The sequence below is a fragment of the Periophthalmus magnuspinnatus genome, chromosome 22, assembly GCF_009829125.3.
Source record: "Periophthalmus magnuspinnatus isolate fPerMag1 chromosome 22, fPerMag1.2.pri, whole genome shotgun sequence".
NCBI classification, from domain to species: domain Eukaryota; kingdom Metazoa; phylum Chordata; class Actinopteri; order Gobiiformes; family Gobiidae; genus Periophthalmus; species Periophthalmus magnuspinnatus.
The window spans coordinates 21,307,263-21,423,650 of NC_047147.1; the positions used below are offsets into that span (position 1 = coordinate 21,307,263).

At 40.5% G+C, this 116,388-nt stretch overlaps 4 protein-coding genes across 5 annotated transcripts; 2 read left to right on the forward strand and 2 right to left on the reverse strand.

Moving 5' to 3' along the window:
* Nucleotides 1–24,190: 24,190 nt before the first annotated feature.
* On the forward strand, nt 24,191–60,862 carry spred1 (sprouty related EVH1 domain containing 1; the record flags this gene model as incomplete). Its single annotated transcript, XM_033988704.2, is given in 7 exon segments — nt 24,191–24,292; nt 24,294–24,422; nt 24,424–24,462; nt 37,218–37,386; nt 42,223–42,269; nt 51,977–52,126; nt 54,081–60,862. Coding segments are annotated over 7 exon segments (1,332 nt in total), but the record flags the coding sequence as incomplete, so codon positions are not given.
* Nucleotides 60,863–62,704: 1,842 nt separating this feature from the next.
* Nucleotides 62,705–70,405, forward strand: fam98b (family with sequence similarity 98 member B). The gene is made up of 8 exons (XM_033988418.2): nt 62,705–62,831; nt 63,790–63,938; nt 64,434–64,559; nt 65,715–65,890; nt 66,817–66,897; nt 67,314–67,430; nt 68,375–68,542; nt 69,759–70,405. Exons 1-8 carry the CDS (start codon nt 62,794–62,796, stop codon nt 70,047–70,049), a joined length of 1,146 nt encoding a protein of 381 aa, XP_033844309.1. The 5' UTR covers nt 62,705–62,793; the 3' UTR covers nt 70,050–70,405.
* Nucleotides 70,406–70,635: 230 nt separating this feature from the next.
* On the reverse strand, nt 70,636–91,771 carry ptpn21 (protein tyrosine phosphatase non-receptor type 21). 2 transcript variants are annotated; one of them, XM_033988115.2, is made up of 20 exons: nt 91,578–91,771; nt 90,316–90,588; nt 88,657–88,826; nt 87,255–87,352; nt 85,495–85,562; nt 83,870–83,940; nt 83,699–83,786; nt 83,533–83,621; nt 82,459–82,546; nt 81,280–81,359; nt 81,099–81,194; nt 79,960–80,017; nt 79,806–79,884; nt 77,686–79,046; nt 76,726–76,860; nt 75,548–75,766; nt 73,162–73,290; nt 72,455–72,689; nt 72,125–72,285; nt 70,636–71,867 (listed from the first exon to the last, which is right to left on the reverse strand). In XM_033988115.2, the coding sequence occupies exons 2-20, from the start codon at nt 90,493–90,495 to the stop codon at nt 71,739–71,741; spliced, it is 3,534 nt and encodes a 1,177-aa protein (XP_033844006.1). In that variant the 5' UTR covers nt 90,496–90,588; nt 91,578–91,771; the 3' UTR covers nt 70,636–71,738. The 2 variants fall into 2 exon arrangements, with proteins under 2 accessions (XP_033844006.1, XP_033844007.1); XM_033988116.2 differs by lacking the exon at nt 81,099–81,194 and having other exon boundaries at nt 91,578–91,770.
* Nucleotides 91,772–93,206: 1,435 nt separating this feature from the next.
* spata7 (spermatogenesis associated 7) lies at nt 93,207–112,494 on the reverse strand. The gene is made up of 13 exons (XM_033987762.2): nt 112,264–112,494; nt 110,519–110,581; nt 103,828–103,917; nt 101,899–101,946; nt 101,715–101,815; nt 100,177–100,375; nt 99,337–99,571; nt 98,050–98,095; nt 97,211–97,320; nt 95,248–95,298; nt 95,086–95,163; nt 93,965–94,022; nt 93,207–93,865 (listed from the first exon to the last, which is right to left on the reverse strand). Exons 1-13 carry the CDS (start codon nt 112,316–112,318, stop codon nt 93,332–93,334), a joined length of 1,668 nt encoding a protein of 555 aa, XP_033843653.1. The 5' UTR covers nt 112,319–112,494; the 3' UTR covers nt 93,207–93,331.
* Nucleotides 112,495–116,388: the final 3,894 nt, after the last annotated feature.

A 116,388-nucleotide genomic window follows, 5' to 3' on the forward strand; every position in this document is an offset into this window, starting at 1 on the left:
TATGTGGTACCTCAGCCTATATTTTTATGGTATTTTTAAACATGACAAAAATGCCTGCAACCCATTGTAAACCATGACACAGGAAATCATTTCAGTTTGAACCATAAGCTCCACCAAACCCAGAGTTCTTGGGTCTAGTGATGGGACTTTCAGCTCTTTCATGGGATCTTAATCTTTTGGACCTATTCATTTCAAAGAGACGTTCAAAAGCTGGCTCTTTTACATGTGTTTATATGACAGATACCAATGTGAGAATTCATTTTATCTACAAACTAACCACCAGCAGAAATGACCTAGGATCAGATGTGTTTTCAATGGTTCAAACTGAGAGTGCAAGTGTGTTTACCTTTTGAAATGATGCATAATTGAAATAAAATGTTGTACTAGAATAATAATAATTGAAAGACTAACCACAAAGCTCTCACCCATGTTGTCTGCCTCTTTGCTTATTCTTGTGTTGGTTCAACCACAGACTGTATAAAGAAGTGGACTAAGTGAGTGTGACGTCACCCGTAGAGTTCAGCTCCAGTCAAATGAAGCTCATCGAGGCTAGAGCCGTTATAGGGGTGAATTTGGAGTCTAGTTCCATTTTTGGAATTCCGACTGCGAGTATCATAGCAACCAAAGAGCCAATCTGGAGAGAAGCTGTTGAAGGTAACGCTCCTTCCCGTCCACACTGCTGGTTTTGGCAGGATATTGGCAACGCTGTCAATCAAACCTGTTGCTAACACCAGTGGGAGTGACCTCCTGGAAAGAGGGCGCCTGATCAGTTTCTTATTAATGTTCATATCTTGATTTGTGGACACACTTGTGAAATAAAAATACCAGGATCATGTAGAGCGGGTTAATATGAACATTTTAAGAACAAAATAATGAGGCTCATAGCATTAGTTACAGAAAGAAGTTTAGCTATGTCCACTTATATATACAGTCTGCAGGTTAAACGTTAATCAGTTTTAAAAATCATAAAAATTTGAAAGAAAAAGATTTGATTCTTTTTAAAAATTTGGTCCAGTCGCAATCATTCACGTTAAGGAACCGCCTGCTTGTGTTTGCTGTCCACTTCTCCACTTGTTAGTTTGTTTTCACGACCTCTGGAGCATTGTGATGACCCCGGCTGATCTTTAGGGAAGTCCAGGGATGCCTTTCTTAGCACTACATCCGGTTTCAGATGCTGTGTTGGTATGAAGTGTGAAAAACAGGAAATGCTCTAAGCCCTCTGCATTTTTCTGACACTCCTTGCACCAGCGGAAGCATCGGGCTGGGACAGATGAACTCAGCCTGTTGTAAGGGAGTACAGGGAGGGTCGAGATACAGAGATTAAGTCCTGATGAACGAAATTGTTGTGTACTTAGTCACTCACGCTGTTAGTGGTAGTGGTGTGTACAGATATAGAAAAAGTGAGTGATTTATTTGTTGATGTAGTATCGAGATTAGGCATGGGCTATCGTTGAGTTCTATAGACTATATTTAACACAGGGGCGGCTAAAATTAATATTACTAAGATACAGCTGTAATACAGTGAGTTCTATGGTTTAATCCGGGGCTGTCCAAACTACGGCCCACGGGCAAATGTGGCCATCAGACCAATTTTTGTTGGCCCTCATGCCTCCTCCTAAACTGGCCCAATTGATCAGGAAGTATTTTTTACTACAAACTGAAGAGATTCTACCCTCCGCTTCAAATATGTTTCAATATGCAGCCCTAGTTTGGACACCCCTGGTCTAATCCATCTTAGAAATAGATATAAAATGCAATTAATAGGGGAATGTGGTTCTGGTCTGGAAGTATTCAGTTCAATTTAATGCAATTTTATTTCTATAGCACATTTAAAAACAACTTGAGCTGACCAAAGTGCTTCACATAAAAGTAACTATATATAGGCAAAGAACAATAAAACACCAAGATAACCTGTCTAGTGTTAAATGCCGCCTGCCTGATTGCTTTTTCAAAATAACACATAATTTCACGCTAGGATCTAAAAAAAAAACACCAGTCGCTGATATCGAAGAGGTCCTCCAGATATCGGCACAGGCCTGATACTTGAAATGTAGCCGATATTAGGCACCGATACTCTTTCTGCACTTGCCCAGTCTGTGTGTGCTCATTAGAGGGTTTTACTTTTCGAAACAAAATCAAAAATGTCCTCCTGTCTGTGCTTTCTGTGTTGATTTTATGACATTAACAATCCATCTGGCATTAAAAAAAAAAAAAAAAAAAAAAAAAAATTATAACATTTCTTCCACCACAGTCTGCTCCAAACCACATTCTTTTCCTGTCTGGTGATTGGCTGTGGACCCCTCCATTTAAAAACCCAAACATATCATTGATGATTATACATGACTGAATCTCAATCTCTCGATGAATTTCCCAGCCGTACCGCTCATGCATCATTCCCAGTTTGTCCTCAGTGAATCGGATATGTCTTTTTCAACAGATTCGTGAGTAACAATGGAAATAGAAGAGGTATGAGGCTGCAAATATGTTTACACGAACATGGAACGAATCATTTTATAACCTAGTGAAAAGTAAATTTGAACTTTATTATAACTTAACATTTGGTCCTTGCGATGGATTTTAAGAGCTTAATATGGGCGACAGTAGCGCAGTTGGTAGAGTGTTTGTCCACTGATCCAGGGGTTGCACGATTCCAACTCCCACAAATGAATGGGTGAGTGGTTCTTTGATGTAAACTACCTTAAAAGTGGAAAAGCGCTATGTAAAAATGTGACCAAATATTGGTTATCGGGCACAACAGCAACACAAATATCAGACATCGATCTTAGCTCAACTCACAGACTATATATATTAATGGACATAGCTAACATGCTAGCAGCCACGTTCTAAATTGGAAGTCATCATGGGCGCGCTTCCGGCTCCATCGACTTTGGCTTCAATTCACTTTCTATTGAAAAACTGTCGCCCATCTCTATGTACTTTCTGCTGTCAGGCTCATCATTTCGGCCTTAAAATGTTCATTTATATTCGCTTTTGTGTCCGTAACTCAAGAAATGAGTCTCACTTAGTCCACTTCTTTATACCGTCTATGGCTCAAAGAAATCCATATCAGACCATCCTGAATTTAAATTGGGAGTTGCTGTATCAGTTTATTGGCGTTAAATTATTTCAGTATATTTCACACACAAGTTATATATTTGCCTGTTGAGACCGCACTACAATTTAGTTGCTCATTTAGAGAAAGAAAACTTGTCAATGATAGAAGAGTTGTGTGATTTACTGAATGAAAAAACTTAGTTGCTAAGACCCAGTTGCTAAGGCAGAGCAGTCCGTCGTGTGATGAACGGAGAGGATGATACGTTTGTATGAGGAAAATACAACCCGAGGACTCTTGAGCTGATTGAAGAGGAGGAGATGAAGATGCTGAGGAGGCTGATGATTCTGCTGCTGCGGTTGGGATGGGGTGCAAGTGGGTCATAGGTGAAATTAAGAAAGAAAAAGAAGGGGAGAACTAGTGTGTTTATATGAATGTCTTGCGAGGCGGAGGTGATGGGCTCTGATTAATGAAAAGGGTAATGTGGGTAGTGTTTATAAGTAATGTATAGTTAGCTAATCAGGAAGTGCGCGATTAGCATGCTAGCTGTTACTAGCTTTACTGTGACGCTCTGGTCTCTAAAGGTTGTGAAAAGCGTTTATAAACTCATCGTGGTGAATAATTAGGACGCTCAGAATGCATAAGGTAAGTGAGGAATAACTTTGGACCGTTGCAAACTGTATAAAATGGTTCTGTTCTGTTCTGTTGTGAGTAAAAATCAAGTAGGTCTACAGTGCCTTTAAACCTAATTCACGTTTAGGGGTAAAATGCCCGTTCTCATCTACGGCTACTGCATTTTAACGGTTCTTGCCTTCTCAAACAAATTTTATAACGTCAGAGGATGAGTCAGATGATTTGATTTTCAGTTGCCTAAAAATATCACTCGCCCACACTTAAAAAGGCTCTTTTTGCGACTGGTTTATTTGCATTCTTACGGCCAACAGTTTTCTTATTTTTGTTTACAATGTGGGTTAAGCGCCTTGCCCAGTGACACAACAACATTCACCGAACCGTGTGGAAAGCAACCTGCCTCTGTAATGGATATCTGCACAGCATGTCCCCCTTGGGCTACCATAGAGGTGTAAATGTGGAGCCGTGCAGCCTGCCACACTGCCACCAGATGTCACAAGAGGGCACAGAGTAGCACACCCCACCTTTAATAATGCATGTTTCCAAAATTATAACACATAGGAAGCATAACATCTTTCATATCCAAGTATTGCAATATCTACATACAACCATCTACGTCTGAATGCATTGTTTTGTTGCGACGGCACATAAAAAACCAAAGGGAACTACATAGACCATGATGCTTTGCTCCATTTAGGTGCAGCCAACAGGAGTTACATAAATTACTGTTATTAAAGGAATTGTATGCAGCATGTGCTCTTAATAATAACTGGGACAACATGTCAAATGTTTTTCATAAGTAAGAGAATAAATCAGCATTTATATGTAAGAGTTATATTTGATTCGAACATGTTTATCTCGTGTCTGGGGACAGAGATACGTCAGGTTTATGAAATCAAAATCTTACATATAATTTCTTATTACGCTATTCTCTGATCTGTGTTATAATGTTGTTTCCTCATCATAAACAGACCTGGAGTTGTGTTTTGTTTCATTCACACATGTTTAACACACAAACTCTACATATTTACGCTGAGTTCTTCTCTCAGACAGAAGACACTGTTCCACCTTGTGATGTCATGAGGTAATACAGGAAGTGCTCCACTGTGTTTTTAAACTCCATACACCTTAACTACAATCATTTGGATAATTTCAGCCAAGGAATTTCTAATCCAATCTCTACTGAACAAAAGGTAAAAGGCAGCTGTTAATTTGGAAAGTACCACTATATGACATCACAAGGTGGAACAGAGCATTTCAAACTTTGGAGATGTAAACAGACTAATAATAAAGGTCTACTCAAACATCTGTGAATGAAACAAAACACAAATCCAGGCATGTTTTTGAAGACGTAACAACATTATAACATGGCCAGAATCTCACAAGAGTGAATTTTGCATAATGTAGTACCTTTAATCCTCATCTTATTCCATTGTAATAGTCACCTAATAATGAACATGCCATGCTAATAGTCAACCACAGATGTACCTACTTCCCTATTATACGAATCCACATCTGTTATTGTAAATGCATACCAGCCTAAGTCCTCAGTCTGGATCCTATTTCCCCTTGAATCCAGCGTTGTCATTGACGTATCAGACGTGTTATCACATAGCTCAGGAGGCTAGCATTGTTTCATGGGCCTGCACACTATCTTCATACCGTGACACAGAAGAGCGTCAGACTCCACCATAGCTGCACAAGGCACTGGCACAGGCTGCATGAAAGCCACAGAAATACAAAGAAACTTCTCACACAACATGCTGTCACTATGACAACCAGGCAGAATCATTTAGCCCCATCTCTCGCCATTCCGCACAGCACAGAAATCCAATAGCGCTTAGAGTCTTACGCAACCAGCCGCGAATATGTTTTGCAAGGCTTTTTAACACGTTCAAAATGATTATCGCAGGAGCATATGAGAATTTTCTAGTAACTCCAGCAGTTTGTTCATTGTGAAAAATAGTGACAGAGGACCAGTCAATAGAAGATGGATAAATACATGGGGTAATCTTGGAAGCTAAAACGTGGAAAATCAATCATTATTACGCAAATCTTCACCTGAGAATTGTATTTCCATATATGTATTATGAATTGCTTTGTTTTATAGCGTTTGTTTGGTTGACAGTGACCTAGCATAATAGTGTTGTTGCAGTAGGCTACCCATGTACTTTTGCATTTTTTGAATTAAAGTTGTTAGCTTAGTCTATACAAACTGTAATTCTTACGCTCTAATAATTTAAAGCTGTGCCTAGACTATGTAACTTTCAGGATAAAAAGCTACTGGTTACATCTCTTGTTGGATAAATGACACAATATATCACAAATGACTCTAGCGTTAGGCCTAGCTGTGCGCAAATGAGCAGCTTGTGTCGCTAATAGACAGAAAATTTGCACCATAGCTATACTGATTGACCATTTAAACTGTAATATATTATATCATTTGAATTCTGAAAAGTCTTCCAAGTACAGGAAGCTAAAACTCTTTGCAAAACTTAGCAAAATGGGTGGGCTATTTTTGGCAGACATAGGGCAACCGATTTGCATTAGCATAAACATTACAAGATGCATATTAAAGACTTATATTATTTGGGAATGGAGCACAACAGTTATGGCCGAAGGAAGTTTCTCATTCATTTTTCCCATAGACTTTGTGAAAAAAAAAAAAAAGAATGTTAAAAGAAACCTCAGGGATAATCAGCTTTGTGGCAATTAATGACCATCTATATCTGTACTTTTATGTAAAATCTGTTTCTGAAATTTTCTAAACAGCAAAGTTACTAAAACATTTTGCTGAATCTTGCGTTTTAAATGTGCTTTGTGAGCTTAAAACAAACACGTTATGGATATTAGTTAGCACGTAGCTGGTTAATCTCTGTGATACCAAAGACCTAAAGAAAAGAGTGAGAGGAGATGACTGTTTCTGATTACAAACACCTCATGGCAGGCAGGTGTTTGTAACCAGAAACACCTGCCTGCCATCAGGGCAGTCCTGTGTGATGTCACCAACTACTTGAAATTGCAGAGGCCACTGGAGGCAGCACAAAATGACCAGAAACAGCAGTCAATAATATTAAAACACCACAGAAAGAAGGGAGATTTGGTGTTTGGTTCCACTTTATGATGTAAATTAATTCAAGCTGTTTTTATAGCTCACTATTTATATTGTTTTAAGACATGTATTTATGAAATTAATTAAAGTGTTTTTAAAAAAGGACCCCAGAAAGACTAGCTGGCCCGTGGGTATAGCTAATGAGGATCCTAATAAATAAACAATAAACCATATCATTTGGGGATTAAGCAACATAAACCACTGGTCTGAGGAATCTGATGTAATTCCACGTGTTGCAAGCTTGAAGCAGCAGCAGTGTGCACGTTCTCCTCTTTCCACACAACCTACGTGCACAAAAAGTCATTTGGGAGCAACCAACAGTTTGAGAGAAAGGAGCAAAAAATTGTTAATGGCCGAATCCTGTGTGTGACTGCTTCTTGGTCCTCCTTCCTTCTCTGGATTTTTTTTCTAGTTTGCTTTGCGTGCTATCACACAGAGACGCTTCCCTCTCGTATCAATGCGTGATTGAAGGAAACTTCTTTTGGGAAGTGCTGGGACTACTTTACGCCAACTTGGGAACACGATTATATTGCTTATTCGCGTTTAGGATCAAACCCGAATCAAGCATATGTCCTTATGATTTCTTCTCGTAATATAGCCTATGTTTTGCGTTTCCAAAGTTTACATTATATCTAAAAAGTTATTTGTTTTAACGACGTCGCGGAAGGATCTAATTTTCTCAAGCCGACGCGACACATCCGCCCAGTTTTCCGATGTTTCATTTCCCCCCGAGTTGAAAATGGAATAAAGCGTACGTCCAGCAACTTCTCACGGAAATATCTCACATTTTACTCCATTTTCCAGCAGTCATAACGGGCGAGAATTCATCTACGGGACCGCTGGATGCCTTTACTGCTGCTGACCGTGCCGGGGAACGACTCCACACCGCCGTTTTTTAAGTATTCTCCCAGAACCGAAGAAGTTGGATGCTCCCCGTAACCAGCGAGCCACACGTCCGAGCGAGCCGAGCCGAGCCGCTGCCTCCCCGTGCATTTTCCCCCGCTTTAACGGATTTATAACCGCGGAACGTGAGCCGGGAGGGGGATGCGTTGCGGGAGACGGGGACGATGCCGCTTATGGGTCGCTTATGGCGCTGGGATTTGACTTCCAGGGAGGATAAAATGAATCAGCGGTTGTCATTGCTTCTCGTCGCGATTTAACAGTTAGTTTTGAGCGGCTCCGGGGGCTAACTTGAAGCTAGCTGCTCGCGGGGGGGACGATACACAACAGGCATGCCCCTTTACCGTGCAGCTCACCCAAACCACAGCTAAAATGGTGATATTTGTGATATTTTGTCCCGCTGTCACTGCGTCGTCGATGCTATTGCTAGGATTTGGATCCCCGTGAGGAAAAAAATGAGCGAAGAGTCAACAAATCCAAACAACGAGTAAGTTAGCTAGTTATTTTGTATTTTCTATATATGTTTGGCTGTGGTAACGTATGAAAATAGCTTTATTATGTAAGCTTTACATGCTAACTGTGTCTCCCACGTACCCCATGCGGACATTCCTGCATTTATTCACGTTTATTGGAATAGTGGAACAGACTAGCTTGTTTTTATATCTTTATTTCCTTCTTTTAATAGCTGTTTTAGTGTCTATTTGTAGCATAGGCCTATGTTGGAATGTACATATCGTGTAAACAAACTGGATCCTGCCCTGGGAAAAATAATAATCCATGTTTTCACACTCATAATCAGCTCATATTTTATTTAATCTTGGCTTTTTCAGTTCGTATAGAGTCAACAGAACATAACTAAACTTGAAGAAATGAAATAGATCCCTTAAACATACATAGAAAGGGAAGGTTGAGGGATTGGCCAAACATTCATTTCTAAAGTGTGGGACCGATTATGGAGATTATATGAAAAATAGTATTACTTAAATAACGTTACTTAAATGTATTCGTGGCACAAGAATTGTTTCTAGGCAGCTATGGGTATTTTTTAATAACTGGAAAGAAACAGGAAGCTTACGTGCCCTTTAAAATCACGAATATTCCACGTGAACTGCTAATGTACGTCTTAAGGAGCTATTTATCTGAGATCCAAAGTACGACGCTGCTATCTGCACGCCGTGTCATATTTTTGCACATCACGAGCGGCAGACAGCGTTTTATTGTCTGTGGCTCTCGTCCGCCATGATTTTTCCACAAAACGATCCCATCTAAATCCTCATTTCTGCTTTACCCTGTCCCCAAACACGCGCGTAAACCCAAAAAACGCCACACAACGCGCCAATATCTGCGTCAAAACGATCCGAAGATGCCTTGTTTTTTCTCAATCACGCTCATTTACATATCACAATCCCCATTCATAAAATAAACGTTAAAATGCCGCGGCGATGACGGAGACGCGGTATGGATCGACGCATCCCGAGCCCAAATTGACGTAAATATTTGGTTGGGGGTATGTGGCGTTAATTTTGGCGTGGTATTTCGGTGTATTTTTAAACCGGGGCAGCTCCTCTCCTCTCCTCTGTGCGCGCTTGTTGACAGCCAGTGAGAAATATGTGCTCGGGGGAGGTCACGTGATCCGCTCCATTCATAAAGTACCTGCCTGTCTGCTCATTCACACGCTGCACTGTACACGGGCCCGATCGCGTTTCCTGCCTTTGTGCCACGACGCTTTACTGCAAATAAAAAACAAAAAAACAACGTAAAAAAATTGCCACACACACCCACACTGAGAGAAGTCTCGTTTCTTTTCACCTCCTCCTTTCCTCTCCTTCGCTTAATGTATTTTGTCATAGAGGAAGTCATGCTCTGCTGGGCTATTTCCATTCACACACCCATTCCCCCCCTTCCCGTCCATGCATTGATCAGGCTATTTAGCATTGATTTGATGCATGTCCTTGAACTATTCCAGTGTTCTTTTATATAACAGGCTGTCAGTACAATAGGCCTCCGAATATCATCCGATTACTCATGGATGGTTCATGTTAGTAACGGTAGCTAAGATTGCACGTTTCAGAAAATGGTTTGAAGTCGTGATTAAGTGCGATATGTTTTCATGCAGGTTTTTAAGGCGGTTAGGATGCTAGGGTTTGTTTGACGTTGCGTGATGACGGCTGCAGCTAACATGGCAAGGCAGGCCAAATATTGTTGCTATGATTCCACCACCTCACTGCCTGTTGTGTGATTCATAGAAATGAAGGAAAGCAAAGGAGACTCAAATCGGTTATCTTCGAAATACGGGTCTTTATACATTCTCAGTGTGGTTTACTGGGTTAAATGCCATTTTGGACACAAGGATTTTAGGCATTTTTAAAAGTCTTTTGGGATTTGTTGTTTATGAATCAAATTGAAATTTATGAAATGAAAAAAATGTTTTGATTTGTAGCAGAAAAATAATCTAGAGCTGTGTTTCTGAAACAGTGGCACATGTAGTGCTGTTGGTACATTGCTTTAGGTGGTACTTGGACAGCTCTTCAGTATTAGACACTTTCGGTCCTCATTTGGACAAGTTCTTGTTTAGCACTACAATAGAAATGATGTAGTCCAATTTCAGACCTGTTTTTTCTCTAGATTAAACCTAGAATAGTTCTGCTATATACTTGATTTAGATTTGGCGATAGTTGGATAGCCAAATGTTTTCTTTTTTGGTACTTTGTGTGAAAAGTTCGAGAGCCACTGATCTAGAATATGATTCTTTGTTCTGTTTTAGACCATGTAGCCAAAAGGAAGAATTTCTTGTTATGAAACACTTTTAGGTGTTTAAAATATGACTCTACCAAAGGCTTTTCAGGGCATTACAGTGTAAAATAGTAAAGCATTTCCACCATACTTGGCTTCCCCCATTTGTCATCAAATACACCTTACTATGATGTAACATTGTCATGAGATTTAGGCTAGATATTCTTCACTTCCCTGTAGGTCTAAATCAGTTCTACTTTTGTCTTTGGACATTTCTGGGAGTGCTATTGAGCTAACGTATTTAGTGAATATGGTCATTTTTAATCGATTGATAGGCCTGTCATGATAACACATCTTAAAGCACGATTTATAAAGCTAAAGAAATGTACTGCAATAACTGACCACTGACACAAAAACAAAAATGCAAGATAATCCCAGAAAACAATTTTAAATGGACAGTGTCATTAAAATGCCTCAGCTGCAGATAAATAGCCATAGAGGTTACTACCCTCTACAGCTCAGCTAATTAATAGTGATTATTGTGACAGACCTACCCATAAATGGTTAATAAAATAGGACTTGGTCGCTTTCCTGTTATAGAATGAAACATGTTAACTTGATGGTAAATTCATAATGTTCTATGGTCAAGTTTATGTTCATTTTTATATTGCGTGCCTGACAAGATTGCAGTTTTGTCTAAATTACGACCCAAAAGAGACAAGATAAAATTCACACCAAAAGCTCTCGTGGGAAAATGTGTCGGCCTTGATGAGTCTTGTCTGGGTCCTGATACCGATGGCTCTATCGTTTCACTTTGTGTTGTCTTTTGGTCCATTTTGTTCCACATTGAAGCCATTTTAGCTAACAAAAACAATGATAGTGCTTAAATGCCTGTTGACGATTCATCTCAGGGATGTGATGTCACGATTCAAAACTAAAACCGAGAAGTAGGAAACCGAAACCACTTGACCAAATGCATACCATAAAAGTTGTCAGTTCCAGTAACTTCAAATGTGTTTTGTTCCTTTGTCTTTCCTCAAATCAGTCGTGATATATTTTGATATTTAGAATTTTTTTGTCCTGTTTTGACAAGATGGTTCTTATTTAGTCCTTTGATTCTGGTGGTACTTGTACAGCCAATTATACTTTAAAAAAAATACCACAGTACATATTAAGAATTTTATCACTGTTGACGTTAACAATATGACTGTATTCCTGGGTTTCAGCTTCCTGTTTATCTGCAACAAAGACTTTTCACTATTCAGAGTATATATTTAGTTTTGTTTTAGTGTTACAGAAACTGAACACATTTATCATTCTGAAACCCATGAGTAGTTGGCAACCATTAGTGCTGACATGATACTAAAATTTCAAACTCGATACTTTCAATACTAAGGAATAGACTTGATCCGCAACACTGATTCCAATAGCACAATGATAAAAAACAAACAAACAAACAACTTTTTAGACTGATTTTCAACATTAAGTTATAGTACTTTTTTATATGACCATGCAGCCTTGTATCTGTGTAATCCCTCAGTCGTCTAGGTAGGTTCCATTGTGATCCAAGTATTAGTGTGTGTATTAGTCTGTGTCTTATACCTGTTCTGATAAAGCTTTCCATTTCTGTCCTGTGAATTTGACTTTTTTTAGTATCAAAACCTGCTCAAACGTGTATCTAGTTTCGATACTAGTTTTAGTATCTGATTTTCGATACTTTTGGCAACCCTAGTAACTGTTCATGAATGTGAGCTAAAATAGCATATGATTCTGGACATAGTTTAGTTACATAATACTCATTCAGAATTAGCCGAGTTCCAAACTTTCAGTGGCTAATAAAACAAACGAGGTGACATAACATGGCAGAATGCACAGTCTGTTTTAAGCTAAGAACATGCACAGAGTTGAGATGGCCTGATCGTTTGAGATTCCTGCAGCTCTGTGCTATTGTCTGTTGCCAGTCAGGTGATCCGCTGTGATTCCTCCCTTTTCTCTGTCCCCCTTCTTCCTATCTGGGTGATTGATTTGACAGCTCAGCGTTTTATCTGCCAATGTGGGTGTCGCGATCTTATCACCTTGAGGCCTGCTTTGCACTCCCATTCCTCTAGCTGGGCCTTCCAAATATGGCTGTAGTCCACTAAAGAAGCATTTGGTTGACTAAAGACTAGAGCTGATCGATTATTAAACTTAAAAAGGGGGGCGGCAAAAGCTCCAAAAAACAATATCTATAATCTGACCATATATCTGACCCAAACTGCATCTCAACTGCACGCGAGTTCATGCAAAAACAATTATTTATACAGAAAAGTAAGAGGAAACTTTTCTATTTATATGAAAAAGTGCAGATTTAAACTGATGATTCACTTCCAATTCTTTAGCTAGCTCACAACATATCTTGCTGTTGGTGCTGCTTAAAGGAGCCATATTACGATCCATTTCTGATGTGTTACAATGTTGTTTCTTCACGTACCTGGAGTGCTTTGTTTCATTCACACATGTTTAACACACAAACCCTGGATAATTGGGCTGAGTTCTTCTCTCAAACAGAAAATTGTTCCACCTTGTGATGCCATGTAGTAATATTGATACTACTGTTTAATGAGGTAACAACATTATAACATGGCTTCAAGCTCGCAAGAGGCCATATATAGGAGCTTTGAAATCAAAAGAAAAAATTTGACGACAAAAAAAACTTTCTACTAAAGCCTACAGCCCTGCTTCAAAATACATTCTTCAAACCTCCTTTCCCCTCCTCCCCCCCGCCTGTACAACCCCCATGTGGCGTGTCCTGACAAAAGCGTGACTTCAGCTGTTATAGGCCAAAGCTTTATGGCTGGGGTAATTGCCTATATCCTGTAGCCCTCATGTTAAGCTAAATAATTTCCTGAAGCTCTTTTATAGATGGTATTATTGCTGCTTGTTGAACAGGGCGCCTCTAGTTGTCGGTTTACTAGCTGGATTAGCTGTAGCCGGCGACACCACTGCAAAGCTAAGTATATTTTCAGTTTTGCTTCTGTTTTCTTTTAGGGAAGTGTTACTTATGGCCACAGTGGTTCTCAGACACTATTGAAAAGTGTTCCTGGCTATTTTGAGATGGTGCTTCTAATTATTTTCTATAAACTATAATAATGCAACTATATTTCAATATGATGTTTTTTTATTATTTATGGCAAGGATACCTTTTGGTTTCTTTAGGAAGAACGTTTAATTTATTTAAGCATATCTAGCCTGAAATAAGTGTTTCATTCCATGGCCACTTTTGGTCCTAGATTGTGTGCATTTTAAACTTGAGACACTTCCTGTTCATAATTTTCATTTCCCCCTGCACATTTCAAAGTATGATAACTGCTAGTGCTTATTCGAGTTGCATGTGTGCAAGCCTCTTAAAACTGTTGTCTTCTCATAGCAGTCAGAACACAACTGAAGGAACTTGGTCAACAAAAGTGCAAAGGTGTGGAGCCTTGTGAAATTGCTTCAGGTAGAAATGACAAACTACCTAAATGCATGCATTGTCTTTAAGTTTGGCCAATAATAACAGTGAACAGCATATTCACAAAAGCAATTTCATTTGTATGAGGAATTCAAAACATGGCTGTTCTTGTTGTAAAGTTGAAGGCTGTCTTCAGAACAATGTTCTCTATAGATGTGTGATTGAATGACCTTGAAAACATCTTCAAAGTTTGACCTAAGGACAAGAACACAACTGAGGGTAGGATACAACAGACCTAAATTGCCCTGAAGTCATTGTCATAAGTCAAAAGAACAAAAGAAATCCAGATTTTTGCATACAGGGTTTAGCTGTAAAATAGCGACCATGTTGTCAACAAAACTGTCCAGTTTCCATGGCAATACTCTGAAAATGTTTTTCCTCTCAAATACATGAGTACCACCAAAGTTTGATTAGACTTGTTAAATGTTATGTGAGCATTCAGTGCTTTCTGGATTATTCTTTAATGCGATAAATGTCTGACCATTAACCTAAACATACAACACCTTACTTTTTTAATTAAATTTTTCATGGAAATATGAAGAGTGTATTTAGGCCAACACATACACATTAATAACCTGTTACTATTATTAGGACTATTGAACCAGGAATGTCCTATTGAGATTTGGAATCTTATTTTCAGGGGAATTCTGATGTTTTTAGTGGTAGTGGGAAATGGGACTATCTTGAGGAAAACTACACAGACATGGGGGGAAAACATGCAAACTCCAGAGAAATACCCCACGTGGGCCGGGAGTTGAACCCAGGACCTTCTTGTAGCAAGGTGAAGAGCCATTGTTGTTCATGTCACATTTCCTCTGAGAAATGCTTTTGAAAAGGCACTTGTGATATTGTTGGGGTTGCGCTTCATATGCATTTGCCTGAAGCCTAGGCCTTAGTTGTTATGAACTCTTGGCTGCAGCTGGCCTACGATGGTTCTCTCCTTGAAGGCTGCACACATAAAAGGCCACAGATGTAAATCCTAAACCTTGTGTTTTCCATTGAGTTCCTTTTGAAAGCAGGAAGAGGGTTCAGGCCTGTGCATCTGTGTGGTTCCACTCAGGAACATTTGGGATGTGCGTGTCTGATGGATGGGCCAAGATCTCACACTTACAACAAGGAGAGGAAAAAATGTGAATGTGAGATTTGATGAATGATTGCATCAGAAATGTATCAATGTATAATTATAGCCTGTGTGTGAAATGTGCCAAATGTGGAATGAAAGTGAATGTCTTAGCATCTGTATGACACTCTGTTCTCATTACTTTATGTATTTTTACATTTCACTGTTGCTTCTCTTGACTTTTCACTAGTTGTGTTATATCCAGTTTGAGTCATGTTGAACGCACAATCTAGACCCCTTGAAAGAGAAATCAGACTGCCCAAGGGGTGTTTTTAAAGTTCAGTCCCCCTGCCAGCTGTTCTGGTGTTGGGTCTGAGAGAACCCTGATGCCTGACTGCAGGACCAGAAAACAGCTGTGTGATGCATGATTATTTAAACATTCACCTGACATGGGTAATATTCTGACTTTTGTGATTTGACAGATTTGAAAAATAATGTGGGTTTAGCTTGTCTTATTTTGAAGTGCATTTAAACTGTGTGTTTGCTAACTTTTGATCACATTTAGCCTTGTCTTGAGGCTATATTTAGCACTTGAAACAAGGACTTTATTGGTCTTTTAAAATGGTTGAGGTTTTATTTAAGTCTTCTTTTCAACATTATGTTAAGGAGCATTGTTCAAAACACTGCATGCTGTGCGGGTTTGTATGACTGGTCTCGAGCCGCCCTCATCTTAGTTTGGTGGTTTTTTGAAATTGGTAGATGTTTGTCCCACAGCTAGATGTCTACTTCTGATTTTTATAGCCCTCTTGGGTGCACTATCACATCAAAAGCCAAGCAAGGACGCCACAAAGAGTACAAATCTGCGGCAAGTTTTTAATTTTCCAAATACTTGTGGTTTGAATCACTATCATTTCAATATGTGGCCTTGATTGATGTATGTATGGGATCAGTCTTTTGGGCATTTGATACAAGTGAGATTCATCTGATTTATGCTCTCACTGCTCCTGGGGTTTCAGTTATTAAGTTGCATTCTGCTGGCTTTGGAGGAATTTAAAATCTATATTTTCTTAGTTTTTAAACTATTATTTTGAGAAGAAACATTGTGATTAATAAAGAGTGGGTTTTTTACTTCTATGGGTTACTCCCCCTTCATAATGCTATCACATTACTATCAGCATGCATGTTTATGGACAGTTATCGTGTGGGAGCATGGATGATTAGGCTTGTGGGCTGAGCATTGCACAGAATCTTACAGCTAACTGTAAGTAGGGTTTGAATGGGGCCCGGGAGAGATCGCTAAATTACTGAAACATGCATGGATGACATCTAAAACCTCATGTTTTTGATGAGAGAATCATGTTATAACATGGTGGAAAAAATCAATCTTTGTTACTCGCATATAGGTTTATTAATTTTTATTATTAATGTTTGATTGTCTTATCTACCACAAAAAAACAACATTGGTCTCTCCTGATGAATAATGGGTTTTGTGCTGTATGGTAACAGTCTGTAGTGGTATTGTTTGTTAGTTCTAGGTAAAGCATTCATGTCTTAAGCTTTCAGACTTTCATTCATCTGAATTCTGGAAACAATCTTGAATGATCCGTCAAATTGACTTGATGTTGGGTCTGGTGCTATAATGTGGTGGTGATTTTGAAGTGTAAAAACAAGCTCTCCTCCCTGAGTCAGTCTCTCGCTAAGCTCAATGTTCTTGTGAGGGAGGTGAGTCACCAGCCGACTCGAGGTGTGGAGTCGACAGAGGGCAAATATCTTTTTCACTTCTCCTTTTCAAGGAGCTACACACATTTGTGACTTCTTTCGACATTTGTACTCTTTAGTTTTATTAATATCCAATCAACTTGAAAAATGCCTTGCTGGCCCCTTGTCTCATCATTTTTGCTTGCCATCCATGTTAGGTCATGTTTCTGTTTTGTTTTGGGGTCTGTCTGCACCCTTCAGCTTGCCACTGGTTATTTAGGGGATCTGAACCATGGCTAATTGGCTAGCTAGTTTTCTGCGTTGAGACTCTCTGCTGGAATCAATGGTCAAGGCCCAGAATGCATGTTATTTATTTCGTCAATGAGGCGTGAGAACAGTGACGGGAGCTGCATGCTTTGATTTTATGTTGATGTAGCCCCAAATACCTATAATGGAGCTATATACTTGATTATAACCTAGTTATAAAGCCTATTTTAATTAAATCAATCACATACAAATAAGATTGAATTATTGCAGGCTTCAATTATGTAGCTCTTGAAATTTCTTTGCAAACAGAATATAGACTTTTTAGGGGTAAAAAACCCCCCAGCTAATTCTACAGTCATGTTTAACGCTTGGGATTTTGGTATTATTTAAGCATTTGCTTGTATACTAAATACTAGATACTCATTTAAACAAGTAAATGGCAATAAACAGGACAAAATTGATAATGAACTTCATGAGAACGAGTATAAGACCATATGGGAACAGGAAGACAGTACAATATTGTAAAGGCAGCAAAGGTGTATATATGCGGCTATGCAAATATTTTTTTATTAAGTGCTTAATTCACTTTTTAAAAGTGTTTTTAATTTCAGTAGTTTGCTTTACATTTCTTACAACCATTTTACTCATTGTAAACAAAAGTTTGTTGATTGGTGTTGTTGTAAGCCTATTATAGGGGCCACCTCATATGTCTTTGCAATTTCCCTGGCAAGTGCTTTGCTTTGCCTGGATTATCTGTGGAATCGGATTGGGATAAGAAGCTTGTGTTTATGCTGCTACTGATATTTGAATAATATATTTTTCCTCTTCACTAGTCAAAGTAGTCCAGTGGAGCTTGACCAGGCCTGACAGCCTTCCTCCAGTTCAGATCTAGAGCACAGAGATGTGGAGGAGGAAGAGGAGGAGTAGAGGGGGACCTTTCTCCTCTTTTCTAATGCTAATGAAAAGAGAAATGGTTGGCAGCTTTTAGCTTGCAGAGTGTGTCTCCCCTGCAGCATGCTCTGCTGCTTGGACATTGTGGGAGGACAAAACTCCCGGCTCGGGATCCAATAACGTGAAATTTCAGCAGAGAAGCTGCCATTGTGTGGTGAGAGCAGCCGAGGAGGGGCAGTGGAGGAGAGGGAGGGTGACTTGGCGAACACCCAGGGCTCAGGCCACATCCTTTCTCTCTCCTCCACACTCTCCACTCCTCTGCCCCCCTCTGTGCCCCCCTCTGTGCCCCTGCTCCCGCCCTGCGCCCTCTGGGGTGGGAAGCCTCTCTCTGAGATGGAGCAGAGCACAGTGGCATGCTGGAGCCCAGTGAGTGCAGGGCCTGAGTGGCAGACAAACGGACACTTTGTCTACTGAGGAAATGCTTGTCCCAGGATCCCCCTTCTCCACCACACACTGGAGCAGAGCAGAGTCTTAGACGAGGCCTGCTGCACGTGTGCCTTAGGTGAAAACACCAGCTCACAACTTCACATAACTCCTTACATCACAGTGTATCCAACTTACATAGTCTACAACTCTTTTGACACTTAACTTGAGGAATGAAACTATAATATCTGTGCTGATTATGCTTAAGAGACTACACTATAATCCAGAGCAAGTTCTTTTGACTCTTGTTTATTTGATTCTTTGGTTGGCTGTATTTTGATCCTTTTCTTCTCCATGACAATATTAAGAAATTAAGCCTGTTGCTCTATCTTGTCGTTTAGCTAACTAGGACAGTCCTTTTCTCACAAGACCTGTCAAAGACTTCATGCCACTTGGTTGGCAGTTGCACCTGTGCAGTTTTAGCCTAGAGATGACCTGGAGAGTTGGAACTGGCAATATATACCCCTCAGCAACAAATTTAACCATCAAATGATGTGACTTATTGATGTATATCTTTAGTCCTCCACATAATGTCAGTGCGCATATTCTGTCTGTGTAAAGCTTAATGTTTGCACAGTTGGCTCAAAAGTCTTTAAAAGCCTCCCAAGTCCCTTAAAACGTTATCGTACATCATCAATCTTAAAACTGTTGTCCTTCTTTATGTCTTTTTTGTTGAGAAAAGTCAAAACGGTTTAACTGTGTTGCGCTGGTGCAAACTGTTGGCCATTACCTTGTTCCATCTACATTCATCCATCCCCCCTCGGCCCTCCCCCTATCTCCCTGTGCCGCTCTTCAGTCGGAAATGAAGTCAGTCATCCAGCAGAATAACTTGGAATCATTTGAAAAAGGGGTGGGGGACTCCTTTCTCTGCCTCTCCCCCACTCAGGCTCTGGCCAGCTGATCTGCTTCCGCTCCCAATTGTGTGTCCAGTGGACTGTGTGCTCCCAGCGAGGGGCGTGGGGCCAGCCTTTTGTCTCCCCACGGCTCTCCCAGCTTTGTGCATGTGTGTGCACTCCAGAATGCAGGACCGCTCACTGCTTCAGAATTGGGAAAGAGGAAAAAGGATCGTGTTCAATTCATGAAAAGGTTTCCAAATGTCACTGAAAACACTGGTGTGGGGAACAGATGCAGTCTGCCATGCTAATGCTACACTAGCTACTGTTCTGATTTGGTTATGTTTGCAAATGGTCTCCATTTATTTTTCCTCAAAATTCAGTTTTCTTTAGTACAGGAACTGAACTACGCTGCGTTATTTAACCAAACATATTTTTTTAGGACAGTTCTATGGATAGCACACATTTTAAGCCAGAAAAAAGTTACTAATTGCCTTAAAAATTAAGCTAATTACAGTAATCCCTTACTCTGTAGCTCGTTACTGCTCAACACTGCTTGTTTCAAGGAGGCTGTAGATCAGGGGTCTCAACCTTTTTCCTCTTGTGAGCCACGTTTACAAAACAAAAATGCCAGAGAGCGACTAATTTAAAAATTTTGAGAAATATAGAATATAAATTGTATATAAAAAATAAATTTGAAAAAATAGAATATAAAAGTCACAGCAAGCCTTAGATGGGTTAGGCCTATCACAATAGCAAATTTTGAAGTGGGATATAGTGCTGGAGTAAATGTAGCCTATAAAAGATTTTGAAACAAATTTATATTACTGACAGAAAAGCCCAAGAGCAGATTTAAACCTCAAAAACCTTTCTAAATCTACAATATTGTTAAAAAAAATCATGAGCTGCAATAAATAAACAGCAGAATGAAACACATTAGAACTTTTTTATCTGTAATGAGTCATAGAAGTTATATTTTTCAAACTTCTTTAGCTCAAATCTTATATAACCTAAAAAAAAGTTCACATGATAAAAATTGATCCCCAAAAATATTGACAGGCCATGACAGGCAAAGGCACAGTTAGATGCCTATAAAACATAAACCAGTATCCATTTATCAGAGCAAAGTTGGGCAACAAAATGATGCATATACAATTGCAATTAACCCAATTTTATTTATCCGGCACAATGCCTATAATTCAGTACTCCCTTGGCGAGCAACAACTTTCTTAATTTTTTCCGAACATTAAAATAGGACTCAAAACCAAGCAGAAAAAGTATAGGTTCAGAAATTTGCTAAGGGAACCCAAAAAAGTGTGTGAAACAGTTTGTTCAGGTTACACCTGGCCAGAGACAGGTCATCAACACAATATTTAGCTTGAAATGTTCAATAAATAAATACAGGTCAACAGGTTTTTGACTCCCCCCATCCCCCTCCTTCCTGGACTGCACTTCATCTGCCCCCCCACCCGTGTCACCGCTGCTGGCATGTGTGTGACGGCAAGTCCGGGGGGTCACTGGGGTCTGGTCATGGCTGAGCGACACGACCGCCTGCCTCCTGTTCACCCCAGGGACCCACCCCCACCCTGACTGACAGCCCCTCGTGCACCCATCACCCAGTCACCCCAGCACCACACATCCTTTATAGGGGGGGGGGGGGGGGAATATGCTTCTTTTAAGTAATAGAATGTAATTTTCATATTTTAAAAAACTGTACTTCTGACAAAGCTTAATCATACTAAAACTCTTCAGGAGAGCTCAAATGAGTATTTAGTTTCGCTATTAGTTTAATTATTGATTTGTATCTGATATTTGACTTTTGACAACCCGGCTTTGTTGACATACCGTTTTATTTAGCAGCAGGCAAGAAGTTAGAAGTTAGCGAGTGAGCTAGCTGAAAATTTTGTATGTTTTGGTAAAAAGAGTCAACTCATGATTCACAAATGTTGTTACCTACTACTTTTTCCCACATAAATAGTTGTTTTTGCATGAACTTCTCTGCTGTTCTAGTTGTTGCCACGCCCCCTTTTGATTAACCAATAGATTGGCAGGATATGTCTGCAGTCGATCGCAAATTTCTTTAGTCGACTTCAGCCCTACTATTTCCCCATTTTTATGGTCAGTTTCGGCGCCAAGAAAATGCTCTTTTAACTGTTATGGTATGGTCATGAGGGGAATAGGGAAGTTGGGCGTTTGTGTTTGTGGTCAGTCGAAAAATCTTAAAAAAACTGATATGTTGGCTTTTTTAATGTTTTAGACACAATAAGTTGGGAGTTACAGAATAATTGTGGTTGCGGATAGGGACAGCTAAGTGGCTATGGAGCGAATAATGCACCGAATTGTAAAGTTGTCATTTCTAGAAACCAAAACAACTGGTTTTGACTAGTAGTAGTACTAGATTAGTAGTAGCCCGTAGGTAAGTTCTCACACCTAAGTTTTTACATGTGCAATAAATGGCCCTAGATTTAATGCTTTCCGGCTCTGAGATTAATTACTAACCAATAACGTGGGCACTGTAGTTTGCCAAAGGCGTGGAAAGCAGGAGAGCAAAGGTTAGCTTATTGAGAAGATTTAGAGACCACAGGCATCAAGGGAGAGCCATCTTGTTCTTGTATTGTTCAGTTGTCATTGGAAGAAGCTATACTAGTTACCTCTGGGTTTAATTGTTCTCAAGTGGGTACTTTAGGTTTAGCAGTTAGCCGTGACACGTTTTGGCAGCGCTGTCTTTAATATGTTACCAGGATATTGTGCTAAATGCTGCCCTCAGCTTTCCCTGACCTTTGGCGTTTCCGGTGTTCCAGTCCAGCCTGTTATCTAATCACAGAACCATCGCACTAAATCAGAAGGACAGACCGAACAGTCAGGGAGAGACAACAATGAAATATAAGATAATTACTCATATAAAATGTACAGCATTACAGTAAATGTAATGTGTATTTGTCTATTAAAAGTCCTATAGTATGCGTTGTAAGCTTTAAGCCGTGCTAGAATGTTGTTATTTCATCAAAAACTTACCCAGAGTTGTGTTTTGTTTCATTCACACATTTGAGTAACCCTATGATAAGAAAGTCTAATAAAAAATTTTGATTCATCTCAAAATACCACTTAATTTTGAAATGAGAGGTCCAATCCACAAACTTGCATTGGGACTTTCAGAGATGAGGCAGAGATCTGCGAAAGTTGTATCAGAACGAGTATAAGACACATAGACTAGTATACGCACATGGACCACTATGGAACCTACTGGACGACTGAAGGATTACACAGATTTAAAGCCATATAACTGATTTAATGTTGAACATCATTCTATTGTCTAAAAAAATGTGTGTGGTTTTTTTTTTTTTTCCGTTTTTTTTTGGATAATCATCGTGGTATCCGAATCTGTTGCTTAGTATCGAAATTGAGTTTGGAATTTTAATATCACGACAACACCTATGACATGGGTATTCCATCTGACAGCTCTTTTGCTTTAATAACTTTTTTGTGCACTTTGTCACAATTTTAAGTTTACATTACATTTTCTCACTGTTCAGCAAAAGAAGCAAACCTTTAATTGCTAACCCTGCTCACAACTTGGGACACTTCAAGTCATTTCTTTGAGGTTCCAGTATCATCCCATCCCTGCGTGATATCAGGGTTGTGAATCAGCTGGACAGCCACATGGTCAGAGGCCCTTTGATTCTGGTTAAACATACACCGTAGAGATCAGGAGACGGCTACTCAACAACAAACTGTGTCCATTCAACTTGGACATTCTATTTTTAGCAGTGTTACCTATGAAGGACCTGTCTGTGAGTGACGTTAACTTACAGACTAGAGGAGCTTTCACACGGTGAATGTTATCAACAAAAATGAAAATGAGTGTGCTAAACATGCCATGAATATCTGGGCTGAGTATTGCAGAAAAAGTGAATGGACTAAAGACAGAGGGGAAAATTATGCTAAATCTTTTTTTTTTGAGCCTTCTATACCATTTTATAACATTGTTGTGTCATCAAAACCGTGTCTGAAGCGTGTTTTATATCATTTATGCATTCTTGCGATCTCAAACCCTTCTTTTCACCTTTACACCCTTGTTTTGGAAGATTACACTTTTATTTGCGAGTTCTCTGACAGTTTTTGTTTATTATTAAAACATCTGTTATTAAAACAGTTTTAATATCTTGTCAATATATTGGCCATAGCTTGCTTTCACAAGCTCTGTATTGTAGTACCGTTTCTTTCCAATGAAAACTTTTGGTTTATGGCTTAGTGGATAGAGTTGTCATGAAATGTTTTGATTCTTGGAGTCATTGTCTGGGATCTAGTGAGTTTACAAATTGTTAATCCAGCATATTCAGTGACCTTGGCTTTGAATTTCACACTCTGCATTTTGTGACTGCTCCATCATATGTGGGCTGACTCATGTAGGCAGTGGCTTTTTGTCAACCAGTTGATCTAATCGATCATCTAAAGAATCAGAAGGCTTGCTCAATTTTTTAGATTTCCCCAAATGAATGTAAGGTGTAACAGTAGACACATGCAGCCCCCTGTACTGATTAATGTTCTATACCTTCATTTTAATAGGACGCCAAAATAAAAACATTAATTGTGAGTTTGTAGTTTGTAAATCACACAGACAAATGCTTGTTTATGTTTGCCAACAAGTAGTACTAGTGTATATCTCATTTCCAGCTCCAGTTTCTAAAGTTCACTAATGTTTGCAGGATTTTTGGTGCTTGGTGAGTTCAGTTGTCAAATGTTGTGGCCTGCTATATTTTTCTGGTGCATTATTGTTTAGCGATAACGTTAGATTTAAGGAATGTTCATTGCAGTAATAATGTAATGTGAATAATTTACACAAAACAGTGCTATACATGGTAATGTCTTATAATGAGGCTCTCTGTGGTTAATTGCGTGCGGTCGAGTGTTTGTCTTTTTCACTTTGTGATCTTTGAAGACTATTGTGACCATTGTGCTACATATTGCGGCAATACAGAGTATTCATGCCTTTCTGCGATTACCAACACTAACACCTTACCTCCTTTTTCCTTCACAGTGACAGTTATGCGCGTGTGTGAGAGCAGTGGTCATGACTCGGGATGACTCCAGCGGCGGGTGGCTCCCCCTCGGGGGTGGAGGGCTCAGCTGTGTCACCGTGTATTAAGGTGAGCCAGCGGGACGACCAGCGGCAGCACCCACAGCGGAGGCAGCAGCAGCGGAGGAGCAGTGCCAACCTGAGCCCGTGTAGTCCCAGCCCCACCCCCAGCACCACCCCCAGCCCCTCTGCGGTTGGAGTTCCACATCAAGGGAGAGCGCCTCAAAGACAAACTGGTGAGTGTGCAAAAGAGCAACTTATTCAACGGTCAGGTTCTCTGTAGGGCTGAAGAAAGCTTACCAGTTGGCCTGCTGGGCCTGTCCCCCTCTTATCACCTGGCTTTTGTTCAGGCTACCTATGCTCTTTGGTCTTCTTCTGTCAGACCCAAGCTGGGCACACTATCAGGACTATAGCAATGAAGGCATCTAGTGGTGATATGTCAGAATGCAACAGGACTGTTTCAACCAGTCTAATTAATGGTAGCGTTAAGTCTAACACACATCACAGGTCAGGTTCTGTTAAATTCCTTTACACACCTAACTCTGTGTTGTGAGCTCTTAGACCGTGAAGAAAAGCTAAGAGCTGGCATGCTGTTAGCCAGTGGGAAAGTGGGAAATTGTAAGTGACCTGGAAACTGATTTTTGAATGAGATTTTGCAAGTGGTACAATTGTGTTATGACTTTGACTGCTCATGTCCTGCCATGAAGACTTCTTTTGATCATGGACTCATGAACATGTATTTCCCTGTGTCATGCTCATGCTAAAATTAATTGTATCATAAAGATGGTTGACTCAAAAGAAATTCCATAATGTTTGTTCAGGGGTCTCGCATCAAAATAAAATGCACTCCCCTCCTAGCCCCTACACACACAAACACACACACCCTCAGGAAGTGGTGGTTTGGCGTTCCTCCATGGGGCAGGTATCTGAAAATAGGAGCACGCTGCATGATGCACACTGACATCATCATGAGAAGGGCAGATTACTCAGGAGTGTGGGAACTGACAAAGAGGAGCTTTTTCCACGAGTACACAACTATTTATCCACCATTCCGAACCATTTCCTCTGTCTGTGCTTAATATAAAGGCTGTGTGTGTCCAGAGAGACGGCTGGATGGAAATGCCAGATTCCAAAAGGTGTGCGTGTTGCGAGTCATTCCACAGCTAATGCTTAGAGAGGCATATGGTGAGCAGGCGGACCAATCGTCACGGCAACATAGACTCAACTGCCCTGTGTTCAGTAAAGGTCATAAAACATTTTAGTTCTTTGTGTACTATGTCAATTATCAATAGTTTCTAAATTAGAGCTTCTTCAAATATATTGTTGACTTAGAGATTTTAGTTACATGGTATACATAGGTATATCCTAAAGCACACTACAGGAAACGTTTGACAAAGTGACCACAGACATGAGGAGAATCGTATGAGATTTTAAATTTGAGTGCAAAGACTGCAGCGAAAAGACCTCACGCCACAAGCTAAAAGAAACAAGCTAACAAAGCTAGCGTACCTCCGTCAACTGTTTCTACTTTATATGCCAGTCAAAACTCTAGTACTACCGGTATTTATGAAATCTGGTGCAATAGTTTTTTTAATGCACCGATGGTTTGCGATTATAAACTATAGTGGTGTTTACCATCGCTAATCTGAAGCAGCTTCATCTAGATCTGCGCAGCGTGGATTTATTTATACAGACACATGTGAGGATCTACTCTCGTCTGCCTTACCTTTTTAAAGAATGCTTCAAACTGGATTAATAGAGCTTTTTGTGGGCTGGGTGTCATTATTTGCAGAGGACGCACACCATTTAACTCTATTACTCACCTCTCGCAAAGTTAAGTTACCTCATTATTTTTCACTATTTCCCGAGTTTGTATCTTGTTCCTCTGTGTCCGTCACTCCGTCTGCCCCTGACGCTCTGTTTTATTGGGTGTTGCAGTAGCGGTGATGTTTTGTGGTTACGATATGACAGAGCAGATCACCACACACACGAGCAGTGCAGCGGCTTAAAAATCGCATCCAAGGGCACAAAGTTGGATCACGCCTCCCTGTGGAAGGCTGAAGGGTACTTAAAACATCTAATAGGGTCAACAAATAAGATTTTTTTTTTTTTGATACTAAGATTTTTCCAATTTACTGATTATATTGTTCCCAGTTTAACTTTAATTTTAGTTTGAACTTTAAACCAGTGTTTGTACTAGTGTTATGATGATACAAAAATTTCAATTTCAATACTAAGGAATAGACTCAATACTTGATACCGATTCTGATACCATAATAATACAAAACTCTTTATTTAGACCAGGTCGGCAACCCGCAGCTCCGGAGCTGCATGCGGCTCTTTCAACCTTATGGCTTGGGAAAATAAATTATTAAATTATTATTAAGTATTTAATTGAAGTGTCTTTTATTTGTGTTAATTCTTTTTTCAAATTGTAGTTCTAAATTGAAAGATTATTGTGGTCTTTGAAAATTTCAAATAAAAAAAAAATAATTATTTCGTTGCTCAAAATAAGCGTCACACTCGCAGAAGCCGGGATACCCGCCAAAACGGCATACATTTATTGCAAGACATTTCCAAAATAAACACACAGCTTTTACTGAAAAATATCCAGAGGTAGAATAGAGGAAAAAAAAGCTGTTTCGAAAATGATGCGGAAGGACGATTTGAGGAAAAAACATTGAAAAAGTGGATAAAGTCTGCAAATTCAACTACATATGCAAGTTTTGTGTCTGCTCAGGAAAGAGTCAGGTATGGGAAGCCATTCACAGATGGAGAATATATGAAAGAGTCAATTTCAGAACACCTATTCGCAAACTTGTGCAGAAAATCAGATACGTATGTGAGCAGTTATTCTCCACAATGAACTATGTTAAAAACAAACACCGCTCACGCCTCACAGACGACAGCTTAGTCCTGTGTAAAGATGAAAGTGACTACAGACCTGATTTGCATACACTGTGCACAGAGGTTCAGGAACAGAAGTCCCATTAACCAGGTAAAATAAATATTTATGCATATTTTTTGCAGATCTTTATTTTTCATTGTTTGGTGACACAGTGTATACAGTCTATACAGTTAGCTTAATTTTAGATGGCAAAAAGCTCCCTGTGTTTTCTTTTCCGTGGAAACCGGGTCCAAACGGCTCTTTGGGTGTTAAAGCTTGCCAATCCCCAATTTAGAAAATGGAATATGATTTTCAACGTAAAATCATAGTACTTTATTTTATATTACCATGTGGCCTTATATCTGTGTAACCCCTCAGTCGTCCAGGTAGGTTCCATAGTGGAAGATCATTTTAAAGCTATTCAGGAAAGGTTTTTCTGTCCTGTGAATGACTTTGATACTAGTTTTAGTATCTGATTTTCCATACTTTTGACAGCCCTAGTTTGTATGTGGTTAAACCCAGTAATTACAGTGATGGCAACTACAAACCAGGTCCAAACATAGTCATCTTTGCTGACTTCCAACTCATTTTTAAAATCCTGGCTAGTCCCTTAACATGGTGTGAAATCACATGAATGCAAGCTGATAAGATCATTCGCTACATGGCTTAGAGTTGTGCTTTGTCATTGAAATGCTTAAATGCTTGTTGTTTGCTGTATTAATAGTGACCTCCTTGTCCCGTTTCCCACTGTTGTAGATGTAAAACAGATCCTGTAGATTTAGCAGGATAATCCCGACTCTGTGGTAATGAGACTGTAAATCTGTGTGTGAGAAGAAAAAGTCAGGGCTGTGACAGAGGAGGCTGCCACCAAGCTGCCTGCTGGCGCCTGACAGAGAATTCAGTGGGACATCTAGGTAGAGTTGACAAAAGTATCAAAAATCAGATACTAATCGATACTAAAACTAATATCAAAACTACACAATAGTTTGAACAAGTATCATTACTAAAAAAGTAATATTCATAGGACATAAATGAACCTGTCCTGAATAACTAGAATGATCTTGAGCTGTATCAGAACAAGTATAAGACACATAGACTAGTATACACCCATGGACCACTATGGAACCTACTGGACGACTGACGGATTACATAGATATAAGGCCACATTACTATTACACATACTATTTAATGCACTTTCTGTTGCCTAATTAAAGACAATCGCACCGTATTTCTTGGTATAGAAATCAAGTTTGAAATTGTAATATTGTGACCACACTATCATTGACCATTCATATTTATACCAGATGGGGCAGCTAAAATGTATATTGTTGAAATGCATATTTTTGTTGTAATTGGGGTCTAGTCTTGGGTCTAGTCACTCACTAGGTTGACATATATCTTTGCCCCCAGACCTGTCAGACCGCTCGTGTCCCAGACTACATGAAGGCCTAGAATGCAAGAACTGAGTAGGTGTGAACCAGGGGCTATGATGAGTTCAGCTGCATCTAGGAATTTAGCATTAGCACTAAAACTCTGCAGCCTTAATTACTAATAATATATATGAATATGAAATATCATACAAACAAACACAACATATCATCTAAAATGAGAGAGTACAAGTCAAACATATTTAAGATATCTGATTGGCTGTTTCTTATCACATGCAACTGAACCACCTCTCCTAGTCTATGCTTTATGTAAATCAAACTGCACGGTTACATGCAGAGTATGTGCTGGCTTCTCCAGATGTAGTTCCCGGGTTTACATGCATTTATATAAATCTGTTTAAATTGTACCAGATAAGTTATCCAGTTTTCCTGGCATGCAAGTACACGTAGGTAACATTTGTGAATGATCCTTTTTAGATTTTTTGTGGCAAAATACAATGGTAGGGTAGGCTCTTTCTCCCATCTGGGAGTATGACATTCGTAGTTTGGATCTGGGTTAGTTACAGAGTTATGGTGCCCCGGTTTAGTTATTTACATCTGGTTCAGTTATGGATGAACTTAATGTTGAACTTTGTTAAAGAGGGGTTGTTATGCAAAATTTACTTTTTGGAGCTTTTTACCTTGTCATAAAGTTACCTAATCAAAAACATGCCTGAAGACATTTATTTTTGTAAAGTCTCCTATTTCACCTCTCCTTATGGTCAGCTGTAAGATCAGTACTCAGGCCACAAGCCTATGTCACCCATGTTCCCGGATAACAGTTCTCCACAAATATACAAAAGCATAATACAAAACAGTACACAGCAACTTCACAAACCTGATTTGATGTGCAGCAGTTTCATTGGCGAGATGCACATCAATTTTGTTGGGATGGCGCTCTGAAGGCGGAAGTGACTTAATGCAGAGAGCAAAGGGAGGAGAAGCTTATAAAACATGTTAATATGTTGATTTCTGCAAATATAGCATTTTCAAAACAATAAAAGGTAACATGGTGATCTAAATATGTAATGTGTTAATATCCCATAGAAGTAAAATACCCCCTCTTTAAGTTTTGGATACGTTTTGAATTAGTCCTGTTTCAGGCCTCCTGATTTAGTCATGTGGCTGCCTTTCATCCTCTTTCCCCATGTGTTGTATTTGTGTTTACCCCATGTTTGTGTTTGTGCGTTGCTATCCAAGTGTGTGTGTGGCGGAGGAGCAGGGTGTGACGGGAAAGGGGCTGTGTGAGAGCCCGCGACGACTGCTCTGAGATGTGGGGAAACAGCCGCATCGCCGCCAGACTCTGCCCCAGCTACCACAATAAACAGGCCGCCATATGTAGCAGGTCTGTGGCATGCCACCCAGTGCCAGGGTGTAGTGTCAACCACAGGGCTACCGGCAGTCACAAGAAGGCAACGCTATACACTGAGAGGAGTTCACTTGCAAAACAGTTATAGTTCTGTTATACTTCTATCTTAGACCTCACGGCTCAGGATGATGTCGCAGGGCAGAATTAGGCTATTAAGTTATGTAGCAGCCCATAGAAGTAAAATACCTCCACTTTAATCTTAACAGTATGTTACCTTTTATTGTTTTGAAAATACTATATTTGCTGGGGAAAAAAAACAACAAAAAAACTAACATGTTTTTTTTAAGTTTCACTTTCAATTTTTGACATAATCATAAACATGACTGAAGAGGTTTTAGATGTCATCCATGCATGTTTGAGTAATCTAGTGGTCTCTCCCGGACCATATTCAAACCATCTTTATGGTTATAAGGAACGATTCTGTCTAAAGCTCAGCACACAAGTCTACGTCACCCTTTGCTCCGCACAGACCACTTTCTATGAATACACAAAAGCATGATACAAAACAAAACGCTACAACTTCACAACTTGATGTGATGTGCAGTAGTATTAGCACAACGCATGCGATTGTAATGTAGTAGCAATCTGAAGGGGTGTGAAAGGAGAGCAAAGGTAGGAGAGACTTGGAGGGTCAAAAACCGAAAGTAGAACTTGTTTTTGTCGAAAAATATAGCTTTTTCAGAACAATAAAATGCAACAAGGTGATAAAAATATGTAATATGTTCACTGTTAATACCCCACAGAAGTGTAATAACCCCTCTTTAAAAAGACTTCACATTCAGGGTCACAGCAGGACATATCGGGTTCGGTTAGATTTGAAATTCAAAACAAATTTTCACATCTTTTATTTGCCATTTCAGTTACCTTTTCCCCCCTATCTCCTGCAGCCGACCATTTACTCTCTGTGTGGAACACTAAGTCAGTAATGGTTTAGTCTTGTCGCTAGCCTCTGCGCTCGGATGAATGCACAGCCCTCAGCTCTCTGTCGGCCTCAATGAACGTCTTGGAATTGTGAATGGCTGCTTTAGAATGAAGAATGAACTGCATGTTTCAAATCCTCTGTACCATGGTTACTACCGCTTGACATGTGGCTTTTACGAGAGGGAAGTAGCTTTTGGACGCTCCTAGGAAATCTCAGTTGTTTGTCTCTGGCATCTTAGCACATTACTCTATGTATTTGTTTTATCCTTTAGATACTTGGATACTTTTCAATACTTTATGTTGAAAGTACTGAAAATCAGATACTAATTTGAGCTGATATGAATACTAAAAAAGTCACAGGACAGAAATGAACCTTTCCTAAATAGCTTTAGAATGATCTTGAGCTGTAGAACCACATAGACTAGCATACACCGATGGACCCCTATGGAACCTACCTGGACAACTTGGGGATTACACAGATCCTATTGTCTAAATAAAGATTTTTTATTATTGTGGTATGGAGTATCAAGTCTATTCCTTTGTATCATGACAACACTAATCCTAATGGCATTTTCAAAAGAAACATCAAAAATCACAAATATTAAAGTTTATCTAAATTAGCATCTAGATCCATCATATTTATCCATCCATGAGGAAAAAATCTGTATATTAACAATTATCCTTCTCCCAATCTCCTTTGTGTACCCGAAAGAAAGAATAGTCAAAAAGGAGCCAAATCATAGCAAAATTAGCGCATGGAGGTCTGACTAGTCTAAGCGCAGTGATGCGGCACACAGTGTACTGGTGATGACTCAGCGGGCTCTAGTCTCCATATAGCCACCAATCACTCTCCTTCTCCTCCTCCTCCTCCCTCCCCACCTCCGCTCACTCGCATTCTCCCACTCGCCAAAACTACACGGCTAAGAGGTTGCATTCATGTTCTACAGTTTGATCTGAGATGGAGGGTAGGGACCAGGATTACTGCAGTTTTCACAAATGCTTTCCACGGTCAATGATTTATGATTCCCTAATCTTGCTACATTATTCTTGCAGTTTGATTCTGAAAAATGATGTTACTTAAAGCCATAGTATGTAACATTGTAAATGGACTGAAATAAAAGCCTGTTTTTTTTGTTGTGTTTATTGGACTGAAAAAAGAACGTGTCCTTTCACTGAGCAGGCTTGCATCTCCACAAACCTGACTCTTATTTGCCCTGCAGGAAGGCCGCTTCCTGCTTGTTTCTATGGAAATGTTGTTTCTTTGGATATAATTAGACCAGTCACGATAACAAATTTTGAAGCATGATGTATCGCTATCAAGAAATATTGCCACTGATTAAGATTTAAATAACACAAGATAATCTCAGTAAACCATTTTCATTAAAAGACCTGAGCTGCAACAAATAAACAGAATGGACAAATAATTAGCCATAAAAGGGAGTCATTCACCTTTTTACAGCTCAAATACACAAAATCTCCCCACTTTTACAAAAAAAGCCCTCTCGATAAATATTGAGGCCCAAAATATATTCCAGCTTTCATATATTTAACAATAAGCTGATATAGTGAGTATCGACAGGCCTAGATATAATCTTAATGCAGGTGATATGCCACGTCCAGAAAGTTGCATACCATACCTAAGTTAAGTTCATTTGCTGACAATCGCCTCATGGATGCATGGAGATATTAACTGTTAAGCAGGTCAAAACATCTAAATTTATATCTATCCACTAACAACTTGAACAGAGTCAGTTATCACGCATGCTCTTGGGTTATGACGGGTTTAACTAGACTACGCACGGCTGCACCTCATGTCCTGTGTTTACTTCATCTCCATTGAATGTAGTGTAACTCAGCCTTTTATATAGAAGTTTTGCCTTGGGGTGAAGTCCCACTTCAATTGTTAACTTGAGCTGTGGCTTATTTAGTACATGAACTATGCTTTTCATGGGGTAAGTTGTTTGCTGGTTGTAAAGCATAATGGAACTGTTCATTTTAAGTCTTTCAGATGTGAATCTGATATGGTACAAGATAGGCCTGAAAGTACATGTTAAGAAATGTAGAATTTGAGCTAGGTTTGCTGATCCTTTGTTGTCTGCAGAGAACATCATAATGCCTCACAGCAGTTTGCTAATCATGTCCTTCAAAAGTTTTATGAACTTTATCAACCATAATGCAAGCCAGTTATCTATTACATTGGCATATAACATGGCCTGTATCTGTCTTAATATCTTCTATGATAGTTGCATGTCAAGTCTAGAATATGTATCTGTATTTATAAAGAGGGATATCAGTCTGGTCGCCACTCCCTATGTTTCTCAAATTCCAAACACAACAGCACAGATTTGTTTATTCCAGTGATACATGTGAAACAAAAGAGCTCATTGGTCATCAATATGCATGAAATCAAATTGTTAATCTGAGGTGAAAAATTTGATTTCAGAGTTTCGTGCTTGTATTTTTCTGCTGTATTAGAAAAGTCTAAAAAAAAAAAAAAGCACGTTCTTTATCATTGTAGTATCGGTTAGTATGGTGACAACACTATTTTGTGATTTAGTTTTCAAATTTTTGATTAAGAGACATTTTTGATGAGGAAATAATGATGAGCTCAAATCTGAATTTGCTAATATGTCCCCCAAGTTAAACTGAAACTCTAAACCTTCCCATAAACTATTGCTTGTGTCAACACTTGCAGTTGCGTTGAGTCCGTGTCGTCTTCCTCTCTGTTTACAGGCGGTGGGGACACATCGGGTTTCATAGTCCGGACATTCGCACTCGTCACCGTCTCTTCCCACCCTGTTCACGTCTCACCTCTGTCTGTGTCTTGTCTGTGTCCCCCCACTCCCCAGCGTCTCCAGTCCTCCTCCCTCCCCCTCCTCTTCTTCAGCACTGTCAGGAATGTGGTATTAAGTATCCTCCTCTTACATTGCCACCGCAATACTTCCTCCTGGCGCGGCGCTCACCTTACCTGCTCCGGCTCCGCACAGTCTCGCCTCCACAATCATTCCCAGAGGCACACACACCCCAGCCTCACCAGTACCCCATGCCACTCCATCCTCCTCCAACCTATCCACCAGTGGTAAACAAACAGGCTTTACACAGGCTACTAATTAGTTTCTATTACGGATGGGTGATATAACGATTCCATTATCAATATTAAGCTTTATTTGACCATTGGACTTCAGTGGTAAGGCCAATAGCTAATACGCTAAAAAGTGCTAATATCAGTCCATCACAATGCACCTTTAAAATAATACCACCTGCTTGTCTTCATGGACATGTTATTGCTTTGCCTGGAATACAAATTTTGCTATTTTTGCAGAACTTCTTCATTGATGCATCCTTATTGTGAGAGGGGTCAATCCTTAATAATATAATGCAATACTGTGGAACATTCCAGGCATAAAATAACATCTCCATGGAGACAAGCAGGCTTTCAGTGAGGAAAGTTGCATTGTGGACCTTATCAAAGTTTGCTTTTGTTCTGAACAAGATACGAACATGTGCATTTTGGCTTAAAATGTTTTTGCTATAAAGTCAGGAGAAAAAAAATAAACAAATGAAAACATGCGAGGACTCTAAATATCGTAGTTAGAAGAACTCTTATAAGTGTCTGCTTTGAACATTGTCCTACTAAACTAATTATCAGTCATTGTGCATTTAGCTCGATAATTTGTCAAAATATACACTCTTTTTATCCCATTCAAAAATAAACAGCCCAATTTAACGGGTGACATAGTATGATCACAGCATGATCTTGCACATGTATATTTAAAGTGTCTTTCTCCTATTAATGAGTGCCTGCAGACACTCTCACCAGGCCTTTAGAATGAAACCTGCTCAGGTGACCGCACTGGCTCATCAACAGGACAGCTCACATGTCCCGCTCCTCTCACGGAGGCTCGGCCACGTCTGCTGTGGCTGATAACCGATATTTAACTTTTAAAATCCATAGTAAGGCCCAAAAATGTATCTTAACTTCAGGTAAAGATCACAAATTAACTTTTCACTTTTGGAAAAATAATAAAATGTAAAAAATCTTTTTTCCTCCCGCATTCCAAACACCATTGCTCCGAAAAATTCAAAATGCTACTACTAATACTAGTTTATAGTTTACTTATCCTGTTTAAACAATATTTTAGTACAGATATTTGTTGAGTGTCTAGTTTCGATACTAGTTTTTTGTTATTGACCATTTAATTTTCGAAACTTTTGACAACCATAATGCGCGCACTCACACACACACACACACACTTAACACATGTGCGCAGTAGGAAGACAAGCCTCAGAGACTGTAATGGCCATCTCTCATTTCATTTAATCTGCCTAGAGGAAGGCCAAGAGGCAGCCCCAGTCGCCCTCATTAATAACAGCCTTTAGAAACACCACTACTCCGCTCCTGCCACACAGCTCAGCAGGCTCAATCCAAAACAACTTCTGCGCTAAAACTTTGTCATCATCTGTAACCGGAACCCCTCCATTTAGAGCCCGTTTTACAAATGATCCACACGAGTTGCGTTTTTTGACATGCGGCGATAAACGTTGTTCCAGTAGCCCGACTTTGCTCTAAATCCCGAGCTTTCGTCGCTTTGCTTATGTTACAGGGTAATGATCAGCTGTGACACATTTACACAGCTTAGGGCAAATGCAGGATAACATGACGCTCTACTTTGTGTACTACTCGTGTGGACAGTTGAGTTTTTCACTATTTGTACATGGCATGTTCAGTTGCTAGGCTCGCCAATCAGTCATCATTGGGTTACATCTCTCTAAGCTTCACCTAAATCACATGGTGTTAAAGATGCATTATATTTTTAGACTAGTGTGCAGTCTACTACCATTTATTAGATTTGTACGACGGATGGTATATCGGTCATTGGTCCCATATTGACAATTCTGATATTTGACACCAAGTCTGTACTTATGTGTGCAGACTAAGTGAGGGATTTTATTATTTTTGCAAAAGAGATAAGTTCATTTGTAAACTTCACTATAGCTTAACATACATTTGGACTTTTTGAAGCTTTAATATTGGCATCTGCAAATATGGTGTATTGGCCACAACAGCAAAACAAATATCGGATATTGGCTCAAAAAAGTCCATATCGGACCATCCCTAATTTATTCCAGTGTCAACTAAACCTTAGAGTAACTTAAAGGCCTTATAGCTGTTTTAACTAAAATCTTTTAGAACTGATTTTATATTGTTTTTGGCCGTGTACTACAAACATGAAGTACTACTTTCTTTGTATCACCTGTCAATGAAATATGTGTAACCATAGACTGTATAAATGTGTGACGTCACCCATAGCGTCCGGCTCCAGTAAAATGACACTCATCGAGGTTAGCAGTTATAGGGGCGAATTTGGAGTCGAGTGCCATAAAAAACAAAACAAAAACAAGGATCATGTAGAGTGAGTTAATACGAACATTTTAAGAACAAAATGACGGTTTCCAGCAGTTATAGAAAGAAGGGTGACAATCTCGAGAGTCGATGGAGCCGGAAGCGTGCCCATGCTCACTTCCTATTTGGAACTCTGCGGCTAGCAGTTTAGCTATGCCCATTTATTTATTTTTATATATGTATAGTCTGTGGCAGTAACGAAGACCTGTGACCTAGAGTCCTCTCATGAGACGTGACTTCCCTGTAGGAGGATGATTGTGAAACCTACACTATTAAAGACTAAGCTTGCTTAAAATTAGGCCTGATGTGATAACACATTTTAAAGTGTGATATATTGCTGAAGAAAATCCAGATGATAAATTATAATATTGAAACACATTTATGCCACTGACACAGTGACCCTGCAACAGGATTATTCCCCAAAAATATGTGCTCTATATGCACAATATTAAACCATGAAATAATATCAGTTATTGGTAAAATCAGTGGAGGATTTCACTAGATATCTGTATTGGTCTGATATAGATGATTTAGTCAATATTTGGTGCTGATATTTTTACTGCACTGCCCCAGTCTGTGTGCCATTTGCCTTCCGTGAGTCAGATTTTCTTTCAGATTGTCTTTTTGAGCAGACTCGTGACCCAAAATTTGAATTCATGTCCCAGAAAATTTCATTTTCGCTATAACATGCATTTGGTCCTTGCTGTGGATTTTAAAATTTAATGCTGATATAATATTGGTTATCGGCCACAGCAGCAAGAGAAATATCGGATATTGTTGCAGGCTCAAGAAATTCATATTAGACCATCCCTACTTATTTGTCATACATTTTAGGCATAACATGTAAAATACCAAAGGTCCAGAGTTACACATAATAAAGGATCCTTATAAGAGTACTACTACAGACTTCCCTGTTTTTCCTTAGCCCGGTTGGCCAGTTTTCCAGCTCCCCTCCTGATGATAATGTGTGTTTGTGTTCGCAGGTGGTGCTGGAGTGCATCCTGCAGACTGACGTGGTCTATAACAAGGTGAACCCCATCTTTCACCACTGGAGGATCAACGACAAGAAGTTTGGCTTGACCTTCCAGAGCCCGGCAGATGCACGCGCCTTCGACCGGGGCATCCGCAGGGCCATCGAGGACCTTAAGCAAGGTGGGCTACTGCTCTTTTTAGCTGACTATAGTCTGGCATTCAGGTCGATGTGCGGCCGAGCATGCATCTTCTCAATGTATAGTGTTACAGCTAATGATGATGTTAGTAGGCGACAAGTCAGTGAATTCTTTTCAACTAGTCAAATGATTATTTGTATTGTATAATGAGATTAAAATAATCAGTAGTTGGAGCCCTAATGAAGTTCCCTGTTAGCAAACCAGTGTTGGCAAAGCTCCACTCTTGCCTCTGAAAGTTATGAAAACTTTTATACTGTGGAGAATAATTAAGATGCTTGGCATGCATAAGGTAAGTGAGGAATAACTTTGGACTTCTGAAAGGAAATGAACTTGAACTGTTTTTCACGTTTTGAAGACAATACAAATCAGGTAAAGAGCCTTTAAGGCCGATACGCCCAAAAAGCGCAACTGTCCATTCTACTGCTTCCCTGTGTCTCTCATAGAGATACAGTTGATTTCCCCCAGAGCCCCATCCCTCACTAATGTTTGTCTTTTTTTTTTATCATGTCATGACCATAGACTTGAGATATAAATGGGCATAGCTAACCTGCTGGCCGGCGCGTTCCAAATCGGAAGTGAGCATGGGCGCACCTCCTCCTCCATCGATTCTGGCTCCAATTCACATTACATTGGAACACTGTTGCCCCTCTCTCTGTAACTGCTGCTCTTGTTTCTGTAAATCAAGACATGAACATTAATAACATACAAATCAGGCGCCTTCTTTCCCCCGATGTTACTCCCGCTAGTATTACCACCAGATGTGATTGACAGCATTGCTAAGTGCCCGCTCCCTGCTAAACCAGTGGTGTGGGCGAGAAGGGACATTGCCTTGAACAGCCTCACGCCGGATGGGCTCTTTGGTTGCTATGATACTTGCAGTCGGAATTCCTAATATGGAACCTGGCTCCAAATTCGCCCCTATAACTCGACAAGCTTCGTTTGACTGGAATTGAACGTTTAGGGTGACATCACACACTCCCTTAGTCCACTTCTCTGTGCTTATGACTGACTAATAGAGTAAGTGATTGAAGAAAGTACATGTCAGGTAAATGTCAGTTTAAATGCATACATTTTAAACCAAGACAACTTTATTTGTCCCATCAAGAGCATAGTCCCTTGCTCATGAAGTGTTGGGTCATATGGGCAGACAACCGCTTTTCTGTCAGATAAGATCAGTTGGAATCTTGATGTTGTTTAGGCTTAGTTGTCACAGCAGTGGTAATTTGATGCAGCGACAACAATATTCCAAACATGGCTTCCAAAACATGTGTCCTCGCTGTGCCCCAGTGCACATGTTGTTATTGTTGTAAAATGCATTATCTTGAGCATAAAGCAACGTGCACATGCAATTGTTTTTTTTTTATCGCGCAAATCAGTACAGCTTTGTTAACGTCCTTATCGCACTGTGTATCTGGAGTTCCCTTTTTAAGAGCAGGATTGCCTTTGCGTGGCTGCCCTCCATTACCCGTAAGCTGATCTGGGTGGATGTCTAAGAACATGGCACACATTCTCCTACTTCTTCCTGTTTGGGACTGACTGGTATAAGCTGCCTTAGCATGTGCTCCAGGACAGACAGCGTAGCGTCGATTAGCCCACCGTTACCTGTTGGCTTACCAGGTATGACCCCATCCACATGGCCGATCTTTGCCCAGCTGCCCAGATAACGTGGTACTTCCTGTGTAGATTGCCTGGGCATGGCTGTAGGGCAGGGAGAGGCTGCTGAGAAACGGGGATGAGGCAGTGTGACAGACACAAGGTATGGAGGTCAGGAATCAGAATTAATACATTTTCTAAGTCCTTGTGATTTTAGATGATGTAGTAATTGTCTATCGTGGTATAACACTCCCTTACTTCACTTCTATATAGTCTGTGCTCTTAACATTAATCTGGCAAGTAGAATAGATTCAGAACAGTCAAAAAAATGCATCCAGTCTAGTGAGCAACAGATACTTTTGTTGTTATTTGAATGTCAGTTTGCAAAGACTTGTAAATATAAGTAATAGGGTGTGTGAAAGCTGTGGATGAGTTGGACTGATTTAAATGACTCCTTCTACTGTGTGAAATTCAAATACTCCAGCTTTAAAGATAAACTGTTTTATGATAACCACCAAATGGAATTGAATGTGAAACTAGGCCTGTCGTGATGATTACTGTATCGACTCACTACATGGAACAGTGGGTGGGTATTTTTCTTTGTATTAGAGGGGAACATTTTGTAGTTTTTCTGTCCTACGATAAAACATGAGCTGTAGAGAGTTAAATGAAGAACTTTCATGACTCTTTATAGTTACAAATGACTAAAGTGGATTATTCTGCTTTTTATATATTGCAGCTTATGTTTTTAGAATAGTTTTTGGTAGGCCTGTCATGATAATCATGATAAACTTTGGGGGGTAATTTTTTGGCTATACAGTGGTCCCTCACTATATCACGGTTCACCTTTTGCGGTGTCGCTGTTTCACAGATTTGCAGTGTATGAACGCGCATTGTGTTCTGTGTCCTGATTGGCCAAGGGACGTGCCGTGTCTCCTGTACAGTACAGAATGCGATCAGCCAAATTTTCATAAATGTTTGAATTCATAACTTCTATGACTCATTATACAGTAAATACAAACTAAGTATGATATTAATTTATTGCAGCTCATGTTTTTTTTTTAACAATATTGTAGATTTAGAATAGTTTTGTGGTTTAAATCTGCTCTTGGGTTTTTGTGTCAGTGGCATAAATTTGTTTTTGCTTGTCTATATTTACTTGAACAGTATATCAAACTTCAAAATATGTTACAGTGACAGCCTAGTTTTGAGGGATAGTTCTGCTTTAGGGTTATGGAGTTAATGACATAAATTTGTTTCAGTATTATCTTTTATAGTCATTACATTTTTCTCACCAATATATCGCACTTGAAAATTTCACATCATGGCAAGCCTTTGTGAAACTGGAAGATTGTTTAATGAAGTCTGAACATGGCCTGTTTAGACCACCCAGAAAACGCACAAAACGCAGACTTTGAGCTTGACAGATTTGAGCTTGACAGATTTGAGCTTTATAAAACAGCCTTTATTACTCCATTTCCCTCTGCTTAAAGGTGTCACTCCAAGGACATAGCCGCGCTCTTAAATGTTGTAATGAGTGTTTGTGGCTGGGTGCTGTTTGGTATGGCGTGCGGTGCTGAGTGAGGCGTTGCGTAACAGCCAGGTACTTGTTCTGTATTCCTGTTGCATCTCTCTGCTGCTGGCCGGCCACGTCCTCACTGCTCGCACTCACAACCCACACAGAATATGTTTTTCCTCTCTCGGCCCGTGCACGCGCTTTGTGTATATCGGTCTTGCAGTCCTCTGTTGCCATGACGACGCCGGGCACACGGCTCTGGCTGAGTCGTGCTGCGGGAAGCCTGTTTTCTCTTTCAGGAAAAGTGGAGGAACACATCACCGCGTCATGTGACTGAGACTGAGACAGACTGACAGATGGACCGAAGGGGCGATGGTGGCTAACACGCGCTAACGCATGCTAACACATGCTAACAGGAGTCCCGGTGTCCTCGGAGTGTGGAGACTGGCTGCACTGTTACCATGTGGTGCTGCACTGCCTCCCTGAACTCGCACGGGCTGCTAATGAAGCCTTACTCACCCCCAATTTAAAACAGCCCCACTCCTGTAGGACAGAAGGAAGTCTGAGCCAGGCTCTAAACACAGTTGTAACACTGAGATGGGGAAAAATTCCTTCCTACAATTCCTTACAAAGTGCACATGACAGGTTTTCATGTTTTTCCAATTATGTCTCGGGTTGGTGGATTAGTTACTGTGGTAAATATTTATCACAGTTTTACATCAGTCAATTGGCAGTTTGTGGAAAAAATTAGAAGAAAAGTACAAAAATACAGAAAGTAGCACTGAGAAGAGAGAATCCCTCTGTCTTTAGCATCAGCACCAAAAATTTCAGCCGAAATGCAGAGACAATTTACGCTTAAGGAAGGCATTTTCTGACAGTGGAAACATTCAACAAAATATATAGATAATTTATTTTTATTTGTGTAATAACTATTGTGCAATTTTCAGAAAGTTTTTGGCACTTATTAACATTATGGTTGCTAGATTATTCCCTGTTGGTGTATAAACTGATTTAAAATGAAAAACTTCACCAAAATAAAATAAATAAATAAAAGAAAAACTAAAAAACATAACTTCTTAACAATGTTTGTAATCTAGTTGGATACGATTTAGAATTTTAGCTCAAAGGTGATGGCACATCTGTCTATAATGGTGTGACCCAAGATGTCTGAAGCTGAAAGTTTGACATCAAGGGCCCTACTGTTGAATAGAAGTAGCGCAGACAGGCAGGTGTTGGGAAATAAATGAACAAATGGTATGGTTGTCAAAAGTATCAAAATTCAGTTACTAATCGATATGGAAACTAGTATCGAAACTAAATACTCATTTGAGTACATATCGATACTAACAAAAACGTCCCAGACACAGGACAGAAATGAACCTTTCCTGTATATCTTTAGAATGATCTTGAGCTGTATCAGAACAAGTATAAGACACGTAGACTACCGTAGTATATGCCCATGGACCACTATGGAACCTACCTGGATGACTGAGGGATTACACAGATATAAGGCCACATGGGAATATAAAAGAATGTACTACTATTTAATTTTGAAAATCACATTCTGTTGTCTAAATAAAGTGTTTTATTATTATTATCATGGTATCAGAATCTGTATTAAGTCTATTCCTTAGTATCGAGTTTGAAATTTTAGTATTGTGACAACACTAGATTACAGTGATTCTTTATTCTTCCTATTTTGTCTTCCAGGTTGTCGGTCCTTCGGAGATGTCGACAGTCCGGAGGATGGTTTACCAGTAAGTGTGTGTTCTTTTTTACATCATTAGCATTCAAACATTATTTAGGATTATGTAATAACAAAACATGCATACATCGTTATATTGGCTGAGGTACAATAAGCATTGTTAGGCCGGTCACAGTAACACATTTTGAAGTGTGATATATTTCTTAAGAAAATACAGACTATAAACGATGCATTTATTCCACTGACATAATAACCCTAAAGCAGAGTTATTACCCAAACCACAAAACTCTATTCTAAATGTACAATATAGGGAACCACAATAAGTAGCAGAAATGAAACACTGGGAATTCAAAAAAATTACAAAAAGTTCCCCACTAGTACAAAGAAAAAGTACCCTTAATAAATACAGACCCTCCAAAATAATTGTTCCATCTCTCATTTATGACTGATAAGCAGAGGTGAGTCGTACTCAGTTAGATTTCCTTGAGTAACTTTAAAAAAAATATATATACTTTTCAGAGTACTTTTATATTCCTACTAGATATTTATTTTTATTGAAATAACCATACTCTACTCGAGAAAATGTTTCAGTTCCTCTTCCCACTGCAGGTCTACGAATGACAAAAGGTTTATGTTGACAATATGAAATAATTTGAACATTTGTTTCTTGCAGCTCCTTTTGATATAATTTAGTTTCTCATTTGTCTATGCTTTGAAAATACCAGATTTTGTGGATTATTTCATGTTTTATCCTTCAAATTACATTCACTTCAAATTATAAATTAGATCTTAGTTACCGTTACACTTTAGTAGTTTTCCCAAATACTTTTTTACCCTTTTGTAATTTCTTGGACCATTACTTTATATGTCTACTTGAGTAATATTATTTTTAAGTAAAGTTACTCTTACTTGAGTGCATTTTTTTTTTACTTATCTCTGATGATAAACTGATATAGTAATTACCATGACAGGCCCAGACGTTTTTATATCTTTCAAGTTCATTGGGTTTAGTGTAGCACTACACACATGTTCCACATTTCACTTCCAAGTATTTGAAAGAAGGCTGTTCTCACAGTGACCTCAGTACAGTGATGCATTCCACTATGACAACCATGTGAAAAATTTGGCCCTGGGGCAAAATTCATTCAGGAATCTGCTGCTTAACTTCTCAATGTAGCTCGTGTTATTCAATGTCCACATGCAAGCGCACTTAAAGGAGGATTTGGTAGTGTAACCAGAGGTCCGTTCATAAAGATTACATTGGAAAAGCTTTAAAATAGCGGTCATCCTCAACAAATGCATTTCTGCAGTTGTCATCAGAATATATAGGCGTTACATTAGAAGTTGTGTAAGCAAGCACAGCCAGTGTTCTCAAAGACAATGCATTTGTGTCATCAGCAGCCACAGTCTACTTTTGTCAAGTTGAGAGAATTCTGTTTTATTTTGCAAAAAACATTAACAAATGTCCATTTGTTGAGTCCCACAACTACACCTGTTCGAACGCTGTAGTCTAGAAAAGTTTGCCACACATTTTCTTTTCATATTTCACTATGTATAAAAATGTATCAGCTTCTTGGGCATTCATAGTGTATTTCTGATGGAAAGTTGATGAAGTTACTAAATGTGAGCTGAAGGTGCTGTGTGTTGTGTGCTCAAGTTCCTCTTTAAGGAATGGCTGTAAACGTACAGGAAATCCAGTGCACCGCAGTTGCTAGGCAGCGGCTGTGAGGGAAGAGGGGGTTCTGGAGAATGGGGGGGTTCACGAGCTTCAGTGAGTAAGCCACTGACGGTGTCACCATGGTGATCTGGCATCCCAATGTTGCAGTTGGAGACCTGGACTACACAGAAAAAGAAATGAACCAAAGGCGAGCCATTGCCTGCGAGCTAACAAATAGCACCACACAACATGGTGAACGCTAGTAGTTTGTGTTGGCTTCCAACTGGATCCAAACTCCCATTCAAACATGTGAACATGCACATCTGTGGAGAATGTCCTAACAACATAGATCTGATATGAGAGATCAACTTCACCGTGCTGGTTGCCACTGTAAATAAACTTTGCATTTAAGCGCCTGTTTTGCTTTCTACAAGGTTTGCAGAATATTTGTATCTGTCGCGATTCTTCATGGTTCAGACATGATGTTTGGTTTGATCTGAGCCAGTCTCATATATGTGTAATGGTGTGGAGCTTACTGTATGTTGGATAATCTGTTGCAGGGATATAAAACAGCTGTGTGAGGAGCCTTTGGCTCTCCAATTATGACCAGCATTGCTCTAGTACATTGCAACTATTCCAACAAAACATACAAAGTTTTAAATTTGAATGTCTAACAGAAAATGGAAATGTCATGTATGTAACTCAAAGTGCTATGAGTGATGCTACTCAGCTGCTTAGTGATAGACCCTCACTCTGTTGGCCCGTGTGTTAATAGTGATAGGCCCAGACATTGTTGGCCCGTGTGTTAATAGTGATAGGCCCTCACTCTGGCATGTGTGTTAAACCTGCCTTGCTACTGAAGTGTGTCTCGGGTTGTAAATGGTTTTGACTATGGATTATTTTTAGGTGAAACCTATTAGCACTGGTCTATGTGTGGAAACCAAAACCATGTATAATGGCTTATGTTTTGTATGTGTGTAAATACCTCTGCTATTTTGATAAAATCAACATATCGTGATTCACACATTTCTTTTCGAATGCAGCTTTACACTCAAAGACACTTTCCTCACCCACTCCTATTGATCAGCTTCAGCAAGACTCTTGAGTGACAGGTGGATTTAACCAATTGTAAAGAAGTGAGAACTTTCAGAAGGACACATGACTTAACTTACCTCTTCAAGGTATCTTAAAGATACCAAATTTACATGAATTATGTACATTTTTTGGCATATATCACCCACCCCTATCTGAAATCATACATAAGGGAACGTTAGAGCTGTAATCAACTAAAGAAATTCTTGATCAACTCATGACGTGTCCTGCCTTTTAGTTGATTAAAAAGAGGCATTGCAAAAGCTCTCAAAACTATTACATATCTCTGTGCATCTAACACAAACTACTCACAAGACCACACCTGCATGGGAGTTCATGCAAAAACAACTATGTATGCTGAAAAAGTTCTAGGAAACAATTGGCCGACTAGGAGACCATCGAGTGATTAATTGACTCAAGGACTTAGTGGATATTTCACTGTCCCTAGCCCACATCCAGTCCACTACAGACCACCACATCCCCGCATTTTGCCCTTCCTCCTCACTCTTCCACCCCACACATATGCAACGCATTTTAGCCCCGTAAAAACACAAGTACGTCAAACCACCACAAAGAGCCAAGTTTACATGCTACAACCAAACACCAACTTCTAAATTAGACCCTGGCAGGAAATGCACTCTTATCAGGCGCCCTCGCAGATGTTACCTTAGCCGCTACTAGTTTACAGCCTTAGTCACACAGTTAACAGTCTGAAACGTCTTGATGTTGCTATATAAAGTTGCAAAGTACCAGGATGAAATGAGAAGGTGAATGTTGGGTTTAGATTAACGAGGCCGTAGTAATTACTAATTTGAGGGTGACACTTGGATGTTTTTTGTAGAAGATAGGGTGGCACTTTTCAGAAAGAAAGACACATTCCGATAAGTATTTAAATAGATATTACTCATGCTGGTGGTTTGGCTGTTTTAGAAGTTTTACAGGTGAAGTTGGACACTTGGTTGTCTTATATAGATGTTGTGTTGCTGTGTTTTCTCCATACAACTTCACTAGAATCATTCAGCAATCATGATTTCAGCCTTGGAATTACCCATCTCTACTGAACCTAAGTTAAAAGCTAGCTGTTAAGTTCAACTACCAGTACATGACATCACAAGGTGAAACAGCTGTAGATGGACAAGTAATAAAGGGTGTGAATGTATCAAAACACAACTCCAGCTACGTTTTTTTAAGGAGGTACCGACATTATAACATCGCTTAAAGCTCACCAAAGTCAATTTTATGTTATATAGCACCTTTGAAACTTAATGGAGACAATATAAACACCTGTAATTGAATACATTTCAGATGGATTTTTAGTTTTAATGTCACACTATGGAATATTACAGGCAAAGCAAGAACATCTCTATGGAGACAAACAGGCGGGGGATGCGTCACTAGAAAAGCACCTTCAAGTTTGTATGGATCAGCCCTTCCTAACCCAATCCTGACAGTGACGTGAGCTTGAGATCAAATTGGGGACGATGGCCCACTCAAAGTTGGTGGTTCAGTCATGAAGCATCCTGCCATTGTGTCCTTGTGTCCTAATCATTACCTCTGTAGATAGTTGTTGGCAAATGGTTTCTTGATGTAAAATGCCTCATAATAGAAATCTCATCAGCATCTAAAACCATACACGGAAAATCATAACTATTTATCTTCTCAATTAACAGAACTTGAAAGGAGCATAAAAACTGCTAACTAGGACTGCAGTATTTTGGTCGATGGAGTTGCAGTCGACCAAACTCTGCATTAGTCGATTAATCATTGTTTTTAGATTATAAGGATTTCTATGGGACTGCAGTAGAAAGGAGAAGCCATGGCAGTACTTGGCTAAAGATTTGGGAGCGAATCCTGTATTTAATGTGCCTTTAATTACATTTTCTTAGTATTTTTCTGCATAAATAGCCTTTTTTGTGCATGAACCCCTGTGCAGTTGTGGTCTTGTGAGTGCAGTTTGGGTCAGATACATAGAGATACGTAATAGTTTTGTGAGCTTTTGCCACGCCCCGTTTTTAGTCGACCAATCGATCAGCAGGACGTTTTTTTTGTCCAACAAGAATTTCTGTAGTAGAAAACAGCGCTACTACTAACTCTGTAGTTTAGATCTGTACAAACATGTTCTGAAATGTTTGCATTAGCTTTTTTGTAGGAAACGGCAATTAGATATTTTTCCCAAATCGTTCCGCCCTAAAGCATTCCGTGTTGGGATGAGCCTTAGGTGAGAGGCTCCTCTGTGGGGCCCCGGGTCAGCTCTGCTCCTGGCCCTTACACATGTCTCTGAATGACCGGGCTTAGACCAGCACTTTAAAAGGAAGGCCCGGTCTGGTTCCCATTTCCACCCCCTCCACTCTCCTTCCTGTGCTCTCTCCATACCCCCCTCTTTCTTCTCTCTCACCCTGGTTTTTCCTGTTTCTTTTGCTCTCCCTTTCTTCTCTTTACTTTCTTCCTCTCTCCCTTTCTTCTGTCTCTCTCTCTCTTCCCTCTCTCCAGCTGTCATCTGGCTTTTTCACTTGTGTGCAGCGTTTCTCCAGCTGGATTCATTTTATGACATTCTCTGCACTGTCTCCCTCCCCTTCGCTCTCTCCCTCCTTTTCTCATTTTCTCTCTTCCTTTGTACCCCCCCCCCCCTCTCTCTTGTTCTCCATCTTTTTTGTCTGTCTCACTCTACCTGGTTCTTTTTGTCTCTGCCTCCCTGTTCTCTGTGTCTATTTCTCTGTTATGCCTGTCTCTCTATTATCTATCTCTTCCCCTCTCACTTTCTCTCTCCATCTTTTTTCTCCCTGTTATCACTGTTTGTCTCTCTTCGCTTTTTTCAGTCCATCTTTCCCTATTTTCTCTTTATTTCTGTCTCTTTTTGTCTCTATTTGTTCTCTTTTCTATCTCTTTCTGTCCTCCCTTTTGTCTTGTCTCTGTCTCTATCCCTTTGTTATTTCTCTCTCCAACAGCCTTTTTGTCTCTTTCTTTCCCTGTTCTATTTGTCTCTGACCTTTTGTCTTTCTCCCTCTCTTGCTCTGTCTTTCTTTTTGTCTGTCTCTGTGTGTTTGTTTCTCTATCCCTCTGTCTCTCTTCTTTTTGTCTCTGTCAGTGTTTCCCCGTTCTCTCTCTCTCCTCTCACTCTCTCACTCACCCATCTTGTCTCTAACACTGTTCTCAGTCTTTCTCTCTCCCCCTTTCCATCTCTCTACGCTTGCACAAATACAACACAAACTAATATTTTTCCTGCTCTGTTCATTCTCTCCCCTCTACCTCCACTGTCTCCAGATCCTCCATGCTGTCGACGGCCATGTGTTTGCAGTCTTGAGGAGGGGAAGGAGGGAGGGAAGGAGGGAGAGAAGGAGGGAGAGAGGGGTTGGGGGGAAAGAGAAGTCAAAGGAAGCATCTCTTAGCAACCACAGGACAGTAATTACTGTAGCAGCGGCTGGGAGCAAACCAGATTTCCGCTGTGCGCTAAAACTCACACGGCTCAGGCAAAGCAGAGCCAACAGCCTCCTCTACCACTCTGTCCCAGGACGGAGAGAAGACGGAGAGAAGGGGACAGAAAGGAGGAGAGGGAGAGAAACGGAGAGGGGTGACAGAGGGAAATGGGGACAAAGAGGGGTGACAGAGGGAAATGGGGACAAAGAGAGAGCAAGAAAGACAGGAGAGTCAGAGAGGTGAGAGACACAGAGAGAGGTGGGGGGGGGGACAGGGCGAGAGAGGGAGGGCAGAGCGAGGGGGGGAGAGGGAGACGGAGAAAGATGGAGAGGAGGACAAAGAAGGGCAGAGAGAGAGAGAGACAGACGGACAGAGAGAGACAGACGGACAGAGAGAGAGAGAGAGACAGACGGAGAGAGAGACAGACGGAGAGAGAGACAGACGGAGAGAGAGACAGACGGACAGAGAGAGAGAGACAGACGGACAGAGAGAGAGAGACAGACGGACAGAGAGAGAGAGACAGACGGACAGAGAGAGAGAGAGACAGACGGACAGAGAGAGAGAGAGACAGACGGACAGAGAGAGAGAGAGAGAGACAGACGGACAGAGAGAGAGAGAGAGACAGACAGACGGACGGAGAGAGAGAGACAGACGGACGGAGAGAGACAGACGGACGGAGAGAGACAGACGGACGGAGAGAGACAGACGGACGGACGGAGAGAGAGGGACGGACGGAGAGAGAGGGACAGACGGACGGAGAGAGAGGGACAGACGAACGGAGAGAGGGGGACAGACGGACAGAGACAGACGGACAGAGAGAGACATACAGACAGACGGACAGAGAGAGAGTGAGAGAGAGAGACACGGACGGAGAGAGTAGGGGACAGACGGAGATAGGAGAACAGAGAGGGACATAGAGGGACAAAGATTTTAGTAGATTTTAATAGTAGACTAGTGAGCAAACGATTATGTGGCTTAGATATTTTTTTGGATACAATTTGACCAATTTAAGCTAAAAGTTGGGGGCACATTTAAAGAGGAGATACTAATGTTATAGTGTAATATATTGTTTAACTATAGTATTCTTCATTAATATAAGTAAAATTATATTTGTCTCATTTTTTATTTAATAATGGTGCAATCTATGTGATGCTTTAGATAATCATTAAAGGTCCTATATTACACAAAATTGACTCTTGAGATGTTATAATTTTCTTACCACCTCAAAAACATATCAGTTGTTGTTTTGTTTCATTCACACAAGTTTTATTAATCCTTTAGTGATATAGACAGACAAAATGCTTAAGTTCAAAATGCTCCATGTTTTGATGTCATGAACCAATAGTTTAATAATAACAGCTCCTTTCACCTTTTGTTCAGTAGAGATTGGCAGTTCCGAGGCTGAAATTATCCAAATGATTCTAGTGAAGTGTGTATGGAGTTTAAAAACCCAATGGGGCACTTCCTGTATTATCATATGACATCACAAGGTGGAACAGAGTCTTTTTCATTTGAGACAAGATTATGCAGGGCTTATGTGTTAAACGTGTGATTGAAACAAAACACGACTCCAGGTATGTTTATGACGAGGAAACAACATTATAACATAGATCAGAAAAAAACTTGTAGCATGGGCTCTTTAACGATTATCAATACAAATGGTCACTGATTGTTTCAGTAGTCGATGAATCCTGATCATTCTGATTAATTGATGCAGCTCTATGAAAACAGACAGTTTCGAAGTTGTTGGAGTGTAGGTAACTTTATATGGTGAGAATTGCCTGTAAACTGTGTAGCTGTTTTGACTTGGTGTATTAATATCTGTGTAATATCTGGGTTTATCTTTGTCGGCAAAACGAACTATTTCACAAAATAAGGTCAGTTTTGATACAAGGTCTTCTCTCCATTCACGTCCTATTTTTCTTGAATGATTAGTTGGTCACCCATTCAGCAGACTCCACTGTATTATTAGCCCCACTATTTTGGGTTTTCAATCTTTTATAGAATTTGGCTAATGGTTGGGTCTGGGCAATATGACAATACAAAATGTGTGATCTGATTCCTATGACGACAGTGGATTTAACCAATCACGGTCAAGTATGAGTTCTCTGAAGAATCACCTTGAAATAGTCGTGATTTCAATAAGTAGCCAAATAACTGTGATTATAATTTTTGCCAAATTGCAACACTTACATGGTGTACATTAAAGCGGAGCTATTCTGCGAAATCAACATTTCAGAGCGTTTAACCATGTTATAGTTGTTTCCTCTGAAGTTGTTTTTGGAGTGATTCGTGTATGTTTGAGCACTCTTTAATCACTTATTTTCAAGACGCCATGTTGCAGGTGAATCCCCGATTTCCCTTATTTCGTTCTCTAATTTTATTTTCTTAATCAGTGATGCATATTTTGGCATGAATGAAAACAAAATCTGCTATTCTCTAGTGTGATGTGCAGCTATCCCTCAGAGGTGTGACAACTTTACGGCTCTTTGTTGTGATGACGTTTGTGGCGATGTCAGCTCCCATTGGACACCGCAGTTTTCTAACACGAAAATCAGTAGACTTGTTTCTTTTATTAAGTCCTTTTAGATCATTATTGCAATTTCAAATGTGCAAATTATAACATCCAGGGGTGTCATTATAACCATGTTTAGCTTTAGAATGATCTTGAGCCGTATCAGAACAAGTATAAGACACATAGACTAGTATACACACATGGACCACTATGAACCTACTGGACGACTGAGGGATTTATACACATTGTGATTTTCAACATTAAATCGTAATTTTTTCTTTTATATTACACTGTTGTCTAAATGGTGTTTTTATTTGCATTGTGGTATCGGAATCAGTATTGAGTATCAAGTTTATTCCTTAGTATCTAAATTGAATTTGAAATTATAGCATTGTGACGACACTAATGTATATATCACTCTAATCCCATTCATTGCTATGTGCATGTCTTGATGTTCCCTCCAGATTGTGACAGGTCTCAGCTCCTCCTCCTGCTGTGGTCAGGTGGGATGGCGAGGCGCAGTGGTGCTTAAGTTGGTTCTGTTAGGCGTCTTCAGGCTCACTGTTGGAGATGTGACATGAGCTCAGATGTTTGTGGGAACTGTGAGTTCTAACAGAAGGGCCTTGAGTCATCAGCACGCAGCAGAGCTTGGGCTCTGTGTGGGTGTAGGATGCCCCCTGGTGGCTGGAGTGCTACACCACCCACACACTCACCAGCAAAACAAAAGACTAGATTTAGCAAGCATTTCATACCTTTTTCTGTTCCTTATCATTCATAATGTTAAATGTACATTTAATTCATTGTGTTTACTTTTATTTTGTAATTACATGTAAACCAGGGGCCAGTAAAAAGACCAAACCAGTGTTAAAAGCAATCTAATTATAAATCTACTTGCAAACAAATTTTCTATTTACATGATTAGTCTAGCTTTTGGCTTGCTAACACACATATTTTGGACCACCAGGGCAAAAAGTTTAGGCGACCCTGATTTAACATAAAGGAAATCCAGTAGACAAGAAGCTAAAGATGGCTGAAGAATGGGTCAAATGCAGAGGACTAACCTGTTGTATTTGTTGTGCAGGTGTGTAACGAGCCCCCGTCTCTCTGTACCCCGATGAAGGAGCCCTTCTCTCCCCTGAGTGAGGCACACACGGAGCCCTTCAGAGGGTGCTACGTCCGAGCTCAGCCCTTTGATGAGTTCCCCTCGAACACGCGCTACCTACCCCCACAGGTAATGAAAGGCTTTGGATGTATACCGTAAATTTCGGATTATAAGCCGCTACTTTTTTTCCACGCTTTGAATCCTGCGGCTTATATGGCAGTGCGGCTTATTTATGGAATTTTTACTGGATAACGGCCCCTGGGGGGCGCTCTCTAGCTGTAAACGTAAAAGTGAGACAGACGTGGGGAAAGATTCTGCTCTGAAGAATTCACTAGTTTTGATTTTGAACAATCATTTTGCGCATCATGAAATGGATATGATGCAGTTTTTAAGATAAAGAAGGAAATAGAGCAGGGGTCGGCCTTTAACACGCAAAGAGCCATTTGGACCCACTTTCCACGTAAAATAAAACACTGGGAGCCGCAAATACTTTTTGACATCTAAAATGAAGATAACACTGTGTATAATAATAATAATGTAACGGAATAATGTAGGTTTTATTTTCACGGACAAGCCTTCTACACGTGGCAGATAAATATGGCAAAAACAACTTAAGTGCATAAAAAAATACAACTCACCAAACCGCTGCATCAGTGTGAGCTCTGCGCTGATTATGTGATTATGTCTACTCTGCTCCGCAGTTTCTTTAAAAAAAAAAAAAAAAAAAAAACTCCCAGGTGCTTATTCTCCATGTGCCAAAGCAGTTTTGAAGGTTTCATTGCCTTATTTGCTTTTCCCGTATGCTACGCAGAGCGGACTCTGCGCGTGAGAGTCACCTGTAGCGACAAACCCAGATTTTAAGTAGGCATTGTCTGTTAAATTTATCTTTCTTTTTCTTGGAGGTCGTAGTCTCCTCTTCTGGCTCCTCAGTTGTCCTTTTCCCCTTTGTTAAAAGCTGTCCAAAGACTTTTGCTTTGGCTCATTTTCACTCGCTTGTGGCTCTACTTTTGTGCGTCCTGTCTGATGTGTTATACGTGAAACGTCATCGCAGAGACAAGAGCAGATAATAAACTTGCTACTACATCAAATAGATTTCTGTGGCGATTTCCAGCAGGATTTTCATGATACATCTACGGACGAGCTTATTAGTGCGTCATTAGGGACGGGCGAAAGTTGCTCCTGACCCCTATGCGCACAGCGTCTGAAAATCAGGGCTCTTTACGCAGGACTGTGCCTGTGTCTGTGAGACGTGAGACATGAGCGGTGTTTGTTTTGAACATTGTTCCGCGAGTGTGACGCTTATTTAAAAAGAAGACAAAAGTTTTCAGAGGAAATAAAAGCAGATTTTCCGTGTAGGTGCAGCTTTATTTTCTAAACCTGCAGATGTGTTCATCCCGTGTTGATGTCGTGTTGCCAATTTTCAGGCACAGTTTAAAAAAAGCGTGTCGGTGCACCGTCTTTCTGTGTAAATATCTCATGTTACAATATGAAAACCTGCGGCTTATATTCAGGTGCGGCTTATATATGTACAAAATTGATTTTCTCTTCAAATTTAGCTGGTGCGGCTTAAATTCAGGTGCACTCTGTAGTCCGAAATTTACGGTACCTTTCGCAAAGCGCATTTCATTATTCATGAATGCATTTCATTCACTCTGTAATGGTAAGATGTTATTGTAGTCACAGCTGCCCTGGGGTAAACTGCTAATCTGTGCCATCAGCCCCTCCGAGCACAACTAACACTGGTATTCCTAGCAGTCTCCCATCCAAATACTAACCAGGCCTGGCCTTGCTTAGCTTCAGAGATAAGACTCTGCACACAGCTCTACACTTCATATGTCATATGTTAAAAACAATTTGACACTATGTGAGATGGTGGTGGCCAATTCCTCCTGGTAACTTGACGTTAACAGATGTTTAATTATTGTCAAATCAAGGTATAATGAATAAAAATCCAAACTATTAGTGATTTGTGTGGATTTTCTTTTTGGACACATCTGTTAAAAACACACCCACACTTTTAGCTCATAAGTGCTATAGTGATTTGAGTAATCTTGTGGTTCTAACCTTCTGGTCTGTGCCGCAGGTGTCCTTCAAGCCGACCCGCCACGTCAGCTTCCACATGGACGAAGAGGAGATCGTGCGCATCAACCCCCGGAAGGACGTACTGATCCGGGGCTACGAGGACTACCGCCACCCGGTGATGTGGAAGCAGGAGGAGCGTGACGCCATGGACTTCCCCTCCCCCTTCCACAAAGCCGACAACAACAAGTACCTGTTCTCGGACGCACACCCCGGGGACCTGCACCACTCGTCGGGAACTGGCGCGGGCATGGGCACCGGCCTGGGCATGGGATTGGGCAAAGACTCGGCCATTAAAACCCAGCCCTCGCCCCTGCTCAAGTCCAAGAAGAGCCGGCGGAGGAGAGAGGACGGTGAACGCTCCCGGTGCATCTACTGCCGCGAGATGTTCAACCACGAGGACAACCGGAGGGGGCAGTGCCAAGACGCGCCCGACCCCATCAAGCAGTGCATCTACAAAGTGAGCTGCATGCTGTGCGCCGAGAGCATGCTGTACCACTGCATGTCCGATTCAGAGGGCGACTTCTCCGACCCCTGCTCCTGCGACACGTCCGACGAGCAGTTCTGCCTGCGCTGGCTCGCCCTGGTGGCTCTGTCCTTCATCGCGCCCTGTATGTGCTGCTACCTGCCCCTTCGCGCCTGCCACCACTGCGGGGAGGCGTGCCGGTGCTGCGGGGGCAAGCACAAAGCAGCCGGGTGACCTCCGCTACACCTGTACGCTAACACCCCTTGGGACACCACTGAAGCTAGCTTATAAAGTGGAAATTTAAAAAGCCGGCATCCTTTTATTCCATCGCCCCTCCGCTCAGACAGGGGGCGATCTGTTCTGAGATTTGAGTTTGTCGCCGACGAGCAGCAGCGGATCGGTGAGACATGCTTTGTGGTTAGCTCTGAGCACACACGCTAGCTCAGGAGCGCAAATTGTGGAGGAGTGCAAGATTTAACAGACTCGGAGGCACTACTAATGACACCTGTACACACACACATACACAGACACACAAACATACAGTCGTGTTTCATAACGCCAGGCCACATGCGGACAAAGTATCGTTTATGAAGGAATCTTTTGTACAGAGATCGACAAGCTATTGACTATTATTGTTCCGAAAAAGCTCCTCGCCGTTCGCTAAAAGGGATCTGTTTTTGCTTCTGTGATTTGGCTAACCGCGGCCATCTTCACGGCTCGACGGTTGTAATTACTATACAGAAAAGTGCACTCCAAATAGTGTTTTTTCCCTCTCCTTCAGTATCGGTCTGTTGTGGTGTGCGAGCCACGTGATTTCTTGTCATTTTGAACATTTGACAGATGTTTTGTGGTGCATTTATGGCCAATGTTCTTCGCCCATTTTAATCCCCAAAATGTTGTTTTGAAGGTACTTTTCGGAAGCGATGTTCTCCGCAGCCAAACAATTCGGACCATTTCACCGCATTCCAAAACAAAGGGATCAACTAGAAGGGAAAATGGTAGTGGTTTTACCATGTGCTCTTCCCCAAAATAGTTGCAGAATCACACAGGTTCAAGTTTAAAGAAATTGTGTAAAATTTTGTTGTCTCAGTTATAAAAAAAATATATATATATATATAATTCTATTTTTGGATGAATTTGAAATGTTGCTCAACCAGCAAGTTTTAATGAGGTGAGTCTGGGGTTTGCGTGCTGATTTTTAGCAGTTAAAAACGTGGCACTTATTAGATTGTTGATTTTATTTGAACCCCTTTAAACTAACAGAACATAGTTTTTAAGCACTAGTACTTTCTCAGCTTTGGTTGCAACACCTCCTTAGTCCATGTTATTATATTTTTTGTTTTTTTGTATACCCATTCTGTTCTGTCATTCCCCAAAGTGAATTCCTTGTAACTCGTCCGAATGCTTGACTTAGAACTGTATTAAAATGGCGAGTGTGTGCGTGTGTGTACATAGGTGTATTATGCACTGGTGATCGTTGTAAGAAAACAAAAACTGCCCAATGTCTCCTGTTTTCTGCATTTTTTAGTGTTTTTAAAATATCAAAATTTTCAAAAAATATTAAAACCATACGGGAAACAGGATGCTGGCAGACTGTTAATTTGTATTTCCAGTGTAAAAATGAAAAAAATCAAATCATATCTGTTTCTATTGTGGAGTTTTGGTACAATACAGGCAAGAGACAAAGGCTATGTCCACATAAATACATTTACACACAAATAAAAATCTTGAACAAAACATAAATTGAGATGAGCAGAGTGTTTGAGGTATTTTGCAATGATGTCAAACTTAACATGCCTAAAAATGGCAAAGAAAAGTTGGTTAGCTTAGCACTGTTGGCAAAGTTTGCAGGTTTGGCTGCAGCACTGGGCTAGCTGGCATGTTTCACTTTCCTATGGGGTTAACGTGACGGCTGCTAACTCGAATGTTTTGTTATTGAGCTATAAAAATGTTTATAATGAAATGACTTGACTGAGTGAAGTCACTAGCTGAGCGTACATGAGACAAACGGCTAGTTTGGACATGATTTTGGTTAGCTACATAATTTAGCTTAAGTAGTTTTATTCTACTACTACAACAAAACAAATAAGCTCTGTGCACCGCAGCACAGTAGGTAGCTCAATGTGTCTCAAAGCTAACGGTTGCTTTAATTAAAATCAGAAAATATAAAATGAACAACCTTTTAAAGTTTAAATAAATTAAAGACTACTCAATTATTTGTATATACAGAATACTTCAGTTTGTAGGGTTTTTAGTATTTTTTTTGTCTCAAAATTAGCATTAGTGTTAGCATTGAGACACAAACATCGTTTTCTAAACAGAAGTGTCTTTCTGTGAAGTACTCATTTTATTTGTGTAGTGTTTTAACATGTTGTCAGTGACGTCCACCCGCAGCTCCCTGTTCATTGTCTGATCTTTAAATATTTATTCATTTTAGCGTGACTCGGCAAAAACCTCAGAGATACAACTGGACAGGAAGTAGTGACGTGAACAGTGAGGTTGCTGGGTGCTATTGTGCACGGATTAGCCTCCAACAATGTCATTCATTGCAATATGGTGTAAAATTTGACATTACACAGCCTTAGCGGGCAAAGAACATAAGCGGGTTACTGGCTATTGGCTGTTTTACTAACTCATCAGTACATTCATTATTACATAAGCTACATATGTTGAGATAAAGTTGCACAGTGCTGCTTTAAATAATGCATTTGTGTGGACATGGCCTACTTTTGACATTTTACAAAATTAACAATAGATTTTAAAACCCAATCAGACTCAACTAATCTTCAAATGTCCACCGTTCATCTCCAAAATGTAAATATTATTAATTAATATGATCAGAGAAGTCTCATTATACAACTTAACCAACATTTTCTTACAAATAAATTACAAAAACTATCCTTTCTATGCAATCTTTCCTTGGACAACCTTGTGCAGTACGTGACGAGACACTAGGGTACCAAACTCCAAAAACACATGTAAATATCTCACACTGTATTTAAGTGCTGATATGAATAATAATAATGCTAATAATAATAACAATAATAATAATAATCCAACATTTTTTTGTCTTTGATATTTGAAAGATAAAGTTGTATTTATGGTCGCTGTCGGCATTACCGTAGCTTATATGACAGCGCTTGTGTAAATAGGCCACTTCTTAGTATTATTTCACATTGAAAAGTAGACGAGTCCGGGACTGATACCCTAATAGTTGATCTAGTTTTGTACGGTAGGTGGGTTAGCGTTAACGGTACGCTAGGGGGGAGTGTTCTGAAGAGTTTCTATATAAATATTATATATATACTGTATGTACATCTAAAGCTGCTAGATACAATCACTAATATTTTTCGTGTTGGCAGAAATCAGCTATGATCGACTGTTAATTCTCCTACAGCATATAACTGAGTGAGTGTGGGCTATGTGGGCGGGGCTATGTGGGCGGGGCTATGTGGGCGGGGCTATGTGGGCGTGTTACTGTTAAAAAGCACGGTACGGTTCAGTTTGGATTGCCAATTGATGCTGCACTAAAAAATAGACATGTCAACTACTGGTGTAAAGTTTAAAAAAAGTTTAATACTATCCAGATCAGCTGAACAAAAATCAGGACTTTTTAAATTATTTTTTTATACATCACAACTCATTGTAATTTTTTGGCTCCATAGTATCAGTATCGCATAAACTTGATACATAAAACTGAAAGAAAAAATTCGTGTTTGCTCGTAAAAATTGTTATTCAATTTTTATTTTGGATATTTCTGTGGAAAAGGAAAACTGGCTGAAAACACTGATCTGACACTGCTATCGGATATCTGTGCCGATTCTGAAACATTTGACATGTCTGATATCGGCTCCTAAATATCGATTCAGCCGATATCCTGGTTGGGTTTATAAATTGTTGTAATAAGACTGTTACTGGTCGTAGATGGCCCGGTCTTTTATTTATGGAATGTTTTTTGTATTAAGAGATAAAAAAGACTGATGCATAACACATTTGAATCAGTTTTGTGTTTTATGTTTTTTTTTTTTTTTTTTTTTTAAAGGAAATTAATGCTGTTTTCAGTCTCTGCTCTGGTGGTTGATATTGGGCATCGATATTGGAATTAAAAAAGGTGAATCCCTAGGAAACACTGTCTAGCCTTAAAATGCTAAAATCATATGATAAATTATAAGTAAGTGCAGCCTCTTGTTGCTGTTCTAACTTAACCGTACCACGCAGCGTCACAGAAACAATGCCTTTGTGCGTGTGAGTGTGTGTATATGTGTATGTGTGGGGAGGCTGTGTGTAACCAAGCACTCATCACCTGCATTATCCCTGCATTCTGTGGAGGGCGACTGAACCCGATCGGGAAAAAGAAAAACTTGCTGGCTGAATAGCATCAGGTAGGCTCTCCATCAAAAACAAACATAGAGAATGAGAAATCCAACTTCGTCAGGGCCTGGAATCGAAACTGTACAAGTGACATTTTGTGATATAAATCTGTAAAATAAAAAGGACATGGATATGCATTTGAGCAGGTATTAATACTAAGAGTCACATTCACAGGACAGAAATGAACCTCTCCTGAACAGCTCTAGAATGATCTTGAGCTGCATCAGAACAAGTATAAGACACAGACTAGTAAAGAGTGTTTTTCATAACTGTGGTATCAGAATTGGCAGTGAGTATCTCCTTGGTATTGAAATTTTGTTTAAAATGACCTTTTTTGTTAAAACAACATCCGAGTATGAGATTTTAAGCTTCACTTTTACTCAAAAATGTAATTTTAATGCAGTATATATGCAGTTGTTTTGTGGTTTGTTTTTTTTTGTTTTTTTTTTGTTTTTTGGTGAAAATGTTTTTTTTTTCCCCCCATCTTAATTTTGTGCAGTTTTTTTTTTTTTTTTTTTGGTTATTTTTTGTGAAAATTGAGCATTTTTACATTTTAAAAAGTCAGTTTTTTCTTTTTTTTTCTGTAGAATTCCTAAACTGTCACTTGCGCTCTTCCGATCCCCAGCTCTACATCCAAACCGAGTGTAGAGGTAAAAAAAAATAACACTTTTGCTCATTTTAACCAGCACAGTGCTCCTTCTCTTCACGTACTGTAAAATATATGCAACACGTGTCTGTCCGCTTTAATATCTCTCTCTATTTTTATTATTATTATTAAAATTTCAACTTCAATTTTAACCACTTTTTGCTGCTAGTCTTTTAATCCTCCTTTCGATCTTGGAAATGTTGTGCATATCTTCGGGGAATGCATACCGGTGTACATTGTTGACATTGTGTAGATAAATTTAAACAAAAGAATTAACAGAAAAGCGCTCTAATTTTTCAGTGTATGGTTTGCTTCTGGTGCACTGAATTTGTGTACGCTTTTTTTCATCTTACGGTTGCGCTCGGTGTTACATTTCTGTGATTAGTTGGAAATAGTGGAAGACATTTGTGTTTTTTGAGAACATTTTGCAGTATAAATGATACTACTCCTACTACTCTGTGAGCACTGCCTGTTTTTTGCTTTTCTTTCACTTTGTGCATCTCACGGCTTGGTTACCCGTACGGACGTGGATGGGATTATGAATGCATATTATCGCCAAAAAAAAGTATCTGGTTCAGTAATTTGAAATCTGATTTGAAAGTTTGGACGCGTTTCCAAATGTAACACACAATGTGGACAATCACTTAGTCCACTTCTTTATAAAGTCTATGATGTCAAAACAACTCATCTCATCATTTGGCACATTTTTTGTTTGTTTTTTACCAGATCGATCTACATTTCAATCTAAATTGCAATGTTGATGTTAAGATACTAAATAACTTTTTTTCCCCAATTTTAAATATTTCTACAAATATTAGTAAGATATGGTTAAATTGCCTTTTTTATGTTACGGAAACGCACACGCTCTGTACTACCCCAAAACTTTAAGATAATATGCACTCATAAAACATACCCCACAGGACCAGGCCCTTGTTTAGTGCCATCGGCTTCACCTCCCGACGACCTCAAAAAAGTGCCTCACGTTCATCCACTAGTCTCCATTTTTGAATCTCCATTTTGGGCCGCCATTTTGGATCTCCATTTCGGATCTCACCTTCTTCTTCTCCGTTCTCCTTGGTTCCACACATCTAGGGTCAGTTCTAGTGTTTGAGAACTCCAAGTATCTGATGTAAAATGTACAGTCCCGATAAGCCCTCATGTATTTTCTTTGGACAGATGTAGCGTGTTCCTCTTCATCCTGTAAATAGACATGTTTGTAACTGTTTTTATGTTACATCATACACTTGTAATTTGACATATCAAATAACATTATCATAATAAAATGGTGAGTTTTAATCTTTTCATGGGTTTGGTTCATTGTGTTTTTTTTGTCTGTTTATGTGAAAAACCTTTAATATAGTGTGATCTGTGACCCCAAATGCAAAGTGGAGTTTGTTCAGTGGAAGTTGGTCAAATGTGCTACTTGAGTGGGACTAAGACTGAAACATGATAGAATCCATTTTCCTGGTCTCTGGTTAAATTCTTAAATTAAAATTCCATCAATTGCAGAGCCAAGTATTTTCCAGAAATTTACCTTCAGATGACCAGTAGTTTCAAAGCATAAGTACATCTGGTATTTTCAAAGGAGAGTCATAAAAATGAGAAAAACGTTATCATATCTGAAGGAGCGGTGCAAGAAACACATGCTCACATCATTTTATGTTGTTGAAATAAAGCTTTTACCTTTTCTCAAGTAAAAAAAAAAAAAATTACTCCAGTAAGAGTAAACGTATGCTGCCATAAAAGTATAATTTAAAAAGTTACTCAAGTAAATGTAACTGAGTACTCACCTGTGATTACTTCCTTCTGTTGGCTTGTCCTGTACCACAGCTGCCCAGTGGCTGAGTTGGGGCCATTCTGTGCCACCTGCACTTCTGATCACTGATCACACTGGAGGCATTGCGAGTTACGGGACGTGGACTGTCAACCAGTGGTACATGAAGTATTTTGTTAAGTAAAAGTATAGCTGCAGATGTAAAATGTTACTCAAGTAAAAGTTTCACATACAAAATCTACTCGAGTAAAAGTAGCCATTTAAAAATGTACTTTTAGAGTAAAAGTGTTTCACAGATTTTGATAAAGTGTTGTTTATTTGTTTAAATGCAGTGATATTTATTAAAATGATACATATTTTGGTGAGCAGTAGCAATATAAATCAATTTCTTATTTTTTCCTTATGAATTTAGTGTATTTATTTTGTTTGCTCAAAGCCGAACTCAGGATGTTACCACAAACATGGTAAAAACAACCCCCCAAATCATATGCAAAAGTACTTTTTACTTTTCAGTTCAGTTCAAAAATATAGTGGAGTAGAAAGTACAGATACTGCCCTCAAATATAGTGAAATAAAAGTTAAAAAGTATCCACTTTAAAATTAGAGTAGAATTTTCAGTAAGTACAGTACTTGTACTTCAGTACTTGTACTTCGTTACCTTCCACCTTTGCTGCCATCAGCTGAGATGAGCTGACAAACCAAACACAAGGTTCTGCTGCCCCAGAGTTTGTCATTCTTTTATGAGAAATTTCAGAGTAGTCTAGAGATTATTGTAACCAGGGTCACTGATTCTGTACTTAATGGGTCATTTGTACCTGGTTTGTCAACTCCAAATGTTATATTAAATACAGAAAAGAACACAAGGATGTATCATAATAAAACAACAGCTAAATAAAAAAAGAAAGATGTCTAACCTTGTGGAGGAGCCTAACTTCTGGACATGTCCCATATCACCCTCTGTACCAGTTTCAGGTGAGTTGAAAAAAATACATATGTCAAAAAGTACCATAGCCCTCTTCATTTGGCCTAACTTTTCATAATAGACCTATTTTCACAGATAAAACATAGGCCTATATAGCCAACTGAAATCTATGTACTGATTAAGAAATTGGGTGTTTATTTTCATCATTGAGTATCATTTCGGGCTAAAACCTTTTTTTTTTGTACAAGTTTATAAATGGAGAATCAATGTGATTTGTGTGTTTTCATTGCTAACTACTCATAAAAGGAACAGGACTTATTCAATAAACAGAGATTCTTTGTCAAGCGGAACCTTTGATATGTCTTCACATGTTCGGTGTTTCGTTCCGGTCCTATAATCGCGCCGGACACAATGGAGGTATGACAGCGCTGCACAAATGAATGAACGCAAAATGTTTGTCAAATAATCATCTTTGTAGCGTTTTTACTAGTGCTGTTTCTGTGAGATGTGCACCTGTTTAGTCTAAAGCTCTGTGTCATGGAGAACGACATTTTGGACTCACTGGAGCAGCTCGGGTAAGATGAATATTGACTTTGTACAAACGAGCTAAAACTGAACACACGGGAATAAACACAAGATACGAGCTTCTGCCATTAACGTTATATTTTCATGAGTTTTATCTGTGGAGTTATCATTAAATTAACACTAAACACGTGCCTCAAGAACATTATTATTTTGAGGTTTGTAGGTGTAAACGACTCAAATAAAACACGTTAATGTCAAACTCCAGTCCACAAAGGAAACTGAGCAAAACAAGTCATCAGCAAACAATAGATGTATTTAGCAAAGGGTGATCAGATTTACAAAATTAAAAACTGGGATATACTCGGGTTGGGGAGGCTGTTAATAATAAAATTGTGAAAAGATCGCGTAGTTAAGAACATCACTGTGCCCCCAGTCCATGAGAGACTCGATCATGAATCAGTTATAACATGAGGGACTTCAGTGGCTGAGAGACAGTTTTGGGCGATTTTAAAGCAGTTTTCTGTATTTGAACAAAAACATTTGACAATATATTCCCCTCTTTACTGTTGGACTTGGATGGATCGAAAATGTTCAAAAATAGGGACAGCTGGGACATGTCTTGTGTAAAACTGGGACAAATCACAGTTTTTGTTAAATCTACTGGGACAGAGGGCACAGGGCTTAAAACTGGAACTGTCCCGGGTAAATGGGGACATCTAGTCACCCTAATATTGCATGCGATAGAATATTAGAAACTTAAAGCATTTTTATACAACAAAATAACGTTCTTATATTTATTTAATTATCCTAAATAATAGCATATATATATATTTTTAAGCAAGTTTAAATTTTCTGGGTTCCAAACTTTTGGCAATATTATCCTTCAAAACTACATTTGTTTAAACCAAGAATTAACCTGATTTTTTTTTATTTATTTATTTTTATTACCATGCAAGCCAGCTCACCATAAGGACTCATAATTCTGTATGTGTTTCCTGCTGGTGTCAGGTACTCGGGCCCTCTGCTGCAGGAGCAGGCTCTCCTGGGGGCCACAGAGGCAGGCCTGTCCTCCTCAGAGCTGCTGGAGCTGTGTGTGTGGCTGAGCTCCAGGCTCCAAGAGCTGTGTGGGCTGGAGGAGAGCATCACCTCAGGACCTGGTGAGACCCATAGCTGCACTGTACAGCCTGAGTAACTGCCTCTGATGTAACCAAACATGGAAGCAACCACATTCTAATAACTCAATCATGTTCATTGTTCATGCTGTGTATTTCTACCCCATTTGGCTCACAATCAGCTTTACATCAAGTAACCTCTGCACATGGAAACTAGCTATGTATCTGTAATCTGTCCCTTCATATAAAGATTAAAACTCAAAAATCAAATCAAAAAGACTTTATTTATCAAAAACTGGAAATTCAGATTGTAGGTGTCCTCAAATGTTCATTTGCCATAAACCTCCTTATCGTACAGTCGTATAGTCAGGAAGATATTAATAATGTGCCAAATATTTTGTGAGAGGACATTTGTTTATTGTGTCTCGTCTATTGAGTTTAAAACGTGTGTCCTAATATGTCTGATGTACCAGTCGGGTCCCCTTTAAGAGCACATGAGTTCTTGTGTTTGGTTGGTGATGGTGTTTGTCCTGTCTGTAGCAGAGGAGGAGAGTGTGCGCCTGGAGCTGAGGGGGCTGCTGAAGGAGCTGCACTGCCCGTCTGAGGAGCTCCTCTCTAAGCTTCTGAGTGGGACCATCAAGCCCCGGGACTGCCTCCAGTGTGTCTGTGAGTGTCACATGTAGACTGCATGCATAAATGGACATAGCTAACCTGCTAGTGATCATGTTCCATATATGAAGTGAGCATGGGCACGACCGGCTCCATCACCTCTGACTCCAATTCACTTTATATTGTGAAACTGTCACCTCTCTCTGTAACTGCTGCTGTCAGGCTGGTCATTTTGATCTTAAAATGTTCGTATTAATCTGAAAATCCAGGGGTCTTTTTATTTTGACTGTAAGTCAGACACCGTCTTTCTCAGAAGTTGCTCCCGATAGTTTTAGCAACAGGTTTGATTGACAGCGCCCATTGTCAAACCAACAAGCTTCAGCAACCTTACTCTGGATTGACTCTTTGGCTATGATACTCACAGACTCATTAAAATTCAGATTGGAAACTCGACTCCAAATCGCCCCGATAACTGCTAGCCTTGATGAGCTTCATCTGGACATAGTGTAGCAGCCAGCGACAAATTATCCTATCACTACTATCTAGCGTTCATTCATAAACGTGACTTTTTAAAATATATATAATAAATCATCTTTGACTAAATGAAACTAAACAAAGTACAGGGAACTACACAGACCATGATCCTCTGCTCTGTGTAATCCCTCAGTTGTCCAGGTCTGATCCATAGCAAAAGCAAAATGTAAAATCTGTCAACTGGACAAATCATTGTAGGATTGAAGATGTTTCGCTGCTCATTCAAGTCTCTTCTTCAGTTCTGGTCAGATTACTGGTGGACACTGCCTTATATCTGTCTGAAGGGAGGGGCTGAATAGGTGTTTTCAGTTTCATTGTAGTTGGCTCCTTGCATTTAGTTTGTCAGTGATGCTAAAAAAGTCAAATCTCAGTAATGATTGCATTGAAAGATTTGGTTCTTGTTCATACACACACATCAAAATCTGATCATTATCTGATTTCTGAAGTTATCAGATTATGTAAATGTCATGTGAACGGTTCCCTCGGATGTGAATGATCTGATTTCTCTCTGACTGCTCACACTGCAGGTTTTGGGAATTGTGCAAAGACAAAAATGAAAGAGAAAGTGTTACATTCATTATGATTCATTATGATTTTTTTTCTTCTAGTTCACAATGTAAATGTACTGTATTGAGTCCCCCCTGGGTTTTGTTTACAAGTAGTTTCTACACTTTGCAGTGTTCCTGTGCTCAGAGCTGCAGGCGGCACAGATCCTCAGCTCCAGAGGCTCCTCCCACAAACGCCCTGGTGGAGCTCCTAAGTGTGAGGACCTCAGGAGCATCTGTGAGACCCTCCAAATGCCCCTGCCACCAGGAGAGGGCGCCACAGAAATCTTCTCACAAATTCACAACAAGGTACAGACACACCGGGAGTGTACGTTCAAGTGAATTAAATATTATTAGAGTCACATAAGAAGAAAACTGTTCATGTCAGATATTGGTTGAACAATCTAATGATTATTCACATTCATAACAGCATTTTCTGCTATGTTAAAGTTTATTTCACTTTTTTTTTTCTTTATTTAATTACTCAGAATGCTCCTCATTTTGGGTTGCCAGATCCTACTATACAGACTTATCTTTCAATATATTTTAGGAGGAATGATAATTTTTCAGGGTCAGTATTTATCATGGGGAGTTTTTCTTGGCACTAGTGGGAAAATGTTGGTTATTTTTTTTGTTTTATAAGATTTGAGCCATAGAAGGTCGAGTTATGAACATCTATGGCTCATTATTGACACAAACTATTTAAGTGTTACATTTTGTCATCCATTTCTTGCAGTTCATATTTTTTAAGAATAGTGTACATTTAGAATACTTTTTTGGTATATTTCTGCTTTGTGGTTTGGTTTCAGTATTATCATTTATCATCTATATTTACTTCAATGGAATATCGCACTTCAAAATTTATAGTTAGTTGCCTATATTCTGCAGCTAAAACCAGCCTGAATAAACCTTAAGCACTCAAGAATCCATACTGTCCTGCTACACTGTTTGGCCTGACCAAATAGTGAACAGCATTTTGGGTAAAGTGTCCATGTGTATAATCTGATGTAAATGTGATGTCAACAGTTCTCATGTTCTGTTTAGAAAGTACCTCTAAAAATGCTAATACAAGCTTCTCTGTAAAAATATACTGAGCTGTGCCCTCCTTCTGACTGTGGAACGTGACCCCACACAGTCTCTGCTCCTCTGTCTCACCAAACCCCAGCAGGGACATGTCTCTTATGGAACATTGTGTCTTGGATTCTAGTTGATGTATATCCTGTCTGTGTGTGCAGGTGGAGACAGTCCTGCAGCAGCTCCCTGGAGGCAGCTGTGGAGAGCCGCTGCTGAAGAGGAGTCTGAGCTCGGAGCAGTGGGTGAGTGTGTGTGGATCGAGGACTCATTCAGTCCTATACATCACGTCTAATGCTGCGCTCAAATTGTCCTTGGAGGTTGCATTTTCACAGTTTCAACTTGTAAATTCTAACTGGAACATTCTTCCATCTCAGAATTACTTGGTAACTTAATAAAATTAATAAACTGACTTGATTGAATCAGGTTTTTTGCCAGATTTTAGCACTTTCCTAATTTCTGAGTCGATATTGTACATATATTGTAATGTACTGCTCAGTGTTTTTCCAACTTGAACACAGAGACACCACTCTGAGCTCCAGCGTAGCTGTGGCTGAGTATTGTTTTTATTGTTAGTCTGGTTGTTTTCGTGATGATCTTGACAGCATTTTTTTTGTTAGCGGATGCAAACAAGACAAGTCTAACTGTGTCTGTGCTGTAGGAGAAGCTGCAGCAAGTGAACCAGCTGCTGAACTCCGAGTACCAGAGCAGGAGGAGGATGCTCATCAAGAGACTGGACGTCACTATCCAGTCCTTCGGCTGGTCAGACCGAGCCAAGGTACACAGCAGTACTACTCTACTCAGACAGAGAGGGCATCCAAACATTGTTCTCAAGTGAGAGCAACGGTCTGAAACATCTGATTTATCATTGAAACCTGGTGTACTTGGTCGTAGGCCTGTCCTGACAACACATTTTGAAATATGATATATTACTGAATAAAATATAGACAATAAACAATAATATTGAAACAGATAAAAAAAATAATAAATCAATATATAAATGGCAGAATAACACTTTAGTGTTAGTTTGCATCTATAGCGAGTCACAGAAGTTATGTATACATCCCCCTACAGCTCAAATCTTATCGCAGTGCAGAAAAAGAAAAAAAAAATCCCCCCAAATGCAAAGAAATAGTACACATGATAAATATTGAGCCCCAAAAAATATATTATATTTGATGATGTAGTGATTATCATGACAGGTGTACTTGGAAGGACAAAACATGCAATAAAAATCTGTCCATTGTTCTCAAGTAAAAGTACTGTTACACTTTACCGTATATTACTCAAATAAGCAAAGCCACTTTATTTATATAGCACAATTAAAAACAGTAGTACCAAAGTGCTTCACAAACATAAAAACTAAACATTAAACCGTACAATGATATACAGCTAACAAACAGGCATTTGCAACAAGACAATAGTAAAACTGTAGCACTAATTAAAAGCCAGATCATATAGGTGAGTCTTTGATAGAGTTTTAAAGTGATCAATAGATGTGACATCTTTTACATGGAGCGTACTGTTACAATATACTGCTCAGGCAGGAGTAAAAATATGGAGTCTACTCCAAAAAACAAATATAACTGAGTACTACCCACGTATGACCTTATTAAACAAAGTGTAGGGAGCTCATTGTTGGGTTTTTAGTTGTAAAAATCATTGTATAGATTGTCAAAGTGATGAGGTGAATGTGACCGCGCTGGTGTTTGTGTCGGTCAGGTGAAGGTGGACAGCATGGCGCAGGCGTACCAGCCAAAGAGGCACTCGTTCCGGATGAGCAGCTCCGTGGACATGGGCTCTGTGTTGGCCGCCAGAGAAGACCTGTGCCACATCCAGAAGACCAGCAGTGGCTCCAGCCGGGAGAAGACGTCGTGTGCTGTCAACAAGGTACACACTTTACAGGAGCGCAGCAGGGGAGAAGAAACCAGATCCAATCGGAATTAAATTACTGCATATATGTACGCCTGTCATGATAATCACTACACACAAATTATCATTCAGTATATGAAGCTGGAACAATATATTTTGGGGCTCAGTATTTATCATATGTACATTTTGTACATATGAGCATTGTGTAAGTAACATCTATGGCTAATTACTGGTTCATTGTGCTGTTTGATGCAGCTCAAACCTTTAAAAATAAAGTAGTTTCAACATTATCGTTGCAGCAGTATATCATGCTTCAAAATGTGTTATGACAATGCTACATACACTTTAGGAGAGTTCTGTTGAGTTTAGTCCAGGCATGGAGTAAATTGGGCCAGGTCTTGGGGTAAATTGAACCACCAGATTAAAGCCTGACCTGTGGACTTTGTGTCCAAACTACAGGTCGTGTAAGTATATTTTATCTTCATACCATCTCTCATAGGACACCATGAAAATCAGACAAACTTTTTCATTTCTTTCTTCTTTATTTCCAAGATTTTTACATTGTAGATTCTCACTGAATATAAAATGTAACAAAAATAAACTTAAACTAACTCAAAACTTGGTTTAGATTTTTAAAAATAGCCACTCTTTGCTTTGATCACTGCTTTGCACTTTTGGTATTTCTTGACCCTGACAGAGCACAGCTGTGAAGTCAAAACCATTTCAGGAGACTTCATCATGAAGCTCAGAGAGAAGGACAAGGGTTTAGTTTGCTTTGTCGACAGAGCTGCAGATACTCATTAGTGTAGACATTTGAATATAAATTATAAAAAAATGTGTTGCTCTATTTCACTTTTTTTCCTTTGCTACATAATTCCATACATCTGGCATCATATAGTTGATGTCTTCTGTATGTTTATAAAATATAGAAAGTAGTAAATAAAGAAAAAATCATTGAATGAGAAGGTCCAAACTTTTGACTGGTAGTGAATATGTAATATTTTGTAAATATAATGTGAAAATAGTAATCATGTTCATAAATCCATGTTAAACTATGTTGTCATTATGATAGAAAGCTGCCCTGAGTCAGACTGACACAAACATGGCTGCCATCCTACTGTCCGATCACTAACAAAAACATAATCACACTTTCACACAGATGGGAGTGTCTTGCCCAAAGACACGACCGTACGCAGCACCTGCACTTACCCAGTCCACTTTCCTCTTCCCTCAGGTTCTAATGGGGAGAGTCCCAGACCGAGGAGGCCGGCCCTCGGAGATCCAAGCCCCACCCCCAGAGATGCCCCCCTGGCAGAAGAGACAGGATGGGGGAGGCTGGGGGGGCCGAGGAGGAGGGGGGAGCTGGAGAGGAGGAGGGAGAGGAGGGGGGGGAGGAGGGAGAGGAGGAGGGGGCTGGAACCAAGGACATGGGGGACACGGAGGGTACGGAGGACAGGGAAGACAGGGGGGATATGGAGGAGGACACGGAGGGCATGGCGGGAAGAGAGGACGATACCAGTATTAGCCTGTTTTATTTACTGTATTACTAACAGACTTAAAGGTGCACTGCATAACTTTTCTGGCAGAGTTAGCCACCAATTGGTGATGTAATTATTATACTCTAATATTTCCATGGTATTAAATCACCCCCAGGCAAAGTTATAGGTCGGTTTTTCAATATATTTTTATCAATAAAAACACTTATAATGCAAGATAGATAAAACATTTCCATGGAGATGAAAAAATTGCAAAAAAACACCTTTAATAGACCTTTAATTTTTATCAGCTAAAGTGACTGTGGGACACAAGTGTCTCCCTGCAGCGATAAAATGTTTTACTTAGATCTGATGCAGACATGCAGAGGTTTGACTTTTTTTTTTACGTGGCCCTCGTCATAGGAAAACACATGTAGAGAAATGCATGTTTTATGTGAAAACTGAAAATACTCATGATTTATTGAACCTTAATTATGTAGTAACATTTGATATGATACAACTGTGAAATGAGCAGTGTTTTTTTATTTTATATTGTGTGTAGATGGAGTTTGTTCCACCAGAGGGCATCATGGACTGAATTTCTAAATAAACAGTGAACCAAAACAAGACAGGAGCTATTTTTCCTTAAATATTTATTGGCCACACATTTGAAAAGCATCGCATTTGTTCAGTAGTTACATTTTTACATGTGTACAAGAATTAAAGCCACATTAAATCTTCTTTACAATATGAACAGCATACCTGTACAGCCACACACCAAACAGGCGCAAACTCAAGTCTCCAGTGAGACCGTCGTAAAAACACATCACTAAAGCACACGCGCGTCATCCACACTGAGCAGCACAACGCTGCACTTTGGTTCTGGTGACTCAGGCCTTGTACCTGACAGTCTCCTCATGTGGCAAATGGCCACTTAACCAGAGAGGTATAAAACAACTGTTTCCAAAAGCTTACATAAAAAAAGGAGGCACTGGGGCATTTGTTCAAAAAACTCTTCAAAATATTAAATATAAAAGCCTACGTAACTCCTTCATTGTCATGTTTAGGCACCATTACTGAACATTTCACTATGTTGTCATTAGTTCACTTCATTGTGTGGCAGAGGAGGTGTGTACCTCAGGCTGGGCTCTGGCCCTGTTAGTGCACATGTTTGGCACTACAAAAGGTAGGATACATTCTCATGTAGGGGAAAGTGTCCTCTGCATTTGACCTATCTCACAATGTTGTTGGCAGTGGCACTCTGGGCCCATCTCCAGATCATGATTTTGTCTGGACAGCCTTAGCTCTCATTACAAAGGTTTCAGCCCGATGGTAGAAATGTCTAGAGTAAGCTCCTCTGAGTCATACTAACACAGACACCGCCCTGGACTTCACACGAGCCCTGCAGGAGGAACACTTCACACAACCGCAATATAAATCTGTGTCCACTCTGAGTCCGCTGTCGTCATCTCATGAAACAATCCATCCAAAATAATAATTATAATAAATGTAGTCTACTTCAGAGTCAGTGTCCCAGTGAGTCCTGAGACACTGTAGGACTGGTTCAGTGTGAGTCCAAAAGTGCTGATCTTTGATTAAAACAACTTGTACATAACACTGTTGACCGGTCTGCACCTGACCACTGTAATACTGTCCTGAGCTTTGGCACAGATCCTTCGTGCAGACAGAGCGCCCTCTTCCTCTCTCATACATAGATCCTCCGTGCAGACAGAGTGCTCTCAGATGAGGCGGGCGTTCCTCAGGTGCTGGATGAGCACCTTGTACACAAAGTTGTACTGGGACAGAGTCTGCACCATGAGCATCCTCTGCTGCCTGAGCTCCATCAGCACCGTGGGAACCTGCACAGGCTGCACACACATCAGTCACAGTTTTAGTTAAATATGCACTCACATTAGAAGTACAACTAAAAGTACTGAAGTACCTGGTAAAAAGAACATGTATAAATGAGTGCACAGGTGTGGGGTGTGCACAGGTGTGGGGTGTGCACAGGTGTGGGGTGTACACAGGTGTGGGGTGTACACAGGTGTGGGGTGTACACAGGTGTGGGGTGTACACAGGTGTGGGGTGTACACAGGTGTGGGGTGTACACAGGTGTGGGGAGTACCTGGTTGTGCTCCAGACAGGCGATCATGACCTCTGACAGGATGACCACCCCTGTGCGGCCCACCCCAGCGCTGCAGTGGACTAGCACAGGGCTGGTGCTGCTCTTAGGGTCACTGATGCTGTTGGTGTGTCTCCTCACAGACTGGATCTCCTCCAGGTACGCTGCAACACAACAGGACAAACAAAGGTTATGAATGTAATGGCCAGAGCGTTTTATCTTATTACAAACTCTTTGATACAAAAAGAATGAGAGGTGAGAGTGAATGTAGAATAGTAGAACATGAGTATAAACTGAGGTGAGAGGATGGTAGAACGTGGACTATAGACTGACTGAGGAACCCCTTGAAGTCATCGGGGCAGCCGTGGTCGGGCCAGTCTGTGTACTGCAGGTGCCACACGGTGCGCTCCTGTCCGGTGAGCAGGTGTTTGATCTTGAGGCCGGTGGTGGCGTAGCAGCCCGACTCGGTCCTGAAGCGCGTGGTGATCTTAAAGCGGCCGTAGGTCACATGGGTGTGCCGCGTACCCAGTTTGGGCCAGTAACGGAAGCTCTTCTCTCGCCCGCTCTCCTGAGAACAGCACTGGGTTAATGCTCCACACATATTGATACTTTGCAGCTGCTGTGATTAACATTCTTTGATGCAATGATGCTAACTGGTGCTACTGCTCTGTCTGAAGCTCTGTTACTCAAGTTAGACTTTAATCTGAGCTGTTTTAACACAATCTGACCATAAAAAACTGACTTAGCTCACCTGTTGTGATTCCAGCTGTTTATAACAAGTCCCTCTCAAATAACATTAGTCACAAGCTAGTTAGCATTAGCCAACAGTTTTTTTTGTTGATCCTGAGAATGTGTTGTTTTTTATCCATTTTGTATTTTTTTCTTTTTAGACAATCCTACACATTTTTGGCAGTGTTTGCTAATGTGTGTATTGTGTCACCATGGTAACTGCTGAACATTTCACATAGGCATACATACTACTCCCCCCCAGCGTGATGTAAATCCACAACATACAGTACAGGCTGAATGACTGTACCCACCTCCTCGGCCGTCACCATGGCGATGATGGACACACACTGCTCCCACACCATCTGCCAGAAATCTGAGCAGGTGTGCTGCAGGGGGCCCTGAGAGGCGATGTAGCTCCACTCCTGCCCGCTCACCGTCATCTGGAACAACACGTGACACTGCTTTATCAAGTGTGAACCTCATGCTGCGTTCACGTGATCTCGGAAACTCGGGGATGGCTATGTAATCATCCAACTTCCCAATATCAGGGCGTTCACAAGCGCAGCCTGTGGAACGCATGCGCATCAACATCAATAACATTTGCATAATTTCTGTAGCCATATGTTTGTAGAAATTACAAACACAAACGCCTGGCTGTAATCAGGGCAGTCTTGTGTGATGTCATGTAGTACTTAAAATTGTAGAGCCCACTGAAGGCAGCACACACTTAATTAAAACATTTTTAATCAGAAAGCACCAAATTTAACGAGTTTGCACTACAGTTACCAAAAACGATTAGAGCAGTTCATAAAGCTTAAAAAAAAACAGAGCTCAAGTGCTCTCATTGGGTCCCCTTGTATAAATAAAGATAAATAAAATAAAATAAAACCACCATATACAGTTTACTGGTGAAAAAATCTGGGTTTAGTGTCAAGTTCCACTTTAAGCTTTCCTTCATAACTGTAGCTCATCTGTTCTTGTGGCGCTGTGGTCCTCTTTCACCTGTCTAACTTCCTGTTTGTGTGTAGAGCTGTGTACATTTAGTTTCTCTCACAGATGAGCCAAAAGGATTCGACCCTTCACCTGTTAATCAGCTACAAAATAAACAAATCATTTGTTTTGTTTACATTAGATGAGCTTTGGTTTCTGTTTACACACTGGTTGCTAGGTAACTGTAATAACATCGCTTTTACATATGGCACATCTGCTGCCCGTGTCTAACCAGGAAGTAAAATTGGGAACTTCACCAAAATGCTCAAACTACGAACATTTTTAACATGCAATCAAAACTAGCCGTTTAAAGTTTAAACACAAATCACCTCATTCAATATTTTTTTATGTTTACTACTTTGTACATTATAGATACAGACCGAAGGCATCAATTATTTGAAGCAAGCTGTATGGGATTATGTAACAAAAATACAAAGTAACTGTAAATATGTTTTATATTTCAGATTCCTCACAGTATCCACCCTTTACTTTGTCAACAGTGAACCCTTGGCCTTCTCTCAGTGAGCTTCATGAGGAAGTTTCCAGAAATGGTTTTCACTTCACAGCTGTGCCTTGTTGTGTTTTGAGTTATTTCACACTTTTTTGCTACTTCCATATGTGTCATTAGCCCTGCCACAATAATCACTATATCGCCTTATCATTCAACATATGAAAGCTGGAACTATATATTTTGAGCCTCAATCTTGAGCACTTTTTCTTTGTAAAAGTGGGGAGATTTACTGGGATTTTCTAGCATTATTTAAATCTTAATTAGTGACAAAGTAGTTTCAATACTATCGTTTATCGCAATATTTCTCTGTAGCAATATTGCCAGATGAACGATCTCACACTCTGAAGACTTCAGGGACCGGCCTCCTGCTGGTGCCAGAGTCAGGACTAAACATGGAGAATCAGTGTTTCACTTTTCTGCAGCTAAAACCTGGAACAGTCTTCCTGAAGATGTGAGACAGGCCTCTACTTTGACAATGTTTAAATCCAGGCTCAGAACAGTTCTGTTTAGCTGTGCATGTGACTAACAGTTTTTATTTTGCACTTTGCTCCTTTAATGTCAATTTTATGATAATTATTTGTGATTTTTTTTTTTTTAATTTGTTGTATTGTGATTTTAATGTCTTTCTGATTCTATAAAGCACTTTGAATTACCGTGTGCATGAATTGTGCTATACAAATAAACTTGCCTTACCTTCAAAATGTGTTATCGTGACAAGCCTATGTGTCATTCATAGTTTTGATGCCTTCAGTGAGAATCTATAATGTAAATAACCATGGAAATAAAAGGTAAAAATAAAATGAAAGAGCTTTTAACCATGTTCTAGTTTCCCCTCATTCAAGTCATTATGCCTATTTACCGGTACACACCCACTGCTCTTTACTTACTTCGCTCTCCAATTTTAGTTTCTTCAATGACACACGTAGGATTCATGTTATTTTGGTACAAATGGAAAAAAAAATCCACTACTTGCTATTGTGATCTGCAGCTATTCATAGGAGGAGGTCATCTCCCGTTGGGCACTGCAGTTAACACGGAATTCAACAGATTTGTTTCCTTTATAAAGTTGTTTTAGATGAACATTAACATTTAAAATGCCCATGATTCACTGGTGTCATAGGTTCTAAGTATATAGCAGACACAAGCACAATACGTCTTCTGATCCTGTGCCCCAGAACCCTTGTTGTGTTCCTTACCTTGATGTGCGAGGCGTTGATGTAGCCCGTGTTGTTCTCCTTGGTGGGGATGAGCTCCACGCGGTTGTGATCGTAGGGCAGGACGTCCTGGAAGCGATTCTTCTCCTCGTTCTCGGGTTGCCGGGCGATGGAGCACTCAGTGGAGGGCCAGCGCTTGGGGATGTCCTCGTACTCTGCGTGCACCTGGCCTTGCTCCACGTGCTGCTCCAACTCCCGAGACTGACCACAGACAGGCACACACAGGGAAACATTAAGTTTAGATGTATGCAAAGGTATCATAGTCTGTAGTAAAATGCCCCCCTTAAAATTCACTTCTCTCTGCCTCTGTGACGTTTACATGCTTTTTACATTGTTCACAAACTGGGGATGGCTAATGCTATGCCACAAATTCATTAAAAGGGAGGAGGATACTTTTGTGAACTGTCACTAAAGCAGGATTTTACACAGAGAGAGCAGTGTCCAATCACGCAGCATTTGACATGTTGGTTTATAAACCATAGTCCTAATATTCAAAATGAAAGTGATGATTTAGCCAATCATTATTTAGAGCCTGCTCTAAGGAGAAACAAAACTGAAACAGAAAAATAAACAAATATTGCACTTTCTAAAAATATTAATCCAAACTATACACTTTTTTAAAAACTTTCTTTCTTTTTTTTTTAAGGAGAGTTTTATTTATTTTTTTACAAAGTATTCATCATTATGGCTCACCTCTCATTATCTCTGCATAGTTAAGATAAGTCTTATAAGATAAGACAGGATAAAATATGCCTTTATTAGTCCCACAGTGGGGAAATTCCAGGACAATACATTAATACACAAAATAAAAGAAAGTACTATGATTTAATGTTGAAAAGCACATTCTATTGTCTAAAGAGTGTTTTTTTTTAATTATTATTAATGAAGTATCGGAATCAGTATACTCTATTCTATCGAAATAGAGAGAAAGAATTTTAGTATTGTGACAACACTACAGTGTTACCAGGCTTCACCTCACACAGATCTGACCAAGTCAACCAGTAAAACTATGTTAATGCATATAAACTATATAATTGTTTGAAAATGCTAGTAGTATTAGTATTGTAGTAATGGTGTAGCCTCCACAAATCTATCACAAAATATGACATGAATCAGTTGCATGAGAGTGACTTCCTGCAGTACTGCTGTGAGTGCCCTACCCTCTGGTCGTTGGAGGCCCGCTCCAGCTCGTCCTTGGTTTCCAGGTGCAGGGCTGTCTTGGGGAGCCCATTGTTGTGTGGGGCCCTGTGAGAGGGGCCCCTCCTCTGGTCCGGCCTGACTCCTCTCTTCATGCCCTGTGAGGAGCCCGCACACACGCACACACACACAGACACACAGAGGAAGTGAGTGAAATGGAGGAATAAGGACAGAATGCGGCCACACCTGTTTGTTCAGTCTTTGTCACCTGTCACCGGCGTCACCGGCCTACAGGTGTAGGCTATGTACACTACAGTCTATGATACTAATACTTGTGACCACATGTAAATACTGACAGTAGAAAGGACAAGAGTCAGAATGTAAAACACATTTCCATTTCTAATCTGAGATCACTGTGACACATGTTTGTCATTTAGTGTAAAATTAAGGATTTTCCACTGATGGAACAAGTCTAGAGTCCACTCAATATAATCGCAGTTATAAAGAGTTCTTCCTCTTTTCTTTGTATTGGATTTTTTCTAACTATAAACATTCAAAGATATTGCCAGACTAAGATAATGATTATTATTGATATGAATATTATTGAGTTCTTTGCTATGTAAACAAACTGGTTTAAAGGTCAGATACAGACGTCTGATTTTCTGATTTATGCTCAACTCAAAATATCCTCATACAGAAGGCCTGCAAGAGTTTAAGAATATGAAACAATAGATTTTGCACCTTTGTCTCTAGAAATAAATAATTATCTCATGTTTCATTTTAAAGACCTGATAGACAATCATTTGATACTTGGCAAATAAGGTACATTTAAAAAAAAAAGACTGCACCAGAGAAACATCTGCAACAATCTGTAACATAAAACACAAACCCTCTAGTGTTCATTAAGTGAATGATGAAATGTCTCGATCTACAATAAGTGTGTTTATATGTCTGTGACCTTTGACCCCGGGAGTGTGTCTCACCGCTGGCGGCAGCCCCTCCACAGGCCTCTTCACAGGGAGCACCTCGGACATGGGTCTCTTCTTTATCTTGAGTTTGGACTGAACAGCAGTGGGCTCTGGCTCCGAGGGCATGGTCCAGGCCTCTCTCTCTGGGATGTATCCCAGAGCTCCGGTGAGGGCAGAGCCTATGGCTGGGCTCAGCATAGAGCCTGTGGGATAGGCTGGAGGGGGCTCTGTGGGCATGGCCTGTGCACTGGTGTTGTGGGACAGAGGGGTGTGACGGCCACTCTCTTCTTCTTCCTCCTCCTCCTCACTGCTGTGCACCAGCATAGTGGCATCAGAGGGGGACTTCTTGTGTCCGTACTGGCCCTCCTCCTTCAGCTCCTCTGTGTGGGAGTGCTCCAGGAGTACATTGAGCTGAGAGCCTTGTGAGCGTGCCTCATGCACAGCCATAGTGTGAGACTCCACAGCAGAGCTGGACATGGTCCTCTCTTTGACCTTCATGGCCTCCAGACTGTGGGCTAGGCCTGCGATCTCGATGGAGTTCCTCTTGTAGACATGGTAGGGCGGTCTGTGGGCGAGTCCACTGTACAGTGGCTCTGACACTTCCTGTAGGGAGTGGGCCACGGGTAGGCTGTCCTCCTGGAAGGTCTGCACTGAGTGGTGCACCCGCCTGGTGATGAGGTCCGGGTTACTGCTGCTCACGTACAGGTGGCGGGACAGGTCAGGGGTGCTGTTGGCGGGCCGGGGGTGGGCATATGGATAGGGCGGAGGCGGGCGGTACACCTGAGTTCTCATGATGTTCGGTGCGGGGTACTCCTGCGCCTGTTGTAACTGTACGTTTGTGAGCTCAGGCACGCTCACTGCCCCTACTACAGGGCGCCTCTCTGTGGGGTGAGGGTAGGGTGACGGGCTGTGGAAGCTGGAGCCCAGGTGGAAGGGATAGTGGTGGATCTCAGGCTGACTGTAAACCAGTGGGTCGGGTCGGCTGTAGGCGTACGAGTTGCTGATGTTGAGGTTTCTCATAGAGTGACTTTGGCGGTGCTCCTGGGACAGCATCAATCCCCCCAGCGCCGCCTGGTTCTTCTGGCGCATGACACTTTCATAATCTGGTGTGGCACGGTACGAGGGCGGGATCAGAGCACTGTGACGGTGTGTGGGCAGGTAATCGGGCCGGGTAATGTCACTTCCTGTGATGGAGGGGTTGGAGGACATGGGGGAGGGCTGGATGTAGTGCTGGGGGTTGGTGAGGGAGCTGGTGCTGTGAGCGCTGTATACACTCCCGTTACGCAGACGTCCCCCGCTGTAGTCCACAGGGGGGCAGTCTAAGCTCGTCTGAGAGTGGTAGTAGTAACCGTTCTGATTATTGACGTACAGGTTATCTGAGAGAAAAGATACAGATCATAAAGGAGATCGTAAAGCAACAGCTACTGTCCTTTTAATGAGGGTGACTTGGGATGTAACAATGTCAATATCTTGGACTTTAACTAAGCTAGCTACCAGGCCTGAAATGCTTTGGATGGAATTGAATAGCAAAAACACTAAATGAAAAGGTCAAATTTAACAGTAAGCATAGACTGTATATATAAATGGACCTGGCTAACCCGCTAGCTGCCGTATTCCAAATAGGAATGAGGTTGGGCACGCTTACAGCTCCATTGACTGCTGTCAGGGTTGTCATTTTAGTCTTAAAATGTTCATATTAACCCGCTCTACATGATCCTGGTGTTTTCATTTCGCCATTTTGTCCATAAAATCAAGATATGAGCATTAATAACAGACCAATTAGGTGCCTTCTTTCCCTGAGGTCACTCTCGCTACCATTTGCAACAGGTTGATTGACAGCATTGCTAAACCAGCGGTATGAACGGGAAGGAGCATTACCTTAAACACCCTCGCTCCTGACTGTCTCTTTAGTTGCTATGACACACATGCTCGGATGTCCATATATGGAACACGGCTCCAAATTATCCACTATAACTGCTAGCCTCGATGAGCTTCATTTCCCACACTCCCTTAGTTCACTTCTTTATACAGTCAACAACTATAAGTAACAATTAAATATTGCATAGTCTCACAATTAATTAACTTGATGTATTCTCTTTTCAGTGTCTAACGAATAGTTGAGGTTGTTGCTTTACCCTGTGAGGATGTGTAGGGCTCGGTGAAGTGTCCATTGTAGTGCATCTGAGGGGGCATCATGTAGGCCTGGGGCTTTGGCTGCAAACACAACAGTATGTGACCATCAGCTGCTCTCACTCAAAATAAAACACAATAATGAGAGTTTCATTTTACCAGAGAAAGTCTAGTGGAGGATCTCCTTCTCACTGGGTTCACTGTGGGCTGGGTTTGGCTGCAAAGCACATGCAGAGTCAGGGCTGAACTTTTAAATACCAGTCTGTTGATGTACAATTTAAAGGTCCTATATTACGCAAAACTGACTCAAGTGAGCTTTTAGCCATGTTGGAATGTTGTTGCCTAATCAAAAACATATCCGGAGTTGTGTTTTGCTTTAATAACACGTTTCATTTTAATCCTGGATTATTGGGCTCTCTGCATCCCTAAAGATGAAAATGCTCTGTTCCACCATATGATGCCATTAAGTGGTAATTTTATGGTTAACAGTTATATTTAGGCTCAACTGTATTGTTTTAATTCATTACACTAAAATAACTTTATGGTGTTGCTTTTATTTTTGAGTATTTTTGTTTTACCCTTTGTACAGTTAAGATTGTCAATAGAAAGCCTTTAATATCTGCTGCTGCACGAGAGAAACAGTTTAACACAAAATGCTGCTTTCTGTTTGAGAAAAGAACTCAGCCATAATATAAAGGATTTGTGTGTTAAACTTGTGTGAATGAAACAAAACACAACTCCGGGTCTGTTTTTGATGAGAAAAAAACATAACACAGTGCAAAATAGGCCCTTTAAACACAGAAAATCACATGTTATAAACTGCTTTTGCGCAACAAACTAAAAAGGTTAGTGCCAGCTGCTAACAGTTTAAAGGCACACTATGTAACCTGCTCATCACCGTGAAAGGTTATTGCTTTGCTTGGAATGTTAAACAGTATGGCATTAAAAATGTATCTATGTCAATGAAGTCAAGCAGCCACCAGGCCAAGTTACAGGTCAGATCTGTGGAGCAATTTGACCTGTAACACTACTAACAATATTGTGAATTCATCTCACCTGTTGCCTGTTTGGTTAATTTAGTTTATTTATTTGTTCAATACTCCATAGAAAAGCACAAGAAGACAATTGAAAAAAAGAATTTAATAAATGCAAAATAATAAAAATAAATATAAAATAAATCCAGATGTGTCTTTATGCACTCAAAACTAAACTGATCGTTGGCATAATAGTTGATATCTATTTAGAGTATAGAGGCAGTAGCGTGCGCAGACAAACAGCAGTAGCCATCAGCTGCTCACCCCTTGTCAGATGGCAGAAAGGGTCGAGAGAGCATGGGGAAACGGGGAAGTGAGAGAGTAAGGAGGGACTTCTGAGGCCGCGGGTCACACTCCTCTCTGAAGAGACACACCAAACACACTGTGGACACTCCTCAGCACCGCACACACCCGTCCTACAGTAAGAACCACACACAGCACTTACAGCGAGCTCTTATTTATCTTGTAGAACTTGAGGCGCGCCAGGCACAATCGACACACGTATTTAGATGTTTCCATGTCCTCCTGCAGCAGACAGAACAAAGACAAAGATGATACAGAGAGAGTGAGGTTGTCAAACAAAGAGGCATTTAAATGAGGATTCTCTTAGAAGTCAGTGGAAGTTAGACCAGGCTTGCACTAAAGCAGACCTGTTGTGCAAAATTGGCTTTTCAGAGATCAATCCAGTTTTCACAGGCACTGGCATAGACCCACTGCTCTCTACTTAATTGATGATATGTGCAGGATTTGTTTTAGATCAATATTGCGATTTATAATGTGCAAATTATAAGAATGAAGAATCTATGAGTGTCATAGATAATAGCTATAAAGTAGACACAGGCATTATCTTGAATGAAAGTCTTCAGTACTGGGAGAAACCCTGGACTTATTATAGTGTTCGCACAGAAAATGGTTAAGTAGCATTTCAGTATTCTGCACTCCTGGAATCATTCTTGGAATAATTTACAAAAGCTCTAAAGTACTGATTCCAATAGGTCAGTCTAATTAATTTAAAATGTTTGGAAATGAGGTATATGGTTTGTAACTGTTTTTAACTAACAAATTAGTGTGATTGTTTAAAAGTATTACTACTGCATTTAGATTTGCTATGTGTTTAACTGTGAACTGCTAAACTAATACAAGAATCCCACTTTCTTAACATGTTTGTACAGATCAACAGGTAAAACACTATTTTTCTAGACAAATATTTTGTTCTTTGAAAAGGACGTTCTATTCTCTATAATTGCAGGCTTTGAGATTTGATGAATCTGCAACAAAAATTTTGTTTCAGTTACGATGTATTTTCTTAGTCGTTATGTGTAATTATGTATTTGCACAATGACCTGAGAAGCCTCTATAAGTTAACCATCTTATAGTGTGTATTATTGTAATATTTATCAAGTCTATTATATTTTCAAACTTCAAAGGCCGTTTTACAAGTCAATATTATCAACTATCAAACTGTAATACAATGCCTATTCCAATGAGTACACTGACTGGAGCTGATGGAATGTGAGTGGTGCACAGATTTTAGTCCCCAACAAGTGATGAACACCCGCCCACGCCCGCCCACACACACAGGTGCAATGTGGGACTGGTCCAACGGTCAGGAGGATGAACTCACTGTTTGGAACTGGACACTCTCCTCTCTGTTGGACAGCTCCAGAGCAAAGAACGACCTGTTGTGAGTCATGTTGTTAATGTCGCTCCACCTGCACGAACAATATGAGAGCCACAGACAGGGAGAGAGAGGGAGAGAGACAAAGAGACACAGGGAGAGAGAGAAGGGGGAAAAACAGGTGATGTAATAGTTGTCTCACACACAAACCTGGCTCTATTCAAGACACAAAGTATTCCAACAATGCCTATCGGGACAATAGGCCATGCATCAGGCTCCTTCTAAATGCAATGGTATGTAGATAACCTGCAGTTCAACCTCAGACAGGAATGTGCACACACCACAACTAGGATAATCACACACATCAGTGTCTTCATTAGACTGGGAATTTTATTTTAAAAAAGGTTTATTTCAGTATTTTTTTTTTTTTTCCAAAAATTTATGTGGTGGAGCTTTAAATGGTCATTTTTAGGATGAGATATTCTTGTCTAATCAGTAAAGCCTCATATGCTTCTATTTAAATTAAAGACAATGGCAAATGTACACTTCAGTTTTCGTATGTATTGTGTTACCTTTCTATTTCCGTGGCATAATGCAGCTGATGGGTCTCCTCCATAAAGTTACACAGTGTGGCTTTAAGTGTGTGTATGATTTTACAAATGAAGGTTTAATTAAAACTCATTTATAATTCAATTTAGTGAGCGTGAGTTTTACATTTTTTGTTCCATTTGAGAAATAAGTCCTGTGCTTGTTGGGGCTATATGTTTGTGCTTTTCATACTCCCAGACGTGGAGCAAGAGCCAGTTTTTCCTGTTGATTACATTGTACTTCGCCATGAAAGGTCCAAAAGGTAAATTCACAAATGTTGAACCCAATCATTTCTATTAGAGTAGACCTGAGACTCAGTGTATTACATCACAAATCTGTATTTTAACCATATTAATTTTAGCTGCGCTGATCTGTATTAAATGTTATTGGCCTATAGAATCTTGTGATATTATCTGAAACCCAGCAAATAGAAACAACTCCCTTTAATAAGAAGTGGCTATGTAGCTGGACACTTAGATATTTGGTACAGACCTGAAAAGAAGTAGAGGCCTTCCATTCTTATGCTTGACGAAGATGCCGTCTAGACTGGATCCCAGGGTCACGTCTGCTCCAGTGCTGTCCTGTGTGGGGTTCAATGCAGTTTTACTTTTATCGCTACTTCAGTATTATAACACTTGAAGATAGAATGTGGACACACTTTTGCTTGGAAGCTCTCCTGTCCGTAGCCTTCTGTCTTCTCCACTTCCTGCATGTACATCATCTCTGCTTCTGGGGCAGACAGTCCTCTACAAACACAATAGTTAGTAAGTAAATAAGTAAGTAAGTAAGGCCAAAATTTAAACATCAAAAAGGAGCACATTTTGATTACCGTAATCTTTGATAAAGAAGAGCCACTTTCTGTGTAGCCTCCTCCAGCACTCGCTCATCCTGAATCCAATCCTACATCACAAACAGGTACATTTAGATATTGTAGTATTCGGTAATGAATTAAAGACAGTTGTTCTCAAATTTACTACCCAAGTACAACCTAAGGTACTTGGTTTTCTATGTATGTACAGGTCTCAACCAGTTCTTTAACACTACTCTTCCAGGGCTAAATTAGGGCTAAACAAGGTGTAAAACTTGACTACATTATTGCTGCAGTAGTTCTTACCAACAAGTTGCCCAAGGGAGCAACCTCAGCCAAAAAGTGGATCAAATTTACTCTAATTTAAGTAAGGAAACATTATACAACACTACCAGTCAAAGTATGTATGCACCATTTTATTCAATGTCTTTTTTTCTTAATGTTTACTACTTCCTACTTTTATACACATACAGAAGACATCGAATATATGAAACAAGACATATGGAATTATGTTGCAAAGACACAAGTAAAATAACTCAAAATGTTTTTATATTTTATACTCAGATCCTCAAAGTATCCACCCTTTGCTTTGACACCCCTGCAGTGCTTGGCCTTCTCTCAGTGAGCTTCATGAGGTTTCCTGAAATGGTTTTGTCAGGGTCAAGAGATGCCAAAAGTGCCAACCAGGGTTCAAAGCAAAGGCTGGCTATTTTTATTATTGTTTTATTTCTAAAACAGGTTTGGAGTTATTTTGAGATTAGTTTTTGTTTACTACATTCCACATGTGCCATTCATAGTTTTGATGCCTTCAGTGAGAATTTACAATTTAAATAATCATGGAAATAAAGAAAAATGAAAAAGTGTATCCAAACTTCTGACTGGTAGTGTACCTCACGGGGAACACTGCATAATGGGTTAATCTGCAGCGTTTGTGTCCGATATTACAAATGACCAAGGGAACAATTGTGAACTTCATAATGAAAACTGTCTGCATTTCTCTAAATATAGTAGACCTCTGAACATTTTCTGGCATGAATAATAATAGTGTAATAGTTATTCGTTTAGGCCTGGCTGTTTCCATATGTTTATTGATACTTTGCAGCTGATGCCATCAACATTCCCTGGAGGTGTGATGCTAACTGGAGACACTGCTAAGTCTGAGGCTTTGTTAGACTTTAATCTGAGCTTTGTTTTGACACAGTCTGACCATTTGTGCTGTTAAACAAGTCCCTCTCAAATACCATCACAGTCACAAGTTGGCTAACATTAGCCATCAGTTTTTCAGTTAGTCATTCTCACTTTTTTGTTGAAAATCAAAAACCTAAACAGGACCACGAGTGCTCTTATTAATCACAGGTTCCTGCAAATGAGTTGTTTAAATCCATTTTGTATTTTTTCTTGAGTTTTCTGACTATCTTAAAACTTTTTTGGCAGTGTTTGCTAATGTGTGCATTGTGTCACCATAGTAACTGCTCAACATTCCACCACAGACATGCATGTAAACCCCTCCCATGATGTCACTGCAAAGTATGAATATATACATTCTTATATTAGCCACGTTTTCTTGCTTATCTTTGAAGGGTAAAAGTTTGAAATGTTCCGTTCATGTTGCTAAATCCTTAAATCCAAAAGCTAAATGTGCTTACTTCTGGGAACAGGTCAAACTTCTGAAGGAACTCCTGGGAGTCGTATCGATTGAAGTCTCCCAGAGCAGCTGTGAGGGCAGAGGAACATGATAAATTACCTGGAGATCATTCAGTCCAGATGGTGAGAAGAATTTGAGATATGTACCATGACGTTGGCTAACTTTAGAGGAGACCTGTTTGTAATAGAGCACTCCTCTGGCACCAGCTCCACATATGCGCCCTATTCCAGGCATTGGCCGGCTTAAAAGCTACGACTGTCCCCCAGACACACACTGAACTCGGGAAGGCCCAGACAGAGTTACACAGCTTTATTTTGAGCCAAGCCAAAACAGTGACTTCGGAAATGCTAAGTCACTACAGCGCCTCTGCTGTCTCCATCAACCAGTGATTGCAAATTTAGAGCTGCGACGAGCGTCTATGTTAGTAGTCGACTTCTCCGTGATAAAATCAAGATTCAAAATCGTGATCTGGCTCTTCAAAAACCAGAATATTAACAATCAAACAATGAATCGCTATTTCTTTGTATCTATTATAGAGTCTTTAAGAGGTAACTACTAAAGTTATCTGCTGTTTCTAAAAGTCCATGTTTCATTGTGATTGGTTAAATCCACCCGTCACTCACTCAGGGCATTATGAAGGCTGGTCAATGGGAGGAGTGGGTGGTCGGAAGTCCCTGTTTAATTTATCATAGAGATGCAGGGAATCACAATATGGCAATTTGACCAAAACAGCAGATCATAACAGATGGGATCACAGTTCAATTTTCATCCCCATATTGTCCTAGTCGACTACTCAAAAACTTATTTCTATTGTACATTCAGACTCAACCAAATAAAGGTTTAAATATGGTGACTGAAGACTTCTGAATAGAGAATATTTACCAATGAAGTATAATACTGATGAAAGTCTTTTTTGACATTTTGGTCTAACAATGCCACTGTCTTAAAAGGTCTTTTCATATGTGTTTTAGAGTCTATATTGCTGGGTTTCAGACATCACAACATTCTACAGGACATTAATATTTAATACAGACGTGGGCAGCTTAAATTAATATGGTAAAATGCAGATTTGTGTTGTAATACAGTGAGTTCTTGGATGTAGTCCAACATTTGTGAATTTACCTTTTGGATATTTTATGGCAAAGTACAATGTAATCAATAGGAAAAACTGGCTCACTATCCTCATCTGGCAGCATGACGTTACATTCAAGAATCTGAAAACCATCAATAGTCCAGATAACCATGACGATTATCAAAACACGAAAAGCCAGAACCAAGCATGCTTGTCCAGTCAGATTTGTTTCTTTTAGTGATGCATGTGAAACAAAGGAGCTCACTGGTCATCTATCATTTACAAACAAAATAACATCACTCATTGATTCTGCAGAAATCTGCATTAGTTTTGATATGGACGGACCATGCGTGTCCCTGATTGGTTAATCCATCCTTCAATCACACCTGAACTCTGGGATATTCACTGACCAGACTCAAATCTTAGTAAAGTATTGCAGATGTGTGTATTCTGGATCACAGGAAAGTACTAGATCTATTGTGTGTGCAGGTTGGGTTATTATGACAAAGCTCAACATTCAGCTCACCAAAAATCACTATCAGCATTCCCCTCCAAAACAAGATGCTAACAGAGCAACTACATATCTTGGCGTCAGTGGCATGTGAGAGAACATTACAAATGGAGGGGTATTTCTGCACATTAAGCAAAACAATGGGTTATCATGACAAAGCAAACTGCAGAAGCCTTACCCTGCACTGCTAAACTGGCCAAGTGGATGGCCTGTTCCAAAGAGCACGAGATCTTGCCATCCAGAACGTCCTTCTTGAGCTGGAGGTAATACTGATACCTGTGGGAAAAATGGATTCATGAATGATCACACCTGTCACAATAACACATTTTGAAGTACGATGTATTGCCATTGAAAAATATCACGATAAATAATAATTTTGAAACTACTAACTACAAACCCAATAAACTTTTTTGGAAGCGGAGCTGTAGTGTTTAATCGACTAATGGTGATCAGTCAAAAATAATAATCATAGAGGTATTTTAATTATCATAATCGTTATCTGAACAATAAAGACACTAAAACACCTACAAAAACACATTTTATTAGAAAGACAGTTGCATTTTTAAATCAGTGTCTGAAAAGAATAAACTATTTCTAATTGTCTTCAATAATATAATCTCTATCTAGAAGCCTTCACCATATTTCAACCTTTATTTTGCTAAAAATATATTTCAAAAGACTCAATGTACATGCTGTACATGGTTGACCACTAAAGTTTGTTATTTGCAACCCTATTTCTAAGAGAATCATGTCGTAAGAAATTAAGCTAGCAATAAATAAACTAGGGCCGGACAAAGTTAATTTGAAGCCACTTGAACGCATCCTTAAATAGTATATTTACAGTGTAAACACAAGTTAACTATTATTTGATTAATACATTTGTTGATGATTATTTAAATTTCAATATTGTTGATTTGAACAATATTGTAGATTTAGAATATTTTTTGTGGTTTAAATCTTGGATCATCTTGGCCAGCTCTTGGGTTATTGTGTCATAGACGATAAACGATAATATGGAAACTAATTTGTGTCACTATCTACTACAATACAGCATATCAAACTTCAAAATATGTTATTGTGACAAGTCTACTTGTTGCAGTCCTAAAATAAATAGCACAATTAAACACTTCAGTAGAGAGTTTGAGTATAATGAGTCATAGATGTTAATTATTTGACAAACTACTGCTTAAATGTTCTTATGTAGACTTAATACAACAATAAAATAAGAAAAAAATAATCCTGAGTGCCAAAAATTATAGATCTTTTGATCATACGTTACAGTAAGTGGATAATTTCATGACAGGTCTATTCATGATACTAGGGTGGCACACAAGATGCAATATTCGATAACCGTTTTGATAACTACTAAGTATCGCCATAACGATATTATTGTGATATTTTAATACAGTCTACTTTTTGGCACAATAAATTGAGTTAAATTTAAAATAAAGTCCATACCTTCATTTCTATGTAAAACTGAGACTACTCCAAGACCAACCCAAATATCCATTTTACTTTACATAAACAGTATACTTTAGCCAATGTTTAGCCAATATCATTAACAGCAGTAGTGCAGGTACCTGGTGATCTCCTGCTGCAGCTGGCACACACTGGGCACGTAGAAGACCACTCCGAAGTACACAGTGGGCTCCAGGCCATACTTATCCAACTGTTTCTTCAGCGGCTTCTCTAAGTCCATCCATCTCTGCTGGTTCTGCTTGTTGTAGTACCACAGGCTGAAGTATGTGATCTGACAAAGGGAAGACCACAGTTTAGTATGTTATTATTAAAACAGAATAGGAAGATTTTTTATGATTTTGCAGACTGCAGAATAGGATGTTCAGGTCTGCGCAATAACAGTAGAGAATACTTCACTGATTGATACAATACTCAAATTGTTCAAAAGGTCTTAAGTTACAAATATAATCTCGTTATCAGGGCTGTAGTCCTTTAGTAGTTTCGTCAGTTAATCGTGAATGGAGTTTTAATTGACTACCGGTAATTATTTTACTGGAATAAAAATTGGTTTATATGGACAATAACAAAGGCATGCAGTAAGTTAGCTGGATTTTTAGAAGTAAGTGGCCCTTTTATTGTACTTTCTCACTTATGAAAAGGCTGTTTACTAGTACTTCACTTGCATGGCATGTCCAGACTATTTTTTTTATACAGAGGGATATCAGTCTGGTCACCACTCCCGCTGTTGTGTCTCAAGCCAGATTCAGATAGTTCTGTCCAAGCAGATTTGTTTATTTTAGTGATATGGAGGAGCTCATTAGCCACCCATCATTTTGAACAAAGTCAAATTTCTTTCACCTCTGATTAACAGTTTAATGCTTCACTCACTGATTCTGCAGAAATCTACGGTGTTTTTCAGTCCCTTGTGATCTTTTTTTCTCTTTTTTCCTCATAAAGCAATCATATTTACTTTAATATGGCCGAACCACGCATGTTTCTGATTGGCTAATCCACTTGACAACCACATCCATCCATTTGAACTCAGGGAAATTCACCAGTCACCAGACTCACATTTTCGTAAAGTATTGAAGAAGAGTGTATTCTGGATCTCAGGCAAGCACTTATCTGTATATATAGGAGTTTTTGTGCTTCACCAAAAAGGTTTTGATCAAACCATATAATTACTTTTGAAAAGGTCTTTTCTCTTAATTTTGTTTTTCTAAACTGGGATCAGACAGGTTATTAAACTAGCAGTCATTCCTACCAGCTGTATTCATCACTGGAGTGGGCGAAGTGGGTTAGGTTAATAACAAACAGGTGAGATTCACAATCAAAAATGTAACTGCATAATTTCAGTATGTTGTCACCAGTTGTGCTGAAAAACATGCTTCCTTATTATGATTGGGCTGGCACCTCCACAAGCTTGACTCTTATTTGACCTGAAGGAGGGCCTCCTCCTACTTGTTTCCTTTGGCCATAGTCTTCCATAGTATGACATAAAACTTATCTCCACGGAGAATGTTCCAAAGTATTTTTTTCCTTTCTGTTTCCATGGAATTATGCTGGGGGCGTGCCACCTCCAGAAAGTTACATACTGTTGCTACAGGCCAATGAACTGCCCATTTTAAAATTGTGATTTCATTATGATTTTGACTTTGTTAAGGTGTGCATTTTAAAGCTGCCTAACAAATAACTGGGGAGTTCAAACCTTAGTAACACTTTTCTTAAATGGCTTATAATAGGTCCAGTCTGTTTCTCATATCAGACCCTCACATACTAACCTCTCTGAGCTCTAGTCTCTGTGCCACAGCCTCCAGACACTCCTGTCCTGTGCTCTCCACAGACAGGGTGAACTCCACAAAGTCTCCACTCAGCAGCTGGATGCGCGTCACCAGGCAGCTCTTGCTCGACACCGTGTACCTCCGAGTCCTTTTGAGCTTCAGGCCAAACGGCAGGGGCATGGTTCTCTCTCTTTAAATCTACTTAAGACATTTTAGAGCTGTCTCCAGCCGAAACCAAAACTTGACACTCTGTATTAAGGTTCATCTTCAGATCTGGAACACACATAGATGACAGATGAATCACAGTTACCACATGATCATTTACACATCGCACAGGCACCTCCCAAGAATCCAGCTACTATCAAAACACAAAAGGATGTAGGGTGTTTACAACTATTCTACTAGGAATTAACTGCTTACTTTGGGCTTTGAAATAATTGACCAGAGCTTGGCATTAAGTCCACAAATGACCACGTGCTGCTGGAAAATACTAGTGTATGTTAAACAGCAAATAATTAAAGAATTAGCTGACTAATAAAACATTCTGTTTTGGTTGGGGTTTTTTTGTGTGTGTTTCTAGTAATGTTGTCTTGATACTACAGCTTTTCAGGACAGATCCATTTCTGTCCTGTGAATGTGTTGTTTTAGTATCAAGACCAGGTCAAATGATTATCTAGTTTCGATACTAGTTTTAGTATCGATTAGTATCTGATTTTTTTTTATACTTTTGACAACCCTATTTAGTACAAATTGTTATTATTATTGCTTCATGTCATCCAAGGCATTTCCATTTACTTGTCAAAACACAAACAAAAAATTAAATGGATAAGTTTGCAAATCAAAGCATAAATAAAATAGAAGCTAGGAGAAAACCAAAAAGTTATTTAATTCCAATGTGATAGAGGCAGCTGATGGGAAAGTCCATATGGCACCACATAGACCTCTTTTAGCCCTTGAAAATCCCCATTTATTTTAGCATACACACAACTTTTACCCAAACTTTTACAACTTTTCCATTAATTTAAACAACTTTAACGTTACTATGCACATTCTACACAGTCAACACTCCAAACTGCAGTCTTCAAAACATGATATTAACCCACTGATCTAAAATTAGACCTTAAAATAACTGAATAAACTTTAAAAACAACTTTTCACCACAGATGTAAGCTAATTTACATCCCAGGAAATAGACGGCGCCCCGGGGAACATAACAGCCGTCACAGGTTACAAAGTTATTACAAAAAGTTTACATATATTACCGTTAGTTCCAAACTGCTTTAGTCAAGTTCATTCTTCTCACCCGGCTGCTTATTGGGCTCCATGTGAACCGTTTCAGACCGCTGTCTAAGAGTAAAAAACACAGTTAAATGTCGCTATTTTGGTTCGGGCTCAAGTAGTAGACAGCTCCATGTTAGCCCGACACTTCCAGCGTGACTCTAGCTTCCTGCTGGGATAGGAGCGCAACAAGTGTTTACGTCTACATCCGCGAAAACTGAAATAAAATAAAAGTTACACAAATTAGCTTTTAAAAAATTACTGAAAGTTGTAAATTCTAGTTAATTATGTTTGTGGAATATTTATGAATGGTTTTGGGGGTGAAACGAGGCTGTGGAATGTGAAGTAGTGCGAGCGCGGCGGAAGGACACAGCTGGTTTCTCGGTGGGGCCATGACATCAGACGGGTGGAATTCAAGTGTGTGATGCGGCCGGTGAATGTGCTGGAAGTGCTGCGGCCGCTGACCCCGCTATTTACCCGCACCATCGACCGCTTTGTTGGGCAATGAGAGGTGGAGCGTTCCCCTGGTTTCGTGGATGTTTGCAAAAGAGTTGAGGGAAAAGTTGGGCTACTCCTCATAATAAAAACTAAAATTAAAATGTTACAATGGTGGTGAACACTTTGTTGTTGTAGATCTTTGAGTTGGCTACTGTTGCAATGGATAAGCCAGATATTTTTGATTTAAGATAGCAGGCACAAATACTTTGCAGAAAATGTGGGTTGTCCTCTTTTGTGTGCATATATCAATATTGCATGCAAGGAATACTATCCCCCATCTGCAATACTGATTCTGATATGTGATAATAAAAAAAAACACTCTTTATTTGGATAATAGAATGCGATTTTCAACATTAAATCATAGTACTTTCTTTTATATCCCCACGTGGCCTTATATCTGTGTGATCCCTCAGTGGTCCAGATGGGTTCCATACTGGTCCATGGGCGTATACTTGTTCTGATTATTCAGGAAAGGTTCATTTCTGTTCTGTGAATGTGACTTTTTTTTAGTGTTAATACCTGCTCAAATGAGTATCTAGTTTCAATACTAGTTTAAGTATTGATTAGTATTTGATTCAATAAACAATAATTTGCATTAAAAAAAACAAAAAAAAAACAAAACTCATCTCACAGCAAGAAGGTTCCAGGATAGGCCAGGCTAGCTGTCTGGGTGAGTTTCCTCCAGGAACTCTCCCATCACTTTTCTCCATCAACCCAAAACATGCACAACAGCTAAGGTAGTTCTGACCAAGACTAGGTCAAGATCTGGAGATGGGTCCCTCTGCACATTGGCATTGAAGGATAGGTCAAATGCGGAGGACAGATTTCCATATTGAGGCAATAAAGGTTAGCCTTAATTATTAGTATAGGTTATTTATGGCATTAGCGCCATACAAGTCTGCTCATAATAGTGGCACCTCATACACAGGGAGATTGGGTGAAGTATCTTGCCTAAGAACACAACAACACATGCACTGATCTGAGCAGGTTTCAAACTCCCAACCTACAAGTTGAGTGCTCAAACCAATGACCCACTACAAAAACTTCCAACCTTCAGACCACTTTAATCACCATTTTAAACTATCGTATTTCAGAAAACCTGGAATCTCATACATCTCATAGAAATGTATTTATTTTTATGTATTTGTCTTAAAACAAAACTTAACACACCTTAAACACCTTATTGGTAATATAAAAACAACACAAATTTTCCCAAAACATTACACACTTATTCAAATGTCTAAAATTCATCATCACTAACAGCTGCATTTGCGGGCTCCTCCTCATCACAGTGTGAATGGTCCGATACGTTCAAAGACTCCAGTGCAGTCCCCAAGTCCCCCACATCAGGGTGCTCTTTCACCGGAGTGTCGCTCCCTTCTGATTGACTAATATAATTTTTATTTTTATTCTCTGATTGGTTCTCATGTACATCCTCTTCACTAAAACTACTGTACTTAGTCATATGTGGAGATATAGCCCCTTTATCTCCATTTAAATCAATCTGATCTACAACAAAAGTCTTTTCAGATTCAGAAAGTAGAGTTGAGGCGCAAATGGGGCTGGGGTAATCTATAGAATCAGATGTTTTGATATCTGATAAATAATGTAATTGGTCCGTGTCTTCTTTGGTCTCTTCATAGTTAATATTTTGAAGAAAACTGTTGGGCAGATGATCTTCCTCCTGTCTCTCAAAATTCAAAGTGTTGATGGGGGAATTGCATGGTTGTTTTAAGTCCTTGCGCAGTACCTCCAGAAGGTGGCGCATTTTACCCTGAAATGAAATGGAGAAATATTAAAACAAAAATAAGAAACTAAAAAATATAAAAATAAATTTAAAAAATATATATATATAAAAATAAAAAGCACCTACCTCATTAAGATGATATTGATTCATGTCAATATGGCGATTGATCACTCGGTCAACAACACTTTGAGGAGGAAAAAAAGGAATGTTATGACCAGAAAATAACAAGTGATCACAAAACTTAGTAGAGTATTACCAGTAATCAAATGTGCAATTACTATGGTAACTTTCTTTTATTATTAGTATTATTAGAGTCCGAGCAAGAATGTACAAGGCAAGGGCAAGTCAGCAACTGTGTATTTTGATAAGCTGGACAAAATGATGTGTAGATTAAAATTCTATCTTTAAAAATGGCTCTCCAGCGCCCCCTGCAAGTTACAATGAGCCGTAAGCATTTATCACCAACATGACACTGGAAATATTGAATATTGTCTCCCTTCTCTATTCCAAATACATTCTTTAAATCATTTAAAATAATTGGTCAATAAAAAACATTGGTCAACTACAGCCCTATTGTAATTCCTCCTTTCACCATCAGCTACGTATCGAGAGCACAGACTGTATATATAAATGGACATAACTAACCCACTAGTCGTCGCTTTCCAAACAGGAAGTGATCATGGGCGCTTCCGGCTCCATCAACTTTGGCTCCAAATAGCTTTGTATTGAAAAACTGTTACCCCTGTCTGTGTAACTGCTGTTGTCAGATTTGTCATTTTGGTCTTAAAATGTTCATTTTGACCAGCTCTGCATGATCCTGGTGTTTTTTTTATTTCACTATTCTGTCTCTAAATCAAGATATGAACATTAATAATAGACAAATCAGGTGCCTTTTTTTCCCCGAGGTCGCGCCCGCTAGCGTTAGCAAAAGGTTTGATTGACAGCATTTCTAAGCACTCACCCCCTGCTAAACCAGCGGTGCAGGTGGGAAGGGGCGTTACTTTCAACAGCCTGGCTACGGATTGGCTTTGGTTGCTATGATACTCGCAGTCGGAATTCCAGATATGAAACTCGGCTCCAAATCCAGCAGTATAACCGCTAGCCTCGATGAGCTGCATTAAGCTGGAGCCAACCGCTATGGATGACGTCACACTCACTTAGTCCACTTCTTTACACAGTTTATGATTGAAAGACGCTCAGTAAATGCAACTCTACAGCTGTGTGCATTTAAAGTGAACATGTCTGACCTGTCGGAGATGAATCCTCTGGACAAGATGTCATCAGTCACAGCAGTTATAAACTCCAGGCACCTCAGCTCCTCCTCTCTGGTACAAACAAAGTGAGACGTGTGAGTATAGAGTGGTCAGTATCTACAACACTATAATACTAAAACTACCAAATGAACTTACTCTTCTGCAACACTTCTAGAAATGGAGGACTTTGTGCTTCCATAGGAAACCCTGGGAGAAAACAGTAAAGTTTTAGAAAAGTATATTTTGCTTGAAAGGGCCCATATTACACCATTTTCTGATCTATGTTATAATATTGTTTCCTCGTCACAAACAGACCTGGAGTTTTGTTTCATTCAAATGTTTAACACACAAACCCTCCATATTTAGTTCACGTAAACAGAAAACATACCAACACTTCCAACTTGTGATGTCATGAGGTAGTACAGGAAGTGTTCCACTGTGTTTTTAAACTCCATACACCTTCACTAGAATCATATGGATCATTTCAGACCAGAAATTGGCAATCTCTACTGAACACAAGGTAAAAGGTAGGTGTTAACTTGAAAGCTACCACTTGATGACATCACAAGGTGGAACAGAGCATTTTGAGCTTTGGGGATGTAGACAGGCTAACAATAAAGGTTTACTCAAACATGTGTGAATGAAACAAAACCCAACTCCAGGTCTGTTTTTGAGAAGGGGACAGCATTATAACATGACTAAAAGCTCACAAGTCAATTTTGGATTAAATAGGACCTTTAATTAGTCTATTTGAGATTTAACCATATGCTTTCATGTGGTTTGGTGTTCCAACAAAAATAGGGATGTTTAGTATTTCAGTTATTGTGAGAATAAACTGGAAATCATGATTTTACGATTATTCAGAATTACTGACACTGTGACCAAACAACAGTGAATTCACTTTAATTTTTTACATTGTCTATTAGATCACAATTCCAGCTTTATAAAATCAAACTTTCTGAATAAGGAAGTGAAGTTGATAAAACATAAATAGCTAGATTAAAAAAAATAAGGTTTTGGGGTGTAAAATGTTTTCTTAAATTTATATTAATGTATTGTCCATTATATACTTTTAAAACTCTCACAAAAAATACTTGAGTTGTGTTTTTGTTTCATTCACACGTTTGAATACTGCATATTTAGACTCTCCCTCTGCAAATCTCAAAACAATTTGGTCCACCTTGTTACGCAGTTAGGTGTTACTCCAGATGCTGCACCTGCACAATTTTTTATTTATTTTATTTTATTATCTATACAGCCTATAGTTATTTTTAGCCCATTTCCCTGCTTTGCCCATAAAATCCTAATTGTCTCTGTGCACAACTGTGTCCAGTAACACGCATCACTACTTCCTGTTCAAGTTTATCTCTATGACGTTTTTTGCTGAGTCACGCTAAAATGAATACATAATTAAAGATAAGGCAGTGGACAGAGAGCTATGGGTGGAAGTGACTGACGACATGTTAAACACTACACAAATGAACATTTCACCGGAGAACACATTTGTGTTTCACCACAAACTGAAGTATTCTACATTTAAAACGACTGGGTAGTCTTTATTTTAACTGATTTGAATTTGAGTAGGCTGTTTCTTTTACAGAGTATTTTACAAGTCAGGTTTGAATTCTTGCCCAAGGCCCTAACATGACTACTCTACCACTAGGCCTGTTACACATTCTGAAGTGTGATATATTGCTCAAGTAAATGGAGCTCGACCTTCGAAGTCGGCTCTGGCTCCGAAAGTAAAATTTCCTTTCATTTTTTCCTCATAGACTTTCAACTGCACTGCGAAGGCTAACCAGCTATGTGCTAACTAATAATTGTCTTGCTCAAGGACACAACGACAGCATTTATCTTTGGGACCTGTAATCACACTGCCAACCTTCGGATCAGTGGACAAACATTTTACTAACTCAGCTACAGTCGCCCCCCCTATTGACCCCCAAAAGCTATTGTTCCATCGTCATTTATAGAACAGTCGATATAGTAATCACTGTGACAGGCCTATCTGCCGCCTGAGCTGTTGTCACCTCAAACACTTATTATACCATGATGTAAAGCTCAAAAAGAATAAGGTTTAATCCGCCTCCTATGAAAGTGCAGTATTACTAATGAGCACCTGTGATAGGAGCGGGACACATCCAGCTCTTTGCTTTTGTGGTCTCTCGTAGTAGACAAATACGAGTGGCTCAAGTCGTCCTCAGACAACTCGTGGTCTGTGCTGAATCCCTGGAAGAAAAAGAAAAATTATCCAATCTTTAAAAATAAGTGAAGTGATGTCTTTAGACTCTAACCAAATCACAAGGAGAATTGTTCAACATCACAATAAAAACAATAGGAAACTGAACTGGAGGACAGGTCAGAGGTCAACGGTGGAGTTTGCTGTTTAACTGTCAGATTGTAAATGTGTTGACCTGTTTTATGGGTAATATCTCTGTAATTACTGGGCCTATCCACATAAAACAAAAAATGGCACAAAGTTAGACGTCTTTTCCGTCACTATTAATAAACCCAAGTTAAAAAAACTCATTACAATAGCTTTAGAAAGTGGTGCCGTTATTCAACCCCAAAGAAGTGATTGTTGTCAGCTGAAAGGACTTTAAACCAGATTAACATGACAAGTTTGTGAAGCCAATCCCAAACAAATAATGATAAAATTGAGTTATATAGGCCCTCACCAAACATCTGAGATTATGATGTCATGAACGTGAATGCAACATATTCAGGGGTGGGCAGAGTAGCCAAAAATTATACAGAAGTAAGAGTAACGTTTGTCACTCATAGACTTACTCACAGTGGGAAGAGGAACCACAACTTTTACTCAAGAGTACTGTTACGTCAATAAAAGTACAATTTCTTTAATAATAAATCTAAGTATATAACTTGTAAATACTTGATTACTACAAACCAAGTTATTACAATATACTAAATATACACATTAGGACACTGTAAACATACCTGAGATCGATCATCAAGTTCCTGTGTGCTTTTTCTGTTACTTGTGCTGTTTGACAAAAACACAAGGATAAATCAATATGTCATATGTAGCTTTATATTACATTGCACATGAAAAGGTATTGATTAGGGCTGGAAGATTCGTCCCAATTGATACTTTGATACACGCTGGGGATGTTCAACATGTGTGTATATGGTGAAATGTTTAGCAGTTGCCAAGAGGACACAAAGCACTCAGTTGCAAACACTGCCAAAAAGTTTTAAGATGGTCTGAAAACTCATGAAAAAAACCCAAAATGGAACTAAACAACACATTTTCAGGAGCCTGTGATCAATGCGAGTGTCCATGGTCCTGTTTCGGTGTTTAATTTTCAACAAAAAAGGTGAGAGTGACGAACTGAAAAACTGATGGCTAATGCTAGCTAGCTTGTGACTGTGATGTTATTTAAGAGAGACTTCTTTAACAGCACAAATCAGCTCACCTGCTGTAGTTCCAGCTAAATCACTTCTTTCTGGTCAGATTGTGTTAAAACAAAGCTCAGAGTAAAGTCCAACTTGGGTAACAGAGCTTCAGATAGAGTAGTACCTTCAGTTAGCATCACAGCCCTGGGGAATGTTGATGACATCAGCTGCAAAGTATCAATTGAATCTACAATGCAATTTGAGTAGTTCCAATTCAGTAGTTCCAAGGTTTGTGTTTTTGTTTTGTTTTTTTGTTTTTTTTACCTGGAATGTGCTGCAGTATTGATACCTGTGACACAACAAAACAGGCAAATTGCAAATAGAGTAGTTTTGAGGCTCAGAGAAGATGGCTTTGTATGAATGGATTCATGAAACAAGTATCAATAAAACAAAACACATTTCCAGGTATGTTTGTGACGAGGGGATATGATTAAAAGCTCAAACAGTTTATTTCACATAATGTGGGTTCTTTAAAGCAGGACTAAACACCTAATCTCCACCCACAACCATATCTGAATGTATGAGAAACAGTGTGATTGGTCTAACAGGCATCCGCACTTCAAACATCGCCCCTGCAGCTAGCTATTTATAACCAGAAACACCTTGCTGTAATCAGGGCAGTTCTGTGTGATGTCATCAAGTACTAGCAAACTGCAGAGGCCACTGAAGGCAGCACAAATTTAGATTTAGGTGTTTTTTACCAGAAAGCTGCAAATTTACCTACGTTGCTCTAAAGTAAAAAAATATATAGCTATGAACAGTAGATAACGTTATTAAAACAGCATATAAAAGTGGATTCAGGATTTTTCTTTTTTTTTTCCTCCATACCTTTTGTGCAGCTTCTGGTTAAGGCTTGAGCTGTGGCTGTCCTGAGTGGTCCTCTGAGGGCTCCTGTAGTACCTGTACTTGGACAGGTAGGAGCTCTGATCTGTTTTCAGCGTCTTGGGGGTAAATGGCTTATCTTCAGTGAAGCGCTGTGCATGTTTCTCCAGAAGGTCTCCACTGTAGGTCTTCTGAACGGGGTCCTGGAAGGTTCTGTAGCTGAAGGGTTGATCTGCGCCGGCTTGTGCAGAGGTGGGGAGAGTAAAGGCATAAGATGATATTGAAATTTGATGTCATGATTATAAAACCCAAAATAATTGTGATTAAAGGTTTTAGCCATGTTATAATGTTGTTACCTCCTCAAAACATACAAGGAGTTGTGTTTTGTTTCATTCACACATGTTTGAGTAATCCTTTGTTATTAGTTTGTCTGCATCTCCAAAGCTCAAAATACTCCAATGTTCCACCTTGTGATGTCATGAAGCAATAGTTTTTATGTTAACACCTACCTTTTACCTTTTGTTTAGTAGAGATTGGCAATTCCAGGTCTGAAATTATCCAAATGATTCTAGTGAAGGTGTATGGAGTTTAAAAACACAGTGGAGCATTTCTTGTATTACCACATGACATCAGAAAGTGGAACAGCGTGTTTTCTGTTTGAGAGAACTCAGCCTAAATATGCAGGATTTGTGTGTTAAAAATGTGAATAAAACAAAACACAACTCCAGGTATATTTGCGATGAGGAAACAACATTATAACGTAGATCAGCACTTCAATAAAAATAAAAAGTATGGTGAAAAGTACAATTCCTTCAAATGTAAATGTAACAGTACAGTACTACCCACCAATGGCTGAGGTGAGTGAGTTGTGTAGGGTGGTCCGGTGCCTGTGCTCAGAGGAGGGGCGTGGGTGGTGATGCTCTTTGCTGTAGGTTGGGTACACAGTGCTTCTCGGGTGGAAGGAGGTGCTTGGTCTGGGGGTGGAGGACAAGGAGCTGCCGGAAGACAGGGAAGGGCCTCGGTCGAACTGGAGAGACAGTCTGCTCTGTGGGGTCAGACCATAAGATCAGTGTGTGTGCTCTACTGCTACTCTGTCAGCAATAACAAGAAATTAAATATTAGCTATAATAAAGTGAAATCATCATAATAAATAATCTAAAGTAACTGTATGTAGTCTGCACAGTTACAGTTACTTTAAAAAGATACTACAATAACAAGTGAGTCTTTACCAGAGCCTTAATCTCTAGATAGAAGGCATAAGTTTTTCTCATTCTCAGTAGCAAATGACGAAGTTTAAATCTGTCAACTGGACAAATCATTGTAGGAGTGAAGACGTTTCGCTGCTCATCCAAGCCGCTTCTTCAGTTTTTGCTATGGATCAGACCTTCTCAGTATATGGACAGGCCATGTTTTATGTGAAAGCTCAAAACCTCCAGAATTCACTCGCTGACAATGGACCAATCAGAGAGCAGCACTGTGGTTTGAGTGGAGCCAAAGGTGAAGCTCAGAAACGAAACAAATCAAACATGGCAACGCTGACAGAAGTACTTCAGAAATACAGATTATTATATATATATACAGATAGTATTTTATTGTATTGAAAACTGTGCAGAGGTAAGCTCTTTGAGCATTTGTGAGCATTTTCTCTCAACTGGATGCAACAAAAGTTTGATTTCTCAACTTGTTCCGCTATTGTGAAAATCCCAGGTCCCAATGACTTTCACTAAGAGCCAGCTCATATTGATAATGTGTAGAACAAAAGCTACAAGAATAAAAAGCTACATATATCAGTCTGGTGTGAGCCCATAGATTGTATAAAGAAGTGGACTAAGGGAGTGTAATGTCACCCATAGTGTTCAGCTCCAGTCAAATGAAGCTCATCGAGGCTAGTAGTTATAGGGGTGAATTTGGAGCCCAGTTGCAATAGAGAGGCGATTGACGGTACCTGCAACGCTGGTTTAACAGCTAGCAGGAGCTTAGCAACGCTGTCAAAACTGTTGATGGTAGTGGGACCGACCTTGGGGGAAAGGAGATGCCTGATTTGTCTATTATTAATGTTCATATCCAAAGTTACGTACACAGTAGTGAAATAAAAATACCAGGATCATGTAGAGCGGGTCAATATGAAATTTAAGACTAAAATGACGAGCCTGACAGCAGCAGTTACAGAGAGAGGGATGACAATTTTCCAATGGATAGTGAATTGGAGCCAGTGTCAATGGAGCCGAAAGCTCCATTCTTACTTCCTATTTGGAACGTGGTGGCTAGCGGGTTAGCTATGGCCATTTATATATACAGTCTATGTGTGAGCCAGGTTTGTGAAATTAGCCATTTTAACACATTTCTAGTTAATATGCACCAGTGTGTTTGTTCTTGTTCTGTACCTGTGCTGGAGAACAACCCGTTCGGCTGCTCTGGGAGAGGGAATGAGCTGACTGTGGCCTCATGCTGTTCTGTGTCCCTCCTCGTTTCAGCTGATCATTGTCTGAAAACAAGATAGAACATTTTATTACAGGAGCTAAAGAGAGACACACGGTACATAGATGCAGATATGTATTTCCCACTTACACTTGACACTGTAGAGCAGACTTTTGGGCACGGAGGTGTCGATAGCAGCTGTGATGGGAGAGCAACACATTTGAATATTCAAGTTAATTACACCTTTTGCAACATATTTCACAACAGAACACATGACACACAAAACAACAGTTTCATACAGCCACAGTGAGTATTGCACAGTAAATCTGTGCCTAATGGGTTCTAGTACATTATCACAATCTTATTAAGTTATTCTTCATCTCTTACTATGTGCTTTTTAAGCTCGATAATGTCACCTCATCATAAATCAATAGAACAAAACAATGGTAAATGGTCTAATGTTTATATAGCACTTTTCCACCTTCTACTCACTCAAAGCACTTTACATCAAGGAACCGCTCACCCATTCACTCACCCTGTTCTTCAGTCTCTACATGCTGCTCTTAATACGAAGCAATAATGTGTCCTACCATAACTATAAAGATGACACTCAGATCTATGACTCACTGGCAGCAGGTGAATATGGACCAGTGGATTCACTCTGCCACTGCATTAACAGATCAGTGTGTGGATGCAAAACAACTTTCTCCAGCTAAACTCAGTCAAGACTGAAATCATAGTCTTTGGTCCACAAAAACAAAGATAAAGTGTCAGCAGTCAAATCCAGTCTCTCTCTAAAACCTTCAAATCAGGCGTAATAATAGACTCAGACTTGAACTTTAACAGCCTCATCAAATCAATAACATCTGCAGCTTTTTACCATCCAAAAAACATTGCAAAAATCAAAGGTATACTGTCAAAGCCAGACTTAGAGAAACTCATCCATGCATTTGTCTCCAGTAGGTTAGACTACTGTAACTGCTCACTGGCATTAAAACAGCTGCAGTACATCCAGAACACTGCTGCTCGGGCCCTGACTAGAACCAGGAAGTACTTCACACATGTGTCCTGTGCTCAGGTCTCTGCACTGGCTCCTGCTGCTCAGAGAATAGACTTTAAAGCAGCTCAAGTACAAGTCTCTCCATGGACCAGCACCGGAGCACATCTCCAACATGTTAGTGCCACATGAACCATCTCACACTCTGAGGACTTCAGGGGCCGGCCTCCTGCTGGTGCCCAGAGTCAGGACTAAACATGGAGATTCAGCGTTTCAATTTTATGACGCTAAAACCTGGAACAGTCTTCCTGAAGATGTGAGACAGGTCTCTACTTTGACAATGTTTAAATCCAGGCAGTTTTGTTTAGCTGTGCATTTGACTAAAAGGTTTTTAATCTGCACTCTTCTGTTTAAATGGTGATTTTATGAGGATTATTTGTGATAATTTATTTTTTGATTTGTGTGATTTTCTTTTCTTATTCTTTAAAGCACTTTGAATTACTTTGTGTACAAATTGTGCTATACAAATAAACCTGCCTTGCCTTGCCTTCACACACACATTCTTACACCAGTGTATACAGACACCCGATATTAACCAATACCAGTGCCAGTGCAAACAAGGAAAAAATTATTTCCTTAAAGCAAAAATAAAAAAGAGAAAAATGATCCAGATGTGTTATGTAGCTGTTATTTATCTTTCAAGTAACTACTGAACAACTTGAGACTTTCTAATGTTATGTGGCAATTATTGAGTTCAGGACAAATTTTCCTAAAGTTTATTCTATTCGGTGCTATTCCAGGGTTGTCAAAAGATACTAAAACTAATATCAAAACTAGATACTCATTTCAGCAGGTTTGTATAGGACAATTACATTCTATTACTAAAAAAGCCATATTTTATCTTTATTGTGGTACTGCAATTGGTATCGAGTATTGAGTGAATTCCATAGTTTCAAAATCAAGTCTGAAATTCTTGTATTATATCAACTCATCTACTACATTATCTTTACCAACTGGAATCCAGCACAACAATCCAATTTTTCTACCAACAGGAAATCTTGACTGTGCAGCCTCTGTCTTACCTTTGGCCGAGTAAACCTTCTTGTAGTGAGAAATCATGTGATCCTTGATGATGGACTGGGTGAGTTTACTGGAGGAGCGGGGGCAGAACGCTAAAAAGATGGGAAAGTACACACATGAATACTATAATATGAAGTTGAATTACACAAAACATATAGATATTGAAAGTCATGGTAAGGTGGACTTGTTATACAATGAAAAATATTAATATGCCATAAGCTGCATATGGAGGACACATACAAGTTAATGATTGGCTGCAGGAGCTGGGGTTTACGTAGTGACGATTCAGATTAGAGAGAGTTGTTTTAGGTCTAAACCAACTGGATTTCAACACTGAAACTGGCTGACTTGTGTGAGGTGAGAACAAAACATCAACTTATAACATAACACCTTGGCCATCATGTCCAGTGTCTTTGTAATTAAAAATAAATCAGCAATACAACTGGTACAAGTAAAAGCTATATTTGATTTGAACATGCTTACCAGGCAAAACATTTAAATCTTATGGAATTTATAGTCAAAATATTATTAAGGTTACTGTATTATCACCAGTTATGTTTTATTTATTTTTATTTTAAGAAAAATTCTATTCTGTCAAATGGATTTTGAGTATTTAGAGTGAAGACGTTTTGCTGTTAATCCAAATCACTTCTTCAATTCTGGTGAGATTACTAATGGATACTGCCTTATATCTGAAGAGAGGAGTTAACTACACTTTGTCGTAACGGTGCGGATAGGACCAAAGGATGCAGACCAGAGCAGTTTTAACAGTGTTTATTTACAGCGGTGAAAATGCAGTCTTTAAACAGGTCACAAGAGCAGGTACAGGAACCGGGGAGCGGGAGACGGGTCAGGCGGGTGCGGTGCAGGTAGAGGCGGGCAGGACAGGACCAGGACGGGGATAGAAGCAGGTGCGGTACCAGGGCGGGCGGAGCAGACGAAGACCAGAGCGGGGAGCGGGTGACAAACCAGAGACCAGGACCGGACAGGAGACGAGACGAGCAGGAGACGAGACGAGCAGGAGACGAGACGAGCAGGAGACGAGACGAGCCGGAGACGAGACGAGCAGGAGACGATACCGGGACTGGAACGTGACGGCAGGAGCTGGGCGAGTGGAGGCAGGAATCTGGAGGGTGCATAAATCCAAATGAGCATTTGCAGGAAAGTACCAAATAACAAAGCTTAGCTAGAAACATTCACGTTTTACACGCGGACGGTCTGGCACCGAGTGTAGACTGCCAAGCCTTCTTGTACTCAGCAGCAGGTGGTGGTGATTAGGCTGATGCACCCCAGGTGTGCACGGGAGGAGTCAGGCACTCCACCCAGCTCCAGACACACAGGTAGGGGAGGGGGAGAGAGCACGGGAGGACAGGGAAAACTGACATCATGACAGTACCCCCCCCCTAAGGTCCACCTCCTGGTGGACCCCCAGGCTTGTCAGGATGAGCGCGGTGGAAGTCTCTCACCATGTCGGGATCCAGAATGCGTGCCCTGGGCACCCAGGATCGCTCCTCCGGACCGTAACCCTCCCAATCGACGAGGTACTGGAGGCCCCTACCACGGCGACGAACGTCAATCAGGCGGCGGACGGTGAACGCCGGGTGGCCGTCAATGACTCGGGCGGGCGGTGGGGGATCGGCCGGAGGGCACAGGTCGCTGGTCCGGACTGGTTTAACCTGGGAGACGTGAAAGGTCGGATGAATCCGGAGAGACGGGGGTAACTGGAGGCGCACCGCCGATGGATTTATGATCCTCATGATCTTAAACGGTCCCAGGAATCGGGGGGACAGCTTACGGGAGTCCGTCTTCAGCGGGATCGTCTTGGCGGAGAGCCAAACCATCTGGCCAGGTTGGTATACGGGCGCCGGGACACGGTGGCGATCGGCCGTCGCCTTAGTGCGCGCTCCAGCCCGAAGAAGGGCCGCCCTGGCCTTCTTCCAGATCCGGCGACAGCGCTGGAGATGGCGCTGAACAGACGGGACGGCGAGGTCCCTCTCCTCCGTGGGGAAGAGAGGGGGTTGGTATCCCAGCGATGCCTCGAAGGGGGACATACCAGTGGCGGAACTCACGAGGGAGTTGTGAGCGTACTCTATCCAGGGCAGGTGAGTACTCCAGGTCGCGGGGTTGGCGGAGGCTGTGCACCGTAGAGCCGACTCCAGGTCTTGGTTGGCCCGCTCCGTCTGCCCATTAGATTGTGGGTGGAACCCGGACGTGAGGCTGACCGTGGCCCCCAAACTGTCGCAGAAAGACCGCCATACCTGAGAGGTGAATTGGGTCCCTCTGTCGGACACGATGTCCACCGGGATGCCGTGGAGTCGGAAGACATGACTGGTCAGCTGGTCGGCAGTTTCTTTGGCTGTGGGGAGCTTAGGCAGGGCAACGAAATGGGCGGCCTTGGAGAAGCGGTCCACAATGGTGAGAACCACCGTGTTCCCCTGGGAAGGGGGAAGGCCCGTCACGAAGTCCAAGGCGATGTGGGACCAAGGGCGACGAGGAACTGGGAGAGGATGCAAGAGACCAGAAGGGGGTGAGTGGGAGGCCTTGGCCCGAGCACATACCTGGCAGGCGGCGACATAAGCCCGGGTGTCTGTGTCCATCGTGGGCCACCAGAAGCGTCTCCTGAGGAGGGAGAGAGAGCGACCGGCACCAGGATGGCAGGCGAAACGGGAGGCATGGACCCACTGGAGCACCTGAGACCGGACAGAATCGGGAACAAACAGTTTATCTGGAGGGCCGTTACCTGGGTCGGGGTCGTTGGTCTGGGCCTCTCGGACGGTGTCCTCGATTTCCCAATGGACCGCAGCCACCACACACGAGGAGGGGATAATTGTTTCTGCGGTGACCGGGCTATCCTCCAGGGCGAACTGGCGGGAGAGGGCATCTGGTTTGACGTTCCGAGATCCGGGGCGGTAGGTGAGGAGAAAGTTGAAGCGGCTGAAGAAGAGGGACCAACGAGCTTGACGGGGATTGAGGCGCCTGGCGGACTGGATGTACTCCAAGTTTTTATGGTCGGTCCAGACGATGAATGGTTGCTCCGCCCCTTCGAGCCAGTGGCGCCACTCCTCCAAGGCCAGCTTTACGGCAAGGAGCTCCCGATCCCCCACGTCATAATTGACCTCGGCCGAGGACAATCGCCGGGAAAAGAAGGCGCAGGGACAGAGGCGGTTGTGGGGGTCGAACCTCTGCGAAAGCACGGCCCCCACTCCCGAGTCGGAGGCGTCGACCTCCACGATGAATTGCCGTGAAGGGTCGGGCTGGTGCAGGATGGGAGCGGAGGTAAATAGTCTCTTAAGCTTCTCGAAGGCTGTCTGCGCCTCAGGGGACCAGGCAAACTGCAAAGCAGGAGAGGTGAGTTTAGTTAAGGGCGAGATAACCCTACTAAAATCCCGGATGAAACGTCTATAAAAATTGGCAAAGCCGATAAATCTCTGGAGCTGTCTCCGGTTGGTAGGAATGGGCCACTCAGTGACAGCCTGGATCTTTTCAGGATCAGCTCTTACTTGGCCCCGCCCCACAATGAAGCCCAAAAAGCTGACCTCCTCTGCGTGAAACTCGCATTTCTCAGCTTTCACGAACAGTTTATTCTCGAGGAGGCGCTGGAGAACCTGGCGAACGTGCTGGTGATGCTCCTGGGGGGACCGCGAGAAAATCAAGATGTCATCCAAGTAAACAAAGATGAATCGGTTAAGGAAATCACGGAGCACATCGTTGATGAGGGCTTGGAATACGGCAGGGGCGTTGGTGAGACCGAAGGGCATAACCAAGTATTCGAAATGTCCCAGGGGTGTCTTGAAGGCCGTCTTCCATTCGTCTCCCTCCCTGATGCGCACCAGGTGGTACGCATTCCGCAAATCCAACTTGGAAAAGATGGTCGCACCGTGGAGGGGCGTAAATGCCGAGTCCAGTAGGGGTAGCGGGTATTTATTCTTTACAGTTATATTGTTCAGACCCCGATAATCAATGCAAGGCCGCAGGGATTTGTCCTTCTTGGCCACAAAGAAGAACCCCGCTCCCACGGGTGAAGTGGACGGGCGGATGATTCCGGCAGCAAGGGACCCACGGATATAGTCCTCCATTGACTCGCGTTCAGGTTTAGACAGGTTATATAGCCTGCTAGATGGTAGTGGGGCACCCGGCAGGAGGTCAATGGCGCAGTCATATGGGCGGTGGGGCGGTAAAGAGAGGGCCTTGCTCTTGCTAAAAACCTCCCCCAGGTCGTGATATTCAGCAGGCACCGAGGACAGATTGGGGGTGTCTGGGGACGGATCGGCGACAGGAACGGACCTCCCGGCCGGAGGGAGGGCGGACCGAAGGCACTTGGCGTGGCAATCGGGACTCCAGCCCGAAACTCCGCCCCTGGCCCAATCGAAAACAGGGTTGTGGGCGCGTAGCCAGGGGTAACCAAGGACCAGAGGAGAAGCGGAGGAGGACAGGACATGAAACTGACGGTTCTCTTGGTGGTTGCCGGACAGAATCACGGTGACAGGTTCTGTGATGTGGGTGATGTGCCCCAGAAAACGTCCATTGAGCCCCTGGGCATTTAAGGGGCGTTCGAGGGGCTCCAGGTAGACCCCGAGCTGCTCCGCGACTTGGGCATCAATAAAGTCCTTCTCAGCCCCGGAGTCGATAAGGGCGGAAACGCATAAAGTCTCTGTGCGAACGCACAGGGTGGCGCTGAGCCGCAGTCTATTAGTAGAGTCCAGGATGTGTTGCTCGCCCACCAGTACTCCCAGCGCTACTGGTGGGCCCCCCCTTTTGGCCGAACTGGGCAAGTGACCACATAATGTCCGCGCTCACCGCAGTAGAGGCAAGCCCCGGCCAGGCGACGCCTCCGTTGACGCTCCTCGGCCGACACAAGGGTCCTGTCGAGTTGCATGGGCTCATCTGGCGGGGGCGGGGCAGCGCGTGGCTCCGGCGGGACCGGTGACCGGCGTCTCTCTCGGCGACGAGCCCGTAGCCGGTTGTCAATACGGTGAGTGAGGGAGATGAGGCTCCGCAGGTCGGGGGGTTCGTCCCGGGAAACCAATTCATCTTTCAAAGTCTCGTTCAGGCCCCGCACAAACACAGCCCGCAGCGCGCTGTCCGTCCAGTCCAGCTCCGCCGCATGTGTCCAGAACTCAATGGAATAATCCGCTACCGTCCTGGAGCCCTGGCTGAGAGTCAATAACCGGGAGGCAGCATTGTCCTGGTAGTGCGGGTGGTCAAACACCAGCTTAAACGTGGACACAAATTCATTAAAATCCAGGCTATCCACAGACGTCTTCATTAGGCGCGCCTCTGCCCACTGGAGAGCTCTGCCCCGGAGTAATCCACATATATACCGGATCTTGGTGGCCCCCGAGCTGAAACGAGAAGGGCATTGCTGGAACATGAACTCGCACTGGAACAGGAATCCGCGACAGAGGTGAGGTTGTCCAGCATACGGCTCCGGATCCGTGCCTCTCGGCTCCGGGAGGCGTGGCGGCGCTCCAGCTGCAGCAGGCGGGGTGACGAGGAGCGCGGCCACCTGGTGGTTAAGCTGTGCCACCTGCTGGGACAATGTCTGATTTAGCTCCAATAGAGTTCGAATGGATTGTTCATGCTGACCCAGCACCGCCTCGGGGTGAGAGTGCGTGAGGCGGCGCGTCTGGTCCGGGTCTGAGCCTGCTTGGTCCATAGTGGCCAGACCGTTCTGTCGTAACGGTGCGGATAGGACCAAAGGATGCAGACCAGAGCAGTTTTAACAGTGTTTATTTACAGCGGTGAAAATGCAGTCTTTAAACAGGTCACAAGAGCAGGTACAGGAACCGGGGAGCGGGAGACGGGTCAGGCGGGTGCGGTGCAGGTAGAGGCGGGCAGGACAGGACCAGGACGGGGATAGAAGCAGGTGCGGTACCAGGGCGGGCGGAGCAGACGAAGACCAGAGCGGGGAGCGGGTGACAAACCAGAGACCAGGACCGGACAGGAGACGAGACGAGCAGGAGACGAGACGAGCAGGAGACGAGACGAGCAGGAGACGAGACGAGCCGGAGACGAGACGAGCAGGAGACGATACCGGGACTGGAACGTGACGGCAGGAGCTGGGCGAGTGGAGGCAGGAATCTGGAGGGTGCATAAATCCAAATGAGCATTTGCAGGAAAGTACCAAATAACAAAGCTTAGCTAGAAACATTCACGTTTTACACGCGGACGGTCTGGCACCGAGTGTAGACTGCCAAGCCTTCTTGTACTCAGCAGCAGGTGGTGGTGATTAGGCTGATGCACCCCAGGTGTGCACGGGAGGAGTCAGGCACTCCACCCAGCTCCAGACACACAGGTAGGGGAGGGGGAGAGAGCACGGGAGGACAGGGAAAACTGACATCATGACACACTTAAACTAACACACCATTCTGTGTTAGTTTCTGTTTGTTGATAGATTGATGATGTCTAAGGCCTTAGACTCTTTATACTGTACTTACTATTTATAACTCCATCCTCAGATCTAAATCTAAACAAGGAAAACAATAGAGCTAGCCAGTACGCTAATAGGTGTGAGAGCATCCATTAGGGGTCTGAACGATTATGCTAAATATGACTCAGGCACAGTCCATACTTAGAGTAGCTCATTAGACCTAACCAAAAACAGAAACTGTAAACAAACATCTTCACTCAAATAAATTTTTGTCCAGTTGACATATTTGAATTTTTCTTTTACTATGTTTTGTATATACTTACGGCTAATCTTTGCACTGGATCCCCTTGAACGGAGACTGTACCCAGAGGCGGAAGACGCACTACCTAAAGGAGGAAGAGAATAAACAGAACTTTATTATTAAGTTATTATAGTTCAGCAAAGTAGGTAACCACTATTACATTGAACACCTCTTGCATAACAGCACAGTGCAGCTCGTAGTTTACAGGCAGTACATGTGCTTTTGTCCTTCTCTCAGACAGGGGCAGGATTGAAGAACCAGTATTATTGTATCAAGTAGTTACATGGCTAATAATGTGGTAAAAAACAAGTACTGCTGCCAAAATTGTATAAGTAAAAGCATATAGTACAGACAAAAAATATGAGTATCAGTTACAAGTTAGTTTTTATAAGATTTTAGAAGACTTTTCATCACACTTTTATACCAAACTTGATCAGTCAAAAAGGGAGAGACATGGATTTCGACTTGTACAGTACTCCGTAACTTGCATAGTCTAAGGGAAACACTAAGGTAATGTGACGTCACCCATAGCATTCAGCACCACTCAAATGAAGCTCAGATAATTGAGGTTAACAGTTACAGGGGCGAATTTGAAGCAGAGTGCCATATTTGAAATTACGACCACAAGTATCAGAGCAACCAAAGAGCCAATCTGGAGCGAGGCTGTTGAAGGTAAAGTCCCTTTCCGCCTGCTCCCTGCTAAACCAGCGATGCAGGCGCTTAGCAACAATGTTAATCAAACCTGTTGCTAAAACTAGCCCAAGAGACCTTGGGAAAAGAAGACACCTCATTGGTCTGTTATTAATGTTCCTATCCTGAGTTACGACCACGATAGCGAAATAAAAACCCCAGGATCATGTAGAGTGGGGTAAATCGAACAATTTAAGACCAAAATGACGAACCTAACAGCCGCACTTGTAGAGAGAGGGGAGATGTTTTTTCAATAGAAAGTGATAGAGCCAGATGCATGCCCATGCTCACTTCTTAACTGGAACATGGTGGCTAGCAGGTTATCTATTTATATATACAGTCTATGATAATTTCTATGATTTGAAATGTAACTAATTACAAATTGTAATTAAATAATTACAATGATTGCCCCAAAAATCTATTCAATTACACTAATGGCTCCAGCTAACTGTGTCCAAAACCAGGTTCAAGGCAAGAGGTGATAGAGCCTATTCTGTGAAGCACCCAGACTATGGAAAAGCGCCCTCTGCCTGTCAGATCCTCTGTCTTTAACACAGTTGATGACTCACTGAAAACCAACCTCTTCTCCCTGGCATTTAATACTAGCTAGACAGGATATCTTGGTGTTTTATTGTTCTTTTCCTGTGTATCATGTTATCTGAATTTTTGTTTTTTTGTTGACATTTATGTGAAGCACTTTGATTAACTGAAGTTATTTTATTGTATGTGCTATACAAATAAAATTGAATGAATCATTGGGTATTGAATAACATGAGTATTTGTAATTAGTTACTTTCCACTCTTGATTTTGAGAAAGATATATCCAGAAGAAAAAAAGTACAGTTGTTGAACTAGACCATAGGTGATGTAACCCATTTTCTATCAAATGCATCCAACCACACCACTATTTACCTCTTAATAAAATGGCTAGCTGCATTTGTAACCACTTTAGCTAGCACAATCAATTTATCATACAATAAATCATAATAAATTAAAAACAAAACTGTATTAAACGAGTAAATATTCAACATGTTAGCAACGTCGCTAGCCTAAGCTCGTAAATACTACTGTAGTTACCAGATGGTACTATTCTTGAGTCCATATCGTCTTCAAAACGTCCCATTTTCTCCATAAATATTAACCGACCGTAGCCGTGAATCCAGATTATATTGACCGCGCACCACGTACACGGAGGGGCACATTTTACCGCACTTTAATCGCCGCTGTCCATCGTTTACAGGCACTAATACTCGGCTAAGCTAACATAAGCAGATGAGCCCAAGCTTCTCCGTCGCCATGCTGGTTGCTAGGAGTGTTGCGTCATTACGTCTGTGCGTGTTTACTACGGCTCAGCCCAAACGCTCGCGCCACACCCAAAACAATTTTTTTTAAATGGAAAAAGACAGAATACATTTTAGAATTGTTTTAACCTCCTGAGACCCGAGCTCTTGCATGACATGCTTTATTAATTTCTCTTTGTTATTTGGGCTGGCTGGGACCTGATGAGTCTAAATACAAAGAATTATTTTTTTTACATTATGTAGTTTCTGAGAAAAAATTATGTAAATCAAATGTCCTCATATGTGAACATTTTACTCATTTTGATAAAACATTTAAATAATGATTTGCAAAAACTATTTATTAAGACCCTGAACACAGCATCATTTGTCCTGAATGAAAAAACAAAATGAGAAACAACAATTGTGCCTCTTGGAACAATGTGTCTCATGTGAAGAGCTGCTGACAGGAGCAGGAAGAAAAACAAAAAAATTAAAATAAAATATTCTAAACATTCTAATCTGTTAAAAATGAATATATATATATATATATATATATATATATATATATATATATATATATATATATATATATATATATATATATATATATATATATATATATATATATATATATATATATATATATAATATTTACATTGTTGCTGTTCTTGTATGCTGTTATTCTTTATCTAATAATTTGCACTGTGGCCTAGACAAGCCAAAAACACGTTGTCCACATATGAGGACGCCAGGTCTCAGGAGGTTAAAACTATTCATTTTCAAGTTCTAGTGATAAATAAATCGATAAGTGGATGCTTTTTAAAAATGTGATCTTTTTCTTTTTTAATTTATTTAAGAGAAGAATCAAAACATGCCTATAACCACATTTGTGAGCCAATTTGGAAGTATTCGGTTGTTGTGGTTAGACAATTTAAAAAATCACCTATTATATTGTCTAGTCTGCTACCACTAGGCTTCCAAAAAAGCCTATAGGCCTGCCCTTCTTCATTAGTTTATGGTTAATTCATTTTGGTTAATATTTCTGCAAATACTGGGTCTATGTGAAACAAAAACTGGCACAAACTTCAATGTTTTCTCTGTGTAAATAAACAAAAGTGGAATTATTTTTTCACAATAGCCTCAGAAAAAGGTTCAATTTTCAACCCCAAAGATGTGATTGTTGTCAGCTGAAAGGACCATAATATTAATTGATTATCTATGACTTTACAGCATTTTGAGGACCAGTCCCATGACAGAACATTTTGTTTTAAATAGTTACTCGCTATGGCAACAGTGATAATTTCATCACTCAGTGTGACATAGGACAGAGTTGGATTGTGTGTGGATCGTGTCACCGTCAACAATAATATAGAACACACCTTAAAGTCCTTGTGTGTAAGCAGACCACACATACTGAAATAAAACCATGTGTTATTATTATTATTATTTTTTTCAATTTGATTGGTTTTATTGCACTGAAAAATAATGTCCTTACTGTGTGCAGGCTTGCATCTCCACAGACCTGACTCTTATTTGCCTAGCTTGTTTCCATGGGAATATTGTTCCTTTGGCTATAATTATCCACAGTATGGCATAAAACGTTATGTTTCAAATATGTTAACTTACTATTTTCATAAAATGCTTGTTAAATGCCACCTTAAGAAAGTTCCATACTGCAGTTTTAATTTTGCACATTATTATTTGACTTTGGATGTTTCCAAACTGGCACTTAGATTAATTGAAACTTGTTTATCTGTTGAAACATGTGAAATGTGAGAGAACGCTGCCTGTTAGAATGAGGCTACAGTGGAAAAGCATGTTTGGGCCAGTAACCCCGGGCTATCTGCTTTCTGGGTTTTCTACTGTGTCTGAAACATGAGTCGCTACACTGACCACACACTGCAGACCTATAGGAAATGGCCAGCGCAGTGTATGGGAGCTGCTAACTCAAGAGGAAGACATGGGATTCTTTTGATTCAATACAAACTCAATTAACCTGATGAAGTTATTGACATTCTGAACTCTCAATGTGGTATATGACATCAAAGGAACTGAATGTACGATTTTGACTGAGCTCCAGATATACGCTAAACATGTTCAAATCAAATATAGATTTTAGTGAGAACAATTCTAATGCTGCTTTATTCTTAGTTGACTGAAACTAAGACAATTTGTCTTAGTCATGTTTATTGGACATGATGAACAAATTGTTTATGTTATAGTTTGATGTTTGGATTGGGTTGCCAGTTTCAATGCAGATCCAGTTGATTTAAACCTAAACAAACGCTCTCTGATCTGAATCCAGTCATGAATCAGTGCTAGTGCCGCCTCTGCAGCTCAGTGAGTGAATTCTGGAGGTTCTGAGCTTTTACATGAGGCCTGTCCAAATACTGAGAGTGAGAAAAAAACTTTTATGTGTCTCTATCTGCAGGTTAAGACACAGGCTACACAGGTTCAGATGTGATTTTAATTTTTTGTTGTTGTTGTTGTTAAACAGTAAGAGCATAGCAAAAGATGAAGTTTGAATCTGTCAGCTGGACAAATCATTTTAAGAGTGAAAATGTTTCGCTGCTCATTCAAGCCGTTTCTTCAGTTCTGGTCAGATTAGTGGTGGACACTGCCTCATATCTATCTGAAGGGAGCAGCTAACTACACTGAAACTGTAAACAGCTATTGTCTCCAGTTTCCAGTTTCAGCCTTAATGACCCTATTCAATGTGTAGTAGTCCTCCAATTGTTCTCTTTGTTTCTTTTTTTTTTTGCTTTGGGTCTGAAGATGGAGTTATAGATGAGGGAACGATAATGTCTAAGGCCCAATTCTTGTTTAAGGAAGGATTGTCTTTCCTAACAAAAATTGCCTCTTTAACTCTCCTCTCAAACCATTTATATTCTCTGGCTAAAATCTGAACCTCACTGTCTTCCAAGTTAATGTCTTTGAGATGCAGATGTACAGCAGACTGGGGTCCAGAGGAACTCTCATGCCGGTGTTGATACATCCTCTTATGGAGTAGCTGTTTAGTTTCTCTAATGTAACGCTCACTGCACTCTTCACTACACTGAATGGAGAAGACCACATTACTTTGTTTGTGGCGCAGGGTTTTGTCCTTTGGGTGAACCAGTTTCTGTCTTAAAGTGTTTGTAGGTTTGAAAGAGAGCGGAAGTAAGAGCGTAGCCTACATACAGATCCATTAAAGTTGCACTACGTAATCTCTCTGGTAGAAGGTCCATTGCCTGCATGTCTCTATGATAGCGTATATAAGTCCGTAATGCAATACTGTTAAACATTCTCTTTGCAAATTAATAGCATCTCTATGGAGAAAAGTAGGTCGTGGACCCTATATATAAAAAGACTTTAGTGCGCTTTTGAAAAAGTCAAAACAATATCATTACTACAGTTCCTCATATCTAGTTGTTAAGATATAATTAGTTCAAATAATTTTCTGCAGACATCTCTAATCCACTCCTTCCCCATTAAAAACACATTTCAATTGATTTTTCGATTTTGTCTTTCGTTCCATTGTTGCTCCTGAACTCACACGTTGCGCTACTCGGTTACTACAATCCCCCACGCGCTGCACAGTCTTCTCCCGTTTCTCGTACGGGCTCGATGATGTAATCGCCACACGGAGCCGCTGACTGGCCGCCGCGTACGCCTGTAGCTGTGACTCGCCTCCGCATCCCAACGCCATGTGCTCGTTCGCCGGCTGCCCAACAATGCGAAGATAACCGGAATCCAATTTACGCACGAAAACCGATAACAGTAAGTACGAACCAGAGCATGTGATTAGTGCTGATGCTCATTTACTGCATGTGGTGATGGCACGGTGCACTTTGTGGATGGAAGGGAGGAGCGCGCATCCATCCCGTTGTTCCTTATTGTGGCTGGTTGGTTCGTCTGTGCGTAAAGTGGTTGGTTTTACGCA

Excerpts from the sequence above, each read along its gene's own strand:
- fam98b (XM_033988418.2), top strand. The coding sequence starts at position 62,794 with ATGGAGAACGACATTTTGGACTCACTGGAGCAGCTCGG. Across the intron at positions 63,939-64,433 it reads GAGCATCACCTCAGGACCTG|CAGAGGAGGAGAGTGTGCGC; the intron begins GTGAGACCCATA and ends TCCTGTCTGTAG. Across the intron at positions 67,431-68,374 it reads GCTGGTCAGACCGAGCCAAG|GTGAAGGTGGACAGCATGGC; the intron begins GTACACAGCAGT and ends TGTGTCGGTCAG.
- ptpn21 (XM_033988115.2), bottom strand. The coding sequence starts at position 90,495 with ATGCCCCTGCCGTTTGGCCTGAAGCTCAAAAGGACTCGGAGGTACACG. Across the intron at positions 88,827-90,315 it reads AGAGACTAGAGCTCAGAGAG|ATCACATACTTCAGCCTGTG; the intron begins GTTAGTATGTGA and ends TCCCTTTGTCAG. Across the intron at positions 85,563-87,254 it reads GGCCAGTTTAGCAGTGCAGG|CTGCTCTGGGAGACTTCAAT; the intron begins GTAAGGCTTCTG and ends CTGCCCTCACAG.
- spata7 (XM_033987762.2), bottom strand. The coding sequence starts at position 112,318 with ATGGAGAAAATGGGACGTTTTGAAGACGATATGGACTCAAGAATAGTA. Across the intron at positions 110,582-112,263 it reads CTCAAGAATAGTACCATCTG|GTAGTGCGTCTTCCGCCTCT; the intron begins GTAACTACAGTA and ends TTCCTCCTTTAG. Across the intron at positions 95,299-97,210 it reads GTGTCCCGCTCCTATCACAG|GGTTTCCTATGGAAGCACAA; the intron begins GTGCTCATTAGT and ends GTTTTCTCCCAG.